The sequence below is a fragment of the Cynocephalus volans genome, chromosome 5, assembly GCF_027409185.1.
Source record: "Cynocephalus volans isolate mCynVol1 chromosome 5, mCynVol1.pri, whole genome shotgun sequence".
Lineage (NCBI taxonomy): Eukaryota > Metazoa > Chordata > Mammalia > Dermoptera > Cynocephalidae > Cynocephalus > Cynocephalus volans.
The window spans coordinates 152,837,716-152,981,894 of record NC_084464.1 but is presented as its reverse complement, the minus strand read 5'-3'; the positions used below and the strand labels follow the sequence as shown (position 1 = coordinate 152,981,894).

Sequence of the window (144,179 nt, the reverse complement as noted above, 5' to 3'; positions counted from 1 at the left end):
TGAACTTCTGACTTTAGACTTGTGGTTAGGTTAGGACACAACGTCCGTTGCTGATGGGTAGAAAAACATCTTCCACAATGTAGCTCTTTTTGGCCTTTCTTAGAAAGTGACCTTTTTCTGTTAATAGCAATTATTAGGAGACTCAGAAGAAGATACAGAAAGACACTATGCAGGAGTTTATTAATGGAGCTAGTTCCCTGATTTAAGGTACAAGAGGTGCATCAACACTCCAGAAGTTGATGTCCTATCCAGATTCTCAGTTTGAATATAGGAGAGGCAATGTGATTGAAGTCCTTGTAATAGGTAAACCTTTCTGATTGTGTTGTTGTGACTGTCTTTGGAAGTCTAGGTGATTCTATTTTCCAGACTATTCCTGTTCAGTTAAAGTGAAGTTGTAAGTTATTTATGTAGATATATGCTGGCACCTACATATTGAGTAGTATGTCTATAAATACGTGATACCCATATATGCAAACTAAAAAGTAGCTGGCTTTGCCAATTGCCAATGTTTCGGCCTATTTTATAACACTATTTGCTTCAAGTAATTAAAAAATTTTTTTGCTATTTTTTGCACTGTGGTCAAATCCACAGAGTAAACTATGAGGATATTAATTCAGAATCAACTTCCAAGCATGGTAAATTTCCATTCCTGGGCAAGTTAAAAATGTCTTTTTTTTTTTTTTTTTTGTCAATTTTCTACTCCTGATTAGTTTTATGATTCATTCTTTAAATTCTGTTTCACGATCACAACTGAATCATAATTTAACATTTGAACAATGTCCAGCACTTTAGCCATTTAAAGAGCATAGACTTGGGATGGAGGAAAGTGTGAGATAAAAAAGCATGGGGAATCCAGATTTTCTGGAGACCAGGAGAAAGATTTATTCTATCTGGCATGGTGACAATGAGAAAATTTGTTTAGAAGTCAGGGTCAGGGAATCATGAAACTTCTGAGCTATAGAGAACCTTAAATTCTAGTAGAATCTAACACAACTCTCTGATGTTTATAGACAATGTAAGCAGAAGAGAAAGGAGGTGATGTAACTAAAGGCACTTAATTAGTGGTTAGAGAGGCTTAGAACTGAACCCTTCTATGTCCAAATTCAATACTCTGCTTACTATACAACAAAGCATGTAAGTTGAGGTAGGGGGAATAATAGGAATTGGGGCAGGGTTTTGCAAACAAATGTCACTGACTTCTCTTTGTCAGCCTTGTTTGGAACCAAGAACTCTGAGCCAGGTACAGCTAATCAAGTATGGTCAAGGGGGAAAAGGAGTTGAGACTTTTCTTTCTTTCTTTCATTGAAACATAATTGATTATACATATTTATGGGGTACAGAGTTGACCGTCAGTATTTGTGTACAGTAACTTGAAAGACTCCCGCAGTGGGTAGTCAGTCAGTTCAGGGAGACCCTCCCAAGGAACAGCGAAACCACGGCTTCGGATGCAAAAACAAGAGGTTTATTGAACACACAGGTACCCGGGCGACTCAGTCTTTCGAAAGACTGGCGCGCCGAGTAGAGCTCCTGGGTCCTTTTTATAGCAAAAAGCGCGGGTACAGAAGCGAGAAGCAAGGTAATTGGTTAGTTTAAATCAAGCCAGGGGTGAACTTCGGTCAAGTGGGAGTCCTTGAAACAGCTGAGGGGCACTCTTGAAACTTTAACTGACTTGTCTATTTCTGGGAACTATCCGCCCTTTGCCTCGGGCCGGGGCCCAGGTGCATAACCACAGATATCCTGTTTGACTCTGTTCCCCTTGTTTCTTAACTTGACTTTTTGGCTGTATTTTCCCTATACCCTTGTAAAAAGCACTTCCTTCATTCCCCCATTTCTCTTGTGGATCGCTCTAATCTTAGAGCGGAATTAAAAGTTATCTTCGCCATTTAAGGTTTGGTATTTTTGCCTAAGGACCAGAATCTTAACTGCACTTACCCTATCATTGATGAATTGGACTAGTCTATTGATGACGTAGGGCCCAAGGGTGAACAACAGAAGGAGGAGTAATAGGGGCCCGGCGATGGTTGACAGTAGGGTGGTCAACCAAGGGGAGTTATTTGATCTGGTTATAAGCATTTTCATAGTTTGAGTCAGGAGGCCTGACTCTTTTAGAGGCCGGTGCATCAATTTCTGGAATATCCCAAGCCTCGAGACCCGCCGCCAGGGCACATATATCAGGGGTAAGGGAGGGCCACCAAGTCCAAAGGGGGTGGACTTCTGTCTTGAACCAGACAACCTTTCCAGTTTGGGACAGTACCTGCCAGGTGAGGGTGTTGGGCTGGTTAGGGTTATTACTTGGTAGGCTTGCTCCGCCGCCGCCGAATGCGCAACTTAAGAGGATTATCAGTCCTCTCCAGCTCCCAGGATTCATCTGGTACGGAGGGTGGCGCAGGCTTGAGGTGAGAAGCATGTACCCAGGCTGCAATGCCATCAACTTTTACTGCGGTCGGGGTGGTCAGCAATACCAGATACGGGCCTTTCCACCGAGGCTCAAGGTTGCTGGGTCAATGGCGTCTGACCAGCACTTGGTCTCCGACCTGGAACGGATGAGGGATGGCCACGGCACCTGGCTCGTATACCTCCTTGATCTGGTCCCAGATCTGGGTTTTTACAACTTCTAAAGCCTTTAAGTGAGTAAATAAGACAGGAAGAAAGTTATCATCGGGACCCAGTGTTCCTCCCAACTCAAGTATGGGGGGGGGTCCCCCGTGGAGGATTTCATAAGGGGTCAGACCAAGCTGGCCAGGGGTATTCCTGGCTCTGAACAGCGCTAAGGGAAGGAGGGCCACCCAGTCTTTTCCACCGGTCTCTAAGGCCAATTTAGTTAAGGTCTCTTTGATGGTTCTATTCATTCTCTCTACTTGACCTGAGCTCTGGGGCCTATACGCATAATGTAATTTCCAATTTATTCCCAGTTGTGTGGCCAGTCCCTGGCTTACCTGAGCAACAAAGGCTGGGCCATTATCTGACCCGATCACCTTAGGGATCCCGAAACGGGGCAGGATTTCTTCTAGTATCTTTTTACATACAGTCAGGGCCGTTTCAGTTTTGGTAGGGAAAGCTTCTACCCATCCAGAGAAAGTATCTACAAATACTAGCAGATACCTGTTCCCATACCGGCCAGGCTTTACCTCTGTAAAGTCTACTTCCCAGTATACGCCGGGTCGATCTCCCCGTTGTCTTTTTCCGGTCTCTCGGTAGGTGGTAGTCGCATTAGTCATGGCACAAGCCGGACACCGATTGGCGACTTCTTGAACGGTGGACCGGAGATTCGGGATGGAGAGGCTGGTGCGGCTCGTTAGTTGAAGGAGCTTTTCTGGTCCTAAGTGTGTTAGCTGATGTAACCGCTGAATGAATTCTTTTCCCTGGTCAGGAGTGAGCTCTCTTGGCTTGGTCCTAGCTTGAGCAGGCTCGATTGGCTCTTGAAGCTTTATAGTTTCTGCTAGCACCCTGACCGACAGGGCGGCTTGTTTTGCAGCCTCGTCGGCCCTCCGGTTCCCGGCCGCCACAGGGTTATTTCCTCTCTGGTGGCCCGGGCAGTGGATAATGGCGACCTGCTGTCCGTGTAGATGTTGATGTTTTTTCCTTCGGCTAGGCGTAATGCCTGCGTCAAGGCGATTAGCTCGGCCTTCTGGGCTGATGTCCCTTCTGGCAGGCTGCTTGCCCATACCGTCCGTTTGCCATCTACGATGGCGGCCCCTGCTCTCCGCTTACCTTCCACAATGAAGCTGCTACCGTCTGTATACCAGGCAGGCACTCCGGGCAATGGCTGGTCCTTCAGGTCCCGTCGAGTCCCAGCTTCTTCAGCAAGGATTTCTGAGCATTGGTGTACTGGGGTGGATTCTGACTCGACTGGTAGTAGGGTAGCTGGGTTCAGGACAGCAGGGGGCGCGAAAGATATCCTTTCGTTTAGCAGCAAACTCTGGTAATGAGTCATTCTGGCATTGGTCATCCACCGATTGGGGGGCTGCCGCACAATACTTTCGAGGCTGTGGGAAGCAATCACAGTCACATTTTGCCCCAAGGTTAACTTATCAGCGTCTTTGAGGAGGAGTGCCACTGCAGCAACCGCTTTTAGGCAGGTTGGCCACCCACTGGCCACTGGATCCAGTTTTTTTGATAGATAAGCTACTGGCCGTCGCCATGGTCCTAGGGTCTGAGTAAGCACTCCTCGGGCTACACCGGCTCTTTCATCTACGTATAGAGTAAATGGTTTGGTGAGGTCTGGGAGAGCCAAGGCGGGGGCAGACAGCAAGGCTTTTTTTATGTGGTCAAAAGCCTTTTGATGCTCCTCAGTCCAGGTAAAAGGAATGTTTTCCCTTGTCAGGGGGTACAAGGGTGCAGCCAGGGAAGCAAACCCAGGAATCCAGAGCCTGCAGAATCCTGCAGTGCCCAGAAATTCACGGACCTGTCTGGGGGTCGTGGGAGCGGGGATTTTCATAACAGTAGCCTTTCGGGGCCGGGGTCAGCCATCTTTTTCCCTCCTTGAGCAGGTACCCCAAATAGGTGACCTCTTTCTGGCATAACTGGGCCTTTTTAGCTGATACCCGGTACCCCAACTTACTCAGTTCCTGCAAGAGCTTTTGTGTCCCTCTTTTGCAGCCTTCATATGTGGGAGCTGCCACTAGGAGGTCGTCCACATATTGGAGTAATATGACCTGGGGGTTGAGAGCCCTAAAAGGAGTTAAATCCCGGTGGAGGGCCTCGTCGAAGAGAGTGGGTGAGTTCTTGAACCCCTGTGGCAGCCGTGTCCAGGTCAGCTGACCAGCGTTACCTTTTTCTGGGTCTCTCCACTCGAACGCGAACAGTGGCTGGCTGTTGGGGTGTAGTTTGAGGCAAAAAAGGCATCCTTGAGATCCAAGACTGAGTACCAAGTGTGACTAGGCGGAAGGGAACTCAGGAGGCTGTATGGGTTTGGGACTGAGGGATGAATGTCTTGCACCCTTTTGTTAATTTCTCTCAAGTCTTGGACTGGCCGATAGTCATTGGTCCCTGGCTTTTTTACTGGTAGCAGAGGGGTGTTCCAGGGCGACTGGCAGGGCACTAAGACCCCTAGGTCTAAGAACCTTTGGATGTGGGGTCTGATGCCTTCCCGGGCTTCTTTAGTCATTGGATACTGTCGGACGGCCACCGGTGAGGCACCCGATTTCAGCTCTACTACTACTGGTGGGACGTTATTGGCCAGTCCCATACCTGTCTTTTCTGCCCATACGGTGGGAAAAAGTTGGAGCCAGGATGGGTCGATGGAGGGAGAGGCCGGCTTTTCATACAGCCGGTATTCTTCTTCTAGGTTTAGGACCAAGCACATGGTAGAGTGATCTCCCCATGTTACTTGTGGGCCCTCTGTAGAAAACTGGATTTGGGCCTTTAGTTTGGTCAGAATGTCCCGGCCCAACAGAGGAGCAGGGCACTCAGGTATGACCAAAAAGGAATGGGTCACTTGTTTATGTCCAACCTTTAAAAGTCTTTGTGTGGTCCAGGGGTAGACTTTGCTGCCGGTTGCTCCTACTACGACTGTCCGCCTGGACCCTACCTTCCCCATGGGTTGGGTCAACACCGAATGTTCAGCCCCGGTATCGACCAGAAACTCGATGGGGGTCCCCTCCACTGTCAATGTTACCCTAGGTTCGGGGAGGGGGTCCGAACCTTGACTCCCCTAGTCGTCTAGGGATAGAACCTTGGCTTCTCTGATGTTCTTTTTCCGGGGACATTCTCTTGCCCAGTGACCCTTCTCTTTACAGTACGCGCATTGGTCTTTGTCTAGAGGGGGTCTTCCATCCCTAGGTGTTTTCTTTGCCCGGTTGCTCAGGTTCCCTGTCTGCCTATCTCTAGACCCTCTTTCACCTACCACTGCGGCCAAAATCCTAGTCAAGTTTTTTTTTTCTTGGCGCCTATCGCGCCGTCTCTCTCTCTCTTCTGTCTCTCTTTTTTCTCTTTCTTGTTTTTCCTCTTCTGTCTCTCTTTTTTCTCTTTCTTGTTTTTCCTCTTCTGTCTCTCTCTTGTGGTACACCTTTTCTGCCTCTCTCACTAAATCTTGTAAGGAATAATCTTGGAGCCCCTCTAGCCTCTGCAACTTTTTCTTGATATCTGGGGCTGCCTGTCCGATGAAGGCCATTGCAACTGCCGCCTGCTGTCCCTCAGAAGAGGGGTCAAACGGAGTGTATCTCCTATATGCCTCCATCAGGCGTTCCAAGAAAACCGAGGGGGGTTCTACCGGTCCCTGCAAGACCTCTCTTACCTTAGCCAAATTGGTGGGGCGCCGGGCTGCCCCTTTGAGACCTGCCACTAGAGTCCGGCGGTAGACCAGAAGACGCTCCCTACCTTCGGCCGTGTTGTAATCCCATTGAGGTCGATTGAGGGGGAAGGCCTCATTAATGAGGTTCTCGAGTTGTGTAGGGGCCCCGTTGTCCCCGAGAACGTTCTTGCGGGCCTCCAGAAGAATCCTTTCTCGCTCTTCAGTGGTGAAGAGGATCTGGAGTAGCTGTTGGCAATCGTCCCAAGTGGGCTGGTGAGAGAACATAAGGGACTCAAGAAGTCCCGTGAGTCCTGCTGGTTTTTCAGAAAAAGACGGGTGGTTAGACTTCCAATTGTAAAGATCTGCTGAGGAAAAAGGCCAATACTGTAGAGGGACCAAGCCATTAGGCTCAGCTGGGGGCCCTATGGCTCGGAGGGGCAAAGCTACGGTGGAGTCAGGACCGGAGCCGTCTCTCGGACTGCGAGGTTGGCGGCTCCTAGTCCCCGCAGCCGGTCCCTCAGGGCTAGGATCACCGGGCGCTCGGCCTGGTGCCGATCTGTTTCCCTGAGGGGCCAGAGGGGGCAGCGGAGCCGCCGGGTAAGGTGGGGTTTCAGAGAGAGAAAATAGGTCATCTGGTGTCGGGAGGACGGGGGGTTGGGGAGGGGCGGAAGGCTTCCTTGTAGGTGGCCTTTGAGTATTTTCTGATCCCGAAACAACAGCGACTTTGCTGGAGGGTGGCACCCAGGGAGGGGGATTCTGGGCGTGGTCTTGCCATACCACGACACAGGCAACCTGGTCCGGGTGTCCTCCGGTCTCCTGAAAAACAATCTTTTTAACTGCAAAAATGACAGTAAGATCAAAGGTTCCCTCTGGCGGCCAACCTACGCCGAATGTGGGCCACTCAGACGAACAGAAAGTCTGCCATTTTCCTTTTTTGATCTCCATGGACAGATTGTGAGCCCTGGCTTTGACATCTTTCCAATGATCTAGAGTAAGGGAGAGGGGCGTAAGGGCACTTTGCCCCATCTCGAAAATTTCCAATAGGGGAACGACGACGCAAAGACCTATCACAACTAAGACAAAAAGAAACCAGAAACGGCGACGAGACCGAGTGCCGTAGAAATAGAAGAAAGAGTCCGATGGCAGAGCGCGCCTCCCGAGACGCGGTGAGACCAAAACACAATAATCCTCTGCCAAGGGGTCCACCAGGCGTCCCTGGTCCTCCCCTGATCCTGGGACGTCTCCCAGGATTGCCGGGTGGCGAGCCCCCGAACACGTCTGTTCGCTACCCGCACTTCGCTCCCAGAGCGACTAACCCGGAACAAACTGAAACCAAAATGCGCGCGCTCAGAAAAGACAGTCGAAATCACTGAGTCAGACACAGAGACGAGACACAGAAACGAGACACAGAACGACTGCTGGCCAGCTTACCTCCCGTTGGTGGGTCGGTGGTCCCTGGGTGGGGGTCTCCGATCCCGGACGAGCCCCCAAATGAAAGACTCCCGCAGTGGGTAGTCAGTCAGTTCAGGGAGACCCTCCCAAGGAACAGCGAAACCACGGCTTCGGATGCAAAAACAAGAGGTTTATTGAACACACAGGTACCCGGGCGACTCAGTCTTTCGAAAGACTGGCGCGCCGAGTAGAGCTCCTGGGTCCTTTTTATAGCAAAAAGCGCGGGTACAGAAGCGAGAAGCAAGGTAATTGGTTAGTTTAAATCAAGCCAGGGGTGAACTTCGGTCAAGTGGGAGTCCTTGAAACAGCTGAGGGGCACTCTTGAAACTTTAACTGACTTGTCTATTTCTGGGAACTATCCGCCCTTTGCCTCGGGCCGGGGCCCAGGTGCATAACCACAGATATCCTGTTTGACTCTGTTCCCCTTGTTTCTTAACTTGACTTTTTGGCTGTATTTTCCCTATACCCTTGTAAAAAGCACTTCCTTCAAACTGAAGATCAAATCAATATTATTAGCATGTTCATCATTACAAATTTTAATTATTCTTTATGTCCCTTACCCAATTTCTCACTGTTACAAATTTTAATTATTCTTTATGTCCCTTACCCAATTTCTCACTGTTGGGAAAATATGGGAAAATGGTCAGGGCCCCTCACATGTTCAGAATCTTGCCAAAGCATTTGATGTTAATATGCACGTGTACCCAGGTGTTCCTTGGTTGTCTAACGTAATTGCACACGTGTGCCCAGGTGTCCTGGGTTATAGGACTTGAATATAAAGGATGAGTGGCTCTGATCCACAGGGGCCCCCCGCCACTGGGGGGTGGCCATGGAGAGGCCACCGCCACCGCCACTGCTGGAAGCTGTTGCTGTCAGTGTCCCTGGGATGCCCCAAGAGGCCACTGCTGCTGCTGCTTCTGCTGCTACTGCTGAGGACTGAGCTTCTGTCATTTACCAATAGCTCCTGGGATCTTTCCCAATTACCTAGCGTGGACCTGCATGAAGGGTCTGAGCCCTAGCCCTGACAATACAAATGGAAACTTAGTATAACTAAAATAATGGAATGTTTTGGCTTTAGTTATGATTTGCCTAGCCATACAATTAGCATAGCTATTGCCTCAAACCGACACTCCCTAACTCCCAACCCCCTTCCCTTTCCACCCTCTAATAACTACAGGTCTGTTGTCTCCTTTTGGAAGTTCAACATTTTATTGTGGTCTTTCTTTCTTCCTTTCCCCCCACTTATGAGTGAGGACATGTGGAATTTCTCTTTCTGTGCCTGGCTTATTTCACTTAACATAATTTTCTCCAAGCTTATCCATGTTGCTGTGAAGGGCAGAATTTCATTCTTTTTTATGGCTGAGTAGTGTTCCATTGTGTATGTATACCACATTTTCCTTATCCAGTTGTCCACTGATGGTCATTTAGGTTAATTCCATACCTTGGCTATTGTAAATAGAGCTGTGATGAATATGGGAGTACAGGTATGTGATGATTTCCATTCCTATGGGTATATACCCAGCAGTGGGATTGCTGGCTCATATGGCAGTTCTATCTGCAGTTGTTTGAGAAACCTCCGTATGGTTTCCATTTGGCTGAACTAATTTACAGTCCCACCAACAGTGTAGAAGAGTTCCTTTTTCTTTAATGAGTTTCGTGCCTTTAAAGTCTGCCAGCTGGAACTAATTGAAGTTAGGCGACTTGAAATCTAACCCCAATTTTGACATTAACAATTTTAGGCAAAGCACTAACCTATCTGTGGCTTAGATACTTCAACTGTAAAATAAGTGGTTTGGCCTAAATCAGTGGTTCTCAAACTTGAGCATGCATCAGGACCATCTGGAGGGCTTGTTAACAGCTAGTTGTTTGAGCCCAACCCCCAAATTTCTGGTTCAATAGGTCCAGGTGGGGCCTGAGAATTTGCACTTTTAATAAGTTTGCAGGTTGTCCGAGGATCACATTTTGAGAATTAGCAGCCTAGAGATCGTCTTAAAAATCTTTTCCAATGTGAAAAATTCTTGATCTTCCTACCCTTACCTTTTCAGCAAAGGGAAGGTATACTTTCATGGTCCTTGCAGGAGGTTGGACAGGGAGGTATTGTATTAATGAAACCAAGTTTTGTGAGATCTTCAGATGAAAGACACTATTATTTTAAGTATTATTTTAATATAGTATTATGTTGAAAGCCACAAAGTTGTTGTAAGAGAAATGTAAGATATTCTACGTATCTGGCAAAAAGAAAATGTGTAAGAACTGTATTGTACCCAGTACATTATAGGCTTTTCAGTAGTATCTTCCTATAGAAAGCTGACCTCAAAACAAACCCTATTTAAATTGGAGTCAGTGGGAGTTTCCATGAAGAAAAAAATAGTTGTAAGAATAAAGCACTAAGTGAAAAAACATAAAACAAGAATTTTATGTAAGTACAATCTAAAGAATTCTTCAGGTAAGTGTTTTTAAGTTATATTTCACTGATATTCTTTCATAGCTATAATAGTATGAAGCCATAGTTTTAATTCCATTTTACTCCTTTCTTGACCTTTAATACAAATATTGTATTATTGTTATTTTATTGCATTAAAGGCAATACTTTAATCATAAAGAAAAATGGGGAAGTCCAAATGTATAGTCAGTTCCTTTTTCCTAGTAGAGATCACAGTTTTGCCTGTAGCAGTCTTTCTTTAGGAATACGTATGGCTGAGGCTATGCCAGGAGTTTTAGATATTAGTTATATAATGTACCATACGTAACCTAATTGCTAAATGGACACACCACTTACTTTTTTATACAGTTCATTTGTTTTAGGCCAGGTTTTTAAAATAAATATTCCTAGAGTTGTAGCATGTATCTTAAAAAAGTAAAAATTGCATTTAAGATGTAAAAATATTCCCCGAGTACATAATAATTTATTATCTGATTTAAGCCACTTAAAGAGGTGACTTTCCTTTTCTGGTAAAGAATTGAATGCACTGGTGTTCTGCTTTTGTCTGGATGAGATATGACCCTTGTAAAATGTAAATTTATAGAAAAGAAAGAAAGTGAACATATACTTCTCAGATGGCTTTCTGTTGGCTGTATAACAGAGTTAGTGTTTAACCTTGTTTTTCACTGACACAGCAGGGAGGAGGGCATGTGAGGAAGGGTCTTGAGTGAAAAGCAACCTGATTGATCATTTAAAGACCATCTGGGAAACTAGTCTCCAAATAGCTGTGGGGGTCCCGGACACCGAGTGCCTGGCAGGGCACAGCCGTTGTCTGCACGGAAACACAAAGAGGCACTCCACAGCCAGTGTCGAGGTTAATCAGGGCACCAAATCCTAGAACTTTCTTTTTTTTAATCTGGTTGATTTGTGACATTATCTGATGGTTTTGTTTTAGAAGGAATTCTATCAGAAATTAAAAGTGAGTCTCATCATGGCTATAATTAAAAAATCAATAAGAAGCATTGGTGAGGATGTAGAGAAATTGGAACCCACATACTTTGTTGGTGGAATGCAAAATGGTGTGGCCACTTTGGAAAAGAGTCTGGCATTTCCTCAAGTGGTTAGACACAGAGTTACCACAGAGGGGACTGGGCAATTACACTACTCTTTCTCTCTCTCGTTCTCCCCATATACTTTCAGACCCTTCACACTAGAATGTAAGCTCCATGAGAGTCCAGATCTGGTCTGTCTGGTGACTGCTCTATCTCCAACATCTGGAGCAGAGTTTGGCACACAGCAGTCACTCAATATATTTTTAATTGACTAAATCAACAAGGCATAGGCATGCAGTGAAGCCACTAGGAGCGTAGGCTCTGGAGTTACCCTGCCTCAGTGTGAATTTTGGCTGAACTCTTAGCTGAGGGACCTTGCATTAGTCATTAGCCTCTTGAGGCCTCAGTTTGCTCATCAGTGAAATGGGATAGTAAGAGCACTTAGATTTGAGTGAAAAACGCACAGCAAAATCTTATTAAAAGAAATCTCATTTTACGAAATTTTATTAGGAATTGATTGCACAATACTTTGTACCATGTAATACGGAGTATCATCTCTATAGGTGAGTAATAGCTGGCCTCCTGGCCTCAGGTTATAAGGAACTTTCACCCTAGTAAGGAAGAGATCCCTAAAAGCCCAGGGAAGGCCTGGGTCTGTGAAGAATACAGCAAAGTGAATGTACCACGTTAGCCAAACACATTAGGAACCACAGATTAACAAAACTTTAAATGGAGACAGTAATTTTGAATTGAATTTCTTTCTCTAAAATATTGTATTATGGGTGAAAATATTGATCCCTATATATTTCAAGTGGATAAGTTTTGGTCATTACGAGAACATTTTATTTCATGACTGGCTAATTTACCTCCTTTTAAAACAATGAAAATTAGTGCATTGAACATAACTCTTAGGATGTATTCAAAAATACAACTTTATTTTTTTCTTCCATTCTTCTTATAAAATGTATTCACTGGGAGTGTTTTCCTTTCCCTGGATCATAACTTGGGCAGGTCCCGTGATTCTGGGACACATTCTTTGATCATTGCAGCCTTATAGGTTGTGACCACGGTAGCTCTATTAGATTGTGCCTCTCTTGTGTTCTTCCTAGGCTTAACTTCCAGACACTATAGTAAAGAATTTAGAGTTAAGAAACTTAATGCCTTATGGGAAAACAAAGCAGGGATGGGAGACTGGGGCTATGGCTTGATATGTTCTATCCTTAGATTTCTTAACTCTAGCTAATGGCAATCGGATTGGAAGATTAATCAGCCCAAAAGCACTCCAAGTTTCTGCAGCAGTTGTAAGATCCCTTACAGTTAGACAACTCTAGTTGGGGCATTTTGTGAAGTTTCTCAGAAGATTATGAAGCTATACCAATGTTTTTGAATGCAGTGGAAAATGGAATCATTGTAATATCTACTAGTTGGGGTCCTCCTGACGTGGCTGTTAAAACACAGAAGTGTGTCACCAACATCCCTAAAAGAGAGGTGATTCCCCTGGGAAGGAAGGACGGAAGCATGGGAGGTAGCACATTCCAATTCTTAGAAAATTTCTCTTAGGAGCTGAATGTCCATAATCAGATGACTGGATAAGGAAAATGTGGTTTATATACACAATAGAATACTACTCAGCTATAGAAAAGAATGAAACATTACCATTTGCAGCAACATGGATGAACTTAGAGAAAATTGTGTTAAGTGAAATAAGTCAGGCACAGAAAGAGAAATACTGCATGTTCTCACTCATAAGTGGGAGCTAAAATAATAAACATATAAATAAAAGAAAGAAAGATACAACATTCACAATAACACATTGAATTTCCAAAAGGTCGCTAGAAGTGGGAAGGGAGGGGTGGAGAGGAATGTGTAAAAGGCCACGAATAGCAGATATAGTGTATATTATTGAATGTAATAATTATTCTGATGTGATGAGCACCACATATTGCACTTGTATGGAAGTTATGGCTGTGTTTTACTAAAAACAGTTTAGAAATCCATTGTAGGAAATAGTTAAAGCAAAAGTTGGCTGTTGTTAAAAAGGCACTCTAAGCACAGGATGTTTGCATAATGATTTACTGTTGTCACTATCATACCTAAAGAATATTGTGTGTGTATGTGTGTATTTTGTGTGTGTGCTTGTATATCTTTTTATAGTCCTAATACTGGGTAAAGGAGCCAAGTGTCAATATTCTGCTTTCGACTTAAATATCAGAGGCATTTTCACCACTATTCTGTTAAAACTGGAATTGCAGTCCTGGCCATCTCTATAAGAGGGGCCCAGAAGTGTTTTTTTCTGTGTAATACAAGACTAATTCTGTGCAAAGCAAACAGACATTCAATTAAGTAACAACCTTTGTGTGATAAAATTTATTTAGCATTTACAAAGTCCTTTATGCATATTTTTACATTTAATAAAATAAATGTCTACTAAACAAAAATGTTTTTGATGGCATCTTATACATTTTAAACAGTAATAATGAGTAATGAACCTTTCCTTATTATATACCATTCATAGGCAGAAACTCTTTCTCTCCTCCTTCTCTAAGATCTTAAATAACGTCATGATACTTTATTAAAAAAAATAGATTCTAGGAGTAATTTTCCCCCTTGCTGGTCCTCCATCCACTTGTTCAGTGCCTCTCTGGTTTCATGTTCCAGAGCTGTTAATGCTGGTCTAGTTCTCTCAGATTCCAGTACAGTCCCAGGAGATGCATACCTGAATGCCTGAAATGGAAAATGTTCAAAGAAACCTTTACTTAAGCTATTCGATACAGTAAAGCATTTCTCAGTTTCCCGACCCCCTGTCCTCTATTGCAGCAGGCACGCAAGGTTGCAGGGCTCAGCTCTGCCCATGAGAACTCCACGCCAGCAGGCTCGACCTTCTCCAGCTGGAAGATGGTTTTGAGCATCCTCTTCACCTTCCCACGCTCTCACATCACTTCCATGATCTCTACACTGCATTAGTAACAAAAACTTCAGCTTCTGCTTTTCTTATTTTTTACCTGCTTTTCTAATTATCCCCAAAAGAATGTTTTATAATTCATGAGTCCTGCAGCTACTTTATGCTATCATATAAAAGTAAATCCACTGTACCAGAATTTGGCATAAAGGAACTTGTGGTTGGGGGAGAAATTTAGTACTTAAAAACTATAGTAAATAAACCCACAAAGCAAACCAAAACAACTCTTATTTCCTTGATAAGTTGCTAAATATAGGATTTGCTATTAAAAAATTTCTTATTGATTATGGCTAAATCTCTTCAGCAGATTTTAACAACATATTGTAATGTAAGCATTCTTTGTCTTCTTCTTTTTGTAACCTAAAACTTTAATGAAAATACAATAGTTTCTGTTCTGCAGTCTCCTAGTGCGTTGTTAAATGGACAAAGGGCCTAATATCTTCTTATGTCACAGCTACAGTGCTCATGGCCGCCTGACCCTTGTACAATGTTTTAATCTCTTTAAAATTAGGGCTGGATTTTATTTATTTTTGTATTTCTTCCTAGTTTTTAACTTTTTGCATGAATTATTGGGGGGGGGGGTGGAAATCTTCCTCATTGCTGCTTCCCCCATGCCCCCCTGCCCTCCAAGATGATTTACAAAATGTAGTTATGTCACAGTCTGCATCTACTCTCCCAAACGAAATAAAGTTTAATCTGTGACAACTAGTTGTTTACGTCAATACATGAAAGATTGAAAAAAATAAGAAGTGTAAAATTAGGACAGTCTGTCTAGATTTCTTTACAGCTAAAAATTACACAAGGACCCTTTTGTCTGAATGTTTTTGTTTGCCGCTGCTGTTAAAAGAACTCTTAAATCACTACTCCAGATGCGGTTGTTGTGGGCAAGTATTCAAGACCTGCCAACCTTTGCTCTTCTTTAAACTGAAGCAGCTCAGTGAACGAAGAGATGGAAGACACAGAAGACACTCACACACACACACACACACACACACACACACACACACACACACACACACACACACACACACACACACTAACAGGGGCTGTGCTGCCTCTGTGACCCCGATGAAGCTCAGCTGGTGTTTTATGGCCTTTAGCCTTGCTGGGGACAGGGAACTGATGACCATGTGGCATGGGTAACATGAGCACCCAAATGCAGCTGTCTGCTATTGTTGTTAAAGAAAACAAGAAAGGTGAGCTCACACATACCTAGCAAGCAACATAATCATCACAGACATGCAGGGCAATTAAACACAAATGTTTAGCATTGTACACAAATTGCTGAAATTATTATATTTCTACAGAAAAACCACAGATTTTTAATTTCTTGTCCTGGTATATTTGTGATCAGTCCAGAATGTTTCCTGTGAAACCTTCCATTGCTCTCTGGCATCATCCCCACTACCAGTCCCATCACCTCCCACTGCTGTAACTGCATTTACTCACAGGGTATTCGGGACCCCCTTGCCCCCTGTGGCATCCCTGTATATGTTCTGCCCATGCACTCCTACCCACACCCTGTCCTCCCACGCTGCTCCTGCTGCCGAGGCCCTTACCCCATGCCCCTGACCTCCAGAGCCATGGGGTGGAGGGCTGCTGGCTGCAGAAGTTTGAAGGGTTGGACTGTGGAGCCTAACAGTGGGTAGGTAAAAAGATGACAATCTGATGTTGAAGAAGGGAAGGCCAAAGTTCAGGGACAGTCGTATAGGAATAAGAGGATCCATTGAGATTAAAGGTTGGCTCCCCTGTATCCTGGAGTGGTGATCAGGTGTGTCAAAGGAGAAGAGGTAAGAAGAAAGGAGAGAGCCTGTCACAAGCACCACAATAACCCTCTGGCCCAACATTTCCACCCACCCACCCAAAGCTACTAAACTTTTAAACTGCCCCATCTTCAGGACATACGGGATGTTAGGGCATATCTGACACGCAACTGTGCCCCTCCACTGCCCAGTATAGGGTTTTCTTAGTATGAATATTGTACACTGATGTGAATTTTAGAGAGTTAATAATATGCCAATTTTATCTGGCTATATAATTTACGGAGAATGTTCTCATTTAATCCTAATAACTCTATGTGGTAGGCATATTATCATCCCATTTTATAAACTAGTAAACTGAGGCTCAAAGAGGAGGCGTGGTGTGGCTTAGGTCCCACCGCTAGCTGGTGGTCAAGCCAGACCTTGACTCAGGTCAAGAAAGCAGAGAATACCGGGTGATAGAAAGGCCGTGAACTCAGGGGTAGAAGCAGGAAGAGAGTGCGGAGGAAAAGCTGCTGAAGGAGGGGAAAAAGAAAAGGGAAGATGGAGACCTAGAAGACAGACTTGTGTCCTTCCCCGTTTTGTGAATGTTCTTGTACTGAACATGCTACTCCAGTCCTCCTTAACCTGCTGTCCATGTGATTCTTTGCTGCGCACTTTCTAGCCCATCGTTTGGGTTTGATCCTTAGTAGTCACCTGATGGGTGTTCGTCTCAGCTGTGAAATACACAGTGTGCCCAGAAATGGGGTTGTTAAGATGGCATTCTATAAAGGATGCTGGTCATTGGATTTTACCAGGATCTTAAAAGCAACTTTCATGAGTTCACCCAGTCCGGATATCTGTAAAATATAATAACTGACATTATTAGGAAGACAGAAGGATTTATTGAGTATGAAATGAGAAATACATGCACTTTTCTGTAGACCTATAGTAAACACATTCTAGTGGATTTATAGTGGGTTCAGATATCAACCTTCAGATTCTTTTCAATAAGGGATTGGTGATTAAGGAGTATAGCTAAGAAAACAGCCTCTATTTTAGACTAGTTCAGCTTAGCTGGGGCACTACTGATATTTTGAGTGGATAAATGTATGTTTTCTGTCCTGTCCTGTGCATTGTAGAACATTTAGCAGCTTCCCGGGCCTCTACCCACCAGATGCCAGTAGCACCTTCTTAGTGTGACAGTCACAAATGTCTCTAGACTTTGCCAAATGTCCTCCAGGGGACAAAATCATTCCCTGTTGAGAACCACTGGCCTAGGCTTTATTAATACAACAGTATGGCCTAACTTTTGATTCATTAGTGAGATTTATACAAGAATATTGGACAAAGTTTCCTTCTTTAATTTTTTTTATTTTTATGAAAATATTTTATTACTGTAACTTTTTGTTTTCATTCTTTTTCTTTCATTCCCCTTACCAGAACATAAACTTACCGTATTTGCTACTTATTCTTTTGCAATTGTTTTATTATTATTATTCTTAATTATTATCTGTTTTACCCAGTAGATTCCAAGTACCATGAAGAAAAATACTTTTTCTGGACCAATGTATCTCCTTGTCTGTATTAATGGCTGCCAAATGTTAGGTGTTTAATAAATATTTGTGGAATGAGTGAAAGAATGAATTCTTATGCTTGAATCAAGAGGCAGTATATTATTGTTCATGGAAGACTAGAATAAAAGTCAGAAATTCTAGATTCTAGTCTTGGTGTACTGTGGAACCTTTGGCAAATCTTTGTACTTTGCTGGCTCTTGATTTCCTCTTAGGTAAAATGATTACCCACAAAAGACCTTGTATTAGTTTCCTAGGGCTGCCATAATAAAGTACCAAAGCACTGGGTGGCTTAAAACAGAATTTACAGTCTCACAGTTCTGGAGGCTGGAAGTCTGAAATCAAAGTACCTGTAGGGACATGTTCCCTGTGAAACCTGTAGGGGAAGTTCTTGCCTCTTCTAGCTTCCAACATTTGCTGAAATCCCTTCTTGTTCCTTAGCTTGTAGATGCCTCACTCCAATTTCTGCCTCCATCTTCAGGTGGCCATCGTCCCCATGTGTGTGTCTTTCTCTCTTTTTGCCTTCTAAGGATATCAGTCATATTGGATTAGGACCCTACTAATGACTCCATTTTAGTTTGATTACATCTAAAAACCCCCCTATTTCCAATTAAGGTCATATTCACAGATATCAGTGGTTAGGACTTCAACACATCTTTTTTGGGAGACACAAGTCAACCCGTAATAGATCCCATTCAGCCTTTGACTGTTTGAATATTACCATTATGGTTTTCCGTAATTGTTCTTAGATTATAGACCATAGTCAATATTGAGAACAGAATGGTAGCTTGAATCCAGTTTAGTATTTAGGTCCCTTTGAAAGAAATGGCTCAAATCTAACAGTGCCAGAGGAATCTCTGGGGACTGACTTTGTGGAACTATCACCTACACTACAGTGCTGAGTACACCACACTGCTTTGCCTCCGTGGCCAAAACCAAACAATGACCATCAATAAAACCTCATCCAATGGTGATACTGGCCAATGGCAAAGTCTGTGCTCACTGGCTGACTGCACAATAGTCTGCAACAAGTTCACATATACATTGATTACAAAAGAGTACTGCAACGGTTAGTTTTATGTGTAGACTGGACTGGGCCACAGGCTCCCTGATACTGGTTAAACATTATTTCTTGGTGTGTTTGTGAGGGTATTTCTGGATGAAATTCACGTGTGAATCAGTAGACTGAGTAAAGTGGATTGCCCTCCCCAGTGTGGGTGGGACTCGTCCAATCTGTTAAGTCCTGAATAAAATGAAAGGCTGAGTAAGAAAGAATGACTTCTCTTTGACTGGCTGTCTTCAGGCTGGGTCATCAGTCTTCTCTTGCCTTCAGATTTGAAGTTGGACTGAAACTTACACCTCTGGCTCTCTTGGTTCCCAGGCTTTTGGACTTGGCCTGAAACTGTACTATTAGCTCTCTTGGGTTCCAGCTTGCTGACTGCACAGCTTAGGCTTTTCAGCCTTCCTCATGTCCATTGATTCCGTAAGATAAATCTCTCTATAAATATAGAGGATATATAATATATAGTAATATTTAGGAAATTATAATACTATACATAATACATATTATACACAGTAAATGTCTCTATGTCTAAATATGTTTCTCTGGAGACCCCAGACCAGTACAAGCATATAATATTATCTGACATAGTGAAGAACTATAAAGGTAATTTATCGATAGAGAGTTATCGTAGTGTTTAAGAGGTCAAGCTTTGTAAACAGATTGTCTGGATATTAATTCTAGATCCATCATTTAACTGTGTGGCCTTGGGCAAAGTTATTAACTATGCTAAACCCACCTGTAAAATAGAGATAAAAATATCTACATCCAAGAATTGCTTTGAGGATTAAATGACATAGACCTGATATCAAAAGCCTCAGTGAGCCAATTTGAAGAAACTTGCACTGGCCAACGGTGGGAAAACGAGCTTCAATGAAGAAAAGAATTGCAATGAGTTAAAACTTATCAAATATGTTTAAATCCATGACTTTGGAAATGGCTATAATAAAAATAAAAAATAAAAAATTAGTCACCTTCTAAGGATGATAAATTCATTACCTTGAAAACGGCATAAAGGGGTAAAAAAACAAGCATTTGTTTTGCCTTTCCCTTGTGAATCATAGCATTGGGTAACCAAATAACTTATAAAATTATTTCATTGAATAAGTAAAAGCTAAATAGTAGAATTAGACCATCACTGTTTTGCAACCCCCGATTAATCAATAGATCTAGGTACTGAGCATCAGTACCCACGAACATAAAAAAGGGTGAAGAAGAAGAGCTGCAATTCTGCAGTGGCAGGAAGTGACTGTTACTGCAGAGGTTGTAAACTCCAGCTTTTGGAAGTCACAGCTGGCCATTACAGGGATGGAACCGTGGACAGTGGTGCGAACCCTGGACCTTGGTGTTATTAGAACTACGCTCTAGGCAGAATCTGCAGAGGCAGAGTTCTTTGCGCACGAGGGGCCTGACGCCACCCTTCGGCTCTCTCCCGCTGTTGGGCTACATCAGCAAAGGGAGACTTCCGGTCAAGATGGTGGAATAGACGGTCCCTAGCGTCACTCTCTCCCACAAACCAACCAATTTAAACTATAAAAACATAACATCAAGTGTATACGGAATGGGGAGACATCCAGCAGGGGAGGCAGGAGCTCCGCAGAGACCACATGCCCTGTGGGGCCGCCGTCACACAATCCAGCAGAAAGGCTTCACCGCTGCCACCTGGCTCCATTCCCAGCCCAGCCCAGTGCGCACAGAGTGGGGAGACATCTGGCAGGGGAGGCGGAGGCTCCACGGAAACCACACACCCTGTGGGGCCGCCACTGCGTGATCCAGCAGGTAGGCTTCACCACAGGCACCTGGCTCCATTCCCTGCCCGGCCTAGTGCACTTGGAGAAGGAAGACGTCTGGCAGGGGAGGTGGGAATTCCACAGGGACCACACTGCTGCTGCGCGATCCAGCAGCCCGGCCCAATGCATACAGAGCACAGAGTCATCCAGCAGGGGAGATAGAAGCTCCGTAGAGTCCATACACCCTGTGTGTGGGCCGCCGCTGCACAATCCAGCAGCAGGTAGGCTTCACTGCCACCACCCAGCTCCATCCCAAGCCTGGCCTAGTGCACACGGAGCAGGGAGACATCCAGCAGGGGAAGGGGAAGCTCCGCAGAGACCACACACTCTGCAGTGCCTCTGCTCATCCCAGCAGCCTGGCCCAGAGTGCACAGAACAGGGAGAAGTCCAGCACAGGAGGTGGAAGCTCAGCAGAGACCACACACCCTGCATTACCGCCGTGACCCAGCAGCCCAGCCGAGACCAAGCTGACCAGAGAGGTGGCTCCCCGGAGAGGCCCAAAAACCAAGGCAACCACACACGCAAGGCACTAGTGGCCAACTGAGCAGTCACTGAAGTAGCCATACCAAATTGGCAACCACAGCAACATCTTAGTCAGTCAATAGTGTCAAACCTGTGGACTGTGAAACTCCCTGCCACAATGAATAAACATCAAAGAAAAGATACCAGAAATACGAAAAATCAAGGAAGTACACCACCAAAGGATAATAACTCGCAAGCTCTAGATCCTATAGAACAAGAAGCCCTTGAAATGACTGACAAGGAATTTTGAGTGATAATTCTAAGGAAACTGAATGAGATACAAGAAAACTCAGCTAGACATCATGATGAAACAAGGAAAAGTATACAGGACCAGAAAGAAGAAATGTACAAGGAAATCAATGCCCTGAAAAAAAAAGTAGCAGAACTTGCTGAACTGAAGAAGTTATTCAGCGAAATAAAAAACACAACGGAGAGTTTAACCAGCAGGCTTGTCGAAGTTGAAGAGAGAACCTCTGAACTTGAAGACAGGCTGTTTGAAATAACACAAGCAGACCAAAAAAAAAAAAAGAATCAAAGACATTGAAGAAAATCTGAGAGAGATATCAGACAACCTTAAGTGCTCAAATATCTGAGTCATGGGTATTCCAGAAGGGAGGAAAAAGGAAATTGCATTGAAACATATTCAACAAAATAGTGGCAGAAAACTTCCCAGGTATAGGAAAAATCACAGATCTTCAGATCCAGGAAGCTCAACGATCTCCAAACGTATTCAACCCAAAAAGGCCTTCTCCAAGACATGTTATAGTCAAATTGGCAAAACTCAAAGACAAAGAGAGAATCTTAAAAGCTGCAAGAGAGAAGTGTCAAATCACCTATAAGGGAGCCCCAATCAGATGAACATCAAATTTTTCATCACAAACCCTAAAAGCCAGAAAGGAATGGGATGATATATTCAAAATACTAAAAGACAGAGATTGCCAGCCAAGAATACTCTACCCTGCAAGGCTATCCTTCTAAATTGAAGGACAAATAGTATATTTCTCAGACAAACAAAAACTGTGGGAGTTCACCAACACATGACCACCCTTACAAGAAATTCTCAAGGGAGTACTGGGTTTGGTTCCTGAAAAATAACTACCACTGCCATAAAAACCCAAGAAAAATCAAAACCCACTAGTATAATAAAAATGGCATTCATGAAGAGAAAACAAACAAACAAAAAGGCTATCTACTACCCAAGGAACCTACAAACACAGAAAACAAACAGTAAATCAGAAAGCAAGGAACAAAAGACACCTAAGACAACGAAACAATAATCAATAAAATGCTAGGAATAAATCAACACTTTTCAATAAAAACTCTTAATGTAAAAAGCTTAAATTCCCCAATCAAAAGACATAGAATGGCTGACTGGATTAAAAAGGAGGATCCAACTATATGCTGTCTTCAAGAGACCCACCTCACCCATAAAGACTCACATAGACTAAGAGTGAAAGGATAGAAAAAGATTTACCATGCAAACAGAAAAGAAAAACGAGCTGGAGTAGCTATTCTTATATCTGATAAAATAGACTTTGAACTAAAAACCATAAAAAGAGACAATGAGGGACACTACATAATGATAAAAGGATTGATCCATCAAGAATACATAACAATCATAAATATATACACACCCAGTGTTGGAGCAGCCAGATTTATAAAACAAACTCTATTAGACCTAAAGAAGGAAATAGACACTAGTACCATAATAGCAGGGGACCTGAACACCCCACTGTCAATATTGGACAGATCATCTAGGCAAAGACTCAGCAGAGAAACACAAGATCTAAACAATACTCTAGACCAATTGGACTCATCAGATATCTATAGAACATTCCATCCAACAACCTCAGAATATTCATTCTTCTCATCAGCACATGGATCATTCTCCAGGATAGATCACATATTAAGTCACAAATCAAGTCTTAACAAATTCCAAAACATTGGAATTATCCCATGTATTTTCTCGGACCAAAATGGATTAAAATTAGAAATCAATAACAAATGAAATTCTGGAAACTATACAAACACATGGAAATTAAACAGCATTCTACTTAATGATATATGGGTCCAAGAAGAAATCAAGCAGGAAATCAAAAAATTTATTGAAACTAATGAAAATAATGATACATCATACCAAAACCTGTGGGATATGGCAAAAGCAGTACTAAGGGGGAAATTTATTGCATTAAATGCTCATCTCAGAAGAATGGAAAGATGGCAAGTGAACAACCTAACACTTCGCTTTAAAGAACTAGAAAAAGAAGAACAATCCAAAACTAAAGTTAGCAGATGGAAAGAAATCATTAAGATCAGAGCAGAACTCAATGAAATTGAAATACAAAAAACAATACAAAATATGAATGAATCAAACAGTTGGTTTTTTGAAAAGATAAATCAAATTGACAAACCATTAGCATGGCTAACAAAAAAAAAAAAAAAGAAGAGAGAAGATTCAAATAACAAAAATTAGAAATGAAAAAGGTGATATTACAACTGATATCTCTGAAATACAAGGAATCATTAGAGACTACTATAAACAACTATATGCCAACAAATTTGAAAATCTGGAGGAAATGGATAAATTTCTGGACACACACAAGCTCCCAAAACTGAGCCATGAAGATGTAGAAAATCTGAACAGACAATAACAATAAAGGAGATTGAAGCTGTTATCAGAAGGCTCCCAACAAAGAAAAGTCCAGGACCAGATGGATTCACAGCAGAATTTTACCAAACATTTAAAGAGGAATTGACACCGATTCTTAACAAACTATTCCAAAAGATTGAAACAGATGCAAATCTCCCAAACTCACTCTATGAAGCAAACATCATCCTGATACCAAAACTAGGTAAAGATATAACCAAAAAAGAAAAATACAGGCCGATATCCTTGATGAATATAGATGCCAAAATCCTCACTAAAATACTAGCAAACAGAATACAGCAACACATACATAAAATTATTCACAACGATCAAGTGGGATTCATCCCAGGGATGCAAGGTTGGATGAACATAAGCAAATCAATAAATGTGATACACCATATTAATAAAATCAAACACAAGGACCATATGTTCATCTCTATAGATGCTGAAAAAGCATTTGATAAAATTCAACATTCATTCATGACAAAGACCCTCTATAAGTTAGGTATAGATGGAAAGTATCTCAACATAATTAAAGCCATATATGATAAACCCACCTCCAATATCATCCTGAATGGGGAAATGCTGAAAGCTTTTCCTTTAAGAACAGGAACTAGACAAGGATGCCCACTCTCACCACTCCTATTCAACATAGTGTTGGAAGGACTAGCCAGAGCAATCAGAGAAGAGAAGGAAATAAAGGGCATCCAGATTGGAAAAGATGAAGTCAAACTGTCCCTGTTTGCAGATGACATGATTCTATATATCGAACAGCCTAAAACCTCTACAAAAAAACTCTTGGAGTTGATAAATGTTTTCAGCACAGTAGCAGGATACAAAATCAACACACAAAAATCAGTAGCATTTCTATTCTCCAATAGTGAACATGGAGAAAGAGAAATCAAGAAAGCCTGCCCATTTACAATAGCCACCAAAAAAATAAAATACTTAGGAATTGAGTTAACCAAGGAGGTGAAAAATCTCTATAATGAGAACTACAAACCACTGCTGAGAGAAATTAGAGAGGATACAAGAAGATGGAAAGATATCCCATGCTCTTGGATTGGAAGAATCAACATGGTGAAAATGTCCATACTACCCAAAGTGATATACAAATTCAATGCAATCTCCATCAAAATTCCAATGACATTTTTCTCAGAAATGGAAAGAACTATCCAGACATTTATACGGAATAACAAAAGACCACACATAGCCAAAGCAACGCTGAGCAAAAAAAATTAAGCTGGAGGCATAACACTACCTGACTTTAAACTATACTACAAAGCTATAATATCCAAAACAGTATGGTACTGGCATAAAAACAGAGACACTGATCAATGGAATAGAATAGAGAATCCAGAAATCAACCCACACACTTACTGCCATCTGATCTTTGACAAAGGCACCAAGCCTATATGCTGGGGAAGAGACTGCCTCTTTAGCAAATGGTGCTGGGAGAACTGGATATCGATATGCAGGAGAACGAAACTAGACCCATACCTTTCACCATACACTAACGTCAATTCAAAATGGATTAAAGAATTAAATATACACCCTGAAACAATAAAACTTCTTAAAGAAAACATAGGAGAAACACTTCAGGAAATAGGACTGGGCACAGACTTCATGAATACGACCCCAAAAGCACGGGCACCAAAGGGAAAAATGAACAAATGGGATTATATCAAACTAAAGAGCTTCTGCACAGCAAAAGAAACAATTAACAGAGTTAAAAGACAACCAACAGAGTGGGACAAAATATTTGCAAAATATACATCTGACAAAGGATTAATATCCAGAATATATAAGGAACTCAAACAACTTTACAAGAAAAAAACAAGCAACTGAATTAAAAAATGGGCAAAAGAGCTAAGTAGGCATTTCTCTAAGGAAGATATACAAATGGCCAACAGACATATGAAAAAATGCTCAACATCACTCAGCATCCAGGAAACGCAAATCAAAACTACACTGAGATACCATCTCACCCCAGTTAGGATGGCTAAAATCCAAAAGACTCTGAATGATAAATGCTGGCGAGGTTGTGGAGAAAAAGGAACTCTCATACATTGTTGGTGGGACTGCAAAATGGCGCAGCCTCTATGGAAAATGGTATGGAGGTTCCTCAAACAATTGCAGATAGATCTACCATACGACCCAGCTATCCCACTGCTGGGAATATACCCAGAGGAATGGAAATCATCAAGTCGAAGGTATACCTGTTCCCCAATGTTCATCGCAGCACTCTTTACAATAGCCAAGAGTTGGAACCAGCCCAAATGTCCATCATCAGATGAGTGGTATGGAAAATGTGGTACATCTACACAATGGAATACTACTCAGCTATAAAAACGAATGAAATACTGCCATTTGCAACAACATGGATAGACCGTGAGAGAATTATATTAAGTGAAACAAGTCAGGCATAGAAAGAGAAATACCACATGTTCTCACTTATTGGTGTGAAATAAAAATAAATAAATAAATTCACACACACACACACACACACACACACACACACACAAAAACGGGGGGGGAAAGACATAGCAATTACAATTCCTTGAAGTTGACATGACAAGTAAACAGAAAGGACATTGTTGGGTGGGAGGGGGGAGAGGGAGGAGGGAGGGAGGTTTCGGTGATGGGCCGCAATAATCAACCATTAATAAAGTTTAAAAAAAAAATAATTAAAAATAAATAAATAAAAAAGGGTGAAACTGGATATTCCTCCTGATGAAAAAACCGAAGTACAGTTATAGACTTTCCAGAGAGATCGTACCTGCCTCTGAGTCTACTCAAGTTTCCAGAGCCATTTGCCAATATGCAGGAAATGTGGAGGACAGAGGAGCATGTTGAACTGAACCACAAATATGCAATCGCCAGCATACAGACATTGGGAAACTACATGTCAAATGACCTGGAATGTTAAACAGTTAAATTGTAGGGAAAAGGAAGGAAAAGAGTGGAAAACTGTAGTTGGTAGATTAAAAGACTGAAAGGGTTAAAAAAATAGACATGACAAAAAGTATGGTATCTAGGGATGAGTGCTTGAATGGTAAACCACACAAAATGAAGGGAGTGATTCCTACAGAAGTCAGAATAGCGCTTACTTTCGGAGAGGGGGCTGTGACTGGTACAGGGTACAAAGGAAGGGCTTCTGGGGCAGCTGGCAAAGTTCTCTTTCTTAGGTAGTTTCAAGGCTATTTACCTTGTAACAATTTACTAAGTTTCACATTTTTTAAAAGTGGTTTCTTGTAGCTGTTTTATTTTAAAATAAAAGCTTAAGCACCTCTCTAACATTGACATATCATTTTAACAACCTGGGGGAAAAATTTTGGTTGCAGAATTCCTAGACTCCTCAGAGTTCCATTCTGGCACACTGTGGTCTTGGAGAGTTAGTTGGCCCTAGTCCATGACCAACGCCATATCCCCTTCATCCCTAGCTCCTTCCCATGTTTGAAGGTCTTTCAAAATCATGTAGATCCCCATGCTTCAGCTACATCCTGCTACAAATAGCCACACCTGAGAACTAGGGGAGGACCCACTGGCCGCCTGCCCAGCATTCTCTTTGGGAGAGTGACCCTGGGGAAGAGGTAAGCACAGAACTGAACACAGACTTGGAGCTATTTGGGCAGTGTGTTCATTTCCTAGGGCTGCCATAACAAAGTACCACAAACTGGGTGGCTTAAAAAACGGAAATTTATTTTCTCACAGTTCTGGAGTCTAAAGTTCAAATCAAGATGTTGGTAGGGTTGGTTCCTCTGAGGGCTGCGAGGACTTTCTCCTTGGCTTGTAAATGGCCATGTTCTCTCTGTGTCTCCGCGCGTCAACATCCCTGTACCCTTGTCTGCCTCTGTGTCTATATTTCCCTTTTTTAAGGACACTGATCATAATGGATTAGGAATCATCCTAATGATCTAACTTTGACTTGGTTATATCTATAAAGCCCCTATTTCAGAAAAAGATCACATTCTGAGGTACTGGGGGTTAGGGCTCCAATGTATCTTTAAATGGGGGACACAATTCAAACCTCGACAAGCAGGTATTCTGAGATTTTAGTTACTTGGAGCCTGGTCTACAAGGGGTTGCGTGGGTTCCAGGGGGGCATGTCCTCTTAGCTCCGGAGATGCCTTCCCCTGAAGGGAGGGCTGGAGCCAGAAGAGGGCCACAGGGGCCCCGTCAACAGTGTGCCTGTCAGTAATGCACTCTCTAATGTGGCAACTATAATCATAAACTGCAGCAAACTCTGCTCCACCCTTTCCCTTCAGCCCTTACCATTCCAGAACAAGCTGGCTGTGTGACCTACCGCCAGCAGCTGCATCCTTTTGCCTGAGGACTTTCTCTGGCCAAAGAAGCCTGCTCTGTGCCAGGGATTTAACACTCCCCTGGAAGCGTCTCTCCACCAATAACCGAGGACAATTGGTCTGTTAATATCCCAGCTCCCTTGCCCCTTGGAAAGGATAATTCTGAGGAAAGGTAAGTATGTGGGTCAATACTAAAGACTTTCCCCTTCATTTTAAAATTTCAATATTTGTTTAACTTGAAAAAATTAACATTGAGTTGTTTATATACACATATACACACACATATATGTATGTATAAGTTATAAACAAAGGTACTTCAAAAAGTTCATGGAAAATTAAAATTAAAAGATAATATGACTCTTTCCATGAACTTTTTGAAGACCGTGTGTGTGTGTGTGTGTGTGTGTGTGTGTGTGTGTGTGTGTCTGTGGTGCGTGTGTCTGTGGTGTGTGTGTGTGTTTTTCTTCTTCATGTATTTTATTTATCATCTGCCTCTTCCACATTAAAGAGCGAGATCCAGGAGAGCAGGGATTCTTGTCTGTCTGGGTCATTGCTGTGTCCTCAAGCCAACATGGGGCCCCAGGCGCAGGTGCACAGTGCCTGGGCCGTGCCTGTGGTGGGCGTCGACTCCAACAGAGCAGAGAATGGCGGCTGGCGTGGGCTGCGGGAGGGGAGTAGGGAAAAGTTCCGATGACTTATGATGCTGTGCGTCATCATCTTATTCTGTCCTAACCGTGATTTTCCTTCCCTGCAACATTACGGCTGCTCAAGAGCTTTCTGTACCTGGCTCATGATATTTCTCTGTATTTAAATTTCCAAAATAATTGACCAAAGGAGAAACGTGGTTGCTGCTGGACTAGACTGGTCGAAGTAACTACACACTTCACGACCCCTGCTGTTGCCTCTCTGAACCGTAAGATTGTCAAACAATTCTTGTTTCTCATTGCCCCAGACACCAACAAATTCATAAAGAATTCAATCATCATTTTTCTGTTAAATTAAATCCCCATTATCAAGTCAGTTTTAATGTTTCTGACTTATTTGTACACTATCATGTTTCTTTGTTCATTCTCTTTTTCTCTTTTTATTTTTTAGAATTGTTTTCTTTAGGACAAGAAGCCAATCTGATTTAGCTCAAACAACCCATACGTGACCTGGCATTATCTTTTCTTTTTCTGAAATTTTTGCCTATTTCTGATTTCAATGAACTTCCATAGTTTCCATCTCTGTGGCACGAGTCAGCCGGAAAGCTGAACTAATGCATAGATCTCCCGATTGCCTAATGTAAGACCAGTGTGAGGATCTTGCTTCCTACAGTCACTTTTTTTGTGGTGGGTTATACTTTCTTTTAGAAAAGATCATCTAATTTTTAAAAATTATTTGATTTACATCACCTAGGACTGTAGGAGCTGGTAGCAGACACTCAGCTCCTTGTTGGATTGATAACAAGATAACCATGGGTTTCTTAAAGCTGTCTTAGACCTGAATAATAAAACACAGTATTGCCATTTGTAAGCATTTCTTTAAGGTCCAGTGAGTGCAAAGAACATAGAAAGACACAATCACTGCTGTGGAAGAAGACAGAGGAAGTTGTACAACTTGAATAAAGAATCACTTTAAGAAAGACTCTCTTGGACATGGTGGCAAATGATTAGATTGGTTAGATGCAGGTAGGAAAGCTGTGGAAACAAAGCAAACGTACAGACCCATTGGCTCTGTGGCACACCCAAGAAAGCAGCCCTTTTGTAAGCGTTGGAAATGAGCCCTGCACTGTTTGCTTTGGCGCTTAGAAGACTGACCACGTTGCACTCACGCTGTAGTCCCTCAGCATTTGCAAGTTATCAGTAGAGTTAAGCATATGTTTAGAGACCTTTTGGTCCATTTTTCCACACCAGATTGTAGGGTGTGGTGTGTGTGCGTGCTTGTGTGCATTTGGTTTTTGTTTTTCTACAGCAATTTTTCTTCTCATACTTGTTTGTTGGTTAACACTATGTGGGGAAATTATGGAATTTTATCTCCAGTTGAGCCTTTTCCTTTTGTCAACAAATAAATTTCACAGATTGTGTATCTACATAATAAAATTATCTCAGCATTAGAAAGGCTATTTCACCTTTACTATATGTGTTATTAACATTTGTCCCCTTTGCTGAAGTATATTTAGTTTACTACTTTCTAATTTATTTCATTCATTTTTATTTGTTTATTTTTTAGGTGGACCCACCATCACCAGATATTTAGTTTACTACTGATGAAACATTAGCCAAAAAAATTTTTTACCCTCCACTTCTTTATCTGACAGAGATTATGACAAACTCATCAAATGATTCATACATTCAAAAAATATTTACTGAGCACCTCCTTTGTGCCATGCACTGTTTTTCCCTGTCAGTGCACAGCTGTAAACAAAACAGAGACACTTTCTGCTTTTGTGCAGCTTACATTCTGATGGGATGGGATTGACAATGGATAAATTAATACGTTTGAGATAGTGACATATTATACACTTATGTGTAGAAATGGGGGAAATATTCCATATTCATCATCTGTTGATGCATAACTTCCCCCCAAGCTTAGCCCCTTAAAACAATAAACGTTTCAGTTTTTGTGATCTAGGAGCAGCTTAGTTGGATGGTTCAGCTCAGAATCTTTCATAGGTTGAAGTCAAGATGTTGGCCAGGGCTGCGGTCATCTGAAGGCTTTATTGAGGGTGAAGGATTACTTCCGAGGTAGCCAACTCCCATGGCTGGTAAGTTAGTGCTGGTCCTTGCCAAGAAGACTCAATTCCTCACCACGTGGACCTTCCTATAGTGCTGCTTGTGTGTCCTCACAACACGGAGGCTGGCTTCTCCCACAGGGGAGTGACCTAAGAGAAAGACAGGCAGAAGCCAATGTCCTTTAATGATAGTTTCAAAGTCACATATCCTCACTTCTGCCATATTCTGTTAGAAGCAAGTCACACATTCAAGGGGAGAAGAATTAGGCTCTACCTCTTAAAGGGGAGATATCAAAGAATTTGTGGACATATTTTAAAACCACCATAATTACTCTGGTGCATTTAAAAAAATTAAATAGTATGCTTCAGAGACATTTAAAAATTAGTTATGTCTTGTTTTATTCCTATTGTTTGTTAGTATATAATACCTTGTTATGCTTTGTTTTATATCTGTTATTGTCACTTACTAATATTGTTGGGCAAAGAGTCATTGAAAATTTAGATTTCCTGAGCGTTACTCTTCTAATTACTTTGGTTGCTCCAAAGCTGTCACCACTATTTAGAGTTCCCTTAATAAAAATATCTGAGATTTTTCTTTTTTATGTATGAGATTAGTTGATGAATTTAAGATTCCTTATTGTTATTTCACATTTGTATTGAACATGATTTGCCTACATGAATGGGACACTGGAATTACAAGGTCCAGGGGTAAAACAAAATCTCCTCTTAGCTTGATTTAGCCATTCCACAATGTGCACATATATCAAAACATGTTATACAATGAGTATATCTAACATATGTACAATTTTCATTTGCCAAGTTAAAAAATCTCCTCTGGTTCCCAAATAAGTTAATTTTGGTGGTGCATCTACAGTCTGCAGAAGTGTAGCTCTTGTGTGGACCCCACCTAGGATTGTTTGTATGTAAATGTTGTAAGATGGAATGAAAATTTTGGTCAGCTACATTTTAGTCCTGAAACCTGATGGGAGATTCTGCATGGTTGCTCAGAGGATATAAATAGGATATAAAGAAATGTGGGTGAAAGTAATTCTTTGGCCACTTGGCTACAATATTTGCATATTTGACTGGAAGGGATGAATGACTTTCTTTTGTGTCCTGTATGTAATGACAGTCACAGGGTTTCTCTCTTAATGACTGAAATGGTAAATTTGGAATTCATCAAGCTCGACTTTTCTCCATGATTGGACTTCTCCCTTGGGCAGTCTTCCATGAGAAGCCTTTAGGGAGTCTTTAAAAGTGTGGCAGCCTTACTGGAGATTGACAGTGGCTTAGGCTCTGGACCTTTAAAGATAAAGGACTCTTGTTAACTACATAAGGCTCCCTTTCCCACAAGGGAATGCTTTTAAGTTTCTTAGTGGATTAATTAGTAACTGAAGATATCATTCCTTGAATTGTTCCCACATTTACGACACATAACTGCAGAAACTTTTACGACAAGTAACTACAGAAACTGGTATCAGAAGAAGTAGTAAGAAAAAAGTCATATAAAAAATAATCAGTTAAATTTCAGACCTTGTCAATTATGTAGAGATTTCCTCTCTATTGGATCATGTCCTTTTTAGAAGAAGCTGTCGATGGAGCCAGATGTTAAAGAGAAAAGGGAGTAGGTCAGAGTCACTTCTCCCTTCGCGTTGGTGGGAGAGTTAGCATCTTAAATATTTGAGGCATTTCTAGTGGCAGAGTGACATGGACTGAAGAGGATGGAAGCTCCTTGTCTCAAAAAGACATAGTATTTTATGACATGATTGCTGAATGGAAAAACAGCAAATGACAATTAAAGCCACACTTGCATCCAGAAATTCTTTTGGATGAGTGGAGGCATACCTGAGATATATTTATACTGATTTTCAAACAATGTTAAGCAGTGTTGCAATGGTTAAACTTTTATCTGGTTCTGATACCAGAAAGATGAATGTCATTTGGTTCTGACACCAGAAAGATGAGTTATCATTACTCAGTGAAGGGATGTGTGAGCTACCAGGACCTTCCAGCACATTATTTTGGAAAAGCAAAATCATTGATTTTGGATTTTCACTCTTTGTAAAATATTAATTTAATTAGAGGTCATTTTGTGGATATTTTTCATATGAGAGGGGAAAAAAAGGAACAAGAGCCACAGAACTAAACAGAATATATATTAAAAAAAAAAAAAAAAAAGGGGCCCGTGGCTGACTTGGGAGAGTGTGGTGTTGATAACACCAAGGCCACGGGTTCGGATTCCTATATAGGCATGGCCATTCAGCTCACTTGGGACAGAGTGGTGCTGACAACACCACGTCAAGGGTTGAGATCCCCTTACCGATCATCTTAAAAAAAAAAAAATTCAATGAAATTAAAGTTCAAATAGTGTTTGCCTCTGGGTTGGGGAGAAGGCAGAGTGAAGGAGGCTGGAAGTCAGATGGTCTTAAGTGAAATGGGAGCCTCTCACTTGATATCAAGTGTGTTAGTCAGGATTCTTCAGAGAAATAGAACCAATAGGATACACCAATAAACATGTACACATGTGTATGTGTGTATATGGAAAGACTCCTATTATCTTCTAATTCCATTTTACCATGAACTTTTTGAAGTACCCTTGTGTGTGTGTGGGGGGGTATTAGTATCTTTATTTATTAATTTTAAAATTTATTATGGGAATTGGATCACATGATTATGAAGGCTAAGAAGTCCTACTCTCTGCTGACTGCAAGCTGGAGAAGCAGAGAATCTGGTGGCGTTATTTAGCCCAAGTTTGAAGGCCTGAGAACCAGTGTGTGTGTGAGGCTGGGGGGAGCTGCTGGTGTAAGTCCTGGAGTCCGAATGCCAGAGAACTAGGAACTCTGATGTCCAAGGACAGAGGAGATGGATGTCCCAGCTCAAGGAAAGAGAGACCACATTTGTCCTTCCTCTGCTTTTTGTTCTATTTGGGCCCTCAGTGGGTTGGATAATGCCCACACACATAGGTAAGGGTGATCTTTACTCAGGTTACCAGTTCAAATGCTAATCTCATCTAGAAAGATCCTCGCAGACACATCCAGAAATAATGTTTGACCGGCTATCTGGACATCCCTCAGCCCAGTCAAGTTGACACATAAAATTAGCTATCACACTAGGTGACATTCCTTTCTTGGGGAGCCAGACCCTCAAGGAGGAACCTGAGTTGGCATCTGATGACTGTAATGGTAATGCGTATTTCTCTGTGCATTTAATATTTTGTTTATTTTATTTTAATGTCGACAGAAGTGCCTCAGTTTGACAACCAAAGTATGACTTGCTATCATTACATTATGGATAACTTCTGATAAACTGTGTAGCTTTATGCTACATTAAAATACATAAACAATATAGAGAATCCTAAATCTTTCTTTTTTCTCTCTGATTATCACTATGCCATTTCCAATTTTCAAAGCCAATGTCTCATATAATCATTTATATGAGTTTATATAATCATTGTAAGCCATGTAGACTTACAGTAGACAAGAAGAAATTGATCAAGTCCCTCATTAAAAAATGCCTTCCTGGCTGGCCAGTTAGCTTAGTTGGTTAGAGCACAATGCACAATGTGATAACCCCAAGATCAAGAGTTTGGATGCCCAAACTGGTCAGCTGCCAAAAAACGTGGCTTTCCCCTCAGCTGCCCTCAACAACTATCTCACTATTAGAAAAGAGAATTTTAAAGCTAGAAGGATCCTAAATGTTCCTTTGGACCCAAATCCTCAATACACAGGATATGTATATATCCCAAGAGGCTGACTCGCTCAAGGTTACATGGCTTGTTATAGACTGGTTAAGAGATTGGCATAATAAAATTAGTTGGGATCTCAGAATTCTTCTTTAAAACATGATTTTTTTTTTTTTTTTTCCCTGAGAAAAGGGATATCTTAGGCCAGCACCTTAGCGAAGATGAAGTCATTTAAAAAGAGGACATGGACACCGAGGGGGAGGAGGTGACACGTGGGGCCATTTGGTCTCCTCAATTTTATTGCCTGGGTCCTCGCAGGTGAGGCCGGGGTTGTATTTGTCTTCTTGTTCTCACTCCTTGTTCCACGTGGCCGCCCAATGTGTCCCCCCCTCGCCCGCGATGTTCTGGAACAGAGCAGAAGTGAGGCCTGTGGGCTGCACTCACTTCCTGGTGTTACTCAGGTGCTGCCTTGGTCTCTCCACACAGAAGCAGCAGGGGTGTCCTCTGAAACTAAAAGCAAAATTTACATGAAACAAATGGAAAAAGAGATTTCATCTGGGAGTTTTTTCAGAATGGAATGCGTAAGTGTTAAAACTATAAAATAATTACTGTTGCTATCATTTGTAAGCCGGTTGTGGATTTCAACAACCATTTTGCTGACTTTTTTGGCAGCAAGTGTGAGTTTTCCTGTTCAATTAGACCTTTGGGAATGCTCTCAAAATCCCATGGAATCATCTGACTCCCTACAGGAAAACACTGATTGGTATTAATTTTCATCCCTTCCCTTTTGATGCTGAAGTAGACTGAAGCACTTCCTGCTTTTCTAATACAGTCTTTTTCTGTCCACCTTTTCCCCATCCCAAATGATTATAGCATTTCCAAATGTAAGGGGCTAGTTGTGAAAAATGAAGGAATAGAGTCCTGTTACAAGCTCAAATGTCGAAGGAGCCCAAGTGGGAAACATAAATGTGCTTTTAGTAAAAATCTGGACATGTTGATTAGTGGTGACTTCAGAATTTAAATAGCCTTGGTAGGTTGAAACTAGAAGAAATTGTCCTCCTCTGTATGCACTTGTAGCTAAGTAGTGGAAGAGCAAACAACTTTTAGATGGATCTCAAGTTCATTAAAGCTGCTTAGTGATAGTCTGGAGCATTTGAATATATATTTCAATTTGATTTGAAATGGCATTATAAAATATTTCTGTTATGCCAAACTCAGAAAAACATAAAACAGCATATAGACAATTATTTTTATATCTTTGTTAACACTGTAGAGAGCTTTTTGTTTTTAATTTTAGCTTAGTGTGTTTAAGATACTCAAATCTGTGTTTTATTCCTAATGTTAAAAGTTTACTTGGCCTAATTTAATTATTGTTTTATTTTTAGGTTTAGAATGACTTTCATTAATCTTTTTTCACCCTGAGACTTTGTCATTGTCAACATAGAACTTATGTTTAAAACAAAAATCACTGAGTTTTGAAACTCTTGGTATTATATTTACTTGCTCAGATTATGACTCCCACAAAATTAAATTGAAACTGCAAGAACAACTGGTACGAATGGCATTCTGTTCTTTTTGGACACTGCAACTCGATGGCTGTAACGAAAAGTAAGCATAAATCCATGGAGAAAAATGTAGGATAGGTTGTCCCTTCTCTGTCTCTAGCATACTCCTTTGTTAGGTGGTTTGGCACTTGAGGGTAAGGAGGCTCAAATCTTTTGTGGGTATTGCCTCGTATAACAAATCTTTGGAAATATAGCTCTAAACCATTGGAAACAGAATTTAACACAGTCAATGTTTCTCTTTTGATAAGAAAAGTTTAATCAACTTTTCCAAGTGTGATTTAAAATAAGTGAGGTTTTTGAATATTTATCCAATTGACATTGATCTTTGAGTTACAAATAGGGCTGTAAAAGAAAGCCAGATTTCAGCTTTCCTTTTGTAGGATGACTTAATGAATGTACTTGAATGATCAAAAGAATTCGAATAAGTAGGGCAGCCCTTGTAAGATTAAAAAAAATGAAAAGAGTTTGAGGACTCACTACCTGAATTATCTGATGAAGAGACTGGCACATTTAGAGAGATAACTACGTTACTACGGTGTGAAGAATCCGGACCACATGGGATAGAATGGAAGACTAGCTCATCAGCAGCCTGGATAATTTAGTTAACCAGTGCTGACTTCACAGTGAGGTAATGTCATAGATAAGAATACTTAGTTCTAACTGTAGAATAGTTCCCAGGCAGCAATTTGCAGAATTGTTTGGTATTTCTAACGATAAAAGATGACGTAAGAGACTTGCATGAGACAATTATATGGGAAAAAAAAATTTTTTTGAATGTTCTGAAAATAGTAAAAGAAGCAATGTGATGGGAAGAAAATGATAATCAAGGAAGGACCTCAGGTAAAGTTGAATATTAGAAACAGCTTGCTTTATTATTATTTTTTCTTCATTCTGGAAAACATTGTTTTGAATTGGGGAAGGAGAATGAATCTTTACAGATTGATGATTTATTTAAAAATTTGCTTATTTTGCACCTCCTGTATTCATGAAATAAATTACAGTATCTAACTCTAACCCAAAACGCTCTATTCCCAGATTGCAAATTAAATTTTGTTTTTTCAAATTTGGCTCAAAATGTTAATATCACATAGATCCTCAGAACTCCCTTTTCTGGGTTTATTTACCAGGGTACTTTCCTCTGATTAAAAACTACAGAGAAAAGTCTGCCCTTAGAAAATCACATGATATCTTTGATCTATAAAGAAATGCTCATTCATTTCTGAATCCCCCTTGTGCCCAGTTTAGTGCCTTAATATGTATTTCACTGATTGATAACCTAAATCTGCAAGGAGACCCAAAGTAAGAAAAGTGAAGAAGCTAAAAAGAGAAGTCTAGAACACCTGGTTTCTAGTATCGGTTCTTCACATTCAATTCAATTACCAAAAGATTTATTCAGCTTCTTGTATATGCAAGGAATTGTAGTAAATATTTAGGTGCAAATAAAGAGTTCAGCTTCTAAAAAATGCATAGCTGCAGTTTGGTAGTACACGATGTAATGTTATAGCTACAAATTATAGCTAGCAGAGAAGAAAAATTAGCAAGTTTGTAAATAATCATTTTAGATATACTTTAACTTCTAAAGCTATTTACCTAAGATCCTGCCTTTATTATATGTCACGAGTGACTTCATATGGCCTCAAGTTTGCATTTCAGTTTGAAAGGCGGGCCTCCCTAAAACTTTCACATGCTAACAGCTGTAATTATGGTAGAAGGCCTTCTTTAAAAAGTAATTAGCCTTCAGGACTTAAGTGTAAACAGAACGCTAATTCATTTAGATGGTTAATTGGTCTTCCGGGTAAGTGGTCTTAGCATGGCTTTCCTCTTTTAGCTATCCTGTATTTATGTGTTGAGTACAGTGTGTTGACTCAGTGGGATGAGGTTTTGCAAACTCTTGCTGACTCAAGAATTTCAGCTTTTAATTCTCTAGTAAAAACCAATGCAAATAAATCTGAAAACATGAGAATATCAAGTAAAATTCTATGGTGAAATCATAACATTTGACTTTTTCTTTGTAATTATGGGGACTGTATTACCTGGTTCATTCATGTTATTCTGACATAATTATTGATAGCACCCCCTTTCACACTCAGGAGTATTTTGATTTGGAGATAAATTATGTAGTCATCCTAATCATAATCAAAAATGACACAACAAATATTGATTGCTGTAACTAAAGGTGTGGAAAAGATTGGTTACATTTTCCAGTGATCCCAATGACAAATGTCAAGAAACTTCTCCTTACTGCCATAAAGATGGTTAATAGTGGATGACATTAAGTTTAAAAAGTCGTTTTTTATAAAAGGATTACTGCTATACCAGGAATTTTGTCATTGCCTTTGCCAAGTTTCCTCATCTGCCAATCACTTTTGCTCAAAAAAAAAAAAAAATTATTGGGTTTGATAGCTGCATGTCTTTGTGTTGCTGTGGTTCCTGTCTTATAGATAAGTTGCATGGGAGGTGTGTCTGATGTTGTTTTGAATTCCTTAATGGTTCTTCTGTTTGGTTACTCCAGTTCTTCACACTGTGCAATGGAAGTTAGGCTTGCTGCTAGCCATTTTCCCCACATGTGCACCTAAACAGTCCTGTTTAAGTAGTACATATCACACTAATTTAACAAATATGGGACGAATGCAGTGGCTGGCACATAGGAGGCATTCACAAATATTTATTGAATGAACAAATACCAGCCCTGCCTTTGATTGTGTGTGGGTGCTACCAGCTAGGAAGAGGGAGAGAAGAGAAAACTCTGATATCAGGTAGATTTTGCCCTTAAGGAGTTAACAGTCTCCAAGGGGAAGATGTAAATAAATAACCATAACTGAAAGTCAGAATCATTAAGTGCCAAAAGAATCTCTAAGCGTGAGTGGGAGGTCCAGCTCCCTGAGGCTGGGGAGGGGACATAGGGAAAGCTTGAAGAGAAGACGACTTTTGAATTGAGCATTTCCCCCCAGTTCAGGGTTAACTTTGGCCCCCTTGAGTCCCGTGAATGTGGAAGGACCCTCCCTCTGTCAGTCGCTGATATTGTGCACACGCTTTTTTTTTTGGCTGGCTAACAACTTTCCCCTCACGGTTAATGACTAATCCAAAAGGGCATTAGCTCACTTCGCAAATATGAGTATTATAATATGGCAAAACGTGACTCTAAAAGCTACCAATCTATTATGATTCATTTTAGTTACGAAGTTGAAATACGGCAGTCGCATTAAAAGAGAAGTGAGTTCATTGCCACCATTTCATCCAAAGCATAAATAAAATAAAATCGTTCTACTTTAAGAAACTTAAAGTGAACATGGCTTAGTGGCTGAGCAATCTCGTGATACAAAGCATTTAACATGAACAGAACATGCAGATCCTACTTTTTTTTTTTTTTTTTTTTAGTGTATCGTTGCTCACACCGAGACAGACTGTTCTGCTACCAATAGCACCGGGGCCTCCCACGAGCCGACGGGCTCTGCAGGATGCACGCACGACCTACAACCCGCCCCCTGAAAAGGAAAGTGGGGCCGGGACGCGGGGGTGGTGGTGGTGGTGCGACAAGGGCTGCAAGAGGGAAAGTAACCGGAGCCTGCCGTTCCGGGGGACCCGCCCCTCCCACGAGTCTCTCTCGGGGCTCCGGCCCCGCCCCCACTCTTATTCGGGTCGCCACCCCCCGGAGCTGAAACTTTGTAACCCGAGCGCGGGCTCTGCGCTCCTCCCTGCCAGGGCGGCCCGGAGGGCGGCGCAGGAGGTGGGACCTGCGGGCGGGAAGGCTCGGGGACGCCAGCGCACGCGGAGCGGGGACCCCAGGAGAGCGCGCCGCCGAGGGGAGGAGCGCAGGGGAGCCGATCGCGCGCCGGGAGGGCTGGGGACGTGGTCTCGGGCCGGGAGGCTCCCGCGCACAGCCGAGGCCGGGGGGTCTGGGGCCGCACCCCGCGGGCCCGCAGCTGCCGTCACCCAGGAGCGGCAGCTGTGCCCGGGGTCCCAGCGGCGGCGGGAGCAGGCAGAGGAGCTGCAGCTGGACGGTGGCAGCTGGAAGAGGAACCGCACAGCTGTCCCGTGTCCCGGCCAGAGGGCCGCGCTCCCCTCGCTGAGCCGAGCTGGGATGACCCGCTGACCGCGGCCATGCAGCCTTGACCGGGACGCTCCGGCGCGCAGGGGACGAGCCGCGGGGCGTGCCCTCCCGGAAAGGGGCACCGGGGCGCAGGCAGCGGCTCTACCTCCGACTCTAGCCCAGCGGGGAGCGAAGCTACCTACCATGGAACCCGTGACCAAGTGGAGCCCCAAACAAGTGGTGGACTGGACTAGAGGTGAGCGGGCCTTGGGGAGCCCGGAGTCCTCCAGCCCCGGGAAGATAGGGTCGGGGGTGCCCGGCCACTCCTGCAGGCGAGAAGCAGCGAGAACGCAGCGCGGTGACAATGCAAACTTCTGCCCAGTGGCCTGTGCGCCCCTCTCTCTTGTGCTGGCTCCGGGTTGTTCCGTTCCGGGGTGCGGGTTGTGACAAGCCAAGGGGAGCCCCATCTTTAAGCCAGGGGGTAGGGGTGGCCTTTCTGTGGAGGGTGAGGGCTGGAGATGCCGATCTCGGGACTCGGGGCGCCCTCCCCGCCCTCTCCGGGTGCGGTGCCCGGCGACCTGGCTGCCTGTCCCCGAGCGCAGTGGCACAAGGCGCCTTTGTGTGGGTGACTCCCGCCGGACCTCGTAAATTGCAGCCTGCCCAGAGCCATCCCCAGGCATGACGGGGCGGTTGGGCAGGTGAAGGGAGACTCCGGCGGCCGGCCGAGCCTGTTTTTTTTGGAGAGGGCGAGAGGGCGGCTCAAGAGCCAACTCCGGGGCGCTTGCGCCGGTGAGAAGCCTGCAGCCTGGACGCCCCGGGAAGGCGCCAGTACCCCCAATGGCGCAGCAGTTTTAGGCCACTTTTAAGCACAGGGAAGGAGAAATCTGTTTTGAGCCCGTGTCTTGAGTTATGCAGAATCTGGGATGAGAAGCAGCGGGTGGGGTGGGGATGGGCGGTGGAGCACGGTGGAAGCTGGTGCCTCCTGGCTGCCTCGCCTACTTTTTAGTGCCTCCCCCAAATTTTTAGAGTCTACCAGCTCTCTTTGTACTCTTCCAAGAGAACAAAGTCCAAGGAGAACAACCTATGGATTTTCATGGGTTTCTCCTCCGCCCCCCCCCCCCCCCCCCGCCAATGTCTCTGTTTCAAGTTACTTCTTTTTTTCTTCTGTCTACTCTTTCAGGTGAGGAATGGTGTCCTTTCTCAGTAATAATAATAATATCTAGAATTGTATAGCGCATTACATTTGCTAAGAGCTCTCTCTCTTTTTGCCCTTGGTCATCACAGTAAGCCTGTGAGGTAGGTAATACTGGTAAGACCAGGTCATCTTTCATACTGTCTCACCCATGGCTGCAGCATAATGCAAACTGGTCATTTCTACATTTCATTTCTCATGACTGTGGCTTACGCATGGGCCACGTGGGATGGGATGTGGTAGGAGCTTGGGATGTGTCAGTGGGTTATGTCTTACCATTTCCTCCTCCTCTGAGAAAAGGGAAAGAATACATCCTCCTTGAGAAGGGGTTTGTCAAGTGACCAGAATTTCCTGGATTCTTACATACAGTGAAGATGAAAACAGCACATACTTGTGCAGTGGTGACTAGGTTTGCTGGGTAAAGAGTAAATAACATTGTTTGTGCTTGGTGTTTGTAGCTTTTATAAATAAAAGCTCCTAGAATTTTAGCTTTTTAAGTTACAAAAGCTATGAATGTCCAATACCCTAGTGTGAAATGAAGTGTATTCTTCTATTTAAGATACACCAAATTGCCTAGCTAGAAGCTTGCCAAGAGTGAATTGATGATCTGTTTCACCTGTATGTCCGTCATAGAGGCAACTTAAGAAATTGATCATTTCAGCCACTCTTGACCTCTAAGAGCTACTCTGTCCAGTACTACAGACAGTAGCCACGTGTAGCTCTGTAACTCTTGAAATGTGGCTAGTCAGAATTGAGATATGCTGTAAGTATAAAATACACATGGCATTTGAAGACTTGGAGTGAAAGAATGTAACATATCTTATTAACAATTTTTATTTTCATTACATATTGAAAGGTAGCATTCAGGACATAATGAGTTAAATAAAATATATTGCTAAAATTAACTTCAACTGTTTATTTTTACCCTCAAGTGTGGCTCCTAGAAAATTTAAAATTACTCATGGGTCACTTTTGGGGTTTATATTATGTTTCTATTGGACATTACTGCTCTAGAGCAAAGAAGGGGTTACATCTTATCACTCTTTGGCTTTCTTGAGCATCAGCAAGCCTACTTGATAATGTACATCCAGAAAAAAGGTAACAGGCACACAGCAAGATTATGGAGTGAGATTTTCACACTCTTAAGATTTGTCTTTTTAAAAATATTTTTGGTCCCTCTTGGAATTGGGAGAGGAGTGTAATTCACATCCTGTTGTATTTGTTTGGCAATTAAAAGGAAGAGCAGATGAAAATGTCTTTTCGGTATCCAATTGCTTTGATGGCATGATTTAGTTGAGATGGCTTTCATTGAGGAAACTCTTGGATACTTATTAGGTACATACCTAATGTGGCTAGCACTTGGCAGCTTTATACAAAATACTTGTGCCTTTTCGGACCCTTAAGTACAGCCTTATAGAAAGACCTGAATACTTTCTGTGTTAGAATCTAAAAAAGATAAAAGGAGTGAGTGTATGGCTAACTCTTAGATGACAGGAGGCCACATTCTCCCAAATTACGTAACACATTACTTGAATATTTCTCATAACAATGATGTACAAGTATTGACTTTTTAATAAACTATTGACTTGTGCAAACTTGTTTGCTTATAGGACTATTTTTAGCTGTCTTCGCTATCTCGCTACCCAACCCCCATTTTATAAATACATTCCACTGATAAGCAGCTCTTCATGTAGACTTTGCTACTCTTGGAGTTGCATGAATATGGCTATGGTGATTATGAGCCCTGTAGAAAAGCCTTAGATTTAAAGCTACCTCAACATGGCCATCCATCTACAGTGATTTCATGATGATGTTATTAAGACAGATGCGTGCATTAGGAAAGAAGTTGCTGTCTGCAGAATGGAACTAATTCATCTGGCTTAAATTATTCATCTTTAGCTACACCGTCACCAGTTTTACCATAATATTCATAAGTCCTCAGTAAATGTTAGCAATGTGTTAGGCACAGGTCTAAGCATTGTACTAATGTTAACTCATTTAATATGCACAACCACCTTTTGAGGCAGGAACTGTTATTTCCATTTTGCAGTTGAGGAAACTGAGGCACAGAGAGGTTAAATACTTTGAGCAGTGTCACCTAGCTAGGAAGTGGCAGAGTAGCATTTGGCCCCAGGTGATTTGGCTTCACTCTACCACTTCTCAGGAGTTTCTTCCCAAGGCCACACCCAGACCACACTGAGAATCTTAACCACATTTGTGAATAGATCTTCAGGATTCTCGTGGTGTGAATTATTAATATCATATGCTAGTAGAGAGTTGTCCAGTATATGTATGCCTTATTCTACATATTTTGTGTGTGTCAAAAGATTATTTGTAAATTAAATTAATTCATAATTCATGGCACCTTGCCAGTTAAATAATTCAGTAAAAGTATTTGCAAAGCAAATGATCTTTTCCAGCATGTAGGTCAGCTACACTAACAGAAAACCCAGTGGATTAACCAAATGGGAGTTTTTTTTGTTTTGTTTTCTTCTCTTGTAAAAGACATCTGGAGATGGGCAATGCAGGGCTGGATGGGGGCTTGCTCCCTGGTGCTCTTAGGAGCCCAGCTCCTTCATCCTGTTCAGCCGTTCTTAGCGCGTGGCATAGCATGTGGCAAAGCACATGCTGTTCATTTTCATACTTAGTGCCTCAGTGCAGGGTGGCTGCTCAAACCTCCAGTATTGCGTTCCTCTTCCAGGCAGGAGAAGACCAGTAGAAGACAAAAGGCTGGTGGCAGCTGAGTCTTTCCCTTTAAAGAGCTCTCTGAGAAACTCCATCAAATGACCTGGCTTACATGTCAGTTTCCAGAACTGTCCTATGGCCACATCTTGCTGCAAGGGAGGCTGGTCACTGTAGGGGTTTGTTGTTGTTGTTGTTTTTTCTTAAGTTGAGTACATCGTGGTCCTGAGAAAATTGGAGTTTGGTCATTAAGGAAGAAGAGAATAGATATAGATAGGCAGCCAGTAGTGTCTGCCACATGAGAATCCACATGTACCGATTTTCATAGATCAGTTTGCAAAGTAGGACACATGACACAATTTCCCACTTTCATCCAGGCCATAGGTCAGCTCTGTTCTAGAAATAGTGTTAGGTTTTCATTGCTGTCAAGTTTTCTCAGCTCACAACCTTAGCTTATATGAGGTCTTTGTGTCTGAGCTTGATTTACATATTAAAAGTTGCATTGTAAGGTGCAGTTATCCCAAGTTGTGTTTCTGCTTTCTGGCTGTTGGGAGTGTCTTCAATAGTGTGTTGTTGACTGAGTACATCTATAAAACCCAGCTTTCGTCCCAGAAGAGAAGTCTGTCTAGCCAGCTTCTGGCACTGCTAGTGTTGTGGGTCACATTTCTACGGCCAACCAAGAGGAAAGGGGGCTTTCTTGCTCCAGGTCCAAGCCTGTGGGACTCTGTCATCTGGCCGTGGGCACTGCCCCTTTCCTGTAATGTCTGTTAGTATATGGCATGTCAGCAGTCTTAAAGAGCCCCACCATTTGGTTATGGCTGGAATTTCCATGATAACTTTAGAGATCTGGTACATTGTAGTTCAGCTACAAAGTACTGCCTCGCACTGTTGGACCCTTCCTGCTGGCATCCCCTTTTGTAATCCCGATTCCAGTTCAAGTCGTGCCTTTTCTTTTAGCGTGTGTGGTCACCGCAAAAGGGAGTCTCTTTTCTTTCAGCAGCTGTAGGTCTGCCGTTTGGCCACAGGTCAAGAAACTCTTCCCTTCCTTCCACGCTGTCCCTTGTTCTATTTTATCTCTTGGACTCCAGCGATAGTTTTCTTAATCACAATAATAGCAAAACATTGATTGAAGCGTTTATGGTGTGGCAAATGCTATTCTAAGTGCTTTATTTAGATTTCGTCGTTTAATCATCAGAAAACCCAGTGAGGCCTGTGCACTGTTACTAGCCCCTGGTAAAGACACTGAGGCTGAGAGGGAACTTGCTCAGGGTCGCAGAGTTGCAGGTGGTGGTGCTGTGGGCGGCTGTCCTCCGCTTCTCCGCTTGGTCACTCCCATGACTCTTAGCAGGCACAGGAGCCTGGTGCAGGAGCATGTGGGCTCCGTAGTCAGGCTCAGTTTGCCTCCCAGTTCCGCCTCCAACTGTGTGATCTTAGGTAATAAATTACTACTCCTTGTTTTTATTGCTTTCTCTCTTCTTTTATCCTGTAGCTGCAGGACATAAAGTGCTCTTGGAGCACTCAGGTCTGTCATAAGGTGGATTCCTACCATCCAGGGGCACCAGTCAGTGCCAAAGAGATTTTTTCTGCCATCTCCCAACTGCTCAGAGGATCCAGGGTGGAACTGGTAGCTGATCAGGAAGGTTCTTGATTAACTGAGTGAGAAATGCCTCTTGCCAATATCATGACCTTTCTCTGGGTAAATACATTCAAAACATGTTCCCTCCACTTTTTGTTAAGGGTAACTTGATGTCCAGTGAACATGGCATTAGGATGGCTCTTGCTGTTGATTGCTGGCACCTGGTCTGTGAGCAGTGGCATCAGTGTCACCAGGGTGTTTGTTATAGAGATGCAGAAACTCAGGCCTGCTAAATAGAGTCTGCATTTTAACGAGAGATCCCTGGTGATTTGTGCACCCATTACGGTGCGAGAAGCACTGTCCCAGCACACAGCTGCAAACGTGTTCCCAGACCTTGCTGGCAGGTCCTGCTACTGCAGTATTGGGCTGTCTGATCTGACCTGTGCTCAGTCTATTTTATTTAAGTTCCAGAGGGATGATATTTAATTTGAAGATGTTTGACTTGGCCACTAATTAAAGCAAAAAAGCAATCTTAGGGTGTGTGCTTATATTTATAAGCACCACCTAGCAACAGCGTCAGGTAATTCTTAACAAGCTAAATGAAGCGTTTCCCCTGAGATTTCCTACCTGTTCTCTGAAACTTGAAGAGTTCTGAAAACAACTTTTTAAAAAAAGCATTCTTTAAGACAAGTAGAAGGAAGGGGAGTGGGGTGAGCAGTGGTCACTGCGGTTGAAGCTCATTCTCAGGATCCTCAGCTGGACTTGGGAGGACCAGGTAGGCTTATGGCCAGTTGCACTATCCTGTGAGTCTGTGACTACACAGGGTTTGCCTAAACACTTAGCTGAGTTTTGGTGGAGATTTCATTGCTGATGGAAAATGACACTGAATGTCATTTCAGGAATGAATAACCAGGGCAGCTCTCAAAATTTGAAGTATGTGTTGTGCCAAGGCCAGAGTGCCTCAGTCCTGGATCCATGGAGGGTGGGAGGTGACCTTCTCATGCCTGGGCTCCATCCATCAGACTCCCTTCTGGTGTTCAGCTCATCGTGTCAAGCTCTGAGGGCCCCTCTTGTCTGTGTCACCAGCCTGTGATGCTGTCTTTCATGCTGACCATTCCTAGTCTGTTGTGTTTCAGCTCTGTGACATTAGTGTTCTCGCCTTGCTTTTTCTTTTTGCTCTCATTTCATGCTGTTTCTGCAGTTTCATCATTGGCTTAGCCATTATGTGGGCTTTAAATGAATAAACCAAGTTTTGTTTACATGAGCCCTGCAGAGCGCTTCCACGTTGTTCTCATGGGACTTTCCCCAAGCCTGGACATGCCCAGAAAAACATCTCCACTGCAGATGAGCAGAATTGAGGCTTTTGGAAGGTAAATGAGTCGTCCAAGGTCTGAAGGTTAGGAGCTGGGACCAGACTCCACAGGCATCTGTTCTCTTGTTCTGTCCAGTTCTGGTTCCTCCTCCAGTCAAGGTGGGTGCCCCTAGTTCCCACCTAATCAACAAGCGTGGGAAGAGGCAACATCAAGGAGCTTTTGTCTTTCCTGATCATACCTTCAGGATTTTCAGTCATGGGGCACATTCCTTTTCTTTTTTTTTCTTTTTTGCAGTATGCAGCTTATGCAGAGACTTAGATTTTTTTGAACTGGACCTTTTAGCAGTTGGGACCCTTACCACCAGTTATTTATTTTATTGTAGTTTGTTGATTGTGCTGTATTGTTTCAGAATGCAGCTCAGCAATGGAATGAATCATTTCTCTTTTTGAGTCTCTAATTTTTATTCTTATGTTAAGTGTCATATTGCAAATATCTTGTCTGTGTGATACGATTAGCATTTCTATTGGGTAGAATCATACACGTATACATACATGCGTTTAACTTTCTTAAACAACACTTGGAATTTTTGTGGCCCCATTTCCTGCTTGCTTTTGATTCTTCACAGTGTATTCATTTTTAATACTTTGGGAGAGAAGGAGACACAGCTATGGTGGATCATACGTAGGCTTTGGAGTGAAATAGTCCTGGATTCAAATTCTATGTCTGATGCTAACTGGTTCCAAAGCTTGGGTGAGTGTCTTATCTTCTCCAAGCCTATCTACAGTTTCCTCATCTGTGAAATGGGACCGATACCCAGTTTAGAGGGTTTTATTTAGAATTAAAAGAGGCAATATAGAAAAAAGCACTTTGCATAATATATGGTATATAAATGTTTATATGCTTATTATTAATGATTAATTCGTAATAACTGCAGGTTAACTGACGGTATAATTGGATTATTTTTATTTAAATGTTTAACACTGTTGTGGCTGATTGTCACCTTTCACATGCTTACCAGTAATTATGACAGTTCCATCTTCCCTTTTGTTGGTATGTGGGAGGTAAATTAAATCAACTCAATTTTTTGAATTCTTCTCACTGTTTCCTTGGACACTTTTCCCTCACTTTTTTTGAGGACCTTATAGGTCTTCGAGGAAGATGGTGTCATAGAAAGGTTTAGCAGTAACTCTTTAGTAGGGCTTAGCAGGAACACTTACCCTGATGACAAATTCTGCCCTGTAGTAAAAAGAGTTAGAATTTCACTCATTCAGTAATTACTGAGGACCTACTAAGTTCCAGGTATTGTTCTAGGTGCAGGAATCCAGCTGTGTTCTAGGTGCTGGGGTTCCAGTTGTGTTCCAGGTTTACAGATCCAGCCATGTCCTAGGTGCATGGATCCAGCTGGGTTTCTGCTTTAATACGGTAGATGTGGAGGTGACAAACAATAGCAATAAAACAGGCAAACGAGAAAATTAGTGTAGAAGATTAGTGTAAAGAAGAGAATAAAGCAGAGACGTGAAGGAGAGTGAGTGGGTGCGGAGGGCTCCTTTGGATGGAGTCACCAGGGGAGCCTTTCTGAGAAGATGACATTGAGGCATGAATGGCAGGAAAGCCATGGGAAACTAGGGAGGAGAGCTCTCGTAGGAGAGGGAACAGCTTGTGCGAGGTACCGGAGGCCTGAACGGGCTTGGAGTGCTTGAGGAAGGGAAGTGTGGTGGAGTCGTGAGGGCTGAGGGTTCTGAGATGTTGGATGGAGAGGGTGTGAGAGAGATACAGAGGCCAAATCATGAAGGGTCTTATAAGTCATGGTCAGGCGTTTGCAGTTTTTTCTAGTTTTGATGGAAAGCATGAGAGTGGCATTATCTGATCTGTGTTTTGAAAGGTCACCCTGGCTTCTTGGGGCAGAAATGAATTCAGGGAGTCCAGCCAGGAGGCACTGCAGTAGTCTTGAGATGATGGTGTCTTAGACTAAGGTGTTGGTGTTTCCAGCCTCTGTGAAGCCAAGTTCTAGGTAGAGTTTGTTCACTGATAGCTTCAAATCCAAGTAACTTAAAAATTATATTTGAAGTCAAGATGTCTATTCACTTTTTCCCTCCCACCAGGGTTAAGAGAGCTCCCTGCCCTCCCCTCATCCTGATTACTCTTTTGCCATTATGGTGCTCATTTAAAATAGCGAGCATACTCTGTCTTTTTGCACTCACATGCTTGCTCATGTCATTGTTCTTTTCTGGCACATTTTGCTGGAGCTACAGTTTCTGAAGCTGCCTATTCATCTATGAATAGGGTTTTTGTGAAAGTGGACTTAGCCTAGTTTGTTTTCCTTGACATCAAATGGCTGATTGAACACTTTTTAACCTGGAATCAGAAGGGCACATGCGGTTGTGTTTATTAGAGCAAAGCAGTTCCTCAGAATGCAGATCAATAGGTTATAAAAACTAGAAAGCTTTCCATATGAAAACTTTTAAAGTATTTGATTAAAGGACCTGGTAGATCTGATTTAAAATATATTGCTCTACTGATAGAGTATCTGATTTTTGGTTTAGAAAATATAGCCATTATACTTTTGGTTGAATAGGGGATATTTTGAGAAATTTTCAGCAAGTAAGAGTTGGACACATTTTTTTTTTTAACACTTAATGTATCACAATAGGGAGGAGTAAGTAGAAGAGGGAATTGAAGGTGGATAGGCTTATATTAGAATAACCTGGAAACTTTATCCTACTGCACACACCCAGCTGGAGTCCCCCTTTAAAGAGACTGTCAGCTGTATTAGAGGAAAACTCCTGTGTGTTATCTATCTGAAAAGGCAGTGATTGTGATGATCTGAATCATGCTTTCCTGAGGAAAGCCTTTTAGTGAAAGGAAACATTCTATTTCCTATTTTCAGAGATTTGCAAGAGGGGGAATTCAGTGCTTTGGGTTTGGGAGTGTGTGTGTGTGTTTCTATGTTTCCAACTTCACTTAAATATGCATTAATTGAACAATCTTGCATGTTCTCTAAGTAATTTTATACTACAATATTTCCAAGAGAATCAAGTCAAAATACTAACTGCAGGGCCGAGCCCGTGGCGCACTCGGTAGAGTGCTGCGCTGGGAGCGCGGCGACGCTCCCGCCGCGGGTTCGGATCCTATATAGGAATGACCGGTGCACTCACTGGCTGAGTGCCGGTCACGACAAAAAAAAAAAAAAAAAAAAAAAATACTAACTGCAACATGATCTTTGAAATAGAGGAAATCTTAGCCTAATATGTAGGGTGGACCAGACTTCTGTAACACCTGTTAAGTTGTCAGCACCATCTTAACACGGATTCTGACTGGAGTCTTAAACTAACCGTGAACAGATGACATGACTGTGAGTAGCACTTATGGAAATGACTCTGTCTACACTAAAGCCCGAAATTGTTAGTAATAAGTACTTAAAGGTACTCCTTGCTAGTAAGATGTCTAGAGACATATGGTATTAAGTGGTTTGGTTATAAGCACCACTAGGCCAAGTTGAAGAATTTACTATGAAGCTGATCTGTAAAGAAAGACCTTTCTTGGAGGTGGAGAAATTCTTTGTTCTCAATTGGATTAAAACAGAGATTGACTGGCGGAAATAGAGATTGACACGGAATAGAAAAACTTAATGAGCACCTGTAAATATATGACTGTGGTAACTGACTCCTGAAATGTTTAAACTGCGCTTTTTCAGGAGACCTTTCCCAGCCACGTCTGTGTGGTGCCTCCCAACATCTTGTCACTGTTGTTCTTGAATCTACTTTTTCAGCATCAGCATCACCCGGGAACACAGATGTGTAAATTCGCAGGCCCCACTCCAGACCCACAGAATCAGAAAATCTGGGGGTGGGATCCAAGCTGTGTTTTTTTTTTCCGCCTAGAACATACACAACGTGTATTGCTGTGGATGTCATTCATGGTGCCCTAAAACAATTGCCATAGTAACATCAAAGATCAGTGATCCCAAGTCATCATAACAAATATAATAATGAAAGTGTTTGAAACAGAGACACAAAGACACAGAGACACTAAGTGAGCACATGCTGTTGGAAAAATGGGATGATAGATGTGCTTGACCCGGTTGCCACAAACAGGAAGCTGTGTTTTAACAGGTCCCTTAGATGATTTGGTGAAGGCTCAGATTGGAGAACCACTGGTGTATACCTCTCATGTGGAGTGTAAAAGAATAAATAAGTCAGCCTTTACCCCATAATTCCTGTCAACAATTGGTTTTTAGCTAATACACACTGATTAGTTAGAAAGGAGAACATTTCCAGTGCGACAGTTGTGACATATTTAAGTAGATGAGCCCTTGGGTTTGTGAGTTTCCTTTTCCCAGAATAGGCAGAGAAGAGTTAAAGCTGTAATCCCTGTGGGCTCGTAGCCAGCTGCACAACCCCACGCCCAGGGCATCCTTTTGTCCTGGCCCTCTGTGAGTGCTCAGCCCCGCACAACACAGGAGGGCAATGTTTCATAGGCCTGAAGGGACCTCTTTAGGTAGAATTTCAGCCTAACTCAAATAGAGGGGCAGAATGTAACGTACTCCTCCGCCCCAAACTCCATTTTGAGAAGAGAATAGATAGTTCTTTCTTCCTTAGCACTCAGGTTTTGTCTTTGAACAAAGCGTGGAGATAAAAAGAGAAGTAAGGGAAAGAAAAAGCAGAAAACAGAAATAGAGTGGCAAATATGTTGCACTTCAAGGTGAAAGCTCTTTCGTTTCGGTACATGGCCACTGAATCAGCACAGATGGAGTTTGAGAGCTCCTGTAGTTGCAAAAGCCACGAGAGTCCAGAACAAAACAGAAACTGTAGAAGTGAACGTAGAAGACCAGCAGTGGTACTGAGACTTGCAGCAGAAGTTGCAAACTCAGATGCCTATTGAAGACAGGCAGACAATGTTAGAAATTGAAGTGTGTGGGTCTGTGAGACAGTAGGGAGTGGTGGGGACTATGGCAAACCCAAAGACACATGTATTGTTTAGTTTTGGCTGACTTAAGACTCGAAGTTTTCAGATCTTTGGATTTTTGTTATTTTTCATTGTTTTCAAATGAAACTGGAAATCTGTTTTCTATGTGACATTTCCCAGTTTTTAGAAAACTGTCTATAGCTTTATTGGCATAGGCCAAACAAAACATATCTATGAGATAGTTTGCAATTCTCTCTGTGGGCAGCCATGGTCAGGTATTAATTGTCCTTGTGAGAAACATACCTGTAAAATGTGAATAAAATTGGCTATATGGTAATTCATCAGCTATTTAGTAAATCTTCTTTTTTAATCTATAATTTCATTTTGCTGTTTACATAATTGCATTATTTCTAAAATTGCAACATGTAATTCCATGGAGGTATTGTTAAGCCAGGAATACTAATGTCCTGATGGACCCAGCAGACCACTGGGTAGTTATTCTTCAGTGTAGAAACAGGAATTCGGCTTCTCATACTGAGTTAACCTACACAGGCTGTATAGTATTGACCCCTGACAGGAGCTGTTATGTTTGTACTGAAAGATTTCATGTTTAACTTGAAACAAGGTATATGTTCCAAATTTCTGTGCTGGTTGTGGGGTCCTGTTTGAATTAGTAATTATCAGTTGAGCCAAGGTTCTTTCTATCTTCATGCTGCTTTGAATCGGCAAAGAAAATAAAACAAACAAGAAAACCACTAGCTTAAGTCCATAAACTGGAGTAATACTCACCCCGAAATATAATTTACAAAACTTTTCAACAAAAATTATGGATTATTTTAAACTTCCAGTTTGCTTTGTAAGTATACAGACTGTGTATATACATGAGAATGTATGTATTTGTGTGTATGTGTAGATATGTATACAGATTATACACATGCACATATGCATGTATCTATTATAGATGACATGGGTTAAACCTTTGCTAGGTTTTTATTTTAACCATTAATTCCCTTTTAAAAGCTTTTAAAAAAAGGATAGATTTCCTTTCTGTACCAATTACTTTGCTTCATGCTAGGAACAAGAAGAGTGAGTTCAATATAAATGATGTCTGTCTTGTAAGAAGCTCACAGTTTAGTAGGGGGCAGCAGTTAGCGGCTGACATTTAATGAGATTTTATTATGTGCCAGGCCCTTGCTAAGGCTTTTCATGAATTATTTCATTCAGTCTTTGCAATGCTGATATGACACCGGTGCTTTTATCATCTTCATTTTAAAGAGACCAAGCCCTGAGGTATTCAAGATCCCATAGTTACTAAATGGGGTTGGAATCAAGAAACATCTGATTCCAGAGCCCGGCCTCTCTTCTAGCTGCTCTTTGGTAGGGACCAACATGAGTTTGGCCTGGTTTCCAGGGCAAGGGGAAAACATTTACATTATTAATAGTATGATTTGAATTGATCCACTTAAATTTATTTATTTATTTTTGATGGCTGGCTGGTATAGGGATCAAATCCTGGACTTTGATGTTATCTGCACCATACTCCAACACACTGAGCTACAAGACCAGCATGATCTACTTAAATTTAACTTGTTATTTTACCATTCAATAAAAACATTCTAGAGAATACCATGTCTATTTCTTTTCTCCTTTTAATATTTGATCGGGCTATTGTAAATGGGAAAAGGTGGGTTTTTAAATATATTTAATAGGGATTATGTAACCTTTGGGTAGTCACTTAATATTTCTAGGTTCTAGTTTTCTCATATGTTGAAATTATGAGGTTGTAGGACTGTATATTAAAAAAGACTAGAAGGAAATACATCAAAATGCCAACATTGGTTATCTACAGATGGTGGAGTTAAAGGGTCTTTTGTTCTCTTGTTTGTACATATTCGGGCAGTCAAATGCTTTTTTTCCTGTACTCAGAGCCTCAGCTGCTTGCCCTCTCATCCAGGCTACTTTGGAATCAGCAAAGCCCCAAAAGGAAATGTAGGAGAGGATGGTGACCTCACTTTAGTGTCTTTCTGTCCAGGATGACAATTCCTCAAATCTGGCTGCCTTAGCAGCTCTCTCACTGTCATACAGCTAGCCCATCTTTTTTGTTTCTTTTTCAGTTTTGTTGGTGTATGGTGGGGCTCTGGGGACTGCATGTTGAACAGGTAGCCAGGAAAGTCTTTTTAGGTGGTCTGTGAACTGCGGAGTGTGAGCCACTGACTTTAGGAAGACTGTCCTTAATTCACTGATAATAGAGAAATAGTCTGGAGGTTAACAGAGGTTTGAAAGATGGTGTATTGCTGACAGTACTGTGGAAGTGAGGGGGGCTTTGGAGGGGAGGCTGTGGGGACAGTCTCTCAGTGAGAGCTGGAGAGGCCTCAGAGACCTCGGTAAGCAAAGGTGGAAAGAGGTGCAGAGAGAGGTGCCATGCAGGAGTGCTCTGGGGGCCTCGGCAGGTCTGAATGTGAGAGTGCCGGGAGGGGAACTTTGAAGTCCAGGTTTTGTGCCTCAGTGACTTAGTGTGGCACTACCGTTAAAAATGTGTTGAATTCTGGGGAAAAGCTGAGTTCGAGTGAGCACACCTTACGGATGCCAACCTCAAGAGCTGTTCTGGTTTGTAGATGATACGTCTTGCATGGTACCAATATCTTGCATGATGCAAACATCTAGGAAAACACAGTGCCCTCTTTTACTGCAGTGCTCTAAGTGTTTCATGTTTTAATGAAGTGTAAATATCATGCAGGTTGGCACATGAAATGTGTTAAAATAAGCTAGTGTTAGTTCTAATTCAGGCCCTCAAAGTCGAGTGTGAAAAGATGCAATCTACATGAATATAACACCCAGAATTATTTCTGTACAGCACATCCTAAGTCATAGACTACAAAATAAAATAGAAATAGAGTCTTAGAGGATGGCATGTGAATGGAGATAGGAAATCAGTGCTGATTAGTACAAGATGCAGCATGGCCTCACCCCTGAGGTCTTGTCCAGTGCTTGGTGAGATAGGCGGTTCTGGCTGTGTGACTGGCTGCAGGTGCAGTGTGGTGAGTGAGCCAATTCCTGGAGCTTAGTGTCTCCTTGGGGTTGCCGTAGCAAGTGCGTGAACAGAAGACCAACCAGGAGAGAACAGGGGTTGGAGGAACGGAAGGGGTGGAAGGTCCTTCCTCAGCACGCGTGATGTGGCCCGTTTTCCTATTCATCATTGGCCCAACTAACCTTTGGAAGTAGATGTGATTAATTCTGTGATTTCCCTCAGATAAAGTCAACAAATCCTTTACTTGATAGGATCAGCTTTAAAAGGATAGATTAGTTTTCTCATGACATCTTCCCCAGTGCTGTGCCTGGTTGATATTTCTAATAAGAAAAACTTGTGAATTTCTCATCTCTGATTTTTTTTTAATTGAAACTAACCCCATTTACCTGGTTCTGAAATGATGCCTCCTGTCTTTCACATTATTTCTAGCTAGCTCTGGAAATGAAGGTTTTGATGGGGTTCTGTGTCACTGGAACACTTTAGGAGCCATATAATCCAGTGTTCCTCACCCATCATCTAACTACTAGAGTGCCCTGTTAACTAGCACTTCCACCAAGTGTGGTAATGGTTGCTATTCACTGTGCATTCATTCAACACATTTTTTGAGTGTCTACTATGTGCCAGGTACTTTTCTAAGACCTGAGGATATGACACTGAACAAAGTAGACAATAGTTCCTATCTTCCTGGAGCTGATATTCTAGTGGGGGTGGGGACAATCAGTAGAATTCATAGCTCATCAGTGTGAAAGATGCTGTGGGGTAGGACCATTGGTGAATGCAGGAGGGGAGGGGATGCGGTTTTAACCAGCATGGCCAGGGAAAGATTTCAGTGAGCAATGTGGCCAAGAGGTGGAAGAACGTTCTGGGTAGAGGAAACAGCAAGTGTAAATGCCCTGAGACAGACAGTGCCTGACTTGTCGAAGGGGCAACGGGGCCAGTGAGGCTGGTGCAGAGTGAGTGAGGGAACAGGGAAGGCGAGGCCAGGTGGTGTGGAGCCTTAGAGATCTGGCAAATACCTTGGCTGAAATTCAGTTTTTTGGGGAACCACTAGAGGATTTTGAGCCAAGGAGTGATACCAGATTTATATTTTAAGATGATGCTGGCAGCTGTGCAAGCCTGGAATTAGTTCAGAGGCTATGGCAATCATCACATAAAAGATGACACTTGGGCCAGAAGGTAGCTGTGGCCACCGTGAGAAGTGGTCACATTCTAGGTATTCTGAGGGGCCAGTAGGATTTACTGAAGGATTGGATGTAGGTGTGAGAGGATACTCCTAAAGTGTTCGATCTGAGGAACTGGAAGGATAGAGTTGCCATCTACTGAGAGGTGGAAGAATGTGGGAGAAGCAGATTAAGGGAAGATCTGGGTTTTGAATTTGCAGTGCCTATTAGCCCACCACGTGAAGCAGGCAGTTGGATATATGTGTCTGGATTAATGGGGGAGGTTGACACTGCAGAGAAATTTGGTGGCCATCAGGGTGTAGATGGTTTTATATCTTTGAGACTGGCTGACATCACCAGGTAAGTGAGTGTAGGGAGACGAGAGAAGAGATCTGGGACATTCAGCCTTTAGAAGTCTGGGCGATGAGCAGCCAGCAAAGATTGCTGTGAAGTTGCTGCCAGGAAGTAGGAGGAGCACTAGGAGGGGGTGGTGTCCTGAAGGCAAGTGAAGAAGTTGTTCCCAGAAGGAGGGAGTGATCGCCCAGGGCAAAGACTGCGGCTGGGTCAGTGAGAGGAGGACTGAGAATTGACCCTGTTATTTAGGGGTGTGAAGGTCCTTGGTGAACTGGACGAGGTGGTTTTGGTGGGTTGGTGGGGCAAATAGCTGATGAGAATAAATTCAAGAACAAATGGGAGGAGCGGAGCTGATGTCCTGAGCCTCTTCCTGAATGAACACAGCTCCGTTGTGTTCTCAGGGTGACTTCAGTACTGAATGCGTTTTATTCTAATTCCTTTAAAATCTGTAATCAACTTTTGGAACAGATAACTGGTAACTGGATATTTGATAAATTGAGACATCTTATACCCTCCCTGAACTGGGTAACAGTACACTGTAGATGATGCAATACCCTATTTTAATACTAACAAAGCCATTCATTGAGTGAATGGCTGTGTACCAGTGGCTTCTACAGAGAAGAGTTATTCAGCAGAAATTGTCTTTCACCAGTTTTTTTTCCCATGTTGTTTTGGAAATGGAAATATGGAAGTGAGAGAGTAAATAACTCTCTCTCTGAGTTCTGTGTTATTCCAGAGCTTGCCCAGTTAAGTAAAAAAGATTTGTTATGGGTAGATCTAAAGCTTTGGAAGAATTCCTTGTTGCTAATGATTTACCTTTATATATTTTAAGATTTATCTGAAACATTCAGAATGCCGTGAAATCATATATAAGTAATGTCTGTTACAGCCTGTAGGTGGAAGCTATTCATTAGCAGGAAGGTTGGTGCAACTGGAGATAAACGAACTTCAAATATAATTCATCTACTATTTATTGAACACCTGTCATTTGTAATGTTCTCTTCTAGGTGCAGTGAACAAGACAGGGTCCTGTTGCTTTGGCATATTCAATCGAGTGGAATGTAGACCAGTCAGCAGGCGTTTAAGCTACAGGGCATCACAGAAGCACAGAGGAGGGATATCTAACTCAGATTTGAGTGGGCCCTGCACGGGAGGGCTTCCTGGAGGAGGGGACATCCAAATTGAGACCTGTAGGATGAGCATGAGGTAAATGAGCCTAGAGTAGGTGAAAGAATGTTCCCGGCAGAAAACTTTGCAGGCAAGAAATAACATGGCGCTTTGACATTTGCTAGCAACTAAAAGCACTGAGTTGTGCTGGATCTATTGTGAGGTGAGTAGAAATAGGTGTGGCTGGAGAGGTGGGAGTGCAGTGCTGGACCACCAGGGTCCTCGTTGTGATTCTGAGCAGGTGGAAACCAGTGAAAGACTTTCTATCTTCTAGTGGCCTTCCTTTGTGGAGGAAGTGTGTGTGCGCGTGTGTGTTCTTCAAAAAGTTCATGGAAGGAGTCATATTCTATTTAATTCAGTTTTCCATGGATTTTTTTGAAGTACTCCCTTATATATGTGTATAAAGCATATATACTCACACACATACATATAAATATATATATGTGTATTTTTTTTAAGCCTTCTACATGTCATTATTTGATTCAGAATTCTATCAGGCAGGCACTGGCCTCTCTTTGATGAAGTGTAACGCTATACTGGGATTTAGACCCAGATTGGACTGTTTGCCTCACTGTAGGGGGAGCCCCTAAATCTCAGGGGGAAATATCACTGAAAGGCTCTGTATAGAAAGGAACTTGACTCAGTGGGTATTTATTTCCTTTGATCTGTAAAATGAAAAACTTAAAAAAAAAAATGATCTGACTTTAGGCATAAGGAAACATAAAAACTCTTTATTTAGTGAAAGAAGGAACTACTAAAACATTGACTTGAGCTAAAAAAAAGAAATAGGAGCTTGGGTTGACAGGGGTGGGAGAGAAGAGGGAAGCCAGTGATGGATGGACGAGAACTAAGACTGAGTAAGCTCTGAGGGGGAGGTTTCCTGGAGGTCACACCTTGGGCTGTGGGTGTATTAGGTGTTATCACCTGTGAGCTGCTGCCCGTTGCTGATTAATGATTGATAATTGTTTCTAGCTGAGTATATAATGCAGTCTTTGTATGTTCTGAGACTTCACTCTAGTGGGGTCAACCAAATCATAGCATTTGTTGGAATTTATTCTCTACCAGTGGTCAGAAATATCATCTAAAGTTTAGAACTCCCCCTGCCCACCAAGGGTGCTCGAGCATGAATGATAAAGCAGCACAGTGCAGTTTTCCAACACTGCCCCCCCATTTCTACTTGGTGCCCTTGATACCTGTTCTTTACATGGGTATACCTATATGCAGTATGTTATAAGATGCATTTTGCATTGATCAGTATAAAGAGTGAGTTCATACCTAAGTGCTGAAAATACATACTCTGAACATTTCAGACCCAGGCCTAGATGAGTCATATACTTGCTATACTAGATCCAGAAGCAGCCATGTGGGTATTCACTTCTGAGTTCTGAACTCTGGAAGAAACACACAGGTTATACTTAAAACTAATGGGGCTTGATTATGGCAGGATAAAAAAACCCAGGAAACCACCTCTAAAGGGTGTGGTTGCTCTTTCTCTCTGCATTGTTTTCTAGATTGTTAGGGTGGTTGACATTGTCACAGCATTCCCAGGGTTAAACATATACTCAGTTCTGGGAAACCTTCCATTTTTGACAGTCCAAAGTTATAATTCAGTGGAATGTGGTTTTATGATAATTTAACAAGGTAAATTTTTAGTTTTTAATAGTCATCTTTTAAAAAAAGCAGCTCCAATTTTTCTGTTCCTATTCGCCCCCCTGCCCATGATTTCTGAATGTATGATCCCTTGGAGGTCACAGGTAGCTGTTATTTTAAATTTAAGTTTTGCACTCCTATCTGTATATCTTAGCAATTTGGAATTCTGTTTTGTACCTTCTTTTCATATCACTGGGCTTATTTTCACATCTGAAGGTGTTTTTGTTTCTCCTCCTTCATCTTTTAAAAAAATCCCTAGAATGGATATTACAAAAATATTTTAAGGAAGCATACAAATTGATACCTTTTTCATATTTTCTGATATTAAAATTAACTTTAACTTAAGATAATATGTAATGGTCCAGCCCTGCTTATAGAAATTTTATCTCCTAATGCCATGGTCTAATGAATCTAGGAGAAAAGGAATATTTTCTAAGGAGAACTAATAACAATGGAATAAAAAGTATAAATGCGTATAAGCAACCTTAAGAATTCAGGGAGAAATCTAAGAAAAATCTGCCTTATTAACTGCAACCATGGTAGACTTCCTAGAAGTGATAAATGAGGTGGACTCAATCTTTTATTATGACTTAGTTGTCATCAAAAGGTCTCAAAACAATTTTGTGGGTTAAGGTAGGTAATTGTCATACTTGGAGGTAACTATATAACAGTAATGTTATAGAAACATAAGACTGTCTTATTTTTCTTATAAAAGCGGGGTTCGTAGTTTAGATCTTATTGTTGTTATTGTTGGTTTTATTTGCTCTCTGCAGATCCAAAGTTATAGTGAAAGAGACATGCAAGGGCACTTCAAAAGTTTCTTGGAAAAATAGATTTAATATGAATCTTTCCAGGAGCTTTTTGAAGACCTCTTGTATTGTTGCAATGATGTAAGGAATAGAGTTGTTTGGTTTGTTTTCTGTTCTGTGTAGTTAACATTCTTTTTCTCTTTTAAAAATGATCATTTTCATCCCAAAGCCAAATAATTATGTTAACATTTGTTCTTGAGACAGGAGACAGTCAAGGGTGGTATCTGTTTATCTACTCAAATTAGGGCCGGGCAATAAAGGTCTTTGGTAAACACTTGGTAGGGAAGAAGGTAAAACCTGGAAGTCTCTCTGTCTAACAAGGCTGGCATCAGCTTCTAAAAATCATGGCTCTCACAGGAATGTGTCTGTTGCGGGTGAAGGTAGGAGAACACGCTTGTAGTTATTTACGTGCAATAGAGGAATACAGTAGTTGTTTTACTGTTACGGATTTTGCCTGGAGAGAAAATGTGTTCATGTATTCATTCATAGTTCCTCCTTTCTCTTTCTCTCTGTTATGGTTGTATAAATTTGTGTGTTTGTGTGTGGGGGCCATTTCTCATTTTCAGATATTAGTGGCTGTTGCGGTACTTACTACTCATTGGTTAAGGGCCAGGGCTGTAGATGACTGCTTAAGTTTGGATGCTTTACTGTCACTTACTGGATGTGTGATATTGGCCAAGTTAAATACATTATTTAGGCAACTAGCTTATATTTAAATTTGAGATCACACTCACACTAAATTTTCAATGTATGTGTTGAGGGTTTAATGCGGTAATGCAGGGGAAGCATTTAATACATTATCTGCCGTATTACAAATGCTTAATAAAATGCCAACTGTACCTAATAGGAATAAATGGGGGCCTACTACTTCCCTGTATACAAATGCTTATAGCAGTTTTGTTCATAATTTCCAACAATGGAGATAACCAAGATGTCCTTCTAAAAGGATACACATGCCATGTGGCATGTAATACTGCATAAACTACAGGGATATTCTGGAAAAAAAATTCACATCTTGAACAGGATAGTTTCAACTTCAAATTCAACAAGAACGCTCTGCCTTTTATGAATAATAAATTACACATCAATGAGAGGGATGGTAAAGAGAAAATTGAATCACATATCCTTTGCAGAGTGTGTTGATATAAAGTGGCACTGAAAAGAGGAGAAGCCAATTATACCTCTTAAACTTCACCATGTGGAGGGGTAATGGTAAATGATGTCTTAAAATGGTTTCCTTGGTTATTTGACTCACACAGTGTTCTGGGACTTGACAGCTGCTAACAGTGATATGTAAGAGAGTCACTGAATGGCAGAGGGAAGCTGCCCCAAAGGTGGGTCATATTTATTGTTTTATCACAGTTCATGTCCAAGATTTATTACATTTCCTGCTCTGCTGTGGCTTTTGATAACCGGTGAGCATGACGATAATGTGTGGGTGTGTCCACGGCGTACTGTGCACACCTCTGAGTAATCATCTTGGCAGAATAGCCCCACATGGAGAGTGCTCTGTCTCGCCAGGCCCAATTAAGGAAGCCAGCCCGGTTTCTTCTCGGGAGCCAAGAAGTAGTTTCATAAGATCTGCTCCTTTAAGCACTGTGGGAATCGCTATCAGTGGTGATTACCTCTGGTCCTTAGTCACCAGAGTTGCTTCCCTTAATTGCCAAATCATAGAAAGTCACAAACTTCTCAAAGGACTTTTAGGTTGCCTGTGCAAAGGGGAGGAAGAATGATCCTGCAGGTGTCGAGGAGGCACCTGGCAAGTAGGAAGGCGAGTGGTGTGGGACATGCTGAAGGTGTTAAGAAGACAGCTGGGCTTGCAGGAGCAAGACTCGTACCTGATGTTTGTCTGGGGAGGCGTGGGGTGTTGAATAAAAAGCTTAAAAGTTGACCTGATTTGTCTTTCTATAGATGAAGGAGACTTTTTTGTAAGGTATCTTTGAGCCAAGGGAGAAATAAATGTTTTTATATTTTAGTCACTGTGTTACTGTTACTTGAGTAATGATTAATGTAGAAAAGTTGTCTTAAAACTGGAAAAATCTACATGAGCCAGAGAAGGCCCTTTCTAACCCTTGAGAAACTGGCATATAATTTCTTCTGAATCACTCTCCAACTTAATATATTTGTCTAATTTTTTGTGTGTTAGGTAGTACTTTAAAAAATATATTCGTGAGATATCCATACCAGTTCCCTTCCCTCTAGCATGACAGCTTTAGAACTCTGTGTAGGGAGATGTGATGCAAAATTAATGGATTCCTGTATAGCATATTTTAGATGCTGTCAATTTTCAAGCTTGTACACTGAATTTAAAAGTTTAAAAAATTCACCAAAAAGATCCCATAAAGAGAGTTGAAATCCAAGCTCGTTGGTAGTGCTGCTTTCAGTGGAATTGACATCTTGTTCTCTGTTGAAGCAGTGCTGAGGAATCACCCCAACCCCCCTGTCCAAAGGCCTGGAACAGGCAGGCCAGCAGCACCACCAGGCCCGTATGGCTCGTTTACTTTGTTTATAAGCCTTAGGACCTGGGCTCGGCTGTCAGTGTTTCTGTGCTTGTTAAATTTGCAGAGGCCTTGCCTCAATCAACATGGTAGCAATTGATTTTTTTTTCTTCCAAATATTTACCCATTTTATTTGGAGGAGGGTGTAGGGGAAACTCATATTTAGGGTTGAGATGAGGGAGAAAGGAGGATCCTTACAGTGAAGAAATACTAGGTATTAGGCAATGCTAAGATGCTAATCCTGTTTAGGTCTGTGAACTGGAAGGCGGCCTGTGTATTAGGTAAACTGGGGAATTTCTTGACTTCTACTGGGTATGAAAGAAGAGACGGTGTCTTTCCTAGGATTGTGGTTTCAGCACTATGTTTTTTCTCCCATCACTAACTATAATTTTGAGGGTTGATGATGACCTGAGATCATTCAGCCCCAATACGTGTTCTTTTGTGTGAATAAATTGTTTCATTTTATATTAAAGACATTGTGGCCCAGAGAATTATGTGGCTCTAAGAGATAGTGGCAGGACTTAGATTAGAACTGAATTTTCCAGACTCTCAGTTCAGAATGTTCCTGATTATACTGTTTTCCCAACCTTGCCCTAATTGGCCCCCTCCCCCAAATCTCATAAAACATATGACTTTGTAGGTCCCACCCACCCTCAACACATCTAGGCTCTTTCTGTCTGGGATGCGGTTCCAATCAATATGCCTATTAACCATCTGTGATGTACAAGACTCGGTGTCTGGTTTTGGGGATCCAGGGCTGAGGAGTGCTCAGTCTGGCAGGGAAGAGAGACGTCAACACTAATTATTACACAGTGTGATCTGATGCATTCAGAATGGAGGTGTTGTTCAGGTCCAGGTGATGTTTAGAGGAGCACAAAATGAAGTGTGAGTGTGTGTGTTTTGTTTAGGAGACAGTTGCTTGAGGATGGTTTTAAAGGATAAGGGTCTTCTGGGTGAGAAGATTTAGAAACCTGAAAAGAGTCCACTGATGGTGTCGGAGTGTGCAGCTGGTAGTGGCGTAATGGCACGTTGCAGAGGTCAGTAGGTTGTTCTCACGTTATTCATCTTCTCCAGCCTGTTTCAGAATGGAAAGAGGTTGTTGGAAGTCCCTCCGTGATCCTCTGTTTTCCTTTAGGTTAAAGAATGTTAAATGTTTTTGAATATGATGGCTGTGTGACTCTGAGGAGGTCATGACTGGTGTGTACAGTCAGGTGCCTGGAGGCTCAGTGGCTTGGGTGTCATCACCGAGGAAGGTTTAGGAATAATGCTCTGGTTAGACTCAGAAATATAAAGGCAGCAGGCTCTGTCCAGAGCCTTCCCACCCTTCATCCAAGATGCCACTGGGGTCAAGGTGTGGATGCCGGTTTACGTGTTCAGCTTCTGGAACCAGACACAGCTGCCTTTCAGTGTTCACTGCCGTGGAGGAAACAGATAATGAATGACAGGAAACAGCTGCTTCTAACGTGGCAGGCAGAAGTGCAACCTCATGGAGCAGTCTGGTAATCATAAGAATATTAATGGAAAATCCTCTCTGATTAAAACATTTGGGAGCTATGGAATGAGATTTGTTTTTATAATTTATGCCTCCCCCCATTGTCTTTCGGTTGCCTGCAGCTTTTATTTTTATTTGTCAAATAATCCAGAAATACAGTACTTGGAAAAAGTTTAAACAACATAACTCTAGATAGGTTGGAAGAGGCAGCCCCTGCCCTACTAAACCCTTCTTTCTCAGAGTTGGGTGTCAGCACCTTCTAGAGCCCATCCTAGACATTTGCATACATGTTTATACTTATTTATACATAATTATTTTCTTCTGTATAAATGGATTTGGGTATAGTTTGATTCTGACCCATAGTTGTTGTTTTTTTTTAAATTTAACGTTGTCTTAAAGATCTCTGAGTCATTATATTTAGATCAACCTCACATTTTTAGAAGTAATTTCTATACAATCAAACTTAATTAACTTTATCAGTAATTTAGGAATGGCTGGATAAAAATCTAGGTGCCTCTTAGGAACAGGAAGGTGTCATGGTGCAACCGCATTGGGGCTGGACAGCAGACTCAGAATGTTTTATGGCAGGCTGGCTGGCACCTGGCAAAATATCCTGGGTCTGCCTGACAAGGGAGAATGATCTCCTGCTCTGAGAGTTTATTACTGTGGCACCAGTTCTGCTTAAAATAAATCTCATGCCAGGATCATATTTAAGTGAGAGGTGGCCTGACACACAGTCTTGGAGATCTCTAAGACACAGGGAGAATGTGAGACTTGTATCTTTCTCCAAAGATTGTTTCATAATTTTACGAGTATTTAAGAGAGGTTGGTCAATTTTTGACCTAAAGGGCAAGGTGCAAGGTAACTTCTTTGAATTTCAATACTGAGAAGTGGGACCCAGAATTGATAAGGGGGACCCTTTTGAAGGGGAAATAGGGCAGGTCATTGTTTCGTGACATTCATGGGCTGATGACATCGTGGGAAGCATTTGATGACAAATCGCTAAAGTTGTATTGTGGAGCTGAGCTTGCCAAGCCCCAGGAGACCCACTGGCTGGACTTGGCATTTTCGGCTACTCCCTGAAGCGCAGCAGCAATTGTCCCTGGAGCAGCAGTTGCTGTTGGAATGCCGTCATTATGACCTCAGTATGTGTTGTTTAGACAAAGGGGAAAGATGCTGTCCTGACTTGACAATTTGCCAGCCACCTGCTGTCATTCTATCTCTTTAGTGCTCTCTAAAGGTGATCAGAACCTAGTCGTCAGGTCTTCTTTAAAAATAACAAAGCACAGACATGTATAAAAACATATAGTATAAAAGATGATGTAATTATGAAGGAAACATGGCAGTATGTGCCCGATCTCCCTACTCTTGAAGGCATCGGGTCTCTTATTTCACATGGCCAGTTGCTGCCTTAAAGAGGGAAATTCTTGAGGAGAGGTGGACTTTTGTGATCCGTTACTTATTTTATTAGAGCTGACTGCTATCAAATAAGCATTGGAGGGACCTTTAAATTTCTTGTAGAGTGGGAATGTGTCATGGCTTTATAAAAAAATTATAATCACTAACTATGGTGGCACATCACAGTTAACTATTTTAATTTGGTTTTCAAGGAAACTGGGGTTTGTGGGATATAGAGAGGTTAAGAATATGGTGTATCTTCTGTTGGATGTGAAATTCCAATAGTCTCCCCCCTTTGACAGTGGACAACAAGGGACATGCTCACACAATGGCTAATATGGGTTCTTCAGACACTAGATTTGTGTTTTTTTTTTTTTTTTGGCAGTGGCCAGTATGGGGAGCTGAACCCTTGACCTTGGTGTTATAACACCACACTCTAACCAACTGAGCTAACCAGCTAGCCCTTAAGTTCCAAATTTATTCATTTATTAAACATCAACCAATTTGATCACAAGGAGAACAAACCAGGGAGACATCTTTGTTTCCCTATGTCTATTCTGCTCATGAGACCCTGCCACACTCAGAGGCTTTAGTTGTCTGGGGAAGTCACAGTCCAGGACAGGAGCCTCGTCTGTGTGGGGAGAAGGCAGAGCCATCCTGGGGGCAGAGTAGAAAACCCCGTGTTGAGTCCTTACTCCAACACTTACTGGCAGTATGACCTTGAGCATTTAGACCTTGAGAACTTGCTTTCACATCTGCAAAATGTGGATAATATAGTAGTAATAATAATAATACTACATCACAGGGTTGTTATGAGCATTAACGAGGCCCTGGGAGAGAGCGCCCGGCTCATGGATGAAATACAGAAAGGCCCAGAGAATAGTTGTTGTTTTATTTTTCTTTTATATTCCTTTGTCATGAAATAAGATGGCCCCAGCACCAGACGTCTGGTGCTTGGTTCTCAACACTGTTCACCGTGGATAACTTTCCGTTGCTGACAGCCAACAGAGAGAAAGTTTACTTCCCGCCAAATTACCCTTCTGGAATTGCAGCCATTCTGTGATTTATTTGCTTCTCTCCCTCCCCCGCCATGGCCGCTGCAGTACAGCAAACCCAGAGTCTGCTCAAGGGCAGAACTAATTTTAACCACAGTGCGAAGAAGTCTGGGGCTTGCGGGAAACCAACAATATACAGTTACAGTAAGTTGTATGAAGTCTCACGTTACTTTGGCACAAGTTTTAAATGTTGAAGTCTCTTCCAGGTGCTTCCTCCCACTTTATTTTTTATGAAGCCATATTGAAATCTGTAAATACAACCATTTCCCAGCGGGGACATCCATAGTTGTAGTTCAGCATTGCACATTCTTTTTGTTCATTTTAGCAGGGGGCTCGATTTGTGGGGTGCTCAGTGTCAGCCCTTTGCTGGCTCACGCATTCCTGACTGTGGCAGTAAGATCTGTGTTTATGTGAGAGATGGAAACGATTTATCCCCTCTTTCTTTGGTGCTTGAGTTAGGATGGAGCAGCTGAGCTCTTTTTCTTTATTTTCAAGGGGTCTTCAGCTTTGGAATTCTACTTCAGGCTTGAGGAGGGACAGCTGGTGGCATGGCTCAGGCTGCTCTACATGAGGTCTGGAGCACGTTTCTGCGGTTAGAACCCGACTCCAAACCCAGCACCCTTCCACCAAAAGGGGAGGCTCTGCTCTCACTTCTACAACTTTTATTTGTCCAACAATGAAAACCAAATGGAAACTAAAATAAGCGTGGAGGAACCTGCACTGAAAGAAGAATTTTTTACTCTGAATTTATCTCCTTGTTTGGGGATCCTCCATATGTCTTATGTCCTGGCTGATGCCTCTCCCTCCTCCCCTCCCCAATTGACCTTCTGCTTGGGTGTCCTAAGGATGGGGAAGGTGTACACTGAGTCGTTAAAGACCCAGAGTTTAACTACAGAAAAAGAAAAGCCCCCAAAGAGTGTATGTTCCTCTTCCCTTTTAAGCAATTTATCCTCCTAAAAAAGAAAGTTTTAATATATAGGCTTCAGGAAATGTTGTTTGTGACAATGATCATAGGCTATAAAGGAAAGTATAAGCTGCTTTCATCGTGTGCAACATGACGTTCTCATATGTCTTTAGCAGTCCTTTCAGTGTCTTGGCAGATAGAGTTTCTTCCTTCAGAGCATAATGTTTTTCCAGATGCAAAGTTATAGCTGCTTCATGTGCCATGATACATGGCTAGGTGTCAAGGTAATTTTACAGGGGGAGGAACCCAAAAGGATTTTTAAAACCTGTGGCTTTGAGGAAGAAAGGAGAGTTATTTTTACAAAGGGAGTTTTAAATAAAGGGACATTCATGGGTTTGTGCTTTCCTTGTGGTCAGATCTATTCAAAGATGGCATTGTAAAAAGAGGACCTGCATTTCATTCATTCATTAACTGAGTCCCTTAAGGTGCAGCTGTTGTGAAGGACCTGGTGCTCCCGATACAGGGACAAGTGTCACAGCTCTGGCCCTTAAGTAGCTCCGCTTTACCAGACACGTGAATAAACAGTGTGTGGGCCCCTTTGGTAGAAGGGAGATGATGGCTCTTGCTGGGGAGGGAGCAGGTGGGTGGCTGGTGTTCAGAGAAGGCCTCCTAAAGGAGGAGAAGCTGCAGGTGAGCCTGGAGGTTTAGGAGGCGTTTGCCAGATCAGGTAGGAGTGTAGGTGCATTGCAGGCAGCAGAGAGCAAATGCAGGTGGGGAGCGGCAAGCTGTTTTAGGAGGAGGGATCCCAACTCGGTGGGGCTGGAGTACAGGCTGTCAGGGGAGGAGATGCAGCAGAGCTGTGTGGCCAGAAAGCCCAGGGCCAGCTTTCAGAGGCCTTTGAAGGTCATATGGCCATGTCATTCCTGCAGGACTTCGCTCCCCTTACTAGAGAGGCCCCCTGTGATGAGTGTCACTGTTTATTTGCTCCCCCTGCTGTAGTCTTCTTCCTAGTGCTTAACACCTGATCTGTTACAGGTTCCTCTGCTGATCGTCAGTCTTCTATTCTTAGGATGGGAAATCCATGAGCAGGGATCTTTTCTGGTTATGGCTCAACCAGTGTCTGGAGTTGAGTGATGTTAGGAAGTATGGACTTCAGCCTCGGAATGAATGGTTGGGGAACCATACAAGGATCTAAGTCAGGGAGTCAGATGAGCATACTTGGGTGTTGGGAAGAGCACTGTGAATGATGAGACTTTGGGAAGGGAGCTCCTCCTGGGTGCATACTGAAGGGAAGGGAGGATGTTAGTGATCCCGCTCTTTGGGCTACTGTGGATGGGCCCAAGCTTTGCTGACCTGATTAGTTATCAATAGCCAGTGTCAATGCCCTTCTATAACAGGTATATTGAAGCTGTGCTAAAGATTACAGAGAAGCTTCAAGATTTTTTTTTTTCCACTCTGCAAAGTCAATAGCTGCCCAGGTATTCCCATAGAAGTCATGATGTTATAATCATTTTTGATAGTTCAATGACTGAAAAATCTTAATAAATTGTCTTTCTTTGAAATGCACTGAATGCTTTGAAATAAAGTGGGTTCCTTATGTAAAAATAGGCTTTGTTAGGCTGTTAAATTGGCTTCGAGACAGCTGACCTCATAGTCACGTGGGTTTTGCAGTTGGGTTGTTTGTAAAGTTAGAAAAGATAAGAAAATGGACATTCTGCTCTTCTTCTGAGAGAATTGATATCATGTATCATCCTGTTTACTGGGCTTGATAAGGAGACGAACTGTTCCATATACATTAATTTTTCTGATAACTGAACATCATCACTTTGACACAGACATTTTTCATTTTTCCCTTTGATATTAGATGGAAATCTTTCTAAAATGATTTTTTTTACTTGTGTTCACAGGGTGCATTTAACATGAGTTAACAATTTCTTCATTCCTTGTTTATGAAAGAATGAATTATATGCAATTATTGAAGTGTGTGGTTACTGTAATTGTAGAACCTACTGATACTTGTGTGACTAGTTGCCAAGTGGCCCCAGGATGCCATCTTTTCAAAGTTATTCTCCTTGGTTTTTAGGTAGCTGATGCTTCTAGCAGCCCTCCCCTGGGGCCTCTCTTAAATTTGCTCGACTTGTTTCTTGAAGTCCGGGAAACAAAATAACTTATTTGCTTTATAAGAAGAGAGTGGACAGGCTTTGGATGAGGGTCTGCCTGAGTAGTCCTTGGATTAAGTCAGCCAAGTGTTGACTTCATTGCATAGGTTTTGTTATATCTTTAACATTTCAAAGAGAGAAGACTCATTTTATATTTTTCAGGTCTTTCTAACATTGAACCATCTGTATCTGAAAAATAAATGATTGTAATATGATTACTTCTACTGGCAGTGCTTCTGGGCTTGCAGAATTTAAAAAAAAAAAAAGTCCCCAAGCTCTTTTACACTGTTTACCTAGAGGCATCTTAGCTGAGCTTGGTGGTTACAAGGTGCTTGAGGTGAGGTCACTAGAGGTGTTACTGAACTGAAGTTTTTTCCCATCATTGTTTACAGCGATTATTTTTTGTGCACCTACTACGTGTAAGGCACAGTGCACAGCACAAGGAAATGACTTCTTTCTAAGAATTTAAATTCTAGTTTGGAAGAAGAAGTAGTGGAGGAGAAATAACTACAATGCTTGGGATTTGTCACGGGGTGCCCGGGAGTAGCTCAGCCCCAGGGATGCCCATGGCTGAACAAGAGTCCCTCTCTCTCCAGAAGTCTGACCTTTGACTAGGAGTGCCACTTCCAAGGTGACTTAGATAGAGCTGAGAGCAAGGAGTTGGCTCCAGGAGAGTCTTCTCCGCAGAATCAGTCCCATTGGTCAGTGGAGTGGCATATGGTGGCCGGATCACCATCCCTATGTAAAAGCTTGTCTGTACATGCCAGGCGGGTGGGGAGGACAGCAGGGGCTGCAGGAGTCGAGTGGAGGTGCCACTCCATATGGGGAGGGGGGCTTGAAAACTTCCTGGAATGGGGAGAATGCTGGCTGGATCTTGTCTGATGAGAACAATCACTGCATTAAGGAAGGGGAGGTTGGTCAAGAGAAAGGTGGCCAGGAGTGGCGAGGTACGAGAAGGCCAGTGTGTTCTGCGACTCTGACGTGCTCTTCTCTGCACAGCTTCTCTGAGCAGCAGCCTGTCTTCCCTGTGGCTTCTGGAGTTGGGTGAACCTGGATCTCAAGACCAGTTCTTTCTAATTGTGCCATGTTCAGCAGTTTTCTTAGTCCTTCTACATCAATTTCCTCATGTGTAAAAGGGAGATAATAAGACTGATCTTGTGGACTCTACAGAAGAATAAATGAGACTTATATTTAACCCTGTACTATATAAACATGGTATATGCTCAGCAAATGGTAATTTCCTTGGGCCAGCGCTTCCTCGGGGCTCTGGCCTGGAGCCTCTCACGGCCCACCCTGGAGCCTCCCACGGCCCACAGGCTATGCCCACGTTCTGAATCACTCACAGCCACTGTCAGCTCAGCAGGTGCAAGAGGAAATGCATTACCTCACCTTCTTCCTACACTCTTGTCTCTCATGTCGCCATTTCCTGTCTGGTTTGAACCAGGTTGACCCTTGGCACCATCTTTGGTTAATTTTTGCCTTTCATGTGATGTTTCTAGTCAGTCATCTAATCCCGTCCATTTCCTTCTCTTGTGACGCCACGGTCCACACAGGTGCCGGCCTCACATCACTTCACGTTAGGAATTGCTTGCAGCTTTCTGAGGGCGTCCCTGACTTTAGCCAGCAACTGTCCATCTTGCACACTCTTCGAATGCTACTGATCTCCCCTGTCCTTCCGTGGTCCTTTGCTTTGGCTATATCTTTCCCATCTAACCTTGTTTTCCATTAGTTCCAGGAACAGTAATATTTATTTGTGCTTCTTGTGTGCCAAGTGTGTTCTAAGGAATTTATATTAGCCTATTTTCTTTCCTTCTTTCTTGTTTTTGTTTTTCTTTTGGCAGCTGGCCAGTACAGGGATTGAACTCTGGACCTTGATCTAATTAGCACTACACTCTAACCAACTGAGCTAACTTGCCAGTCCCCATTTTCTCTATAACAGCCATGAGGTAGGTAGTATCATTACTGCCATTTTGTAGTGGAGGAATTGAGGCACAGGGAAATTAAGTGATTGCCTAAGGTTGCACAGCTAGTCACTGTTTGAATCCAGACGACCTGGCTCCAGACCCCACGCTCTTAAGATTTGCCGTGTCTTCACTGTCTTCCATTGACCCATAAAAGCTCCTAGAGAACAGGGATTATGTCATCATCTCTGCTCACTGTGCCATGCTGACATGCAGGAGACACTCATGTCACGTGCTGTATCACTTCCCCACTCTCTCCTCCATGCTGTTCCCTCCCAGCGTCATGGCAGAGGCAGAAGAGGGTAAGAGCTCTGGGTGTGAACTCATCCAATTTGGGGTTCAGATTTCAGACACCTCCCAGCTATCAATGACCTCGTCCAGGTCATGTCTACTAAGCCACGGTTTTGCCCTGTAGAATGGGGTTAATAGTAGTGCCTACCTCCTAGAGTTTATTTGGAGAATAAATGAAATAATGTGAATCAGATGCTTCAGTCCTGTGCCTGGTACCTAGAGAAGATGGTCAACAAACAGGAGCTCTTCTAAGCAGTTGTGTTATGATACCCTCCCAGACACTTGTCATCTAACTTTTCTCCATTCTGTTAGGCCTGTTTCAACTCGTATGTGCTCTCTGGCACTTTTCTAACTTCTGAAGCTCATCAAGAACTAGATATTTGTTCCTGTTTTACCATTAATGAGCTCTGTGACCTTGAGCAGTTACTAAGTTTTGTAAGTCTCAGTTGTATCATGGTGACAGTGAAGGGTTCTTTGTGGATTAAGTTAGGATAATTATATCATGGTAAACACTCGGTAAATTTTGGTTTTCTTGCTTTCTTCCCTCCTTCATCACTAACTTTTCCTCCGCTGACCAGCAGGACTTCCATAAAAGCTCAGGGATAAACTCAGGTACCTAACAGGGTTGTTTGGGAGTTCCGTTGGAAGAAAGGGAAGTGTGCAGGGTGGACTGGATTGCAGCCAATTAGCAGGAACCTCTAGGAAGTTGTAGAGCCCTTGCCCTGTACCCTTTTGCTTTTTCAAAATGTCCTCCTAGTGGTAGTTCTAAACACGGCCAACCCTTGTACTGCAGAACAACGTTTTGACAGCCTTTGCACTCATTCATTCAACAGATAATTCTTGAATACCTAGTCTGTCCCAAGAGCTGTTCTAGCTGTTGGGGAAATGATGGTGACCAAATTACTCCTGGTTCTTGTTGTGATGGAGCTTTGCTGTGTTGAGGAGACAGACACCACCATGCAAATATTACATTATATAGCGAGATGTGCTATGAATGGAAAGTAAAGGTGCCATGAGATACATAATAAGGAGGATTTAGTGATGAGGTCCAGGGAAGTATTCCCAGTGGAAAGCATGTCTGAGCTGAGATCTGAGGACTGAGTAGAAGTACCCAGGTAAGGAGGCAATCAGTGGAATAACTTCAGATTTAATACTCACTTAAAAAAAAAATGTAACATACTATTTAGTATTTTATTAAGCTTGGATGATGACAGATGGCCATTAGTCTTAAAGTCTGGAAGTACTCAAATATGCTGTCACTGGCTGTTTTTATTTAACTTGTGTATAAATAGTATATGTGTTGGGCTAGGTGGGGGAGGCTGAGTTGTATTTAAGCACAACCAGCGCATTGTGTTTTTATTACACTCAGGGCCAGTTCTGTGAGTAAAGCCCATCCAGGCACTTTGTCACGTTATGGACAGCGTTGTCTGGGCTTGCCTGCTCAGGGCAGGTGCTTTTATTTTAATTTGTATTACGTATATTTGCTCTGAAAGTTGTTTTTGTTGAAACTTGAAAAGCCAGGTGCTTGCAGCTAGAGTATGGGCAGACTTAATGGAAATGTGCTGACCAATGTTTGGTAGCATGAGGAAGGGACACCGTCAGCCAAGTGTAATAGGCTACCGAAATGTGAGAGCTGCTGTAGAATTGTCTGTTAAACCCCCAGTGTGGTTGTCACTGTGGGACTCATTTTCTGACCTTCTCTTTCAGGAATGGTATTTCCTGAAATGTTACGGCAGGATCTCCCAAAGTCAGGCGCCTGTGGTAGCAGGAGAGAGGACGTTAGAAGGGTCATGGATGTGGCAGTGAATCATGGCCTGTCTCACGGTGTTGTCACCTTTCTGTCCAGTCTGTCTGATGAGGTCAAGGGGAGAGTGTGTTTGTAGCTGCCATTTCTTTAGTGCCTGTCATTTGCAAATCTTCTTTTTTTTTTTTTGTCTTTTTGTGACCGGCTGCACCGGCCATCCTTATATAGGATCCGAACCTGCGGTGGGAGCACTGCTGCGCTCCCAGAGCTGCACTCTCCCGAGTGCGCCACGGGGTCGGCCCTGCAAATCTTCTTTTTAATGTGAAGAGATATAGGACACAATCAGCTAGCTGACTTCACTCTGTATGATATTTGTGTTTATGATACTTCCTATTTATGGCAAGTGATACTAATTTATAGCAGTGATTTAAGGATTCCTTAAAAAAATGACATTAAAAATGAGTGATTTTTAATAATTAAGTAAATAATAATAGAAATGACACTTAGATTTGGCAAAAATCACGAGGGTGGTACTTGAATGACTGAAGTTTGGGAATACTGGCTTGGTGTAATCTGGATTGTTTTCTCCTGCTATATGGCATTTGGTTTCTTTTTCTGAGTACCTATTTAAAATTTGGATGTTAAAATCTGATAACACAGTAAGGTATTCCTTCATATCCACTAGTATGGCTAATATTCAAAAAGATGGATAATAATGAAGGTTGAAGACGTGGAGAAATTAGAACCTTCATAAATTGCTGGCAGAAATGTAAAACGGTGGTGCTCTTTTGACAAACAATTTGGCAGTTCCTCAAAAAGTTAAACATAGCGTTTCCATATGACTCAACAATTTTGTTCCTAAATATATACCCAAGATAACTGAAAACATGTATTCCTCCCCAAAATTGTACACACATATTCATAGCTTTATTCATGGATAAAAAAGTGATAGATCCATACAGTAGAATATTAGTCAGCTATGAAAAGGACTTCAGTACTGATGCATGCTGCAACATGGCTAACCTTGGAAAACACGATATGTGAAATAAGCCAGATACAAAAGGCCACATGTAGTGTGATTCAGTTTATAGGAAATGTTCAGAATAGGCAAATCCGTAGAGACAGAAAGTAGACTAATGATTGCAGGGTTTAGGAGGAAGAGGACATGGGGAGGGCTAATGGGTAGGGGGGTCTCTTTTTGGAGTAACAGGAATATTACAAGTGTAATATTAGAGGAATATTACTAGTGTAATAGAGTAATGGGACATTAGATAGTGGTGACAGTTGTACAACTTTGTGAATATACTAAAATCCAGTGAGTTGTACCTTTTATTTTTTATTTATTTTTTTACAGGTAAAATTAATTTAATTAAATTTTTCTGCTTTGTTTCTTTTTTTATTACACATATTTGTGGGGTACAAAGTTGACTATCAGTAGTTGTATACGATGTGTGATGATCAAGTCAGGGTAGTTAGCTTATTCATCATTACAATATGTAATCGTTCTTTGTGTCCTTTAATCAATTTCTCATTAACCCCCTTCCTTTCTCCCTCCCCTTCCCCCTTTCCGCCTCTAGTAAGCACAGTTCTGTTCTCTCCTTCTAAGAGTTCAACGTGTTATTGTGATTGTTGTTTCTTTCTCTCTCTCTCTCTTTATCATTTATTTGTTTATTTCTGGATTCAGCTCCCACTGACTTATGAGTGAGGACATGCTGTATTTCTCTTTCTGCACCTGGGTTGTTTCACATAACATAATTTTCTCCAGGTTCATCCATGTTGCTGCGAATGGCAGAATTTCATTCTTTTTTATGGCTGAGGAGTATTCCATTGTGTATATTTAGCACATTTTCCTTATCCGGTCATCCGTCGATGGACATTCAGGCTGGTTCCACAGCCTGGCTATTGTAAATAGAGCTGCAGGAAACACGGGGGTGCAGGTGTGCCTTCAACATGGTGATTCCCGTTCCTTTAACTATAAACCCAGCAGAGGGATTGGTAGATTGTCGGCAGTTCTATCTGTAGTTGTTTAAGGAACCTCTATACTGTTCCCATGAACTTTTTGAAGTATCCTTGTGTATCTTAAGAAAGATCTGGAATGAAAAAAACACATGTCTGGTCATAGAAGGCTTTTGGTGGTGGCTTTGTCTCTGTTGCCAGTGGAATGCGAATCATGTCACTGTCCTCTGTTATTAGCATGTTGCTTTTCTCTGTGGTGCCCATGATGCCTTTGGAGCCAGAATTCTAACACAGACTAATGTGAGTAAGTCCTAACCTGCTGTGCAAATCATAATATTATGTTTTTGTCCTCACAGTAGCACTCTGAGATCTGTGGATTATTTGTTATTTATCATTCATATGTAATTGGGGGGATAAGACTTAATGAAGTTGAGAGGTAGAGTAGGGGCTTGAACCTGGGTCTTTATACTTTACTATAATTTGTAAACAAATTGTCACATCCTTGAGAGGTGGCTGGTCAGAATTGCAAAATGGGGTCAAAGATGAGAAAATTCATTCTTGCCAGATTAACTCAGTTACTTAAGGATTTATTCTAATGAAACTTATCATTGATGCCACTGTAAATATTGACTCAAGATGTCTTTAACAGCCATAATAAAGTACTTCATAGTTTACAAAGCACTCTCAAACATGGTACTTCATGTTATCTTAGTTTAAAGCTGAGGAAACTGGGCTCTAGACATTAAATAACTGTCCCTGGACATGTAGGAAATCAAGAACTCACGCTGGCTCTGAAGCCCAAGTTGTCTGACTCTGTCCACTCTATTTTTATTTTCCATAATGCTGTCCTGTTGTTTTGGTATATGTGGATTCATTCATTCTTCATTCGTTCAATAGTTTCTTACTGTGCCTCCTATGAGCAAGAACCTAGGAGCTAGATACCCTGCAGGTAACAAAATAGGCAAGATCCCTAACTCTATGGTGCAGATGTTTTAGAAGGAGGTAGACAGACAGGAAGCCATAAGCCTATTAAACAAGGTAATTTATATAGTGATGTCTTCAGATGAAAAATTTTAAAAGGTGGTGTGATAGAAGGGACTATTATATGTAGATGGGCTTTTTTAGATTAGTGCGTGTGTGTGTGTGTACCAGGTACTTAAAAAAATTCGTGGAAAAATAGACTTAAAAGTAATACCAATCTTTCCATGAAGTTTTCGAAGTACCTTCGTATATACCAGATGCTTATCAACTTATGATGCAATTATATAGACCTAACCTACTGAACATCATAGCTTATCTAGTGTGCCTTAAACATGTTAAGAACACTTACATTGGACTACAGTTTGGCAAAATTATCTAACACAAAGCCTATTTTATAATAAAGTGTTGAATATCTCATGTAATTTGTTGAATACTGTACTGAAAGTGAAAAACAAAATGGTTTTATACACATAATCATAAGTCAGGGACCATCTGTACAATATATAGTAGTATATTTAAATAAATAATAAATATAAAAATAAATTTCAAATTAAATACTTTTACAATGGAAAACTGTCATTCTAGATGTGTGACTTTCCTATCAAGGTGATGCTGGAGGAAGGTTCTGGGGAGGCCCAGCAGCTAGTCTCACCTACCCCTTCCTTTTACCAGGTTCTTTACTCTGCCACAGGAAAGAATTCAAGAGCAGAGTCACAGTAGAAAGTGAGAATAGGTCTAATAAAACAAATAAGAGATACAGACATCACAGAGAAAGTGCAGCCTAGCTCCAGAGACAGAGCAGGGCCCACCCCAAGTTTAACACAAAAATAAGCAATATACATTTAAAGTTCAGTAGAGTGCAGGCTGGCTCAAGAGAGTGAGTAGCTGCTTGCTGAAAGTAAGTCTTGTACAAAAAGAAAGAAATACATGCTCCACAGGTACAACGCGTGTCAGCCCCAGAAAAGTGAGCAACGAACCCGCCTTCTGCTGGGATTTAGCTTTTATTGTCTCACTAATACATATTCATGCTATTTAATGAATATTCAACCAAGGGGGTGGTTCCCAGTTATGTAAAATAGTCTTGCACATGCTCAGTTGGTTTCTTTTTGGAGGATGCTCCTTGGTCAAATCCTATCACATGCCCAGACATATTCAAGAATATTTTGTGCTCTTTAGCACCCCTAGTGGAAGTTCATTCAAAGGACGAACTTCCTTCCACTGAGCATGCTTGGTTACCAGGGTTATATAATCCTTCTATACTGAGCATGCCAGGCCACTGGATTTGCATAAGCCAGCCCCCTGAGGTCTCAGTTTCCCCACTGTTGGTGTTGAAGATAGGTCTAACTGGAAACTGAATCTGCAGCTTTCCTCTAGGGGAGGGTCTAGAGGAGGAGCCTGAGACCTTGGGGAGTGGCTTGAAACCCAGAGGTGTGTCGTGAAACCTGAGCCCAGGGAAACTGAGCACCTCATATCTCAAAGGCATAATCCTCCTGCAGAATCACTTTGAGGGGTTACTTCTTAGGAATAGGACTATGGTCTTTGCTGGGGTGACTAAAGAACTGTGATAATTGTAAGAAGGTGGCGTCTTCTGTGATTTGTCCTCTTCAGGACCATCTGTCGACTATAGTGTTATTTCCTGAGAACCTCGGAAGGCACTGGTAAGCCCTATGCAGATGGATGTTACGTAGTAGCATCTAGCTGATGCATCTTTCCTGGCTAAATAAATCTAAGTTGGCTCAGGTGGAATTAACTCTTTGTTTGGGGGAAAATGCCATTCTTTTAGGACTCCCAAGCAGAAAGCTTTTGTCTGGTTGGTAGTACCATGCCTTTCTGAAACAAGAAACAGGCAAAAGAAGGATGGTGGGGATGTCAGTCTCGGATCTGTGAGTTCCCAGGGTGTTTGGAGAGGAGGGGGCAGGAGGTTGCATGAGAAAGGTTTCAGTGGCTGTCGGTGCACGTGAGGACTGGTTTTGGGAGTGATTGTCAAGGTCATCAGGGGCTCTAAATGGAAACAGAGTAGCCATCTAATCTGCATTTCCTCTTCCCAAAGTTTGGCCTCCCTTTTTTACCACCTCCTGCATTCTTATCCTGTTTGTTCTCTCTTTGTGTAACTCTTCTTCGTGGAGCTGTACTCCCTCATTTTCTTCCCTTTTGTAAAGAAACTCCAAGTGGGGGAGAATAACTCTATGTCTCTTTCTTCACTCATCCTTCCTCCCTCCTCCCCGCCTTGCTTTCTTTGAGGGGTGGCTCAGTGGTTTCCCCGAGGCCCAAACCTGGCCTGGACGTTGGAAGGGCAAACCCTCAAGTTTTACAGTATTTCCATATTTCTGCCAGTGCTGTTTCTCACGCTTGTGCGTGGGGCTGTGGGCAGGTGCTTCCTTTGTTCTGTGTGTGGTGAGACTCAAGTCAGTGCATGAACTGAGGGAACTGAGCTGCCCTCTGCTGAGGGGACACAGAGCCAGGTGTTCTGTTTCCATAGCCCTTGGGATGTACAGTAGGTGCTGACCTGCACTGACAGCTACTTGTCTTTTTCTCCTCTTACTGTCTCTCTCTGCCTGCCTTCTTCTGGGATACTGATGGCATACAGAAAGCTCGAAGTGCACAGCCTAATGTTCCATCCTTTCATTTAGCTCCAGAAAGGGATAACTTGACCTTTTCTAAATTAAACTTTTTGAAAAATAAGTTTGGGAAATAGCGGTAGGGAGTTTGTGAATTCCACAGATATTTAATCCTTTGAAGGCAGTCAGTTTTATCTCTTATGGTCCCCACTGGGCCAGTTTCTAGAGCCACATGCAAAAGTGAGAGAGGTAGGAAAGAATTCTATCAAGATTTCCTGGAAAAAATATATAGAGTACATCTCAGCTGTATTTTAGAGTGCTGTTAAGAAATTTGGGATACCCAACTTGCTGTAGACTGGTTTTTGGTATCTTTCAGTAACTCAAACAACTACACAGTAAAAAAAACAAATAACCCAATTAAAAAATGGGCAAAGGAGCTGAGCAGACATTTTTCAAAGGAAGACATACAGATGGCCAATAGGTACTTGAAAAAATGCTTAACATTACTAATCATCAGGGAAATGCAAATTAAATCCACATTGAGACATCATCTCACCCCAGTTAGGCTGGCTATAATAAAAAAGACTGAGAATAAGAGATGCTGCTGAGGATGTGGAGAAAGGGGACCCTCCTGCACTGTTGGTGGGACTGTAAATTAGTGCAGCCACTGTGGAAAACAGTACGGAAGTTTCTCAAACAGCTGCAGATGGATCTATCGTAGGATCCAGTAATCCTACTTCTGGGTAAAAGAAATCGAAATCATGTAGAAGGGATACCTGCACTCCCATGTTCATGGCAGCTCTATCTACAATAGTCAAGATATGGAAGCAACCTAAATGTCCATCGATGGATGACTGGATAAGGAAAATGTGGTATATATACACCATGGAATACTACTGAGCCATAAAAAAGAGTGAAATTCTGCCTTTTGTAGCAACATGGATGGGCTTGGAGAGAATTAATGCTAAGTGAGATAAGCCTAGCACAGAGGGATAAATACCACATGTGCTCACTCATACGTGGGAGCTAAGAGAGAAAGAAGGAAGGAAAGAAAGAGCACAGTGGTGCGTTGGACTTGCTGAGGGAGAGAACAGACCTAGGGTTGCTCGGAAGGTGGTGGGGGGGAGGCAGAGGGGGATTGGGGAGAGCTTGGGTGGGGAACATGGGGGATAATTGCAATTTGAGGTGGTGGGCATGCTGATAGTAGTGATCTGATCACAACATCTTGTGCAGAGGTGCTGACAGTCAGCTCTGTGCCCCATGAATAGGTATAATCAATAAAAATAAATAGATAGATAGATAAAATAAAAATTAAATAGGTTTAAAAAAATAAAAGCATTTTCTGGTCTGACCATCTGGGTGGGAAAGCCATTTGTATTTACATGATCATTACTATTTCTTACTGCAATCACAGACAATAAAGTCTTAGCTTAAATGACATGTAGAATTTCCTGTTATATAGACCTATACTTTCCTTAGATCAGCTGAAGGGGTGCTTTTCTTTTTTACTGAAACAAAACTGATTGTACATATCTGTGGGGTATTGCGTTGTATATCAACACCCGTGTGCAATATGTGATGCTCACATCAGGATAATCAACATTATACAATGTAATAATTTTTTGTGGCCCTTTACCAATTTCTTGCTAACACCTACCCCCCCCCCCATGCTTCCTATCTCTGGTGGCCTCAGTTCTGTTCTCTCCTTTTGAAAGTTCAATGAATTATTGTGATTGTTGTTTCTTTCCTTCCTTCCTTCCTTCCTTCCTTCCTTCCTTCCTTCCTCTTTCTTTTTTTTTTCTTTTCTTTTTATTGTTTTAGCTCCCACTTATGAGTGAGGATGTGTGGTATTTCTCTTTCTGTGCCTGGCTTATTTCACTTAACATAATTTTCTCTAAGTTCATCCATGCTGCTGCAAATGATGGAATTTCATTCCTTTTTATAACAGAATAGTATTCTGTCATGTATATATACCACATTTTCCTTATCCGGTTGTCCATCAGAGGACATTTAGGTTGACTCCAACTCTTGGCTGTTGTAAATAGAGCTGTGATAAACATGGGAGTGCAGGTGTCCCTTCAACATGATGATTTCCATGCTTGAAGGTTCTGAATTGTAGGATGGCAGGCGGCATGTGGCGGGGGGACCTCTGGCACCAGCCCCCTAGGGATGAGTCCTGGCTTTGTGTGGGCTTAGGCAGATCACCTCTCCTCTTGGTGTCTCAGCTCTACATCTCCAAGGTGGGGCGATTATTGTACACATTCAAGGGAACTATGGGGGGATATGGGGTTTTATATATATTAAGTCTTGGAAAAGCACCTGCCATGTAGTAAGTAACATTTAACTGTTTGCTGTGTAGTTTTATATATTCATTTTTCCTGATTCTAGTTTACTCTTTTGAATTTTATATCAAACTTGAGTTCTTTTTAACCATCGTCTTTGGCCATATATCAATCCTATTGTATTTTGTGTTAAAGATTTTAGAATTTGATTTAAGTTTTCAATTTTGCAGGCCTTAAGATGGAAACTCGTGTGTTTATTCACCAAACACAGACTCCTTTGAAGCTTTTCACCTGAGCTCCTTTCCATGCCATGATGTCACTCTTGAGAGGGTGCTGTCAGTTGAGGCTTTCCGGCTCATTCAGGCCTTTCACTTTCTTTAGTGTACTTCTTAGGTCTACCATGTGTACTGTATGTCAGTGTGAATGTTTCTGCATGTAGAATTCTTTTTTCTTTTGAGAAGCTCAGAAAGCCCTTTATACCTGTCTGCTCTCTTGGCCTCTGTGGGAGGGACGGCAGAGGGGGCATTGCTGTCCCTGCTGTCACGATGAAGCAGTGATCACAGGGAGGTTGATTGTCCTCTGTTCTGACAGTCAGTGCCAGCTGAGCCAACACAGGACCTGGTTTTCTGTAAATCAGATGCACAAATGCACTGTGCACACCACTGTATTTTAATAAGTACGGTACACAACCAAGGAGTGTAATAATGCTTTAAAATTCTGCTGTAATTCTGGGCCTGTGTGATCTTAGAATGTATTAACCTCAGAAGTACTATTTTTTCACATGTCAATCAACGTATAAAAATAGTGCCAATTATCTGTCCTCTTGATGGGAGCTGGCTTTGATGTTAGAGGACTTGACTTTTCTGTTAACAAGGGTTTGGGATGCAGGTGGTACCTTATTAATTTGAAGATGGGAGGAAGGTAGTTCAGAATCACAGAGATGTAGTGCTGGTGGGACCACAGGGTCACCTGCCCAGCACCTGCATTTTACACCTTGGCAAAGAGGCCGAGTGATCTGCTTGAGGTCACTTAGCTAGTAAGCGTTAGAGCCACAGGTCTAAATATTCTCCCCCCATGTAATATGATGGTGACTCTGGAAGATGAGAGCACCCATGACATTAATGTCACTCAAGTAGCCAATAGGACATGGAGCATTTTGCATTGGCCCCTAGAGTGTAGTAAAAACTGAGTTTTCTGGAGAACAAAGAGAAAACTTCAGTGAAGTCACTTGGGTAACTAGAGCTGACATCTCTTTAAGCTACAAATATCGCGAACTTGTGGAAGTTTTGTGAAGAACCTAAAAGATTTCTTCCCTCGCCACGCTGTGAGCTGTGAGGGTTGGGACCTTCTTTTTCTGATTTCCTATGGTGAATATTTACAGCCCTTGTCCCCAGGGTTGCAGAAGAAATGTCTTGCCAGTGAGTGAACAAAAGGAAGGTCCACTCAGGACATGACAGGTTGGGGGTCATCATGCGACCTTCATCAGCTCACACCTCTCTAAACTGTGATCTTCAACCTCAACAGGACTTTTCCTTCTTTTTTTCCCCTTTCATTCAACCAGTATACAAGTGCCTGCTTTGTGCCAGGCAAGTCACAAGGCATAAAGTGACTAATGAAGACATGCGTGGTCCCGGCTCTGTTCTGGAGAGGGAGAGAGGCCAACGCAGGTGAATGAAGGTGTACATACTCTCAGATGCCTGAAGTCCCACGAAGGGAACAAGAAGAGATGCAGCGCAGCCAGTAACAGGGATCGCAGGCTCCCTTTTAGGCCGCGATCAGCTGAGGCCTCCCTGCAGATGTGAGGTTTGAGCTGAGACTGGGCGATCAGGAGGAAAGAACATTCTAGGAAGAAGGAACATCAGGGGGAAAGGCCTTGGGGAAGAAGGGAGCTGGAGGTGCTTGGCCAGTGTCCCGCATGGTGGTTAGGGGACCGTGTGGCACAAGATGAAGTTGGAGAGGCCGGCAGCAGCCAGGCAGACCACACTGGACGGTGTGGCTGCGGATTTTATCCCCACTGCAGTGGGAAGCCAGCAGGGCTTGGAGCAAGGGAGTGACATTTCAGTTGTGTGTTGAGAAGGCTTTTATGAGCCTTGAAAAGATTTATATTAAATGAAAGAAGCCAATCACAAAAAACCATGTATTATATGATTCTATTTATGTGAAATGTGCAGAACCTGTTGTGTGGAACATCCAGGCTAATCCGTAGAGACAGGCAGTAGATTAGTGGTGGCCCAGGGTTGAGGGGGTGGCATGGGGGGAGGGACTGCTAATGGGTAGAGGTTTTTTGAGGGGCAGGGGAGTGTTAAAATGTTCTAAAATTGATTGTGGTATGATCGCACAACTCTGAATATACTAAAACCCATTGAATTGTGTTCTTTAAACAGGTGAATTATATGGTATGTGCATTATATCTCAATAAAGCAGTTATTATTTAAAAAAATTTAATAAGACTTTAACGCTGCCTGACAAACCTGCTCCATTGTTCTAGGCAGCTGTCCCCAGTGTAGCAGCTGTTTCGGCCCTTGTTCACCCTCCTTGTATCTGAGCACCCCCTTCTGTGCTTTAGATAGTAAAAGGCATCAGCTGCTGATAATGTCAGATTCCTGCCATCAAACCTTCAAATCTCCCCAGCCCACACTGGGTCCCAAGCTCTTTTCACAATTCTGGGAGATGGCTTTAAATCCTGACTCTGCCTTTTATTGGTTGTGTGACCTTAGACCAGTTATTTAAAAGCTCCCTAAGCCCCCATTTTTTTTTTTTTACTTTTTCTTTCACAAACACTTAAATAGCACTTACTGTGTACTTAACTGTATTTGTAAGTACTTTAAGAATATTAACTTATTTACACATTTTAACACATTTAATCATCCAATTAACCCCATGAGGTAGGTACTGTTATCCTATCCATTTTGTAGATGAGAAAAGTAAGGCACAGAGAAGTTAAGTGACATGCACAGGGTCACACAGCTGGGAAGTGATAGAGCTGAATTCAGGCAGTCTAGCTCCAGAGTGCATACTGCTTCTTTTGGCCAGTAAAATGGGCTTAATAGCTCCTACTTGCTTTGTTTAAAATCCTTTAATCTTCATTTACTTGAACAGTGACTGTGAATTATACCATTTTTGCAATGCTCTGCATGGTGTCTGAAACATAGAAGTACTTGGTATTAGAAGGTCTATAAATTAATGTACTTAAGTCCTTTTTCCCTCCATTCACTCCTTCATTGACCCTTTCAGGCCCTGCAAGGATTTGGTTGCCCAGTTGAGGTCTGGGTTTTGTCTTAGCTTTGCCTTTTTATTGATACTCTCTGAGTTTTGGTTTCCTCCTCTGTAAACTTCAGATAATAGTAACCTGGCCAGCATCCTCCCTGGGGTCATTGCAAGAATCAATGAGACGCCATCTGTGCAGGTGCTTTGTCAACTGTGCAGCCTCTATTGACGCAGGGGTTAAATTTAACATGCAGCCCCCAGGCCGTACCGATACCCGTGCAGTGGGTGCAGCTGAAACCCAGGTTCTAGGCTTGCTGCTGTGGCCACTGTCTGGTCCATGTGCTGGGTGCATTCTCCCCAGTGCTGTCAGCTTAAACTTCTGTGTGTGCGGGGAACTAGTTAATTCTACTCTTGATTCAGCATAAGCATGCTGGTGACAATAGTTGTAGCCAATATTTAGTTTTTAGACCAAATCTAATTTACAGTTTTGGCAAAATAAGCTGTGCTAGAAGGGGCAAAAAGTACAACTTATTGGGTAAAGTACATTCTTTCCTTCTGGTTCACATGTTACTCCTTCTTGCTCTTCCCCTCCTGTCCCCCTCTTTGGTCCAAGTTTTGCAAAGTTGGATACAAGGGTTTGGTGATTGAACTACAACAACCAACCTTGGAAAGTACATATTTCTTTTACCAGAATGTTGCAGTATGCTTTATGAGCATTTCTACAATCTTGTTTTTGTCTTTAGAATCTCTTGTTTTGCATTTTTTTGGTTTAACATCTACTGGGACATATATGTGTACAGATACTTCAAAAGTTCGTGGGAAAATATAATTAGAAGATAATAGTAATCTTTCTGTGAACTTTTTGAAGACCCCTCATATATGGATGTACACATGTGCGTACACACACATACACCTTCAGACATATAAGTCAGTGTTTTATGTCTTCCCTGCCTGTTGGGCTGGATCACAGACCCCCCTGCCCCTTCTTGTGCAGGTCGTGAGTCAGGTAGTTGAGAAAAGATTCTGGCAGCCGATAACAGGATAGATATGCTTTATTCTGACATGAGCTCTGCCGGCCAGTGGTTCAGAGCTGCTGCCTTTTTTACCAAAACTACACAACAATAGCAACAAGCCAAGGACCTTGTGGCCACGTATGCGCAATTACACTACTCTTATATAATGTTTACAATGGATGTGCTGAATCATACCCAGCTGGATATGAGGCAAGGGGGCCTGACTACACTGACTCCGTTTTCCTCACGCTGCCCCAGTATCTTTCAAGTTCATCATACATTTTGGGAGGTAGTGGGGGCAAGGGAAGAGGGCTGAACACTTAGGGTAGCCGTTATATTCTTTTTTTTTTTTTTTTTTGAAGAAAAGTCATAGCAAATTTTATTATATCATAGTTTTTACATGACATGGGAGCATTCAGAATGAAGACCCAAAGATATAGGGAAACTTGTTCATTTTCATGCTTAAGTTCTATGAGGCAGACACAGCTGTGTAGAAATGTGATTGGATAAGAAAGTCCAAGAATGTCTATTAATGCTAATAGACTGAACAGGGAAACCCAGCAAAGCCTGTTTATTCAGATTCTTCTTGGCCTCTCTGTGTAGCATTCATTCCTCCAGGGTATGGGGCAGGACTCTTTCTGGAAAGGCAGTCTTATGACCTACAATCAGACAAGGTAGGTCAGAGAATGTCTGTGTGGCTCGCTCCAAGACAGAAAGGCAGCGGGTGGGTAGAGGGGTGGGTTGGGGGTGGGGGGGTGGGGGATTAGAGGATTTCAATAACCCGCCTTGGGGGAGAGGGATCTTAGATCCTGTCTCTTGCCTCAGGGGAGAACGAGGCTGACAGGAGAGCAGGACAAGGACAGAGGAGAACTTTGCTTTTAAGGCTGCTTCTGAAGTGTGAACTTTGGGATATCATTTTCTGCATCCCAACATTCCCTGCTCTGAAACTTACAAAAGAAGTGTCACAATCCAGAACTTGGGTGGTGGATCGATTGTGTCATGAGCCACTGAATCCGTCTCTTGGTTCCAAGAATAGGCCAGTCAAGTTAAACAGTTAGAGGTTGTGTCTCATTTTAGGCAGAGGTATTGCACGTGGGTGTCTGCCAGTCAGGCTTCTATCAGATATTCAGTAAGAGGCATTTCTGTGGAAACAAAAGAAAACCAACGTTAATGGTTAGAATAAATTACAAACTCAGTTTTTGAGGCTGCCGTTATATTGAGTTCTGATCATCTCTTTAGATTGTTGACTCTTCAGTTGACTTATGATTTGCATGTCAGTTCTTTTTTAGTGATTTAGATCAACATAAATTTCTCCCCCCAAAAGCTATTTTGGACAACACTAACCCTGTCCTCTCCCCCGTCCCCACTCTGGGCTCTTCTTCCTCCATGACTAGGCATCGTTCAGCAACTCAGGATTCTGGGAGGGTCCCTTTCACAGTGGGTGGAAGTTGTGCAGAATCTGCTGGGGGTGGCACAGGGTAGGCGTGGTGGGCCTACAACTTTGAAGCCAAAGTTTCCTGGTGCAAATTTTCAGCTGGGATGCATTGCTTACCAGTTCAGAAACCTCAAACGAGGGCAGTTCATCCGACTGCTGTTTTCCACGTAACTTGAGAATCCTTGAGCTAAGGTATTCCTTCTATTTTTACTTCCTTAAATTATCCTGGCATAGATATGTTTGCTATTTCCAAGTTTTGTTTAAGTACTATATCTTCTACCCTATCTGAAACCCTAAGCGAGGTTGTTTCTTAGTTGCGTTGTCTGATGTCTTCAGAGTGACATACGTCTTAGAGACACGGGGTGCTGTCCAGAAAGTTGGGTTTGCTTGAAGAACAAACAAACAAGTGCTGTGTGACTGACTGTCCTTCTGCTCTGCCTGTTGGCACTTCTTGTAAGAAACCTAGCTATGGATTTGTTGCTATTTATCTGGTAGCTCTTCAGTGATGTGTAGACCAGCTTTTCCCAAATGGTTCAAAGTCCAAACTTTTACTTTGTCTTCAGCATTACTGTTCTTGCAGCTTGATATCCTAAAAAACAACCAGAGGTGTGTTCCTCCTCCTTGGAATCAGTTGCTCCATTCCATAAACAAAGTGAAGGTGCTGTGTTGGTCCTTCATCGAACTGCCCAGGCTTCTCCTTGGATGGATCTTTATTATGTATTTGGATTTCACGTGGCCTCTTCTTCAAAGGGAGCAGCAGTCTCAGTAATGAGCTTCATATGCTTGCAGCTCTTATCAGAGTAGAACACCTGACACACACACACACACACACGCACACACGCACACACGCGCACACACACGCACATGCACACACTTTTTTTTTTATATGGTTTGTCTCAAGACCAAGTTCATTCATTTACTATTTTTATTTATTTTTTAGCTCTGAGGATATTTGGGACTTAAGTTTCTGGGAAGTTTATTTCCTTTTCCATACTCTGCTCTTGTAAGTAAAGGTAACTTATATAGCTCAGACATAATGTAGAAGCATAGATTTTTAGACCTGGAAGAAACCCTAGAGGCTTTCTAATCCAGTTTTCAGACATTGTGTTTAGTTGTGGTACCTGTTCTTCAAGTTAAATTTAACCAGAAGCCTTGAAGGATGACTGATAAAATCAGAGCTGCAATTAGTAGTGTGTGTGGGTGTCAGTTCCAAGTGAAGCCTGCTAATCCACAGATGAGGAGCCTAAGAACCAGGACTAAGTGGCTTAGCCAGCATTTCCAGGTAGTGCATGGTGGACAGCCAGGATAAGAAATCGAGTTCCTTTCAATAGAAAACAAATGAGTGGTTGCCGGGACCATGGGCCTTGGGGAGGGAGTGGATAGCAAAGGGACACAAGGGAACTTTTTTAGGTGATAGAAATATTTATATCATGATCGTGGTGTGTTGACTTGATTGTGTATATTTGTCAAAACTCATCAAATTATACAGTGAAAATTGGTGAATTTTATTTTGTATAAATTAGGCCTCAAAAAACTGACTTAAAGAAAAAAGTAGATGAAAAGTTGTAAGGGGTCTCCCAAAACACATTCAGGTGTTTTATTGGCAGAAAGAGGAATAACATTTTCTCTGCTTGTCAATTCGTTGTCATTATTTAAAATGATTCATTCAAAAATATACAAAGAAAAGAAAAAAATCAGGTTCACTTAATTCCAGACTAGATTGTTCTAATCTGTTTTTCTGGTTGGTGGGTTTTTCCTCACTTTGTACTCATCACTGCTGTCATACCAAGAGTCTGCAAACCTTTTCTGTGAAGGGCCAGATAGTAAATATTTTAGGCTTTGTGTGCCATGAGATCTCTGTCTCAGCTACTCAACTCTGCTGCTGCAGCACAGAAGCAGCCAGAGATAATACATACGTGAAGAGTTGTGGCCACGTCCCAGGAAAACTTTACTTAAGGAACGGGTCGTGGGCTGGATATGACCTATGAGCTGTATTTACCAACCTGTGAATGATACTTTCGTTACTTTTGGAGAAACTCAGCCAAGTGGGCGTTCTCTGCATCCTCACCAGTAGGCTGGGTGTTATAGGAAGGTGGGACTGTAAGGAGGTTTGGGAGAGGATGGACCCTTAAGGGCTTGAGATGCTACGCTCAGCCAATGGACTTGGATCTGTAAAGGATAGGATGGTTTTGCTCAGATGGAATTTTAGAGGATGAATTAAGGGGAAGAAGGGACTGAGCATGGCAGCCAGTTTCTAGATTATTGTAGAGACTAAGGCAAGAGATGAGCCCTCATCCTTCCCATGTTTAGCTGTGACAGTGACCATGGGAAGGAGAGGAGGTAGTGAAGGGATACTTGGTAGGTACAATTGATAGTACTTGAATACCCAGTCCTAGGGGTTGAAGGATGTGAGGATTAGGAGAGGATGGCTCCAAGTTCATGGCTTAGAAAAACCCCAGGGTCATTGACCAAAATCAGAAAAACAGGAGAGAGGCAGGCTTGATGAGAAAGAAGAGTTCAGGCTGGGATGCGTTGAGTTTTAGATTGGAGAGCACAGTTTGGTGGCCTTCACTGTGTACTGTGCAGTCTGTTGATTTTTGATCACGCTTTTCCACAAGTAAATAATCTGTAAAGACACACCCACAATAAGCAGAGATTTATCTAGAAGTAATATGTACATTCTACTGTATTTGCATGTATGTTATAATATATAACATAAAAATAGACATTTTCAAAAGATAAGATGAAGAATAGTTTAAAAATCACAAGGCAGGTATATACTTAGGGTGTGATTCTTCATTAACATTAGGGGATGTGACACCACATTTCAAGTACTTCTTTACCGATCTGATCATCACAGATTGGAAATACCAATTCTACCATTTTTGGTAGCTTATGCTTGTATTATCTTCAAAGTATAGTTTATATTACAAGAATCTCTTAAGGACTTTGTCTATATTATGAGACCTAGTTGAATTAAAAGTAGATAATAAACTGCATTACAGCATAATAGGCTAAAAATGAGCCCTTTTGGGTTTTAGCCCCCTCCTGTTTCTCAGTACAAGAAGGGTCTTTGGGTACCCTATAATACATAGTACACAGGACGTCTGACTTCACAACTCAGTGACAGCGCTAGGGTCAGTGGTATATTGAATATTAGTAAAGCTGAGATTGTTTCTTACATTTTTGGATAAAATAATATAAGTTCTTGTGTTTTCTTTCCATGTTCAATAGAAAACCTTGTGTGTTCTCCCCACTAGACCACTGGTGTCGAGTTTGGTTAAGTCCTTGCTAGTTGATAAGATTTTTTTTTTTCCAGAGAAGAAGACAGATGATCTTGAGATGAAACTAGCTACTCCAAAATTTAAGGGGTAATTGTAGGGGGACAGGCCAATGAAGGAGAGAGAGGTATGGGGGCAGGCAAGGAGGGAGGAAAAGATTTCTGGAATGAAAAAGTTGACAACACCATCAAAACACTGTTAAGGACAGCAGAAGCAAGGACTGCAAATTATCCATCAGGCTGACAATTAGTGGGTCCGTGAAAACCAATGCAGAGCAGCTTCCATGGAGTAGTGGGGACAGGAGCCAGAAGGCATGAGTTTAGCCAACAGAAGGTCAGGGAACCTAGATATTAGGAGCTGATTGATTGCTCTTGAGAAATTTAGTGATAAAGAGTTGATATGATAGGGAGAGGAGTATTCTTTTTCTTTTTTATTTAGATGGAGGGCTGGGGAAGCACTTGAAGAGATGGGAGGTTGAAAATGCAAAAATCAGTGAGGATAAATTTAGGTCCTAGAGGAAGTGGGAGGGAGTGGGTTTGAAAATATAAAATGAGGACTTTGGAATGGGAGGAGAAAATAATCTTAATTTGCCACTGAAGTATGTAGGTGAGTTCATGTTTTGTAACAGGAAGAATTCCAATTCCTGGAAGTCTTGGGGTAGGTGGAGTAGGCGAGTATAGGGGACTTGAGGAAGGTTGGACATAGTCACTGTGTGGAATTAGGGGGATGACCAAAAAGAGACAGACTTCAAGCAGTATTTAGTGCCTGACTGAGATTAGACAGCATCTCTTAGACTGGTGTCAGTACTCCCGCCTGTTACTTATTATGTGTTTAGGGGCTCTTCGACAAGATGTGTTGGTCAGATTAAAGGTCAACTGCTTAGTCCCATAGGTTCTTTTCTCCTTAAAGCAGTGACTACAGACTCCAAACATAGAGGAAAAAAGAAAGAAAAAGTGAGCTTTGCATGCTACCGCTTGTCCTCCTGAGATCTGTGAATGAAGGTAGATCCTGATCCAAGGAACAAAGGTCATGGCTGTGGTTTCTCCACCCAGAACAGTTACAGAATATTCCGATGGGAGATACAGAATGGGGTTGTTCCAATAGCCTGCAGCCTTCTGAGGAAACTGGGTCCTTCCACGTCCAGGGGGAGGAACATGCTTCCACGGGTCCCTCAGTAGGTACAAAGGCTGGGTGCATGCCCTTTTGTCTTAGGCTGACTCTGGGAGGGGGCTCTTGGGGCTCCCCCACCCCCATTCCTAGAGGTACTGACTGGAGTTTTGACTCACTGAGAAAGGTCAGTCAGTCATGGGCCTGTCCAACCAGGCAAAAAGAATTCATCAATCCTTTAAAATTATATAGCTTAAAGTCAGAACACCCTGTGTTTCAAACATGGTATTATTGCTTAAACTCAAAATGCTGTATTTAAGTCAGTTTTATCAGCTAGTTTTAAAATTAAGGCCTACAGACATCAGCAAAACAAAACAGGAGCGACAAAAGAAAGTCATTTAAAGTTATGTCATTGAGTGACTCACCTCCTAAATGGGCACTCGGTTGTGCTACCAATACACCATCTTTCTGAATTTCAGTGTGCTCTGAAATCAGCTTTGTTCCCTTAGTCATATTATGGTCACACAGGAGCCAGAACATATTGAGCTTCAGTTTGAAACCTGACTTTTTATTCTTAGCAAGATGTCATGTTTGAGGGAATTTGTAACATACTGGACAGGGTGTCAGCAAGTTGGGAAGGCTGAAGAGCTTCAGTGTCAGGTCTTTACCATTTAGTGTCTTTAAAGGTGTTGGGAATTCTGAGAATATTCTAATTAGTTTAAAATATACCACCCAAGCCTTGTTTCCTTTCCTCTGGTTCAGATCATCAAAAACTGACCCTTGTCTTTTCGTAGCAGAGGCACGACCCCAGTAGAGTGCCTTGGGTGTGGTATTGCTCCATAAATTTTGTTGAATTAAATTGAATTTGTGTGCATCTGTGGTGATTCTCCTAGTTGAAGAATGCAGTCTACTCAAATTCTGTTGGAGCAAATCTTTTGCATCCTCTGTCACTTGTGTCCCTTGGAGGTTCTGAATGAGATGGGAGTCTACAAGCTTTAGTTAACCCAATTTCTGAATGAAAACAAAACAAATTACCCTCTGGTTAAAACATGCATTCGTGGTCAAAGGAGTCATATGAAATGCTGTAAAAGCCACTCTGGGCCCACTGTATTTGGAGAATCAGAGTGTCTGCAGACTGAGCCTGGTAGGCCAGAAGCATAGCTACCAAAGGGCGGCTGCATGGTACTTTCCACTGAAGTCATGATGGACTCTGCTTTCTGGGGCCTACTGAATGATGATTTTAGCCTTGTACAGAAATAAAAAGAGAATATCCCTAGATTTTTTTACATTGGGACATTTACTCTGACTTCTTAATCTTCATGTACATAATCCTTTCCACATTTGGGGGAGATTAATTAATAAAAATCCATTCTTCGTACAAGGCAAGTATCTTGTCAGAGACTGGCACTGAGAGGTTCGGGGTTTAATTTTGTTTATATTTCTCTTTATGTGGAAATGACCTCCTTTAATCTTCAAACATCAAAACTCACAGCAAATACCTGTAACTGATGTCACAATCATGTTTCTTTATCTTTAGTTAGTGTTAGTTACTGACTTGCATCAGAAAATAAAGCAGCTTGCATTGGAAAATAAAAGCACTTTCGTGCATTGGTATGACATTAATATTTACCTGGAGTTCTCTTTCTTTATGCGTTCATTTGTTTATTTCACAAATATTAATTAAGCACCAGTAAAGATCTACTCTTCCCCAGTGGAATAAGCAATGAACAAAATGAATTCTCTGCTGTCACAGTGCTTCAGTTCTGATATAAATCATAAAACATTTTTAGGTGAAACCAGTGATTATTGCAGGCTTCCAAATTTGGGAACACTTTCCAGGGGAGGTCATAACATGGGCTGTTGAGATGTTGATTTATCTCCATTAAACTCTGTTCTAGAGAGGGCCACTAAGCATTTGGTAGTTTCTGTGTCTCTCTAGCAACCTTTATTCTGAACACTTAGAAAATGAAGGACGTGGATAAATCACATATTTTAAAAAATTTAACAAAATTTATAGAGTATTTTCTATGTGCTCTATAGTGCTTTAAGCTCTTTTAAAATACTAACATTTAGTTTTCATTACAATTCTACATATTGGGAAGTATCAGTCTCCCTGCTTTACAAATGAGGCAACGAGTGACTCGCCCTGGGTTACCCAGTTGGGAAGAAGGGGTCTCGGGCACCCGACCACTGCCCCGCTGCCTTCTACATCTGGGGTGAGAGATCCGTTTTTTTCCTTCTTGCATTTAGCATTTCTTTTAAATTTAGGTTTATTTACAGACAGCTTCAGTGACAGTGGAGGAGGTCTGGGCCCTCCCGTTCTATGGGCGCCTCTCCTTTTCAGTCACGATTCTTTCACAATGAGTTATGTGTTTCATTTAATTTGTGTGGAATTTGTTTAATCTAATTTTACTTAATTTTGTGTTTCTCTCGTTCCTGCTAGACTTTCTGTCAGTTCCTTGAAGCAGGAAACTGGCAAATAGGTACATTTGACAAATAAGTAAAAGATGCGGATTATTGCAAATTCTAAAACTATTAGATCAGTTTACTTGAAATGAAGGATTTCCTCCTCCTTTGTGGGACTGTGTAATAGTTTAATTTAGCCTTTTATAAGTGTTTAATTGTATTCTAAACAATAGGATAACTGGACAATAGGTCATAATGTATTGGAAAAATAAACCTCTGGGGGCAATGCTATTTAAAATCTAGCATATTCAATGTATGTGTACCTAGAGGGGAAAGTGTCTAAGCCACAATAGATTCTGTTTTTTATATAGGTAGCCACATGATGTTTCTACCCGATAGTTCTCCGGCATCTCAGGGAACTTTTGATTATTTGAGGTTACATTGCGTGTAGTACCTCAGGGCCCTCAAGGAAATTCTGGCCCATTTCTCAGGGACCTGTTCTTCAGTTCTCACTTTCTGATCATTTGCAAACTGCACCTGATTTAGAACCTTCCTCAGACCTCCTATCTCAACCTTCTTTTTGTGCCCTAAAATATTTCCTTAATGCTCTAAAGCTACTTCTGAGATCCTATTTCTTCAGTGAATTTTTTAGTTAATTAAAAGAGAAATCTGGCTTCATCTTTATTTTTCCTTATCATACAGGAATGAAGTTTAACGAACATCCATTGTACATGATATTTTTTTTACTTTAATTTTAATGGACTAAAATTTATTCCACACGTGAAAACTAATGTGAGTCTCTCAGTTTTATGCTTGTATTTTGAGCAACGAATGAGCTTGCTTAGCTCAGTAAACATCAATTTCAATTCCACTGGTCACGGGGCCTTGTTTACTTTAAGAAAAAGTTCATCACATGTGGATGAATATGAAATAAAATGTTATTAGGTTTGCACTGGTTTGCTCGGGTTGCATTAACAGAGTACCATAGACTGGGGGGCTGAAACAACAGAAATTAATTTTATCGCAGTTCTGGAGGCTGGAAGTCTGGAATCAAGGCGTGGGCAGGGCTGGCTTCTTCGGAGCCTCTTTTGCTGGTTTGTACATGGGCGTCTTTCCCCTGTGTTTTTGCGTGGACTTCTCTCTGTGCATGTCTGTGTCTTAATCTCCTCTTCTTATAAGGACCTCAGTCATATGGATTGAGCCCCCACCAATGATGTCATTTTAACATAAGCACCTCTTTAAAGACTCTCTCCAAATACATTCTGAGGTACTAGGGGTTGGGACTTCAACATATGAGTGTGGAGAGGGGACACAATTCAGGCACAACAGGATTTAAATATGTACCATAATTGTTCTAAACTTTTATGACAAATTGAAACAAAAATTCTTTTTAAAGCTTCAAAGTAGGCCAGCGAAGACAACGTCTTGAAGGAGGGGAGTGTGGAGGGTCTGGTTGTGATCTGGCTTAGAACTGGCTAAGTGATTTAGGGTAAAATTTATAGTAATTCATTTTTCAAATGTCTGCACTTTCCCAGCTTTTTACATTCAGTGAGATCTGAAGAATCTTTTAAGTACCTCTAAGATTCTGTGATTCTATTTTAATAACTGTTTTGTAATTAGACCTCACTGCTGATTTAGGTAAATGCCTGGAGAAGAATTTTTATAATCCTGTGTTATAATCCTGTTTTGCCAAGGAAAATGCAAAACAGCGAGGCTGTGTCCAACAGACCTTGATTTGAATTTGAGTTCTTTACTTCTGTATCAAGCAGGAGGAAATGGCTGTACAAATCCTTCTCTTGGCATCTTACCAGGTATGTGATTGTGAATGGGTTACACATCCTCCATCTTACCAGCTACGTGACTGTGGACAGGTTATGTATCCTCCATAAACCTTACTTTCTTTACCCGTAAAGTGGGAACAGAGTAGTTAGGAGGCTCTCCTCCAGTCTTGTCCCTGTCACTGTTGCCTGCTGCAGGTAGATACTGCCCCTCTGCAGACAGCTGACTCTGGGTGACCTGGTGCTGTGACAGCCTTTGCAGTCCAGGTGTGGCACTGGTCTCCACCCGCTGCCTGCCTCTCATGCCATGGAGGCCTCTTGCAGCTCGAGGTTGAGTGGAGCTGGGTTTGTATCAATGTCTCCAAACCCACCTGCTGTGGGATAGAGCCCTTCTGCTAGACACATGTCACTTCAGGGAGCATGGGCTGGTTCCAAGTGGTTACCATAAAATTAATTTTTTCTTACTTCCTATTCCTATATTTGCTGGTCCCAAATGGTTATCAGAAAACTCCTTTTCCTATATCTTATTACCAGGAGGCAAATGGTGAAAGTTTGTGGGACAGAGATGTAGTTTAGCCTCACACATCAGATTTCAAGATCCATGGGCTGCAGTATTGCCAAAAGTAAGTGCTGGACCTTGTGTCTACTTTCCAGCCTAGAGAAGTACCCACATTTCACAGCTTTTGTGAGGGTTAAATGCAATAAGTGTGTGTGTGTGTGTGTGTGTGTGTGTGTGTGTGTGTGTGTGTGTGTGTGTGTGTGTGTGTGTGTGTGTGTGTGTGTGTGTGTTGGGGTGGGGGACAGCACCATGCTTTCCACATGCTTCATTCTAGTTAAATTGGGTGTTTATCTTTTGTGTTGGGATTGAATTTATGTAAATCTAGTCTTTAAAACCCTAACGTGACTTTTTTTGTTTTTTTGATGGCTGGCTGGTACAGGGATCTGAACCCCTTGACCTTGGTGTTACAACACTGTGGTCTAACCAATGCAGCTAACTAAGGTGACTTTTAGCTCTAGGCTTGAATAGATCAATTGATTCAGGGTAAAATTTTGTTCTGGTAAAACCATTAAAACAAGTTGACCAGAGAGTTCTCTGTACAGGAATAAAGATTCCCAAGTTCAGTTTGGCTTACCCACTTTAGTCATTGTATAAGAGCATTAAAATATGACATTCTTGGCTGTAGTATTTGACTTGACCTGGAATAATTCCCATAAGTTAATCCATTTAACATTGCTTTTCTCTGGTACCACTGCTGATACTTCCTCTTTTAGACTCTGTATTCATCAGAACTTTTTCAGTTGCAAGGGACAGAAACTGAACACAAACAAGCTTAAGCTAAAAAGAGAATTCATTTAAATTTAAGTGAGAAATTCTAGGGGTAGAAGTATGTTTAAGCAGCGTTAGATCCAAGGGCATATAAGATATTATCGGAACATTTTCTCTCTCTCTCAATTGGATTTATTCTTGGCAAACAGATCAGAAAAATGACTGCCAGTATTGGCAAGGTTGTATCCTATGACTTCCAGTTGGAAAGGAAGAGCTTCTCTCTGCTGGTGTTATATATCAAATATCAGGGAAGATTTGATTGGTTCTGCTTGAGTCACACAGCCATCCTTTGCACCCATGACTGGCTGGTGTATAGAGTATTGTGGCCACCCTGGCCGTGTGCCACCACTGTGGCAAAAGCATCTTGATTAGCAAGCCCACTGGGATTACATGGGACGGGAGAGGGATGGTGTCCCAAAGGAAGGGTTGCTTAGCAAACAGATGACATGTGTCTGGTACACATAACTAGCATTTCACATCAGCAGAGGTTTAGTGTTTATTCCTTTAGTTTACAGGGAATGGAAAGACAACTATTATAAAATTGTGCCAGATCCATCTGAGAATTTTGAGCTCCCCATTTAAAAAACCCGTTTGCAATGAGAAGAGGTCATGCAAAAGCTGCCCATCAGGTGGAATATACATTATATAGTTGGTCAAATAGTGGCAGCGTAATTGATGGTTGCTGAGGTTGATTTCAATGTGGGTAATGTAAGTGAGGTTGATTGAAACGTGGGGATAAAGGAACAAAATGACAATGATTGACTTTTGTTCTTTTGGTAGGGTTGGATGACTGCCTGCAGCAGTATGTCCACAAGTTTGAACGGGAGAAGATAAATGGAGAGCAGCTGCTGCAGATTTCCCATCAGGATCTTGAGGAGCTTGGGGTCACGCGGATCGGACACCAGGAGCTTGTGTTGGAGGCTGTTGACCTTCTCTGTGCACTGGTTAGTTCAGGAAAAGGTGGTCTGTACCGTGATGGTGTTCTTCAGAACCTCATTCTCTTAAATCCTCATTGTTTGTGATTTAACGTATCATCATTTTCTTAACGATCCATTGAAGCAAAGCACGAGTTAAAGATAACATAAGAAGGGAAGAAAATAAATCATCTTCTACATTAGGGGTTGGTAAACTACGGCCTTCAAGTTAAATCTGGCCCACTATTTTTGTAAATAAAGTTTTATTGGAGCCCAGCTGTACCCATTCATTTATGGGTGTCTCTGGCTGCTTTCGTGTTACAGTGACAGAGTTGAGTAGTTGTAACAGGGGCCATCTGGTCCCCTGAAGCTCAAAATATTTACTATTTTGCCCTTTACAGAAAAAGGTAGCCTGTTACAGAAAATGTCTGTATTAGTCTTATTTTCTTATCTTTTATAAAGAATAGAAAGATGAAGTTAGTCCTGAATGAAAATGTCATCTTCGTAATTAAAATGAGAAATGGGTTCTGGTTTTCATGTCTGTTTTTCTTACTATAAAAAGCATTTGAATTTCATAGATATTTGTGATATTTCAATAATCACAAATTGTGAAATTTATGATATTTCAGATTTTAGTGCTTGAAATAATCTATGAAATGGTAGCTAGATGGGAAAAAGATGTGAACTTCATTACATTTTGCAGATGATTGAGCTTTGGCTGTAATGTGAGTGAAATCCTGCTGGGTCCTGATACTTGCATTACACCTGCGGCTGCATGGGGAGCTCCTTCAGGTGTGTGCTAACAACACCTGTAAGGGCATTTTGTGTGTAAACTTGTCGGCATGGGTGGGATTCAAGTCTGCCTGTCATGGTGCTGTGCTAAGCATGCAGTTTACTTAACTGCCAGGACTTGGACCAACTCTACAGCATTCAAGCTGGGTTAGTAATGCTCTGAACCCGAGCCAGGGGCATATACAATTACATCACTGAGAATGGTGGGAAAGAATGCGCTCGCGATTCTTTTGCCATTGCTGGTCTGCGTTCCGTTGATTATATAACACTTGCTGCATTGTGCGTATTCTTCTTCTTAAAATGGACAGAGACTTGTCTTCTGCTCTGAGATGCGCTGCTCTTGTTTAGGAAAGTACTGGGGAAATTATTTGTGGTTGATAAATGAGCTGCCACAAGGGAGATGCTTTGGCCAAGTGGTCTGAGCACTGGCCCGGGAGGCAGGATTTTTGCATTCTAATCCTGGCTCTGTGACATGCTACTCCCTCTGTGACCTCTGGGGAAACGCTGGCATCTGTTTTCTCCATCTGTACAGTAACACTCACCTTAGATGTGGCCGTGTGCTAATGTGTAAGTGGTTTGCACTGCTGAGAAGATGATGTCTGAGCATCCTGTTTATTATTAAAACTGGAGGTTTCTCATATTGTCAAATATGTTTGAGTTTCCTCCTGTACTCTCTGGGAACATGGCTTTTTGGTCTTTTCTGCTAAATGTTCTGCAGATTTGAATTGTTTCTTTCACTTTGCAGTAATACTTTTTGGACAGGTAAATTACTTCGAAATCCACAGTGTGGGAAATGAAGAGGCATGTTGCACAAATCAAGCGGTATGAGACACAGAACGGCTGCCTCTGGCATTCTCTGTGCTTTTTCCTCTTCCTTATGTCTTAAAATATTAGACAAAAAATGAACAAAGCTGGACAAATGCCAGAACCTAAAGCTGTGTTTTATCTCCTACAATTTCCTTCTAATTTCCTTTGCAGACCAAGCTTTGACCTCAGATTCATTCTGGGCCTGTTCTGTGCAACAGAGCGCCTCTGACTGCATTGAACAGGGGGCTTGTGGGGGAGGCACTTGAGGGGTCACAAATGAATGTGCCTTTTCTGGGCTGGGGAGGGTTTTAGTAGTTTTACTAAAATATCTTTAGCCTTGATATAATTTCCTTTTAAAAATTCTTATTATATTTCATATTCTAATAATACTATTTAATCCACTTAGACCATATAGATCTTCAGATATATAAAATGGTGATAACTTTTTGCTTTCAACAATCCATCCCCTGAGCAGTTAGTTAGTGTGTAATTGCAGTTGGCCCTCGTGTTATAAAAGAGGTTTTTATGTAAACTGAGTTTAGTGGATGTTGATTTTGTGATAGACAGGAAATGAATAGAATTAGAAGAAAGGACAGGGGCGGGGGAGGAAAAAACAAAACCACTGGAAAGTTTCGGAGCAAAAAGAAGGGCAGACAGAATGGATAGGGACCTAACAAGTGGAGTGCTATTGGTTCAGATTCCAAAACTGGTGAGCAGTGGCTCACAGATAGCTGGTCATGGTTAGAGAGCTAGGAGAGGAATCGCCTTGTGTGAACATTGACCTTGGCTGGCAGGAGCAGCTTAGGAGAGTGACCTGTATTATGAGGTGGAACCAGGACCACTTCCCAAAACTAAGTTAGAATCTGGACCCAATTTTTCTTCCTCTGTCTATGGCAGAGGAGCAGCTGAGACAGACTCTAGAGCTGCTCTTTCCAGTAGGATAGCTATTAGCCACATGTGACTATGAGTATTTAAATGAAAATTAGTTAAAATGCAATAAATTTCAGTCCTCAGTTGCACCAGCTACATTTCAAGTGCTCAGTAGCTACATGTGGCTAGTGACTACCATATTGGTCAACACAGATAAAGAAAATTTTCATCATTGTAGAAAGTTCTGTTGGACAGCATTGATCAAGAGGGTGTGGTTGAGAGTAACAAAATCTAACTGTAACTGATGTTCGTTGCCAAATCAGTGAGGCCCTAGTTTCCTGAGGACTGAGACAGGGACAGCTATGTTTTTTAAGGCTGAAGTAGGCTGAGAAGTGAACCAAGTTAGAATTAATTCATGTGTTAAGTGATGCTACCTAAAATTGTGGTCAAGTGAAATACCTGTAATGAATTTATCTGCCCACAGTGCTTAGGCACACTGGTGTACCCCTGAGATTATTTATTGCTCATCATTTACCCATGGCAAATCAATAAAAATGTTACCTTTTTTATGAGAAGAAATCATGCAGGAAGAGTCATCTTTGCTAGTAGTTTGTATTTGACTTGATCGTGCTTATGAGCGTATTAAATGCCTTAAGGAAAACTGTGAAGTGTATTTCTTAGGTTGCCACTTAATTGACCCAAGTTAATAATATGGCTTTGATTGTGTGTCTCTGGCACCTATTAATCCCTTGTGTCAGATCATAGTACAGGAGGAATGGGCAAGAAGGTAGAAGTTGGGTAAGGTTGTCCTTAGCTAAAATCTGTATAATCTTAAGGCACCAGAAGAGTGAGAATCTGGCCTCTTTCCTTTTCTCCCATCTACTGTGTGGCTTCCCCAGCCAGATCAGGAAAGGATCCCTAAACGTTGACTCTTAATAAAGGAAATCTCAGTAGAAGGGTTTTAGTATGTGTATAGATTTTCAGAGACTCCCTTCATTTGTTATGTAGTTTATATCTTCTTGATGCCTTATCTTAAAGCAGTTTCTGAAGGAGACTGATTTTAGGAAAAAGACTCATGAAAACAATCAAATTTGGTCTGAGGAATTATTCACTTTCTATCTTTCATTGTGGGGCACTTAAGTCAAAAATCCTTTCCTGATTATGTTTCTACAGTAGAGGTTCTTTTGAACTAATATAATCAGTTTCTTGTTCTCTCCTTATTGTGGAATGGGGTCAAAGAGGAAAGAACTTTCCTTCCTTTTTAAAATTATATTCTATTTTAGCTGTATCTGTCCATCTTTCCAGTTCCATTATTTGTTTTGGAAAATAAAGAATCAGAACAGAGTGAGCGGAAAATGAAGAGAGCCAGTCATGATCAGCCACCCTCCCCCTTTATTTCAATATTAAAAGTTGTAGGATTGTAGAAGATTGAGGTTTAAAGTTTCTTGCAAGAGTAAAATGCATGTAATCCGCTTTGAGTTCAAGAAGTTAATGTTGTGTATAGTAATAAAAGTTCTGAGTAATTTATGGTGACACTGACTATTGAAAGCCGACTTTCCTTTTAGTTCAAAACTCTTGGTTTAAGTTGGCAGGCTGAGTAATTGACTGAATGAGCGGAGTTCAGTCATAATCACAAGTCCCTCAAAACAAGCTGTGTCATGTGGGCTCTTTGTCCCCTCAATTGTGACTCTGATTCTTTGAATTTAAAAAGCCGTGTTGAAAATCCATCTTTTTATTTTGTCTTCTCTGTTGAAAGGCAATATCATATTTTAGTCGCTAGGATATAAAAGAAAAAAAAAGAATAAATATGAGATTTAGAAAGAACATGACTGTTAATACAGAACACTCATTATATTTTGAAATTTAGTTTCTTTTTTAAAGCTCATAAAAGACCATTTTCAGTTAATTTGTACTGCACTCCTTTCAAGATTTAGTTAGAACTAAAGTTTTTAAAATTATTTTTTATTTTACTGAGAAGCAACATAATTTACACTTCAAATAAAACCTATTTAAAGTTAGAATTGTTTTCATTAAAACTTCTGTTGTTAACAACTTACCATTGTTCAGCTTGCCCACTCCCCAAAAGTTTTAACAAACCTCCGAGTATATCGATGCTTTCTGTACCCTGATTTTCAAACATGGCTTGCCCCTCTCTGGCCCAGGTGGCTCAAATGGCTGAAGCCAGATGAAAGATGCTCCTAATATTTCAAAAGTGATGGAGCAGGACAGGATAGAATTTGGGGGAGTTAAGCAGCTTGTTGGTTTGTGCTGCATCCAAGATCAATGGCCAGTTTTCCTTATTCTTGTATAACATGCATTCTGTTTTGTCTTATCACTTGGCCCTTTCTTCAGCAGGGTGTGTGGAAGGGGGGATTTACAGCAGAGTGATCAAAAGCTTGTGCGCTAGATGCAGATTGCCCTGATTAGAATCCCAGCCTTACTCCTGATTAGCTGTATAACCTTGGAGAGTTTATTTACAGTTTCCGTGCCTCAGTTTTCTCACCTGTAATAAAGAGATAATAACATTTCCACCCTCATGGACTGTTTCCCTGAGATAATACATGTCAAACACTTGGCCCAGTTCCTGGCAAAGACTTAGTGTTCAATAATGTTAGCCATTATATTATCCCCAGTTTTCAAATGGCACCAGATTCTTGCTTTGGGATGCTATTGAGACAGTATAATATACCCCTTCACTTTTTGTTAAAATGATTAAATGATGTTAAAACATCAATTTAGGACATGTATGTGCAATTGAATTCAGAAATTCATATTCCATCTCCAAAGTCATTTCAGATTTATGTGTTGTTTCCTGAGATTGGTTATTTATCTGAAAAAAAGATTGTAGGTAGTATTGTCACATGAAATTGATTTTTTAAAAGCTCCCAAGTAAGTTGAACATTGTTCAAAAAGAGCACAGGTTAGAAGCTCGAGAGAGGGGAATTACATTGCAGGTGGGCTGACGTTTAGTTAGTGCTGCACTGTTTTATGTGAATCTCATCTGATGGAAATTCATCCATTCAATGAGTATATTATTATCTGCTGTTCTGGAAAGACAGCAGTGAGCAGTACACACAGAGCTCTGCTCCTGCAGACGTGTATCCCAGCAGAGGAGGACAGTGACACACACGGGGATTCAGATGGGGGCTCAAGTGGGTGAGATGCTAGAGAGTGACTTGCAGGGGTGACTCTGCTCCCAGGGGATGCATGGAAATGTCAGGAGGCATTTTTGGTTGTCACATCTGGGGAGAGGGTGTTACTACCTTCTAATGGGTAGAGGCCTGGGTACTGCTAAATATCATGCAATGCACCCCCACACCCACAGCTAAGACTTATCTGGCTCGCAATGACAGTAGGGCTGAGGTCGAGAAACCCTGCTGTAGATTAAATGATCAGGGAAGCCTTGTAGTGGAGGGGATATTTGGGCCAGGACCTAAGTGATGAGAGTTAGATGTTCATGCCAAGATTTGTGGGAAGAGCATTTTTGGAAGAGGAACTAGCAAGTTCCTGAGGCAGGAGCTGGCTGTGGGAGGAGCAGAGAGAGAAGCCTGGTGTGGCTGCAGTGGGTGGGGTGGGCCGTGGGTAGATCATGCAGGGTTTTGTGGTTGTGGTAGGAGTTTTTCACGTTACTTAGTGGGCTTTTGAATTACTACAAAAGTTAGGACATTGTTGATTGTTTTGAATTTTTCCCTTTGATTTTGTTTTCCACAGAATTATGGCCTTGAAACCGATAATATGAAGAACTTGATTCTGAAACTGCGAGCATCTTCCCACAATTTACATAATTACATAAGTAGCCGGCGGAAAAGTCCAGCTTATGATGGGAACTCCTCCCGCAAGCCCCCCAACGAGTTCCTGACCTCTGTGGTGGAGCTGATCGGTGCTGCGAAGGCCTTGTTAGCTTGGCTGGACCGGTAAGTTGCGGATGTGCCTTTTACTGTCCTGTAAAAGTAGGGTCTGAGATGCATAGAAGCCTCTACTTTGTTCTAGGAAAATGAATCATTATCTTTTTCATGTCCTTTTCACTGGAACTCAAGGATAGATTTTAGGGTTCCTTTGGAAGTCACTTAAAAGGCTAATAGCAGGAACAAATTAACCACAGTTTACAGAAGAGTGAAACTGTGCTATTAAGCATTAATGATTTGGTTGGTATGAAGACTGTTAGTTGACTTCTGAATGGATGTAAACTCTCTTGGCTCATTTTTGATGTGTTTTTATTTAGCATTGTCTCTTTCCTATTTAGATTTCTGTTTTAAGTGTTACTTGAGAGGAAACAGTTATGTAACAAATAATTTAAACTAGCCTGTTGTGTAGCTATGCTTGTCAACATACAGTGTGGGATTCCTCTAACCCTCTTTTTTTTTTTTTAAGAGGATTTTTGTTACTTTGTAGGGCTCCATTTACAGGGATCACTGATTTCTCAGTAACAAAGAACAAGATCATTCAGCTTTGCTTGGACCTGACCACTACAGTCCAGAAGGTCAGTAGCACGTCATTATCACTTTGGAAAGTTTTTTTCTCCTTTTCCCTTTTCCTCTTCTTCAAAGGATTTCCATGCAGGTATCCGCCCCCCCGCCCCTTGCTTTTTAAAATTACAACTGGAGAGAGATGAAAGGCTTTGAATTAGATTCATTGTACAGATAGATGATTTCTGTGCAAAATGGCCAGTGGCCTTTGAATCAAAGATTTCTTTTGTTTTAACAGTCCTGCGCTTCCTCTAAAAAGTCAGAACACTTAATTTTTTTAATATAAATTCTGGGGTAACTAAATTTCACTCGAATCTGTATTCTGAGTACTTTACTGTATCTGCTTCTGAATTTTCTTTTCATTTTACTTGTGGTTGCTGGACGATGCAGGTTACAATGCAGTAACAACCACAACACCTCAGCAGTTTATTCCTTGATTATTTATATTTAGGTTGGTCAGCTGGGGACTCTGCTGCTCTTCTGCTCACTTCAGGATGGGGGCTAACAGGACAACCAGCATCTCATGCTGCTTGTCCCTGTAGCAGAGAGACAGAACCTTGGAGATTCCCACACTGACAGATATTCTGGTTTGGAAGGGACACATGTCAATTTCACTCACGGCTGGTTGGCAAGACTTAGGTATCTTAGTAAGGGCTCAGGAAGTCTTATATCAGTCCATCTGTAACTTTTCTAGCTTCTGTGATCCTAACTTTAAAAAAAAATGTCTTATTAGACCATCAGTTCTTAAGACCACCTTCTGTCATATTATTTGGCATATAACAGACACTTGTGAAATGTTTTGAATTGAAATGAGGCTATAAAATGTAAGGAAGGATGTGTGTGTGTGTGTGTGTGTGAGTGTGTGTATTTTTTTTTTACATGTCCCATTTGGTTCTAAAATCCCGTGATTTCATGTTTGTTTTCACTGCTGATTTGGCAGAAATAAAGCACATCCTTCCCTCAGTCCTGACCATGTCATAACAGATGCAATTATGAAAAGCTGTGTGCTGTTTGTCTCTGGAACATGAGGAGCGAAGTCTGGCATGGCATGTGACAGTTGTTTGAGGTCCAGTCCTGGGCAGCCATTGAACTTAAAACACATGTATTTTTGAGGCCATGTTCTTAGAAAGGCGCTCAGAGCAACTAAAGTGGTACTGTGTCTTTGCTGTTTTTATGATGCATAAGGTAATTTTGACAAAAAGAGTCTGATACCACTTGTGATACATTGTTCATATAGCCAAGGAGTCCTGGCACTTGTGGCAAAAGGCATTTCCCATATACCTGGAGCATTCTTTTTCTTCTGTTTCCTTCTTCCCATGATATTCTGCCTCTTATTTTGATTTTTAGCAGAGTTTACTTATGATCACTTAAGTGAAAGTGTAAGAGTTAAACATTGTAATAGCAAATGGGAAAGTTTTGCTCATAGGTGCACTTTTGTTTTATTGTAAAGGGTCCTAGACTGGGTGAGCAATTCAGGCTTCCCCTGCTGTCATGTAGAGAGTGGACAGAAAGGGATGAAATTGAAGGCAGAGGTAGTCACATTTGTTTTCACAGATTGAATCCACTTTGCCTGAACAGGTTGATGTTGGCTTTGTAGGTATTTGGATGGTTCCTTTAACAAATATTTATATAGTACTTTTTGTCTGCAGCTGTTCTAGGCACTGGGAATACCATCGTGAATAAGCAGATAAAAAGTCCCTGACCACATGGAGCTTACAAGTCTCTGGGGGAAAGAGAAAATGGAAAGATAAATAAGCAAAATTGTGTGTATACATATGCATACATAGGGGTGTGTGTGTGTGTGTGTGTGTAGCTTTAAAGTTAGAGAAGTGCTACAGAGGGAAGGAACTCAGCAAGGACTGAGAGTGGAACACAGTTTGAGCTTTGTGGCTGGAGTGAGCCTCACTGTGAAGGCGACATTTGAGTAAGTTGATCGGTATAACGCTGTGTTTGTCTTCATGGGAGGGGCTTATTGTGTTATCTCAAGTGCTACTTTTCCTTGTAATGGTAGAGGTGTTGATAATTATGAGCTGGTGGTAAAGGAAGTCTGCCCGTAGGAGGTACAGATCCTGAGCTGATCCCATCAGAAGGGTGCCCAGTGAGCACCTTCAGCATATTCTCTACAGAGAGACAGCCATGTGTTCAGATCCCGCCTCTGCTATTAATTAGCCCTGGGACCTTGGGAGAGTCACTCACAACTTATCAGCCTCAATTTTTTCATCTGTAAAATAGGAATACTAATATTTATTTTAGTGGATGATTTGGTGGGATTTCTACCAGTTATTATTAAGTAAGAAAAAAGGCAAAAAAATTTATGATATGAGGACAAAGGGCGACCAAAAAATATTTAACATGCATGCATATATGTATTTGTAATATACATACATCCACAAACCTATATACCAAGGAATATGTGAATACAGTGGGCAGTTTGGAAGAAAGGTCGTGTTTACCCTGGCAGAGAGAGAGGGTGGGAGGGAACACAGGAGCTAAGCAAAAAAAGAAAGACGGAAGAAAAAATTTTATTTATGAAAATCATGTAAGAGGGCACTTCACAAAGTTCATGGAAGGCTGTGTATCGTCTTTTGATTCTGTTTTTTCATGAACTTTTTGAAGTACCCTCGTATATGACCACATTTATATATTTGTCTATAAATAGTTATAAAAGAAGTGTAAAATATTTTAAAAATACCTACTTCAAAGATTGTTGTGAAGATAAAGTGAGATATAACGTATTATAAACACAGTGCTTACTTACAAATACTAGCCTATTGTAGGAAATATAAAAATCTTAGCTTGTGCTGGTTTTCTGGAGCCAACTTGGTAATTTAAGGAGAGGAGATAAATATGTTGCTCTTATTTTCTGGCATTTTTTTGGTTTATTAAATTTGAACAATTTTTGGGAATTAAGACTGAGAATATCATTTTCTGAACATAGATGGAAAAAGATGTTTAGCTCCTGATGAGCATGTGTTTTCTGTAGTAATCGGAGAGCACAGGTACTTTGGCATATGCTGATATGTGCATGCGTGCACACACACAAACTAAAAATAGCAGACTTGGTGAGGAGTTGAATGTCGCTTTCAATGTGTGGTATGATGGTAGCAACGTGACCGAATGAGCGAGGGGACTTCACAGTCTCCTACAAGTGGGGTGCATAGAACAGTTTTCTCTAAACTTCTTGGCAGAAGATCTGTCGACTCTTTGGGAAGAAACCTGTCTTTTCCATTCATTCTTTTTAACTGGGGAATTGAAGGAATAAAAGTCATGTTTCTTTCTTTCCAGTAACAAGAGACATGTTCTTGAGCCTTTATTCTGTGTCCCTGCCTGTGAAGAGAGACATCTGCTTATCCTTTTCTTCCTTCCTCTCTTACATCTTGCCTACGTCCCTCACTTTCTCTGCATCCTTCCATCTAATAATAATTAACCAGTCTTCTGATTTGAAGGATGTCTTAGTCTGTTTGTGCTGCTATAACAAAATACCTGAGTCTGGGTAATTTATACAGAATAGAAATTTATTTCTCACAGTTCTGGAGGCTGAGAAGGTCAGGTTCAAGGCACCAGCACTTTTGGTGTCTGGTGTCCTCATGTGGGGAAAGGGATGAAAAAGGCAAAAGGGGACGAACATTGTGTCCTCACATGGCGGAAGAGCAAAAGAGAGCAAACTCATTCCCTTGAGTCCTTTTATAAGGGCCCTAATCGCATCTGTAAGGACTCCGCCCCCATGGCTTCCCCCTTCCTAGAGGTCCCACTTCTTGATACTATCGCACTGGCCATTAAGTTTCAACATAGGAAGTTTGGGGACACTTTCAGACCATATAACAAAGAAAAAATAGTTGCCCCTTTTTTCCCCTGTAAGGAAATTGCATACTTCTTTTGAGAATGCTCTCAAAAGGTAGTCCTATACCAAGTCCAAGGATAGATCTTCCTGTGTGATTTTGAGGCTATAATTTGAGATGAAGGAAACCAGAGTGGGAGGGGATGTTGATCTGTGTTTCCAGTCTGTCCTCCTCATGTTGCAATGACATGAAAACTGAAATAGTCATGGTAAGAGAGATCAAATGGCAGTGTCAGGGGCTCAGTTCCATCTGGAAAGAGATGGAAACATGAGCTATGTAAAGCCCAAGAAAACTGATGGAAGAAAGACAGCCATGGAAACAGAAAAGGCGATGAGCTCAGTCACTGAGTGCCGATTGTGTCTCTGGTGTGTACTACCCGCTTGACGTGTTATCACACTGAATTCTCAACAGTGCTCTGAGGTAGGCTTTGTTATTATCTTGTACAGGGAAGGAAATAGAGGCACAGAGAGGTTAAACATATTGCCTGAGGCTACTCTGTTGGTAAGAAGGTAGGGTGAGGAGGAGGAGCAGGGGGCAGGGGAGACGATTGGAGGCGAGGCTGTTGGCTGTCCAGGCTGGGTCTCTGCCAGTGAGGCTGGGCCTGTGCCTGCTGGTCCAGGTGACCAGGGACTGCAGCGAAGCTCAGCCTCCCTGTCTGACTCATGAGGGGGTAACTTGGTTCCAGTACCTCTTTTTTCCATTCTCTTCCCTTATGCCAAACAATGTGAAGTCAGCCTGCAGCTGCTTCCTCTTGGTGGGAATGGGTGTGGGGACCCATGTTCACGAGGTGGAAGGTGAAAAGGGAGCCTTTTCACACGCTGGCTTGAGTAGTGTGGGAGTCAGGACAGCTCCTTGTGCCCTTTGGCTCAGTCACCACAACAGGGAACCCATGTTCTTGGTGGCTTCTTGAATACATCAAAGAATCAAGTATTGGGAACCATGAAGTCACACTTCTGCTTTGACTCTTGGGCCCTGGTCTGTTGAGAGGAGCTCTCTGCTCCTGGGTGATGGCCTCCCAAGTATGATGTCATTTTGATATTTGTAATGAAGATCATAGATACAAATTCTTAGTTATATTTCTAGCACAAGACCATGTACTTATACTGTTTTCTAAAGTTGATATTTACTTAACTACTCTGTCAGACAGATTAATAGGGAATGAGCCATAATGTTAGTTGATGGTTTAGTTCCATGCACAAGATAGAGGTGGAAAAGCACATTTCTGAGCAATCATTATTCATGTTTTACAGAAGTTGCCTCTGCAGTTTGAATTTATAACATATATTTCAAAACCTTTTCAAACACTCTTTTTAAAGTGTTTTCTTCCTAGGATGCTCTTTTCCTGAGAGTCTGTATAAATTTTGGGAGCAGTAGAGTAACTACTATGTTTTCTACATTTTTATCTAGCAGAGAAAATAAAAAAATATTTTAAGACAACACTGAAAATCTGATTATTAAATCACATAGAATAGAAATTGGTACCATCCCACTCCTCGGTACGGGTTGAAATCCTCTGCTGAAAATCAGTTCTAGAAGGTTAACTGTTTAAGTTTCACATTGGCAGTTTCACTTTGGCAGCTTTTAGGCAGGACAATGGTGGTTCCTATAATCAGCTAACCTGGTTCATACAGTGTCCTGAGTCTTTTGTTCTTAAACTGGGTAAATAATGCTTTGCATTCCACCCTTTATTTAATGTCACCAATAGCATACCTCAAGACCACTTTTTTGGCAGTGTGTTAATGAGTGTTTTGTTGAACTTTTTCATCCATCAGGGACTGAAATATCTGATTTAATCTCAGTGGTGCTTAAAATAAACTTTTGTGGCTGAGTTTATTCAAGCCCTTATTTGAAAGATACTCTCCTAGGCAGGCTCAGAGCTAGGCTGCTGGCTTGTTGGCCCAGGGCTGGCTGAGCCCAGGGTCACAGTGAGAGCCACTTTCCCATTCTTGGACTTGGACTTCTGACTTACTGCTCTCTGGACAGCCTTCGCAGTAGGTGGATTTTAGTTGGTTGATTTTTGTAGGTTTCCAAATTAAATAAGTGGTCAAATGGGTTTCTCAGATTATAAGCTCCTTGGATGTGGGAAGAGGAGTGGGGCATGAGGGGAAGAGGGATGTCAACCTCCTTCACGCTCTGCCTTCTCTCTCCCATCTGGGTCTCCCAGGACTGCGCAGGCTGAGGCATGAGGGGCTTGTCAGGGACCATCTTGGGCTCCAGGAAATATCTAGAAAGCTAAGCCAGCAGGTTTTGAAAGTTTTTAGCTCTTATACTTAGTTTTCATTTTCTTCTTCCCCTTCTTTAGGATTGCCTTGTAGCAGACATGGAGGATAAAGTTTTAACTGTAGTAAGTATATGTTCTGGAAGTTATTGTAAAATTCCTTTTCCAAAGGCACTGGGGAATTATATTAATTAAAGTAAATGCATTTTGGCTGATTTGAAATATTGGCTTTTGGGATATGAGTCTGTTAATTTAGGTGGAAGAGGAGGAGTAAAAGTTATTTTAAAAAGACCAACTACTGTGAATATTCCTGTGCTTAAATTAGCTATATTTGGGTCTCTGTTTTGTTTTTTTTTGTGTGAACATTTCATCAGGGTGCAGTTATACATAAATTACTAGCTAGCTTGCTAATCAGGGTTAAAATGATGTACAAATTTCACTTTAGGACCATTTTGATTAAAAAAAAATCTTCACAAAAACCTTACGATGGAGGGGCATGTACTGTGGCTGTTTAAAGAGCATTTTGTAACCATTCATCATCACTTCCTCCTTTTGACATAAGCCAGCCTGTGTTCTTTTGATAAGGCCTTCCTCCTACTGATGTTGAGGAATTTAGCAATGAAACTGCTATAAATATATTTTCCATAAATAGGGAGGCTAAACAAATTGGAAGAATGTAAAAAGTGTCACTACTTGGATTCTCCCCTTTGGAAAGAAAATCATTCTTTGGAATTTCCTGATTTCTTTGGTTGGTTAATTTTGAAAGGTTAGATGAATCTGATTGGGAGAAATACCACATGTAACCACTGTGACTTCTACACAGAGACCACTTAATAAGGATCTTCACATTGCCTCTCCAGAGTTCCACCTTGTCAGTGTTTGGCATTCAGAGAATGTGGGTGATTGCTAAAAAGATCATAGCCCTAGATGTGAAATGCAAAACTATGAAGAAAACAGATAAAAGATAACATAGAAGAAAATCTAGGTAACCTTGGGTCTGGCAATGAGTTTTTGGGTAGAACACCAAAAGTACAATCTATGAAAGAGAAACTGATAGTGTAGACTTTCAGAACTCTGCTCTGCAAAATGCACTGTTAAGAGGATGAGAAGAAAAGCCAAAATATTTTCAAAACACTTATCAGATAAAGGACTTGTATCCAAAATATGCAAAGAACTCTTAAAACTCAATAATAAGAAAACAAACAACCAAATTAAAAAATGGGCAAAAGATCTAAACTGACACCTCACCAAAGAAGACATACAAATGGCAAATAAGCATATGAAAACATGTTCACTATCATTTGTAATTAGGGAATTAAAAATTAAAACAAGATGCTACTACACACCTATTAAAATGGCTAAAATCCAAAATGCTAACAACACCAGATGCTGGTGAGGATGTGGAGCAATCGGAACTCGCATTCATTGCCGGAGAGACTGTGAAATGGTACAGCCACTTTGGGGGAAAATTTGGCAACTTCTTACAAAACTAAACATATTCTTACCATATGGTTCAAGGAACTAAAAACTTTTGTTCGCAAAAATCTGCACAGACTGTTTATAGTAGCTTTATTTGTAATTGCCCAAAATTGGAAGTAAGCAAATGTTCTTCAATAGGTGAATGCATAAACAAACCATAGTGCTTCCATAAAATAGAATACTGTTTAATGATAAAAAGAAATGAGCTATCTAGTTGCGAAAAGATATGGAGGAAACTTAAATGCATATTGTTAATTGAAATAAGCCAGTTTAAAAAGGATACATGCTGTATAATTCCAATTATTTGATGTTCTGGAAAAAGCAAAACGATAGACAGTAAAAAGATCAGTCGTTGTCAAGTGTTCATGGTGAGGGAGGAGAAGACAGATAATTAGGTTGAGCACAGGGGATATTTAGGGCAGTGAAATTATTCTCTCTAATATTATAGTGATGGATACATGTCATTAGGCATTTGTCAAAACCCGTGGAATGTCTATCACAAAGAGTGAACCCTAATGTGAATTACAGACTTTAGTTAATAATGTTTTAGTATTGGTCCATCAATTGTAACAGATGTACCACACTAGGGCAAGATAATAATAGTAGGGGAAATGGTGGGGGGGGCAGGGTAGTAGTATACGGAAACTCAGTGTATTTTTTTGCTTAATTTTTCTGTAAACCTAAAACTGCTTTAAAAAGTAAAGTTTATTTTTTTAAAAAACAGTTCAGGCCTCCCTGCCCCCCATTTTTTTTTACCTTGTCAATATTTGGTATTCAGAGATTGTGAGTGATCACTAAAAATTCATGAAAGTGGCTGGGAATAGATGATTTTCCTTAACCACTGAAAGGAGATTTCTGCCTGGCCTGTGCTCTTCAATAGTCGTAAAGGAGTTAACATAAAAGCTTCACTTTTTAAAGAAAGCTGAAGTAGTGGCACCATTCCCACAGATTGCAAATACGGAATCCAAATGCCATGCATTCATTGAGCAGAATTATCAAAATGATTGCCGACCAGAGCTAAAGGTTCTAGGTGAAGTGCCTTTCTTTAAAAATCAGCTTGAGATAAACTTGGTTAATGATTGAACTTTCCTGACTATTTGCCTCTCTGATTCTAGGTCAAGGTTTTAAATGGCATATGTGACAAAACAATCCGATCTACTACGGATCCTGTTATGAGCCAGTGTGCATGCCTGGAGGAAGTTCACTTACCAAACGTTAGACCTGGGGAAGGCTTGGTAAGAATTCTAATAACACTTGTTTTATTTTCAAATAACACACACTGTCATTTAACAAAGTTTTTTTTTTTTTTTTAAATTCCTATTGCTGTCACTTCAATTCTGAATAGTAGAATTAAATTAGACTGCCTTCCATTATGTAGTTAGTGATTTGCTATCTTGAACTCTGTTTATATGTTTTATATATTCAAAGTATAAAAATGAATACAGTTTTAAAACTGTGTACTCATATCTTGAAGGAATTGTCTTAACAGTTTTATTTTTAGGACTTAGTGCAAAGAGATATAAAACATTTATACAAAGGAAAAATGGTCTCTGGCTACAAAAACAACATCTGCTCTGGAAGTCTCTATTAGCACTTAGATGGATGTGAAAAGGGACAGGTTGAAGGAAATAATTCTTAAAAAAGTTTAGAACTGTTTTGTAGGTAATGTATGAGCTGCATAATAACAGGCCCTGAGAATCCTGTGCATCAGATGATCTCCCAGTACCTAGTGTGCATCCTGTGGGATTAATTTGCTGAAATTAAGGTGAAGAAGCTGTGAGGTCTGCTGATTAGCTTGAAAGCTTTTGGTCAGAAAGAGTTTAAATCCTAGCTCTCCAGCGATTAATCTGTTTGCATGTTGGTTTCCTCATAGGGCTGTTGAAAGTATTAAATTAGATGATGAATGCCCAGTGCATAGCACGTGTGCATTAATTGTTGGTTGCAGCTACTGCTGCTGGCATTGTTGATGAGGGGGAAGACTGCCTAGTGTGTAGGTAGCTGTGGGAGATATTAAGGCAGAATCTGCCCTTAGACAGAAAAACAAGAATCAACCAAATGTCAACCAGCCTGCATTCTTAGCGAGTAGAAATATGCAACCTGATACTGCTTGGCTTCAAAGTAAATGATGGATTATAAAAGATCAAGTTTAAACAGGGAGGATGTCCTGGAGGTGAGTTTATAGTCAAACATTGGAGCAGATAAATGCCCAGAGTGGGCAGAAATGGAGTTGTCATTTCAGATGATGAAGTTGTACAAGCAGTGCCCTGGGAAGGGGAGTAGCATACATAGGGGAGAAGCTGATAGACTTGGGAATGAAGCAGCAGGACAGGAGAAGAGGGGGACGACCCCGAGGGCCTTGGTATGGGGTGAGACTCTCATTGCACAGTGGCGAGTGCTTCTGAGCAGGGCAAGGGTCAAAATGATTTCTAAGAAGGATCCTCATTATTTACAATATAGATGCCAGCGTGAGCAACTGCTTTTTGCTCTGTCTACTTTCTGCTCTCTTTCCCCATTTTATAACAGTTCAATAAAAACTGTGATACATGGTGTATCCGACTGCAGAAATGTTTCCTTGTGATGCGGTGTTCACCTCTGCATTGGCCTATCAGGCCTCTTCGGTGGGAGCGTGTTCTTCCTGATGCTTCCTTTAAAATGGAGGGGTGCCTGGTACTAATTTACTACTGACGAGGGTATTTCACAAAGTTCCTGAGAAAGTAGAACTAGAAGATCATACAAATCTTTCCATGAACTTTTTGAAGTATCTTCTTATGTTGTGTCATTTAATAATCCTCGTTTATACATCCCAGTTTGGGTTATTCGTGACTTGAATGTCAGCCTGCAGTTACTGCTGATACCAAATTTAAGTGAACATTGTGTCCCCAGACAAAAAGAGATGGTCAGGAAAGAACAGTCTTTGTTTGAAATGCTTCTCTCATTTAGCAGGTCTGAGAAAACTCCTACATCCTCAAAGTTGTGGCAAATTCTGTGCGCCTGGTACACAGATTATAATATCAAAGAGATCTCCTGTCTGATTTCTTTCCCTAGGGTTTCGATTTGTTTAGTTCGCCTTCAGCGCCCTTTGGATCTTGTTTCACAATGTTTCAGGAGGCTTAAAAATGAGTATTGTTTTGAAGGGACCATCTTTAATGTTTTATAAGTTTGTCTCCCTTGCAGCTATATCTAAATGTTGGAGTAATGAGTTAATGTATTTGTGACTCACTCTAGGGCATGTATATCAAATCCACTTATGACGGATTGCATGTGATTACTGGAACCACAGAAAATGTAAGTGTATCTCCCTTTAATGTAAAAGCTATTTTGTGTTTAAACAGATTTGACACAGAGTTTCTACTCTTTTTTTCCAACGTGTGCATGCTGTTTTATTATCTGTAGTAAGGGCATGGGTGCCTGTTTTGTTTACTTCTGTGGACAGGTACTGCTTATCACCAGCTGTTGTCAATTTATTATTTAAATTGTCTTTTGTTTCTCTTGTTCCCATCCCTTGCCCAGTTTTCACCCCCACTCTTGTGTTAATTATTCTTTTTGCACCCTGGAAGTGTTAAGCCATAAATACAAAAACAATGATCTTTTTGTTGTTGAAAATCACTCTCATAAGAACTGGGATTGGTGCCATATGTGTAAAATACAATTTTTTTGTTTAATGGAATTTTTATGTTTCCACAGCAGCTATTTTAGGATTTTTGCATGACATAGATTTTTTTTTTTAATAGAGCTGTGTTTCATAATATTTGGCATGATATTAAAATTTAGTTCCCCACGCCCCCCAATCCTTGGAATAGAAAAAGCAGGTCTGTTTCTACTGTGAGAGACTTTTGTAAATTGTTTACTTCCATCTGGAAGTTTTGCTACATGTAGGGGTTATTTCTTTAACCCCTCAAACATTTTTAATTTGTAAGAAATAGAGCTAGCTGAATGCTTTCTTCTGGCAACCTCCAATGTGGCTAGCTTTTGAATGACATTGATTTGAACCTAAAAATATTTGAATATCTTCCCTGGGTCTGTGTGAAGGAAACGTGTCTGGGGAATTAATCTGCTATTTAATCAACTAAAACAGGAGGAAATCATTTCTAATAGTAGGGGACATTTTTGGTAACTAGGTTTCTAATCTGGTGGAAATATATGTCTAATTTTGAGCTTCAGCTGCTAGGTCTTTTGATAAAAGAAAATGGTATGATCTTTGGTGAGTGTTTGTGATACGCACTTGGTTTTTGTAGTAAGAAAATGACGTGCTCGAGGCAGGCAATGAATTATGTGGTTCTGGAAGTTGAATGAGGAGAGGATAGTAGTGTCTTTAAGCATTCTCTGTTGAGCTGCAGCAAGAAAACACCAAGAATCACTAGGAATTTTTATACCGCGTCACCTGATAGGCAATAACAACACAGGAAGCTCTGCTTTTAGGTTTGGGATGGTGCTAAAGGAAAAACACATAATGCATTATAGGATTCATCCCTTATGCTTGTTGGAGACTTGGCATTTTTAGTTGAACCACGACATGACATGCTCATGTGCCACTGAGTACATGGTTTCGGAGTTGGATGGATTCAGATGGATGGTGAATGTCATTTCAGTTTTTAAGGAGTTGAAGTTTAGCATCTAGGAATTTGGTGATTCCATTGTTTGATTTAACCAGACCTGTGTGGTTCCAGACTCTCTCTGGCCTTGAAGCAGTTTCAATCTTAGATGTATTTACATGTGGAACATTATAATATCGCTACCAGAAGGCATAGAGATTCCTCCCTTCTGGCCTTCTCATTCCCTCTTTTTTTAAATGATGAGAGTTGAGTGAGAGATTAAACAAAGCTACTTTTGAATCAAATGAAATGTCATTAATGATATATCCCCCCAATTCCTACCAGAATCATGATACTGGTGATAGTTTCAGGGTTTACCTCGATGCAGTAGTCTATCCTAGCAGGAGGAGGTGGTAACCATTTGTTAAAAATCAAAAAAGGAATAAAAGAAAAAGAAAACTTGTCCTATTCTATCTGGTAATCTATTTAAAAACGTCACTCCCATTGCTTCAGTCATTCAGTTGTGTTTGAGTACCTGGAATGTGCTAGACATTGAGCTAAATCTTCTAGACAATGATAATAGTAACCTATTATCTATTATCTAAGCAGACTATAGATGGTAATAGTCTGCTTCTCGAGGGCTTCATCTGGATATTTTGCACTTAATGTTGGATATATTATATTTGAATAGTAGTAGAAAGTGCCAGCTCCATGTCAGCTTTCCAGCTGTCTCTTAAGGTCACTATAACTTCAGAGTCAGAATATTTTCAGGGAAGCCTAGTATGGTAGGTGGTAGTGGGCAGAAATCACCATGGAAGCCCAGTATGGTGGGTGGTAGTGGGCATTCCCACGTGAATTGTGTGCATATTCCTCTGTCTTGGGCTCCAGGCTGAAGCAATGCCAGCAAGCTATTCACAGGCCTCAGTCCATTTTCTTGGAGGTTACCTGAGAGGCCAGGTTCATTCCAAGGTCAGACTAACAGTATCTGGTGATTCTCTATCTGATTTCTTTTACTGATCATCTTCAAGACCTTGATAGGAGTCTTGACACAACCCTATCCGTACTCCTATCCCCCACCCCTGAGATTAGTTGAGAATTAGATTAGCCTCTGAAGAATGGGCACATTATTCTCCAGGTCACTGCCCTTCTGCAGCAGACCAGAACAAGCATCATTTTTCTGTCTCTGGTGAAGATAGGCAAGAGCTATTGCCCCAGGAAGAATTTTGCTATCAAGCACTCCCTTTCCCAGGGTTCTGCCAAGCACAAGTCTTGATCACTTGGTAGGACATTTGAGAAATAAATGCATGAGGATCGTTAGGAAGGGAAGTCAACTCAGGACATCGGTGCTTGTTTTTTAAGACTGCAAGTCACTATAAACAGGGAGTTCCTGGCCTCAGGGCCATCTTTTATAAAGTGAAGCTTATCTTAAATGAATCTCTTACCCAGGAAGATTAACTGGACTGTACTAATTAAGACTGTATTGATTTACTACAGTAGGCCTGTAGCTATGGGTTAAGCATCTGACACACAGGGGCAAAAAAGAACATAGATAAATTCATTTTTTAACAGTGACTCAAGAGACTCAAGATGGGCCATCTTCATGTGGTATCCACGTTGCTAGTCTCTCAGGTGAGGCACTGCTGGTTGCTACGGTGGCAGGTTAGATGTTTTAAAAAATAACCGTCACAGTTACCTGTGCCTTGCATTGGACCTAGATAAATCAAAGGGAATGTTTCTGTAGCTTGATGTTTCTTGCTGATTTCTTGTTGAGCCTGTCACAACAGTTGAGTGAGAAAATTCAGCAAGTGTGTCTCGAGTGTAGTTTCTGTCCCCTCCCCATGATCAAAGGTGCTATTTTTTTTTTTTTTTTTCAAGATAGTTGTAAGTAGTTTGAAGATTCAGCCAGCTACATAAGTTACAAAATTAAATACTCTGGCCTAAATAGTGCTTGATTTGAATTTGAAATCAAAGGTTTATTTTCCTCTTCTGTTGGTCATGAGATATGTTAAACAGAGAGTTCTAGGTTGCTTATATGGAGAAGAACACTATGGGCAAAATATTTGACAAATAGATTATATCCTTTTATATATTGTTGTTGCAAATTAATAGCAAGGAATTATTTGGGGGAAAGAAAGTCTGGACTTTGTTTTGAAACTGAAGACTCATGCATTTTGAATTTAATTTGAAAATGAAAAAAAAAATTTTCTTTTAAGGAATAAGTTTTCTGTTGCCAACAACTTTGTATTAAAAGCATTACGGTAATATGTAAAACAAGATTGAGTAAAAATAAGATTGAGTTTTAATAAGGAAATGAGATGACAGAGTTAGCAGGATTATCTTTATGTGTTAAACAGTTGGTCAGCTTTTGCAAGATTAATTTTGATAGGGATATGTGTAAGGTGTTTTTTAGATGAATCAATGGCTTTTATCAGCTAATCATTTCAAAAGTGTGTCTAGACTCTCCTCAGTAGGTTATTTGAACCTGTCTGTTCTGACAGATTATCGGGTATAACAGATACTCATAATATAGGTAACACAGTATTCAGATGTCAGGTTCTGTAGACTATGTAGTCTCAGGGGACTAAAGGACATGGAGTTTTTATTTTTCCTGAGAAAATTTTATTTCTGTTGCTAGTTGTCTACAGAAGAAAGAAGTAGAAGCAGTAAGAAATAGAAGGTTTAAAAAATTAAGATGGATTTTTTGTTTCTGTATAGTCTCCTGCAGACAGATCTCAGAAGATTCACGCTGGTGATGAAGTCATTCAAGTTAACCAGCAAACTGTGGTGAGTTTGTTCACTGAGACTTAATTTTCCCCTTTAGAACTCCTGATTAAATCTAAAGATATTTTGTTTAATTTTTTAAATGTGCAATTCATATCCTATTTTCTACTATTTTAAGTAGTGCTCAGATGAACATATTAGTAGCCGCCTCTTTGTGTCTTCCCATTTGTGCACAATTTGATTTCCTTGAGATAAATTCATAGATTTGATTTTTTTCATTATTCCTGAATAAGTCCTCCCTCATTTTTCTTCTTTGAAGGTGGGATGGCAGCTAAAAAATCTGGTGAGAAAATTGAGAGAGAATCCCACGGGAGTTGTGCTACTGCTTAAGAAACGTCCCACGGGTTCTTTCAACTTTACCCCTGCTCCCCTGAAAAACCTACGGTGGAAGCCACCTCTTGTGCAGGTATCTGTTACTCATTGTAAGCCTTCATCTAGATCAGCACATGGACAGTGTTGAATGTCTGATTTGTCTCCAGAAGAAGAAAAAACAAAAGATTAAGATTTGAAGGTGATTGGTTTCAGGAGTTTGTGTATAGTTATCCTATAATCCTGCTTATATGAAAATGTGCATTTTAGATCTGAACTAAGCAGGATGGTAGCCGGTAGCCATATATAACTGTTTAAATAATTAAATTTAAATTTAATGGAAAGTTCATTTTCTCAGTATCACTAGCCACATTTCAGGTGTTGACTATTCATTATGGCTGGTGGCTACCATATTGGACAGTGCAGATTTAGACATTGGCATCCTGGCAGAAAGTTCATTGCAGTCCTTCTCTCTCATTTCAAACACATACTTATATAACTGTCTACAGTTTGAACACTCATCTTAGATCAAAGGGGGTTGAGTCAGCAGCGCTTTCCCAAGGCAGGGGTGGGGACGGCGGGGGCAGTCCACCCAGCGGAGAAGGGGCATCACGCCATGGTGTAGACATCATTTAGAATGGCTGTTCTATGGTGATAACAAAAGACAAACTGACTTTGAGTGAGTTTTATTATTTAAATTCTCTTCAAACAATACACCCCCTTATTGCCTACTCCTGGTGGAGTAAACTCACTAACTACCCTCCTTGTTATGCCCACCAGTCCTTAGTGTTTATTTCCTAAACCAAGAATGAAAAGCAGTGACATCCTCATGTCCTTTTATGAGACTGAGATTACAATTCATTTATAATTGTCTGTGATTTTATTGTACATCTTCACATGGAAGGAACAGTGGTCTCAGGCCATCGATTTGGGCACTTTGTGAAGCAAAGCACCGGAAATACGTCTACAGGGGTAGCCTATGGGGAGGGGTTAAAATAAAGAGCACAAAGTAGAGGTGGGGCAAGAGGGGAACATGAAGCCACTTCTTAAGGAATAAGTGCGCATCGTTTTAAAATTTATTTTTTAAAATTTGGTAGATGCAAATTGTATACCAAGGGGTCTTCAGAAAATTCATGGAAAGATTCTTAATATCTTTTAATCCTATTTTTCCATAAACTTTTTGAAGTACCCTTGTCTTTACGGTGTACAGCACAAAAAAATGTTTTGAAATACGTTTCTATCATGGAATGGCCAAATCAAGGTCATGAATATGTGAATTATCTCACATACTATCATTTATTTGTGGTGAGAACACTTAAAATCTACTCTCTTAGCAATTTTCAGGAATACAATACATTGCTATGAACTGCAGTCACCATGTTATACAATAGATCTCTTGAACTTATTCCTCCTGCCGAACTGAAACTTTGTACCTTTTGACCAACATCTCTCCATGTCCCCTCCCCCTCAGTCGCTGGTAGTGCCATTCTGCTCTCTGCTTCTATGAGTTTGACTTTTTTTAGATTCCACATATAAATGAGATGATGGGGTATTTGTCTTTCTGTGCCTGGCTTATTTCAGTTAACATAATGTTCTCCAGTTTCATCCATGTTGTTGGAAATGGTAGGATTTCCTTCATATTCTGAGGCTGTTTAGTATCCCATGGTGTATATATACCACAATTTCTTTATCCATTCATCAACTGACAGACACTTAAGTTTATCGCGTATCTTGGTATCGTAAATAGTGCTGCAGTAAACGTGGGAGTGCAGATTTCTCTTTGACATACTGATTTCATTTCCTTTGAATATATATGTACTAGAGGGATTGCTGGATCACAAGGTAGTTCTATTTTTAATTTTTTGAGGGACCTCCATAGTGTTTTCCATACTGGCTGTACTAATTTACTTTCCCACCTACAGTGTTCAAGGGTTCCCATTTTTCTCCATCCTGCCAACACTTTAGTCTTTTTGATAATAGCCATTGCAACAGGTTTGAGGTGCTATCTCGTTGTGGTTTTAATTTGCATTTCCCTGATGATTAGTGATGTTAAGCATTTTTTCATATACCTGTTGGTCATTTGTATGTCTGCTTTTGAGAAATGTCTATCCAAGAACTTTGCCCATTTTTTAATCAGGTTATTTGTTTAATTGCTCTTGAGTTGTTTGAGACCCTTATATATTTTGGATATTAACCCCTTATCAGATGTGTGGTTTGCAAATATTTTGTCCCATTCTGCAGGTCATCTCTTCACTCTGTTGATTGTTTCCTTTCTTTTAGTTTGATATAATCCCATTTATCTGTTTTTGCTCTTGTTGCCTGTGCTTTTGGGGTCATATCCAAAAAATCATTGCCCATAACTGAACACATGAATCTCACCCCAGCTGCTTTAGTTTGCATTGATCACTATAAAATTTAAACATGTTTAAGTTTTTCTGGAATTCTTAGAATGTGATACTTCACATCATTGAGGTGCTTAATTCATCACAGATGATTGATGGAGTCCTACAATGTGCTAGCTCTGTTAGCTAATTGCACACAGTATAAATGTTGGGTTCTGAAGGTGTGGACTGTGTAGGTGAAGGTACCTCTTCCTGATAAGGTGGGAGCACTTTGGAACCTGGAAGGGCAGGTGGGATTTGTGTTGGCAGACGGAGGCGCTTATCACGGAGGAGATGAATGCTATTCTTTAAACACACTCACCCAGAAAACATGGACACACTTACTGCCATCAGGAAAGGGCAGTGTTTTAGATAAGGTTTCCTAGAAGCAGAGTCTGAGACAAAGATTCCTGCAAAAGCAATTTTTGAGGGTGTGGGCTTCAGGTAAAACTTGTTGGGGAGGGAGGAAGGCAGAGTAAGGAAGGGAAGCAGCAAGGGTGCTGTCTGAGGTCAAGTCTAGCCTTGGCCTGTCACACGGGGCGAAGGATCCTGGTGTAACCACACAGCCACAGGCTCTGGTGGCCTTGCTCAGAATCAGCACCTCTGGCAGCTGAGGACCATTCCCTGGAGAAGGGGTGGCTGTGAGCATTCAGCAGTCACCACTTACAGTGGCTGAGGTGGTCCTGGCTGGCAAAGAGACTTGGTGAGCTCCACAGCCCCTACCACAAGGAATGTGCAGCTCAGACTCCCTGGAGCCGAGGATTGGAGATCAAGTTGGACTGGTCAGCTGAGACTGTAGTGGCAGGTGGGGAGTGCAGGCTAAGGAGCAGGCGCTGCATCCCACAGGTAACAGGTGGGCAGCTGTTTCTGCATTGATATCTATTACTTTGCTAGGCTGCCATAACAAAGTGCCACAGACTGGGTGGTAGAAGGTTAAAATCTGCAGGGTTCTTTCATTCTGAGGCCTCCCTCTTTGGGAGCATCTATTCTCCCAAGGGAGCATCTATTCTGTGGAAATGTTCCAATTTACTTTGGCTTTTAAGATTTTGAGGGTCTGGATCCTGGCCCCATGGGTTCAGACATGGTCCAAGATTGACATATTGAGATGTTGGTCAGTTACATATTGAGTAGCATTGACAGATGATACGTTAGTGGCCAAGATCCAGGATATGGGGATTGTGCTATGGGAGACTGAAGACTAAGTCCCAGTCTCTCTGTGGCGTGACATCTCTCCTGAAAGTGAGCTGTCACTTTGTGCATCTCCTGGGGGCCACTTCTGCCTCCTTCCACACTAGCTATTCAGTCCTTCCAATCCTTACAATCCAGTTCACAGTCTTATTTCGGGGAGATCTTCCATCACAACCCAGGCTACACAGGGTTTAAAAGGTGGCTTTTTATGTCTGCCCAGGGCCTGGCACAATTCTCGCTGGCCCTCACTGTAAGATTTGCATGCCTTGAGTATAAGATTTCCTTGCTGACACTTTACCAGACAGAAAAAGTTTTGTCATTGTTAGACTGTAGAAGGGATAAGGCTGAAGGTCTTTCTTACACGAGATTTTAAAAAATAGGTCCTTTGAGACAAATAACGTACTTAAAATTAAGCTGTGTGGATTTTACATTTTTAAATTAACTTGTATGTATAATTATATATATATATATATATGATATGAAATTAAACAGTATAAGGTTGTGTACTCTCTATGCAAAAGCAGTTTTCTAGACCTTTTACTTGTATTCTCTCATTAATTCTCACACCTACCCTGTGTTGGTACTATTCTTGTCCCCATTTGTTCCCATTTTATAGACAAGGCACAGAGAAGCTGAGTAATTTGCTCATTGATACACAGCTAATAAATATAGCCAGGATCACACCCAGATGCTTAGAAAGTTCCAAACCCACCCTTTTAGTTCATAGTAGCGTTGCTAGTGATGTTCACGAACTAACTCATTTAATCCTCACTACAACTCTATGCGAGAGGTATTGTCAGTGTCACTCTTTTGCTCAGGAGGAAACTGAGGCACGGATGTTGAAGTGATTTGCTCAGAGCTAGAACCCTGGCACCTGGCTCCCGGGCCTGTACTTCTCACTACTGTGCATCTTGTCTTAGAAAACCCTCAGTTGATCCTGAGTGTTTCAGGGAAGCCTAGAAGTTGAGTGTTGCCAATAGCTGTAAACGCATGGATGGCCAGACGCCTGATGACATGCAGGGCTGGTGCTGGTTTGGGGAGCGGAGAGCTAGGCTGAGAATGATCTCTGAGTTGACCTCCACTCTTTTGCACTCCTGCGGTGCTCCTGTTTCAGACCTCACCTCCACCCACGACCACCCAGTCCCCAGAAAGCACCATGGATACCTCGCTGAAGAAGGAGAAGCCAGCCATCCTGGATCTTTACATTCCTCCTCCGCCAGCTGTTCCCTACTCTCCCCGGTATGTGAACGTCCCCTGCCAAGGTGTGCCCTTCTTCTGTCTGTGTAGGTTCTAAATGTGACGTAAAGACCATAAGGATCTGGAGAGAGGAAGTTGCTGAACTACAGCATGACATGGCTGAGTCTTGAAACTACTGTTACAAAGTTTCATCAGACTTGCTTTAGGAGAACTGTAGGGGTAGACCCAGGTTTTGTAGGGCTGTAAGTGATACAGTTTGGTAGGGAGGAGGCTCTTTAAGAAAATAATACGGAAATATCTTGTGAAAAATTTATGAAATCATATGCTTTTGGGAACACATGGCTGAGACTCTTCCTGGGGCCTTGACAGGGGCTGTCTGGGGGTTCCTGAAGCTTAAGTTTCATTAACTCCATGGTAAATTCATTTCTGGGGAGGAAGATAAAATTTCTGCGAGCTTAATTGCAGTTACAGCTTTATTTTGCTTAGAGAGATGTGTTCTTCATAGGACTTTTTAAAAAACCATGTGAGTTTAGGTGTGGACTCCATATTAGCACGTGTGCATGTCTATTATAAATTCTTAAAGATAGTTACTTTCTTAATAGCTCTTTTAAATTTTATATGGTGTAATGGGGATGGTCATACTGGATGGGATAAGAAATGATTTTGGTATGATCTAGGCTGATATATATCAGTGCACATATTTATATATGCTAGAGAATCTGGCCCATTTATTCAGGACATTTACTGAGTGTTGGTCTGGGTTTCTATCTGACACAAAACACAGACTTGGTCCGTGTCCCCAGAGAACTGCCAATATCTTCTTCAACTGTTTAAGAATAAATTGAGAAATAATATATCGTAAGACAACGTTCAGGCTGAGTTTACTATAGTGACATCTTGCTTTATATTGGAGTTTTTCATTGGTTTTTGTTTGAAGCTGAGCTGTTTGCTTCTATGGTCTTTCTTCCCTGGGTACAGAGGAGATTTAGCATCATTTTCCTCTTCCTTGAGTCTTGGCTTACCCAGGATTTATAACAGCATGTAGGGAATCTACCTCAAATGATTAGGGACTTTCCGGTTCACGAGATCTTAAGTGTGTTGAAAGCTACAAGTTGTGATTGCTTCCACATATACAGAGCACAGGGTTACAATGACAACCAGTGTGTGGATTGTTCTATCAGAAACTGTAGGGAGATCCCCTCTCCTGACCCTAAGTGTTCTTGTCTGGGCCTCCATGCAGGGTCACAGGAGTGGTGGCAGGAAAAGGGGAATGTACACGGTGAGGGAGAAAGGGAACTGGGGCTTTTAATCTTCTTGGGGGAGATCCTCGCACGTGCTTGTGTGCACACACCTTCCACTAATGAAGGATATTTTCTGAGCAATACAAAATGTAAATGGTTACAGAGAAACTAGTAGAATCATGAGAGCTTTGTCAGTGGGGGGATTTCTGTATTTTGTGTAGTAGTTTTTGTACTGATCATCTAATGGAATTCACTAAATGCAAAAAATTTAACCAGCTGCTAACTTTGTCTCAACTAACATTAATTTAAAATTTTATTACAAACTGACGTTTAGATAGAATGGAATTGGTGATCCAAATTTTGCTGTTTCTGTACTTAGTTCAGAAAGTAGTCACTCTACATTGGTTACTATAAAAGCCCCTTTGTATTTTTTGATGTAATTTTCAAATCTAATAACTTCATTACACATCAAGTGTCGTCTTTGCAGGATCTTGGCAAAGATAGTACTCTTGGCATGAGAAAAATGTTTTGACGGTCACACTTCTCTTGTGATTCCTGCAGTAAATAGGATATTCAACTACAGGACAGAAGCGCAGGAAAACTAGAGCTATGTTTTTAAAGGTATATTTGTACCATTTAGACATATACAAAAAACCCTGCATTTACTCTTATTTAACAGGGTCATGGCATGTGCTCTTATTTAACAGGATCTGTCTGTATTTGAGGAGTAACTGGAGTTTTCCTCCAGTGGAAAAGGAGAATTTAGATTTTCTTTATGTGCGGAGGTAGCATCACTCCTACGACTCTTGAGGGTGACAGGATCTTTGTAAGCTACTTAATTATTGCACGTTGTCTTCCAGGGACCAGAATGGGAGTTTTGTGTATGGAGGATTCAGTAAGTGTAAACAACCACTGCCTGGTCCGAAGGGTTCTGAGTCCCCGAATTCCTTCTTGGACCAGGAAAGCCGTAGACGCAGGTTCACCATTGCTGATTCTGACCAGTTGCCGGGGTATTCGGTGGAAACCAACATCCTACCCACAAAAATGAGAGAGAAAACACCATGTTATGGTCAGTTGCTGAGTGTTTGTTTTGTTCCACCGTTCGTTTTCCTTCTCTTCCCACCCCCTTCCTTATTTGGAACCGTTGGGTGAATTTGGCAGACTGTAAGGGTAATCCGAGGAAAACATAAACCTCAATGAAATTCTAAATATGAGACTTTTATTCATCTCTCTAAAGCGAAGCCTTGTTGAGTCATTACCCTTCCTGGCATCAAAGCCCAGCTGGGTGAGATCATGTTACAGTTTTCACTTTCGGTGCCTGGGCTTTGACTTTGGAGTCGCTTTGCTCTGTAGATGTACAGACTTAAGGTTAGCAGCCTCTGTCCTAATTGCTTGCTACGGAAATATGGTGCTTTAAAATACATTCCTTATTTTAAAATTTGTTATTGCTTCTGCTTGAGTGGGTGTGATATTATGGGGTCTAAGTTGTAAATAAAGGGAAAGATTCTCTGAAGTCCCCAGACTCATCAACCTTGTCACCTTTGTCTCATCTCTCTGCAGGCAAGCCCCGGCCCTTGTCCATGCCTGCGGATGGGAACTGGATGGGGATTGTGGACCCTTTTGCCAGACCTCGAGGTCATGGGAGGAAAGGTATGTTTAATCTAAGCAGACCAAAAAGCACCAAACAGGGAGTCAAAAGACCCAGGCCCTAGCTTCAGCTTTATTCCTAACTGTGTTCTAATAATTAGATAAGAGTACTTAGTCTTTCTGAGTCCCATTTTCTTATCTGTAAAACCAGGACTGCTGAAGATCTCTAAGATCCTACTTATTTCTAGAATGGCACAATTACATAATCCTAGTTAGTGATTGTAAATCTCCTAATTAGCGTTGTGTGCTTTAAAAAGGCTGTAGCTATTAATGGTCTAATTTTTAAATAAGTAGAAATAAATGACTCATTAAACAGTCTCATCCTAAATTTTATGACTGTTATGACTGGAGTCTGTTTGATTTCTGGTGAACAAGCATGGATTTTTTTCCTCCTAAATTCTTGTCTTAGAGAGTGATTACTGTGAGAAAAAAAATTTGTGTTTAGTTCACCCTGTAATCAAAGTTACTAGTTATTATACAAGTCTTGAGGGGAGTGTTCTAAAATATTTCCTTTCTTTGCCAGATTACATTTGATTATCAACATTGGCAGAACATGATAGCATTGCTTTTGCAGTGTTGAAATGAGCAGGTGAAAAGTTAAAGTACAGTAGGCTTTAGATAGTGAAAGGAAGAAGAAAAAAAAATTCTGGAGGCCTAACTTTCCAAAGTGATCAACCCTGACATTTACTAGGGACTTGGTATAGTTTGTTACCTAAGTAACTCTATCACCTGGATTTGGCTAAAGTGAAAAAGGGACAAGGTGCCTGTCTGTGGTTCAAAATACCCTTAGTTAACATGTGAAAATCTTGGAGCAGTCAGCAGGTGGCAGGGCAGTCCTTTGTTTAGATTTAGAAACCAGCTTCATTGCCATTCTTGGGAGCCCAGATTTAGCCTTTTATTTCTTTTATATCCTGAGAGATGGAGTATAGGGGTGGGAGAGTATGAAACTGGAAAATGAAAAAAATACCTGTCCCCCTAATCCTCCTTCCATATTTTTCTTGCATGGTTGTTTTAGAATAAAAGGCATCTATCTACACATGGCCTCTTTTCTAAAAAAAAATTACAGCTTTATTGGGATATAACTGATAGCATAAAGTTCACCCTTTTAAAGTTAGGTGGTTTTTAGTGTATTCACAGAATAGCGCATCCATCACCACTATCTAATTCCAGGACATTTTCTTCACCCCCAAAAGGAACCCTGTACCTTTTAGCACTCACTCCCAGTTCCATCCTTTCCCAGCCCCTGACAGTCACTAATCTTTGTGTCTATAGATTTGCCTGTCCTGGACATTTCATATAAGTAGACTTAAACAACGTGTGGCTTTGCACAATGGGCACTTTTTAAAAATGACTTTTCCCCTTCGATTACGAAAGCAAAAGATGTACATTGAAAAACATCTAGAAGGCCCGAGAAAATAAAACTCAGCAGGAATTTGCCCTAACATGGAAATAATTACTGTGAATGTTTTGTGTGTCTTCCAGTTCTTCCTATATTTACATATTATGCACTTAGAAAAATGTGTGAAGTGGAAGAAATAGATGTTCAATAATGCTATGTGAAGTGAATATTATCTAGAACGTGTATTTTTTTTATATAGCTTGATAAATATTTCATCTTATGGCTGTAGCACCAGACTGCTACTGTTGGAAATTTATGTGATTTCTGTCTGTTTTCCCAATTATAAATGTTACAGTAAGCGTTCTTATACACAGATCTTTGCAAATTTTGAGGAGTGGAATTTCTGGGTCAAAGAATGCTATGTGTTGTGGAAGTGCCTTGAATAAGTTTCTATTCAATTTCTTAACTCTCCTCCCCCTCCCCCCGCTCCCAAGGGGGTCTGCTGGCATTTAGGACAGGATCATTCTTCATTGTTCAGGAAAGTCCTGAGCATTGCAGGACATTAAAATCTTTGATCCCCATCCATGAAAGGGGCATCCATGAAAGTACCTGCCTTTCATTCAGGGTGACAAGGAGAGGCACCCCCACCTGCGTAATGCTCCTTAGGGATGCTCCAGGAGAGGGGACACTGCTCTGGAGGTATTTGCTTCATGCTGCTGCCATTGAGCAATGGCAGATGGGGAAGCAGTGATCGAATCATATGATTTTCTGTCTTTCTTTTTCATTTCAAGTGAAATTATGAAAATTCTTCCATCTGTTGAGAAGTGCAGGCTCTGATTCTGATCTGACTTTGTGCTCCCTCTCAGGTGCTAAAGCTTTTAGCCTGAAGTAGGATGGACCTCTTCCATTTCTGCTTTCTAAACACCCAGGGGTGGGCCTGGTCACATGCAAGGCCTTGTCATCAGTCTAGGGAGGAGAGCAGGGTGTGGTGCCCACTTTCAGAGTGGCATTGGAAGTCTGAGCAGGCTGAGGGCCCACTGAACAGCACTGCGTGGTGGACCGTTACTTTAATGGACACATGGGCTTTGTCTGAAAACAGGGGAAGATGCCCTTTGCCGGTATTTCAGTAATGAGCGGATTCCTCCCATCATCGAAGAGAGCTCGGCTCCCCCGTACCGGTTCTCCAGACCCACGACAGAGCGACATCTGGTGCGAGGCGCAGACTACATCCGAGGGAGCAGGTGCTACGTCAATTCAGATCTCCACAGCAGCGCCACGATCCCATTCCAGGACGAAGGGACCAGAAAGAAATCTGTCTCCTCGGCCGCCAAGTCCTCGTCCACGGAGCCGTCCCTGCTGGTCAGCTGGTTGACCCGCCTGAAACTGTTGACTCACTGATGCTGCTGGCCAGACTCCCGCCTGGCTGCTGCGACAAGTGCCTTGTGTCCCCAGTGGACAGCCTCTTCTGATTTCCTCCACAGTATTATGTAGTGACCTTATGTGATTTCATTGTTTTGTTTCGGAAAGTGGTTACACTGCCCTTCTCAGAATTTTGAAGTAATGGGAACAAATCCAGAGGGTCTCAGGTGCTGGCTTTGGAGGCGGAAGGAGGGAAATGGGTAGAGTCTGCTTTTCCTGCTTCCCCAGAGATGGAACATGGGGACAAGCTCCAGAAATTGTTGTCTTGGCCAGAAATGCTCTGGTCATTGTGAGGAACTGGCAGCATTCTTGTGTTTTGGGGGGTGGGGGAGAGGGGGGACTAAAATTGGTGGCGATTGTCACACAGATTTGTTGGTTTGGGGTCCAACTACTTTACCAGAAAAAGCCAGTGGAGAAAATGCTTTTGTTTGAATTTTAAAGCTTTATACGATATTTGTAAGTGTAGCAGCCTTGAAATGACATGTGGCGAGTGTCTAATGCTCTTTCAAAGCACAGGTGTAAGTGTGGGTCTGTTCCACTTGGTGAAGCCCCATTTTTCTAACAGTCTCGGTGTATAGGTCAATTGATACAGAAACACATGGACACATTTTGATAGGGTTTATTATATATAAAGAAGATTATGGTTACTTGTGAGGGGTGTCATTGCTGTTGTTATATATTATTGTCTTCAAGGGAAAAGAAGCTATAAGATTTGCTGACAGCCAAAGTATCATTCCAAAAAGTAAAGCAACAAGATTTATTTAGGTTTATGAGAGAGATGTCAGTTTGCATTTTGACCTGTTCAGTGTCTGTTTTTCCAGAAAAGAACATGCAGTTCTTCAAAATTGTACACCTTTTGCTAATCAGATATATCTTGAAAAACCTCATGGTCACTAATTTTCAACTAGCATCAGGTATTTTGAAAAAGTGTGTCTGGATATTAACTCTTGTTTAAACTGAATGTATGATATTTTGTTAGAATGGAAAAGTACTATCTTGTTAATTTAAGTGTTTTAAATATAGTTGTATATTTTTCTTACTCTTAGTCACATGTAATTAAAATATGTCTGTTTGCATCATACATGAAGCTAATGATAAAGAGTGTTCAAGGTGTTTTCAAATTAACGGGTGGCCCCCATGGCCTTTGCCACCATGGGTGCTATTGTTAAAAAAACAAAATAAACACTCCCAAACATTTTGGGATTTTATGGATTAGAAATGGAGGAGCTGAAGAAGTGTGTGTAAAGTAAAATTACGCTGGGAATTTTCTGAGGTATATTCCTGAGCAGAGCTGGTATCCCCTACCTCAAAATATACTCTCTTACACCGCTGGAATCGTGTGCTTTGCTGAACTGCCTGGAATCCAGCTAATGAGAGATTCACTGGAGTTAGGAAACATCTTCCCTTCAAAGTGCCTCTGGTGGTGTTAAAGGAACTAGCAACCACTCACATATTAATGTGATTGAATTCAGTCAGGCTGTTTTCCTACCAACTTCTAAGGGAACTACAGTGAAAATATGAGTATTTCATGGGAGATCCAAGGGCATTGGACAAACTGAAGGACAGAGGCGGCTTGAGTACTTGACGGAATATGGGGAAGGGTGTGGGGGTGGGGAGGTCTGGTGTAGGGCACTGGTGACCAAGAAAGAGCTGTGTAAAGAGAGAAGAGCCAGCCCTTGCCTGGTTTACTGTTAGCGTGAGCTGGCTTTGTGCCCGGGAAATGGGGTGGTGACACTTCTCACTTTTGGATTGAGGGGAGGACTCTTACTTAGTGCTGTAGTTTTGCTGCATAATGAAGTAAATCGCTTTGGAAGGCTTAGCTGGCCATTTAGCTCTTTTCTGTGGAGAAAATGCCATTTGGGGGTTGAATAACCACCCTCCAGATGAATTTTCAGAAGTCAGTCTTAACTGTAATAGGCAGCGTCCAACCAGGCTCTGTTGCCTGAAGTCCCAGGGGCGGCCAGAGAAGTTTCTGGGGTCCTCTATCTTCAGTCAGCCTCTGCCAGCTTCATTTTTAATTTTTATTTGGAGCTTTCTCCTGAATCGTGTTTGAAAAATATGTTGCTGCTATAAAAGTTTGTAAACCTCTACTATTAAAACGTATAAATAATAGTTTAATATGACTTTCTTAGAAACCAGTGGAAACTGCATGCTGAACAGTAATTCAGGTTTAATGGTGGGCGTGTGCTCACATATGGAGAGGGCAGGATGACACTTTTGACATGACACTTTACAACAGTGGTTTTTGAATCCTACCAGACCCAACTCAACACCCATCTCTTTTTATAATAAATATTTAATAACATGGCTTTACAAGCATCAAATGAAAGTCATGGATGATAAAACTTACCTTCCCACATCAAAGCATCCACCCCATTTACTACTCTGAAATGAAACTAACAGATAATATAACTGGCTTCTAAACATATACATCAATATAATTTCCTAACTGAAATGTAAACAAGTATAAATGTTTTATAATTAAATAATTATTTTAACATGTCAGTGCTCTAGCATGATTATATTACAAGATGTAATGAAACAATGAAACAAGGCACATACTTTGTATGTATGTATAAATACACACAAAAAATTACCACGAACATGGTAGCTATAAATGCAGACCAATACAAGCCTGCTACACTGGCAGTTCAATACTAGGAATGCAGTTGATGTCAGCAATATGATTTTCTAAAATGTGGCCAGCCAATTCTTGATAAAGTCCTAGACAAAAGAGAAGTCTGTAACAGCGCCACTTATTCTATGTTTACTGTGTGCCTGGCACTGTGCCAACTCTTACCTAACAACTTAAGAGGTGGGTGCTGCAAGAGGGAGTTATCCAAGTTATCTACTAGTTGTCCCAGTTATCTGCTAATAATGGCTGAGCTGGGAGCAGCCTAGTTCCGGCATCTTTGCTCATAATCACTGCTGTGCAGGCTTCCTTCAATTTACAGAATATTCTAATTGAAATCCTGAAAAATCCAAAGCATATTAAAACTGGGCTAAAAATTCTCTGTGTGTTTACGTGTAAAATGGTATTAGATTATAGACTCATTTGTAAGCTGGGTTTCTATCTACATGAATATTTGGTGGTCAGTTGAAAGTTGTGCTGATAGGGGGACAGTTTTTTGTAGTGGGGGGTCTAACCTAAGGGCTGAGCGGCACCCCCCCACCCCAAGTGCAAGCAGTGGCCACAGGTCATCTCAAACACTTTCACATATACACAGCTACTGCCTCTTGGGGGTGGTACCTCCCTTAAGTACTGCCTCAGTCTATATATCTGTCCATTTTCTGTCTCTACTTCTCTCTCTGCAGTTTTTTTTCCCCACCAAACCCAAAGTTTTGGAATCTGTTTTGTAGGGGTTTCTGTTTTTGTTTTTCCCCCTGAAAGCCAAACATCTGTCGCCTCCTTAGGCCCAAAGACCATGAACATTCCTGTGTTTCAGTTTGTTACCCTGAAAACCCTACGAGGTATCTATGCATAACTTTTCATCCCCCAAAGAGCTCGAGTAAGTAAATCTCTTTGGTTGACATTTAATGTTACCAGCCAGCAAAGCATGAACCTCATGTTGCGTTTCTGTCTCCTGTCTCTTCTTGTAAGGGCACTAACCTCATTCACAGGGACTGCCCCCTCATAACCTAATCACCTCCCAATACTGTCACATTGGGGATTAGGGTTTCAGTGCACAAATTTGGTGGTGGTGGTGGGGGGGGGGACATGAACATTTAGGCCATAGCGTTCTACTGGAAGGTGAGTATTTAAAAATCTACTGACTGAAAACTGGCTTTAAGAGCATATAAAAGCTGGATTTTCTGATGTTTCTTCAAATTTGTGGAAGACCTTGCATGATGTGCCAAAGCTCATAGGACCTCAGTACATGTTTGGTGTTACCAAAAGGAACTTAAAAAATACATTTTATAGCCTGTAGGATATGGAACTAGAAAAAAAATTTAATCTTACTGTAAACTTTACCTTACAATTATTTGGAAATTTCTCAATTGCAACGTTTTGCTTTAGGGGTTCTAATTATTTGGGGCCAGAATTATTGCTAGAAGTGAGCTGATTTGACAAAGGGGAACGTCAACGTGACATCTAACATGACATTTAACAGAAGTAAAGGAAAAAGTGACTACATCACATTCAGACTTGCTCGAGAGCCATGTTTTGCTCTAGTTTTAGGGATGCAGGATCTGTTTCAAACTGTGTGTGTGTGTGTGTGTGTGTGTGTGTGTGTGTGTGTGTGTGTGTGTGTGTGTGTGTGTGTGTGTGTGAATGGAATAGATTTTTTTCCTACTACAAAAGTCCTTCTGAGATAATGGCCTATGGCCCACTAGCTTGGAGAGAGGAGAGAGAAGGTTTTGTCCATAACCAACAAAATACTGTCACACAGCCAATAAGCTGTCACTGTTTTTCAGAAACTTTGGGGCACGTGCTCCACTCATCTTACATCGAAATGAATGCACATGGTGTCAGTTATTAAGGACTAGATTCTTGTTGTAACCTGATTATCCTGGGCATATTCTAGAATTTCCATGGCAATGTTTATGAAGCTCATCTGAGCTGCTCAACTGTTCCTATGCTCAGACTGCAGGGATTAAAACGTGCGGCTACACACCTGAGGAAGGTGGATCCTCATCCTCCATTCTCTCCTGAACATTCTCACTGAACATTTTGGAGTCACTGCTGTCTGGGGAGGACAGCTTGAGCACGCATATCACGTTTACAGCCAACTTGCTACACACTGGTCTCCTTTACTGAGCTTCTCGTTTCTGTGAAAAGTTGTGAAACTGAAGTTAGAGGAGAAAGTTAACTAAACCACAAAGGTATTTAGAAGGAAGAAGGGATAATCACTCCTCATATCCAGGGATAGGAGAACAGTCTTGTCCTTTTCTCTTCCCTGGCCTGGAGCAGTGTAAACTCAAATGTTTGTGAAGGAATGATTGAAAGGAGAGAAAGTATCAGGAGAAAAATGGTTAGGATGAGAGAAATGTTCTTCCACTGGCTAGACCTATTAAAAGGGATTTATAATTTAGCTTTGTTGTTAGGGGGATGAAGACTGAATTTTGTTTTAAGAGATTCCTTTACCATTTTGACATGTCTTGGTTTGAACATTTTGACTATTTTAAAGAATGCTGAAAGAACTAATAATGTCTCTGAAGTAAGAAATTGTCCTTTTAATTGAGTTTTCTTACTCATATCTGCATTCTCTGTCATTTCAACTGAGGCTGCACCAGGATAAGAGAGGAGGGATTTGGGGAATTAGTATTAATTTAGAAGTCTTAGACTTTTGGAAACTGGCATCAAGTAGTTAGAAGCAGTTGGGAGCTAAGCTTTTGAAGTGAGATAATCCAGCTGTCCCACTTTACCACGTACAAGCTCTGTGACTCGAAGGAAGTGACTTATCTGTCTGCTCCTCACTTATCTGTGAAATGGAGATAATAATAGAATCTACTTCACAGGCTTATGGTGATTAAATGAGATAATGTTTGTAAGGCCCTTCTTTAGTAGAGTCAATTGCACGGCACTTAATAGTTGCTCACTGTTGTTGTAAGACTATAGCAGCAGTATTTACTCCATCTTAACCGCTAGTCAATAAGGCATTCAAAGCTGGTCAACAGGAAACCACTGTCACATTGTCAGAGGCTGCTGTGGAGTCTGTGGCCTGGAAATGTGGTTTTTACTGGTACAGATCTCAATTACTCAGATGTCTTGGCTGAGTCAGAACTTTAGAAACAACAAAAGTCCATCTATGATTGGGCACATACTCAGAAGAATAGAGTATTATTTTGACATTGGCTTGATTTATTATCTACACATCTTCCCTCTTTAATCCCTCCCCTACTCCCTTCAACAAAAGGATAGATGAAAACAAAGGAAACCAGAGCATTTTTTCCCATCTCCTAGTTGGCTGAAGGCCTTCTGCCTCCCATCCCCATCTTGAAGTGGTACCCCCAAACTCATTTCTCTGTTTCCTATGGTTTAAAAATAAAAAGTAGAATGTACCTATTTTGGAAATTCTCATTACTAAAAGGAATTCTTGCATAAATCTAAAGCTTGTGACACCTTTGTAGAGGCTGAAGCTGAAAAGGACAGGCGTTGGACACCTCCCCCACCTAGTGCTTTGGCAGGGCCAGGAAGAAATAGGGAAAGAGAAACTATGGGAGACACAAAAGGAACTGAAAGATGGTTGTTAGGTTTGGTTTTTGTCTGGTTTACTGTGTTGTGATGCCTTTCAACCATCCGGGCATGTACAGTGTATCAGCCAGACTCTGAGCATGCAGGCTACTCATGCTTAGCTAATGCAGACACAGTAGTCGTGCATGCTCAGAGTCCTTTTCTGATTGCCCATAAGTCGCTGTTCATTTATCTATGCCACTTGACTGGAGTGGGGCTGTGGCTACAGTTTTTATCATGAATTTCCCAGCCCCTTCCCCTTGTGTTGGTTGCCCCCATCTGTTAGGCAGAACCCTAAGAATGTGTGGCTATAAGGCTATAGTTTACCTACATAATCAGCAGTTTGTGTGATGCAGCCTAATAGATTGCAAATTTCCTGAGGACAGAGATCATATTGTTTCTTGCTTTCTTTTTCTAGTAAAACACAGTTCTCTCCTGTGCTCTATGTCACAGTTGCGCTCTGTGTAGATTGTCTGCCTCTATGCATCTCTCATTTTAACTACACTGAACACCTAATGATGACCTCAGACTTAGCCTTACTCATCTGTTTATTTCCAGGGCCTACTGCTGTTAATTCCTAGGAAAAAGGGAAGGCAATGATGGTGGGCTGATTAAATTGGCATTTTATGTTATATGAGCTCATGGGCTGGCCATGGACATTTAGATCACATGAGCAATTAAGTAAAACAAAACAAACAACTTCCCTCCTCAAACTAGAACCCTGCTTCTGGAAGAGATAAGAATTAAACCAAGACCTTTCAAAGTTTTGCTTCTCCTTTGCTCTTAGGGCATTTAAATATGTGGAAGAAAACATTTAAGCTAACCTTGTTTAGAGTATAATATTTTATTTGGAAGTGCTACTGCCTTTTTTAGATTTCTTACCAGTGAAGGAATGCCATTAAAGTCATCTTTAGAGGGTATTCAATGGTTTGAATTGAGTTATATTCTTTAGACAACATAAAATACAAATGCTTAGCTAATACAGGTAAAAGTAGTCATGAATGTTGTTTCTGGAAGGACTTTTGTGATTAGAGTCCATTTCTGATTGCCCATAAGTTGCAGTGGGGCTGTGGCTACACAGGCTGTAATATTTGGTGTGTGTGTTAGTTTCAACTAACAACTAGTTAATTTTAGTTGATGCTTTTCCTTAAACCCCTTACTTAGCACTTAATCCTGGATTCTTAAATCCTGACGCTGAAATCACCCTTCTAGATCCAGTCATCAAGGTGAGTCCCAAGGCCATCCGGGCTCTCCTTGACCCTAGTCTGCACAGAATTAGTTGGTCTCTCCTGTTTTTTCACAGCATTGACTCATCCCATTAGCCCAGCTTGTACAGTGAGCCTTTCTAAAGCAGGGTCTGTGTAACTCACATGGCAGGCAGAACAAATATTATTGAAGTAACTAGATGGTAAAATTAATGATGGTGCAGTCAGAATTTTTTTTTTAATTATTAGAGTTTTCATTGAAAAAATACTTTAATTTTATATTAAGATTTTTTGAAGATGATCACATATAGAATTTCATTACATCGGCTCTCATTTTAAAGGAAACATTATACCAGGTGTCTGAACTCAATCATATTTATAGGAAGAATAAACCTTGGCCATCAACAACAGCTTCTTTGGTTACAGGATTACAGTAACTGCTGAGAATGTAAGCACTTTCAGAAGTCTAACAAGGAACTCATTTAAGGCTCAGACAAGCAGTTTCAAATTAGCCATGGAAAAATTAATGGTGGGAGTGAAGGTGAAAGAAACTCCCATGAATTCAGGCAAGATAGAGGGCTATTCTGGTTGTATGATGTTTGGTTGAAGGAGAATACTTTGGACCTGATAAAACCAAATGAATAAATACTAAGGCTGTTGACTAAATAATGAAATATTTCTAGGAACCTTCACCCCAAGGAATTAAGTGATGTAACCACTGAGAATATTGTTGCTGATGTTTTGGAGACAACAAACTATGCTGCTGAAATTGAGACATGAAAGTTTAGTTTTAAAATAATGTTGTCCTTTGCTCATTGCTGTATTGGGCTTATCTGAGTCTGGTATTTAACTTTGTTGATGTAAGAAACTAAGCAGAAATTCTGCTCCCCATGCACCCTACACTTCAAAAAGATGACAAGTAGCAGGAGACATTCAACTATGATGCAGTTCAACAAAGGAAAAAAAAGTGAAAGGAAGAGATATCAGATGATTAAGTAGAGAGACTCCTTTGCAAATCTCAATGAATGATGTTGACTATTACTGGGGCTCTGTATGGTTGTTTTTCTCTGATAAATACTTCGGGGTGCTTTTATCAAAAGTGCTCTTGTAGAATTAACTGAAAATGAAGACTACTCTTCACTCATTACATGGGAAATGGGATTTTATTCTTGGCAATGTGAAAGACTTGGTGCATGCAAATAAGAAAACTCTGCTTTTGTCTTCTCTCCTTGCATGGGGAGCACTTTCCTAAGCTCCCCAAGTAGCCCTGCTCCCCTGCTCTGGGTGCCTTTATGCCACTTGCCCCTTTTCACCTGTGCTCTTTACTTTTGGCCTCTTGCTCTGCTCTTTTGCCTTTGTGTTTTCCTGTTGCAGCTCAAACTAGTCACCTGCTTCCTGGATTTGCTCCCCTATGCTTGGACCATCTCCCACCCTTTCCTTTGGTTTCTGTGATAGGAAAACATTTATTTGGCAATTGGAAGAATAAGAAACAAATAATCCAGCCCATACAGCTTCATATGTGCAGGCTGTCAATGTGTTCTCCTTTTGAACAGCATGGGAGATGAAACTACACTTGGCAAGAGGACTAAGAACTGAATTGGGCAGTTATCTGATGGCTTTCCTGATGTTCAAGAAAGAACAGCTGTCCCTTTGTTGGGCCTTTCTGTTGTTTCTTTGTTTCCCATTTCAGTGATTTCTGCTCTTTACTTTCTCTTTTCTTCTATTTCCTTTGGGGTCATTTTTTTTTTTTTTTTTTTTTTTTTAAACCTCTAGTATTAGGCTTTTACTGTGACAAACAACCCCCAAGTCACAATGACTTTGCACACTAAGAGTTACATTTTCCTCACGCAGAGTGCTCTTTGGATGTTCCTGGTTGGGTAACACTCCCGGATGGCCCTCCAACTAGTGACTCATGGACTTGGGTTGCTCCTGTTGTGCGATTCCTCCAATTTGGGGCTTCAGGCTTACACCGGCATTATCCATCTGGTAGACTGGGGGATGGACCATAGGCAAGTGATTTCTCAACCAACCTGGCCTAGAAATGACAATCATAGCCACTGTAACTGCAGGGAAGTTTGGGAAAGGGATATTGGTGAGGACTAACAGCCTCTTCAATGAGCTCAGTAATATACAGCTTTTCTTTTCTAGTATTAATACTCAAGACAATAAATTTCCCTTAAAATATTACTTTTGCCATATTTCACAAGGTTTGGTGTGTAGTGTTTTCATTATTATTCAATTGTAACTAATTTTTAATTTACATTATGATTTATTCTTTGATCCATACATCATTTCAAAGTTTATATATTTTATGACCTTGGCATAGGGAAGGACTTTTTAAAAGGCTGATTATGAAAGAAAAGACTGATAAATTCAACTATGCTAAAGTTAAGAACATCTTTTCATCAAAAAACACCTTAACGAAAATAAAAAGAAAGCTATACATTGGGAGAAGATTAAAAAATTCTATGGATTAGCATCAAGAATATATAAATAGTTCTTGCAAATTGGTAAGAGAAAGACAAATCAATACCAAAATGAGCAAAAAAGCACTTCACGAAAGGAAACACAAATGGCCCATGTGCACATGAAGAGATACTTACTCGTGATCAGGGAAATCTAAGTCAAAACCCTAGAGAGATTCTCTTCTATATCTAATTGATTGGCAAAGTGAAGTAATTTGAAAATTCTTGGAGGATTGGTGGGATCTGGTATGCATTGCTGATATGAGGTTAAATTATCACTGAATATTCATATGTCCTATGAGCCAGCAATTTCACTCCTAGGTATCTATCCTGGAGAATAAAACGGTAACTACCTGAGACGTAAATTCTAACATGTCAAAGACCGGTCCCCTACACGCTGTTCTTCCAGAAAGGAACTAGGCTGCTGCAGAGCTCCATGGAAACTGGCTGTGATCTACTACTTAGAGCAATCAAATCTGATCAGACGTAAGGCTTACACCCCACTTTCTGTGGCTGCCAGGGTAGGACAGGGCTGGTCATTCCCTAATGTGGGTGCTAATTGGCATTGTCATTCAGCAGCAAACCCAACCCTTGATCATGCCAGCTGAGGGGTTGCATCTTCCTAATCATGGAGCTTAAAGTCCCCACAAAGTTTAGGAACCATCTTCTGGATTCTGAGGTTGGGCTCTGTGAGACCTCGGTCTAGTGCCCTAGGTGAAATTAACAGCAGGGGGCCTGCACTCCTACTGCTTCTTCTTCTGAGAGTGTCCCCAACAAATGGTCTCCAGGGGCCTTGTGTATGTGCTGCTTGGCCATCTGCTTGTGTTTGCACAACACGACCTAATGTCTATCAACGAAAAAGGCTTAGGTTGTGGTGTATTCTTATGATAGAATATTCTGCAGCAAATGAAAATGAATGAATTATAGCTGTTCACATCACGGAGATGAATTTTATTAACACAGTGTTGAGTGGAGAAAGTAAGTGCCCCAGAAGACAACATGTAGTATAATACTCTTTGTAAACTTCCAAAAACAGGTAAAACTCAAAAATACACTTATTTAGATATAACATATAAGTGAAAAAGCCAAGTTCAATATATCGATTACTAGCCAGGGCATGGGAAAGGAAGGAACCCACAGGTATGTAATGGGAACTTGCATTAGCCCCAGTCGTTAAAAGTAGAGCTGGCAGCAAGGACAAAACTACTGATACTTTATTCAGAAGATACAAACCCAGGGCAACCAGGGTGAGAAAAAAGAAGTGAGGCAAAAGAAGACATGACGTGATACAAAATGTTATGGATGAATTTTGTCTTCTGCCACTTCCCTGCCCCCCCCCCAACTTATATGTTGAAGTCTTAACTCCCAGTATCTCAGAATATAACCATATTTGGAGATTAGGTCGTTCAGGGGGTAATTAAGTTAAAAAGAGGTCTTTAGGGTGGGCTCCATTTCATGTAACTAATATTCTTGTAAGAAGAGGACACTGGACACATATGTGCATGCAGAGGAAAGATCAATTGAAGACAGATGGAGAAAATGGTCATCTACAAGCTAAGGAAGTGGCCTCAGAAGATATCATCCCTGCCAATAGCTTGATCTTAGAATTTCAGCCTTCAGAACTGTGAGAAAATAAAATTTTGTTGCTTAAGCCACCTAGTCTGTGGTTCTTTGTTGTGGCAGCCCAAGCAAGCTAATGCCCAAAGTGATCCACAACCTTATCAACTACCACTTCAGAATGAGCTGTGTAGAGACACAGAGGGTCACTAGGCAATTATGTCCTACTCAGTGGGACTTCTCTGGAAAGCTGTAAGGAGTAGTCCACAGGCGGGAGGAAAAAGAGGGGATTTATCTCTAAGTCCCTCCCATCTCCTGTCTCCCATTGGTGAGAGTTTGTCTGGGAAGTTAATGTCCCCATAATTTCATAACATGTCACTTAGCCTCTTTGGTGGCTGTTCAAGGTGGCCTTTCACCTGAGTCCATAAAGGGCAGGAGGAGCTAGAAACTCTGGATGGATAGGTGGTCATTTTGGCTGCATAGTTGATAGGCAAGAGGAAATCCCACCTCAGTCAGTCCTAAATAGGGGACCTGGGTAGCCTATATGAGTTGATCAGGCAAAGGCAGGGACAGAGGCAGAGCAAATGGCTGAGGGTCTGAGACATGGGGGGTATTGAGGGAATGGGAGCAGGCATATGAGATTTGTGACTGAGCAGTAATATCCTAGTTCCTGGTTAGGATAGTGGGTACAATGGTGTTCATTTTATTATTTTCAAAATGAAATAAAGTAAAAGAGGGACAAGCGTGGGCCAATGATGATGATAATATGACTTCTATATATAAGATCATGTCATCTGAAGACAAAACAATTCTACAATTCATATGCAATCACGAAAGACCATGAATAACTGTATCAATCTTAACAAAGAAAAACAAAGCTGGAGGCATCACACTTCCTAATTTCAAAATATGTTACAAAGCTACAGTAATCAAAACAGTGTGGTACTAGTATAAAGCTAGACATGTTGACCAATGAAATAGAATTGAGAACCCAGAAATAAATCCACACATGTATGGTGAACTGATCTTCAAGAAGGGTGCCAAGAATGCACAATGGGGAAAGGACACTCTTGTCAATAAATGATGTTGGGAAAACTGGATATCCCCATGCAAAATAATGAAGTTGAATCCTTATCTTATGCCATACACAAAAATCAACTCAAAATTGATTAAAGACTTAAGTGGAAGACCTGAAACTATGAAATACCTAGAAGAAAACATGGGGGAAAAGCTTCTAGACATTGGTCTTGGCAATGATTTCATGGATATGATGCCAAAAGTATAGGCAACAAAACTAAAAATAAATGAGCAGAACTACATCAAACTGAAAAGCTTCTGCACAGCAGAGGAAACAATCAATAGAGTGAAAAGGCAGCCTGTGAAATGGCAGAAAATATTTACAAATCATATATCTGTTAGGGGGTTAATATCTAAAACATATGAGGAAACTATGCAACTTAATAGCAAAAATCCAAAAAACCTGACTAAAAATGGGCCAAGGATCTGAGCAGACATTTCTTCAAAGAAGACATACAAATGGCCAGCAGTTACATGAAAAGGTGTTCATTGTTATTAATCATTAGGAAAATGCAAATCAAAACCACAGTGAAATACTAACACCTGTCAGGATGGCTATTTTTTTTTTTTTTTTAAAGATAATAAGTAAATGTTTGTGAGGATGTGGAGAAATTGGAACCCTTGCACACTGTTCCTTTGCTGGGAATGCAAAATGGTGCAGCCACTATGGAAAGCAGTATTTTAAGATTTAAAAGTAATTTAAAAATAGAACTACCATATGATCCAGCAATCCTGCTTTGGGTATTTATACAGAAGAATTGAAATCTGGATCCCAAAGAGATATATTAGCATGCCTAAGTTCACTGCAGCATTATTCACAATAGCCAAGATGTAGAAATAGCCTAAATATCCACCAACAGATGAATGGATAAAGAAAAGGTATATATACATACAGTGGAGTACTAATTCAGCCTTTAAAAAAAGGAAATCCTGCAATATACACAGCCACATGGATGAACTTTGAGGACATTACGAGAATGAAGTAAACCAATCACAGAAAGACAATACTTCATGATTCCATTTATATGAGGTATTTAAAATAATCAAATTCATAAGAATTAAAGAGTGAAATGGTGGTTGCTGGGGGCTGAACAGAGGGTGACATGGAGACTTACATTTAAGAGAGATGAATGAATCTAGAGATCTGTTTTATGACATTGTACCTATGGTCAACAATATTGTCTTGTACATTAAAACATGTGTTAAAAGAGTAGATCTCATGTTAAGTGTTCTCACCATGATAAAATATAATAAAATAACCTAGAAGAGAAGAGTGGTTTTTCCTCAATTCTGGGAACCCTTTACTCTCCTTACATTCAGAAAATAAGGTGGTTATCCCAAAAAGCTAATTTAAACCTATTTGAGGGAGAGAAAGAGTCAAGATCTCCCGTGAAAATTCAACTGTTAAGTCTCTGACCAGAATAAGCTATTATTTCAGATGTTAAAAAATAATGTATCATAGAAAACTTTTCTCTTTAAATAAGATCTAATTCTTAAAAATTGAATATGTATATTTATAATTTATAAAGCTTGCCAGGTTCTTTTATTTCTTACATTTCATTGAAAGTATAAGAATTGTTACCACATGCATGTTCATATCAGTTGTGAATTATTCACATGGCTAGAACACGCAGCCATCTGTGGTTGTTACGGATCATGAACTTGACAGACATTTCTGCTTTTCTTAACATTCCTTTCCTATTGCCTCAATTAAATAATGTACACAATAAAACATCTTTCTTTAATTTTCTTTGCAGCAAAATGCCTAAATAATTTGATTAATTAGGTTAAGTTATGCATTGTGGTTAGCTTATTCTTTTCTTTTGTAGTTTATGTTTTCTATTTGGAAAAGAGTGAAATACTGGATGC

General features: G+C 41.3%; 2 protein-coding genes across 4 annotated transcripts; one reads left to right on the top strand and one right to left on the bottom strand.

Annotated features, from left to right (window-relative positions):
• Positions 1-1,487: 1,487 nt before the first annotated feature.
• Positions 1,488-3,790, bottom strand: LOC134378633 (uncharacterized). Its single transcript, XM_063097930.1, has 2 exons — positions 3,129-3,790; positions 1,488-2,621 (listed from the first exon to the last, which is right to left on the bottom strand). The coding sequence occupies exons 1-2, from the start codon at positions 3,663-3,665 to the stop codon at positions 2,502-2,504; spliced, it is 657 nt and encodes a 218-aa protein (XP_062954000.1). The 5' UTR covers positions 3,666-3,790; the 3' UTR covers positions 1,488-2,501.
• A 35,688-nt stretch (positions 3,791-39,478) lies between these two features.
• CNKSR3 (CNKSR family member 3) lies at positions 39,479-130,130 on the top strand. Of its 3 annotated transcripts, none has more exons than XM_063098485.1 (13): positions 39,479-39,999; positions 97,193-97,356; positions 103,507-103,709; positions 104,188-104,275; positions 110,403-110,444; positions 112,913-113,032; positions 115,023-115,082; positions 119,045-119,113; positions 119,370-119,516; positions 124,103-124,227; positions 126,287-126,495; positions 126,987-127,076; positions 129,512-130,130. In XM_063098485.1, the coding sequence occupies exons 1-13, from the start codon at positions 39,948-39,950 to the stop codon at positions 129,808-129,810; spliced, it is 1,668 nt and encodes a 555-aa protein (XP_062954555.1). In that variant the 5' UTR covers positions 39,479-39,947; the 3' UTR covers positions 129,811-130,130. The 3 variants fall into 3 exon arrangements, with proteins under 3 accessions (XP_062954555.1, XP_062954557.1, XP_062954556.1); XM_063098487.1 differs by having other exon boundaries at positions 129,600-129,784; XM_063098486.1 differs by lacking the exon at positions 129,512-130,130 and adding an exon at positions 129,279-129,401.
• The last annotated feature ends 14,049 nt before the right edge of the window (positions 130,131-144,179 follow it).

What these genes read in the sequence shown, in the direction of transcription:
- LOC134378633 (XM_063097930.1), bottom strand. Translation starts at nt 3,665, where the DNA reads ATGGGCAAGCAGCCTGCCAGAAGGGACATCAGCCCAGAAGGCCGAGCT. An exon ending in GGGAAGTAGACTTTACAGAG is followed by an intron (nt 2,622 to 3,128) that starts GTAAAGCCTGGC and finishes ACTCACTTAAAG; the next exon opens with GCTTTAGAAGTTGTAAAAAC.
- CNKSR3 (XM_063098485.1), top strand. Translation starts at nt 39,948, where the DNA reads ATGGAACCCGTGACCAAGTGGAGCCCCAAACAAGTGGTGGACTGGACT. An exon ending in TTGTTAGCTTGGCTGGACCG is followed by an intron (nt 103,710 to 104,187) that starts GTAAGTTGCGGA and finishes GTTACTTTGTAG; the next exon opens with GGCTCCATTTACAGGGATCA. An exon ending in TCGAGGTCATGGGAGGAAAG is followed by an intron (nt 127,077 to 129,511) that starts GTATGTTTAATC and finishes GTCTGAAAACAG; the next exon opens with GGGAAGATGCCCTTTGCCGG.